A 144,179-nucleotide genomic window follows, 5' to 3' on the forward strand; every position below is an offset into this window, starting at 1 on the left:
TTTTAACACAAAAAGATTCAAAACAATGTGGCATAAAGCTTAAAAAAGATTTCATTGTTCCATCTCATGCATTAAAGAGATGTCTGTGCTGTAGCTTCCAATGGCTTCCTGTCCCTTCAGAAAAATCCAATTACCCATTCTGGTCGGTTAAAATCCAGAGACCTGCGATCCCTGCGATCCCTGCGATCCTATGTTCAGCACCGAACAGTTACTCTTTGTGGCTTGACTGAAGGTGACAGAAAGCATGTCTCTGTATGCAGCTCTTTCAAGTTTCTTTGGTACCTGGGCCTGTACTTCATCTTGACTCCTAAGATATAGCTTGTGGTGAGTCCATATCACTTCTCCCTACAGATCTGTAGCTATAAGTCAAACTTCTCATGGACCCTTCATTATATTAATAACAGAATGTGTTGTCTCAGAGGAGCATAACTGTTTTGCGTCTCTGAACATGGCTAACTCAGAAGGGTTTTGAACATCCAGCATCTGGTTGTTCCATCTGACTCCAGTATGGGACTGACACTAAAGCGCTCACATTTCTCAAGGTGCAGCACAGTACCTCATTCAAAATTCTGAAGTCCCCAAACCCCCAAAGAAAAAGGTTGCCAAAAACTCACCTGGTGGCAAAACCAGATCTGAATCCACTTATAGGATATATTCATTCCACCTATTCTGAATGTCTGGAAAAAATTTCCCCCACAGAAATGTTTTATTTGATTAAAAATTTGAAGTGTTCACAAAGTTTTTACCAGTAAATATTCAGCATATTAATTGTATTAAACCAAGCATACAAAGAAACAAATAACTAATCTGCTGACCCTAGAAGCATTGCAGGTCTGGCTGTGATGTCACATGTGTGTCAGTAGGTGGCAGAGAGGAGAGAGGCTATGCCTACATTCAGTGTTCCAACTGTGAACATTGGGATGACTAGTAGTCTAACATTCCCTGACAAAAAGCAAGCCAACCACCAGGAGGCCAGACAAGAAACTAGCCTGATATGATCACAAATCCAAAATCCCATAGGCCCAGATGGGCTCCAAGGGGAGGAAGCTAACTGGAGACTAGAAGAACCCTGCCTGGGACAGGCAGGAGTGAGCTTAAGACAGACTACTCTTGCATAGGGACACTTGGGCGGCAGAGTGAGGAGTGAGCTGAGCCAACCACCAGACCAGCACCATGGGAGACAGACAGAGTACTAGCCTGTGATGAACACCAGTGTGGCACTACACAGGCCTTGGGGGCAGGCAGGCCATACCTGAGGTGACCCTTGACTGGTATCATAATGTATGAATGGGGCATAGAACTCCTGAGACAACCCAGAGACCCCAGGCACCTCTAAGGGGAGCTAGTAAGTGCTGGAGGAATGGAAGAGAAAGAGAAACAGAAGGATGTATGCACAATGAAGAGAGGCAGAACCGGAGACTTGAGGGTATCAAGGAACAGCTGATGTGAGTAACTGGTGCCACCTGGGACCACAGTGGAGACCTGACCTGTGCTGCCATCAGGAGCCATGTCTGGGTCCATGGTCCTGAAACAGCAGAGGTCTGTTGCCACCAAAGGCTAGGTGGACATCTTTGGTCTGGGCTGCTGCTTGGGGCCATGTTGATGTCTGAAGGCTGTGCAGAACTGGCCCCACCCCTCACCTGGATATCATAAGAGAGCTGGCCCTGGGGGAGCATGAGAGCTGACTCTACACCCACCCAGCTGCAGTATTGGAGAGAGGCCCCCAAATTTTCAGAAATCTCGGGTGAGGATATGAGTGTGGAAGAGCTGGCCCAGCCAATCATTTCCCCCATGACGGCATGGACAAGTGAGAAATAGCCTCCTCCACTCTTGCCCCTCACTACCTGTGGCAGGTGAGAGACTTGGTCCTGGGATAATTACAGCAGGAGAGCTGTCCCTTTCCTCACCTGCTGCAGCACTCAGGAGAGTGGGCTCTGCACCTTGCCTGGGCATCACAGTAGAAGTTATCCTGATGGCGGGGTCACAGGTGAACAGACCACAAGGGTATGAGCTTGGGACAGCTGGCCCTACGCTGTCACTTGTCAGCCATGTGGTGGTATGGGCAAGTGAGAGATACCCCTCTCTTGCCCTGTCACATACAGCAGGGAGGAAGCTGGCACAAGGTTATCAGAGCAGGGGCCCTGCCCCTCACCCACTGCAGCACTTTGGAGAGTGGGTTCTACACTTTGACTAGGCAGCACAATAGAGCTGGCCCTGGACATGGGGGTGACAGGTGAGCAGGCCCGAGGGACTGAACACAGGAGAGCTGGCCCTGCCTCTTGTCTGCCGTATGGTGGTGCAGAGGGAGAGATGCCCCCCTCCCTTCCCTCATCCCTCAACACCTATGGGAGGCAGGAGAACTGGCCCCAGGGTTTTGAGAATGGGAGAACTGGCCATAAACCTTGGCAGCTGCAACACTTGGGAGAACGGACCCTGTACCTCACCTGAGTAGCAGGGTTGAGCTGGCTCTGATTGTTGGGGGATGGGAAGGAGGGTATGCTTGAGGGTATGAGAGCAGGAGAGCCAATGGGCTGATTAGTTCAGATTCCTCTAAGGCCCAGATTCAGAGCTTTGAATTGGCTTACCCCAACATCTATGAACTGCTGGAGTGCATGAAGGGGCCAGTCCTACAGATCCCACAGTACGGGATCTCCATGACACAGAGCAACAACAAGATATCCAAGAGGAGTCCCAGTGAGTTTCCAGTATTGACAGAGTAGCAGAAGCCTCGTACCAGACATTTGCAAAAGGGTACACTGTGGGACACACTGTGACACCCTACAGATTCCGCAATAAGATTTTTTTCTATTTTAGGGGAGGTTGAGAGGGTGGAGGGTAGATATGAGTTGAGGGGGAGATGAGTGGGATTGGGGTGCATGATGTGAAACTCACAAAGAACCAATAAAAACTTAAAAAAAGAAAACCAACCTGAAATTGAAAACCCAAATGATTCTAGAAGCTAAAAGTAAATAGAACTCACAGTTATCCTGGTTTCTAACATGGCATTTCCTCTGGTGCACATAAGCTCTGTATTACAACTATAGTTTGGCAATCCAGATTATTCCAATTGTCTTTTCAAGAACCTAGAGATGAATGCTGTGGGGATTGCCACTATTGTCTCCACACTTACGGAAGTGCAACGATACTGTGGCCATCCCAGGAACTCTAGGTATGTCTAACATGTCTACCTGAAGCACTTAGCAGACTCAGAAGAGCACAAGAAACAGGGTCAGTGGGTCACTTAGCAGTTAAAGGTCCTTGAGGCCTGATGTTGCATGCTTGATTACTGGAGTTACATCTCTGGAACCTAGAAAAGGTAGAAGACAACACAGGGTTGTCCTTTGACCTCAATATGCAAGCATGGTCCTTGCTCCCACACATACCACACACACTCTAGAGCACACACACACACACACACACACACACACACACACACATCACAACAGATACATACACACAGAAGCAATGCACACATACATTACACACATATTCATACATGCACATTCATACACACACAACTAAATCGGAAAACTTTCTACATAGTGTTCTAGAGCTTTCTGAAAAGAATGTCACCGGTTTTATTATATTCTCCCTCATAAAATGGACCAAAAATATTATCAAAACACTTAATTTTGAAGCTACAATCCCTACAAATTATGTTTTAAAAGTATATTGGTGAGCTTAATTTTTCCATGACATTTTATTAACTTTGAGGCTGTCTTGGTATGTAGCTGTGGTGGTTTGAATACAATGGCCCCATAGGCCCATAGGGAATGGCATTATTAGGAAGTGTGGCCATGTTGGAGAGGTGTGGCTATATTGGAAGAAGTGTGTCACCTTGAGTGGGCTTTGAGGTTTTAGAAGCTCAGCCTAAGCCCAGTGGCTCACTCTTCCTTTCTGCTCCCTGAGATGTAGAATTCCCCAGCACCATGTCTGCCTGCCATACTTCCACTGTGATGATAATGGACTAAATTCCTGAACTGTCAGCCAGTCCTAATTAAATATCTTCCTTTATAAGAGTTGCCATGGTCATAGTCTCTATTCATGGGAATAAAACCCTAATTAAGACAGCAGCCAAGGCTAGCCTCAAAACATGGTTTGCATGACATTTTGTATACACAAAAAATTACTTAAGGAAAATTCTCCTCATATCTATGTGGACTTTAGTCTATCCTTTTGAAACATGTACCCTTGGCAATCAGAATTTCCAACAGAATCAGGGCTAATCTGCTACCAAAGATGGGAGAGCTGAAGCCAGCAGCAGGATGAACATTTCATTTAACATCTTAGCCACTATGGCTCTTGTTAATTATAAAGGGGCCAAGGATGGAAATGAGTTTATAACTGTAACTCTTTCTTTGCCATGGATGTAACCACTATGGGAACATTAAAAAAGTCTTGATGTTGTTTGTTTTTTAGTTTCTCTCTCTGTGTGTGATGTGTGTATGTGTGTGTGTGAGATGTGTGTGTATGATGTGTGTGTGAGATGTGTGTGTATGATATGTGATGTGTTATGTTATATGTGTGTGTGTGTGTGTGTGTGTAAAACCTATGGATGTGTGTGCACATTTGAGAGGTCAGAGTACCTTGGGTACTTGTCTTTTTGCCTTTATCTTTTTGGGGTCTCTTGCTTGTTGCTGCATATGCCTGACTAGCTGGATCTCAAGCTTCTGGAGATTCTCCTGTGTCTGACTCCCGCCTCTCAGTAGGAACACTGAAACTGCAGAAAGTACCTTTCTTTTACACAAGTTCTGGGGGTGTGAATGAAGGTCCTTAGACTTAGCAAGCATTTTACCCACTGAGCCGTCTCCTCCTCCCACCCAGCACACCTGATATCTCCTCATGAAGCAAGCATATGGACGAAAGGATCAAACCCTCGATACAGGGGAAATGCCAGATGGAAAACGGACTGAGAGAAGTAAGACAGGATGCAAATGTATTCTTAGCAATGTTTTAGCGATTTCTTTAACTTTGAGGATTCTTTGCACTTCCTTTCCATGAAATGAAGTAGACAATGCAGGTGAGTCTGAAATGAGTGTGTGAGCATGGGGAGGGAAGGGCCTTGGAAAACCTGCTATTGCCAATCAAGCGACCAGATGTGCACATGCTGTGTCTGTAAATAAGGCCCTTGGAAACAAAGGGCTTTAGAAAACTTTGGAAGGATACTGTTTTTAAAAATCAGAGAAAAGATAAATTAAAGTTTGAGACAAATCAGATATTCAATCCCTTCCCCTAGGCATCCAGAGCTTCACATGAACATACAAATTACAATTTTAATGGTGCTTGCAAAGCCTGTTAAAAACAGATCCTTGGTCACCCAGGCCATCAATTCCTCAGCTTTCCAACCTGAAATGCTCCAGCCGTGGAGGTGTGACCTCCACAAGTTCATGCAGTGTGACTGTATAGAATGATTTCCTGCCCTTTCTCCACCAACTGACTCTTTTCATACATGGACGAGAGGTGAAAATCTGATATGCAAGACGAAAACCTCAAGATGTTATTGGGTGTATTAAAATAAAATCAAAAATAGAAATATTAAGTATGTACACAGTAACGTAAGTGAAAGGGGCAGACACAGCAGTTTCCAATTGGAGTTTACAGTGGAAAACCCAGGTAACAAAACTGCTCTGCTCACCAGAGGTTTCTTCATGATTGCCTGCTTCCTTCCTGTAAATAGTCTCTCGCACATCTTACACATTTTAGAAAAGATTACTGAGTCACAAAAATAGCTCCAAATATGACATTTTAACTTTTTTAGAGTACAACTAAAATATATGATTTATAAAACGTTCGAGTCACTTGAGGCAATGAGAGAAATGCTTTGTGTTCTTGAATGGTCTCATAAAGTCCTGATAGATTAGACAGACACTTATATTTCTCCTAAAGGACACCATCAAAAAAGCCTTTAGAGAATCCTGTAATTGAAATACCCAGACCATTAAAAACATTCCTCTACAGAGCAGAGCTTGAGGCTTTCCTGCTTTCGCTGGGAGGTCTGGGCAGTGGTGTAGCTCCAAAGAGATCCAGTTCAGCAGTGGTCCTTCTGTGTGCCCATGCAATAGCGCGCATAGCGCTCCTGCAGGGTCAGCACGTGCTGCCTCCTGTCCAGTGATTTTACCACAAAGGGAAATGTTTAATAGTCTTATTTTCTGGGGGAGGGGTGGGAGGTGAGAAGGAATCAAATTCCAGAGCAAAAAACATTCAGATTTAGAAAAGACATTTTAAAGCTGGTGGCTTCACCTGTAAAATCTAACAGGCTAGATTAGTAGTTTTTAAGAAAGTAAGCCAAAGCATTGAGAAGGTAAGGGAGCACCTGCTGTGCACGGGGGGTTATTTTTGCTAATGAGTTTAGTTCTTGCTGCATCTGGGAATTTGTTGCGACAGTCTCTGAACCTGAGTCACTTGGCCCATGTAGAGCCAGTGTGCATATTGGACAGAGCAGGTATTTGTATTCTGACTGCGGTCACATTGAGCAGTGGCCAACCTTTTAAGAAACAGCATCCTGTGTCCAGGTTGTTCTTCCTGAGTTAATTCATCATGTCCACCAGGAACCAGGAACACAGAGGGTCCTGGCGTGAGATAGTTAGCTCCACCGAGGTTGCTTTTCCTACTAACTACAATGGGCTGGTCTCCACACCCACTACGGTTGCTGCTGATACTGCCCCTCCGTGGCAGTATAGAAATCATCCAGGACACTTTGTAAGTAGTCAAAAGTCGGCCTCTCCTCTGCCTTTTCTTTCCAACACATTTTCATGATGTCATAGAGCTCGTCCGGGCAGTTCTCCATGCGTGGCATTCGGTATCCTTGTGACAGCGCACTCATCACATCTGCATTGGTTCTCCCTAGGGACAAAGCAAACACAAGCAGCCATGGTGAATCTAGAAGCCCAGCACAACGAGCGAACACCGCAGGGGTGGCTTGCTACTAGCATTCTGCAGTTAAGACTGAAAAAATAAAAAAAAACCTTCCTTGAGTATGTTCTCCCCAAATTCACAGAGCCTACACCAAAAGCCAAGCGAGGTGGTACACACTTGTAACCCAAACTCTGGGGGCATTGGAAGGCAGAGGAGGTAAGACAGGCAGATCTCTGGGGCTTAGCCTAGCCTACTTGGCAAATTCTAGGCTGAGAAACTATCTCAAAATCAATAGACATCACTGAAGAATGATACCCAGGGCTGTCCTCTGGCCTCTATAAGCATGTGTATACATGTGTACCTGCACTCACATGCACACATGCACCAGCATGCTTGTAAATATCTCCTTCACAGTAACATGCACAGACATACTGTCTGAACATGGCCAAAGAATGACCCAAGGTGAAAATACTTTGGGAACTATGAGAGAGGCTCCAGGAAAAAAGGCAGAGGGCCTTTTACTTTACGATTGTTCCTTGGATGGTTCTTGGATGTGATTTTTGTGCCTACTGTGTTAGACATTTACACTCAATTTATAAGACACGATTATGCTTCTTTGATACAGAACATAGCTGTTTAACCAAATCTGGTCACTATACACTGAATCTAGATACAGTTTTCTGCCTTGCTTTTGTGATTTCCCAGATGTAATCTATAGTATGTGCCAGACAATAGTGTTTAAACTGGTCTGTCCTGAGAAAGTTCTGGGAAGGGGCTGCTCTGTTAATATTTAGTATGCGCTGATTGACATTTATTTACATCTTTTTCTGAACTCAACAACCTTTCTTGGATCATTGCTTGTTTGTTACATTTGTGGATAAAAGTACACTGAAGTAAGATTATCTACAGTCTTACACTGTAGTCCATTAGACCGTATTCTGACCCGTTCTTTCAGGTCCTCAGATCCCATGACCAGCAGAAAGATCTGCACAGGTTGGCTGAAAAGTCAACAACGTGCATACAAATCAACACTAACTTTATTGACCTTTTAAGTTAACCACACCAGCCCAATATATTTACCCCCAGTTTCTCCTTCCTTGGTAGGGCATATTCTTTTTAACATCCAAAAAATTAAAAATATATTGCACACATCTTATACGTCTAGACTCCCTGACTTCCTAACTCTCCTTCATAGAAGACAGGTGCTAAGGAATCTCCCTTGATGCAAACCTCTGGAGAATAATTGTTCCTGCCTTGCAGGAGCTCTGGTCTCTAATTAAAAAGAATCAAAGAAGCATTATAACATTTTGTATCTTTTTTTCTAAAATTTCATTTATTTATTATGTGTATGGACGTTTTGCCCAAATGTATGTTCTGTGGCATCCCATGTGTACAGTGCCTGAGGAAGACAAAATAATGTATCAAATTCCCTGAGACTGGAGTTATATACACTTGTGAGCTACCATATAGGTGCTGGGAGTTGAACCCTGGGCCTCTGGAAGAACAGTCAGTGCTCTTAACCAATGACCCATATCTCTGTTTGTATGCCTTTCAAGTTGTTTACCTGGTGAATTGACTTTCCTCAAGCCTACTTATGAAATACCACTTTCGTATCTGTCTACTGAAATCCTCTGACTAGAAGATTTCACTTGATCCTCGCTGTCCAGCCAACAAGCAAATCGTCATCACTTTCTTTACTTGGAACTTTGGTCTCCACAAAATTATGTAACTCTGACTACTGGATACATTTCTGAGGAAATGTCTAGTTTTAGTTCTCCTTGAAGTTCTAGGATGCTGGTGGAAGGTCATATGCAGGAGGGTGTAAATAGCAATGGGTTTGGAAGCTTGCTTAGGAATATCTCTTTCCTTCCTTCCTGAAGAATCCTGGTTATGTAAAAGGTCAGATGCCCATAGAAGATAAACTTTGTAGGAGCTTAACTCTGAAGAACACACTCAATGCTGCAGACCAAGAACATGCATTTCCTGCCTGGGAAGTCTGCTTTGGTAAGAGAAGAAAGAAGAAAGAATCTGAAGCCCATCTTTTTATTCTTGAGGGAGCCAACACATAAAGCAAGCTATGATATGACAAGTCTTCTAGAAGAAAGGAGATGGGAGGCGGACTTCCACCCTACTCTAAACTCACTCATAGCTTCTACTTAAGTCTGTGGTTAGGCTAAAGTATTTAAATGCCCATTAGCTGGAAGTCTCCAGCTCTTCACGTTGCATCCTTCATTCTTAGTAAATCATTGTGGGTCATGAGACAGCATGAAGTTCTGAGGGACACAGAGATGGTTAACATGGAGAGCTGTCCTCAAGTAACACATATCCCAGTTGGAAAGATGCTCTCACGTGAGGATGGGGAAGGTAGTATCCAGAGGGTAGGAAGTGGTAGAAACCACAAGCTGGTCAAAGAGCATGAGAAAGAGGAAGTGGTACAGAGATAAGAAAAGAAATTGGGGGTTGATGACAGGGGAGGGGACCCAGCAAGATCACGGAACATTATTGTCTACAGTCCTTCTGGGTAAGGGGGTACTGGAGTGGAGAAGAAGCAGGAGTACACTTTATGAGAAGGTGAACCGTCTTCTCTAAGCATCAGTTAAGGTCAAGGCAGATATTCACAGTAGGATGGATTTTTAACTTCGAATTCACACATGGTTGGAAAAAGCCAGAGAGGACATGATGTGTCAGAACTGGTACCATTTTCAAGCCTAGTTTCTTTTTCTAAGATTAAAGCTAAGTGAAGGTCCCTGCTCTGAGACTTCTCTCTTCTCTTTGTAAAAACCATAAACACATATAACCATAATTTTAGCTTTAAGACCAAAAAAATGAGGCTTCTTTTGTCTCCTGTCCATTTTCCCCATAACCCCCAAACAACAACAGTGAAGAAAGAGAACAAGAAATAGAAACTTAAACTCCTCTTTGACTTAGCTCTGAAATATCTGGCACTCAGAGACAGCGGTGACCTGAACCAATGGGAAGTAAATGCAAGCAAAAAGCAAGCAGAAAGGGATGATAACAGGCATGTTGGCCCATCCTGACACTCTTCAGATGAAGTGGCAAGCACCTGTCAGGAGAGGTCAGTGGTCACAGACAGTACAGTTCTGGCACAAGCCTGGCTGCACTGTGTTAGTGTAGCAAACACAGTGAATAACCTGAGTATGGTGTGCCCTCCCAAAATTCATGCAGAGGACTGGGTGCTATTCTGGAAGTTTTGTGGTGAGCTCTATAAAAGATGGCTGCTAGGTTATTAAGCAAGATGGATGCCTTTCTCAGGGGAGCCAGTGCCTGATCTTGAGGGCCCACATTATTCACCAGGAGAGAGATTTCAGGAAGTGTGTCTTCCCTGCTAGTTAGTTCATTCTGCATGAGCCTGCCTGCCTCTCTGCTTTTCACCTTGCCATGAAGCTGTACATGTTCTCCACCCGACAGCAGCAAGCTTCAGAAGGCAAAGGCAACATACTTTCTTTACGGAGACCCAGCCTCAGGCCTTCTGCTCTAATAACAGAGGGGAGCCAGAGCAAACTGAATAGGGAAAGCTCCAGCAAGAGTGGGAAAGGAATGCTGGACAAGAGGAAAAAGAGTCAGACACCATGACACATGGCATACTGTGGACGGCCTGGAGGATGCTATGATAAGTGGCCCATGCTGGGCAGAGGGCAGGAAACAATTGTTCTCTTTTTATGGGTGTCTAGCTTCAAAACTGGTTGTCCATGGGGCTGGGAATTTTATGGTCAGGGTAGAGGGGGAGACATGCTTCACTTTACAGTTCTCCATTTCTTGATTTTGGGACCATGTGGCCATTTTATCTAATAACAAGTAAGACAGACAGCTCCCACATTGTTGAAAGTTAATGCCACGTTTAGAACTATGAACTGTAAATTACTAAGTAGTCAAATTCCAAGAGTGATTTCTTTGAAAACCATCTATGGGTGGGGACGAGTGGCAATCTTTCATTAGAATGTTTGGCTTTTTAATGTGCACATTTCCCCCTTTATTTTTTAAATTTTAGGTTTATTGGTGTTTTGCGTGCATGTATGTCTGTATAACGTGTGTGCAGTGTCTTTGAGGCTAGAAGTGAGCACTGGATCTCCTGGAATTGGAGTTACAGACAGTTGTGAGGCAACATGTGGGTGCTGGGAATTGATCCTGGAACCTCTGGGAAGAGAAGCCAGTGCTGTTAACTGCTAAACCATCTCTCCAGCTTCTAATGTGCATATATTTATTTTTGACAAGGATACTTGTTATTATTTAATAACAAGTAATTGTAAAGAATTAGAAAACTTCAGAAATTTACCAAGAAGTATTAATATACTTATTATCTCTTAGCCTAAAGATAATAGCATTTTGGTAAATTACATTTTTAGGCTTTTTTTCCTATATAAGTGTATGTTCTTTTTATACATGACTTTCTTATTTCCCCTCTTTTCCCCTTTTTATTCTGTAAATAGTCACATTGTCGATTAAAGCACTTTTGAAAAAAGACCTTAACACACACACCCAGTACTTTTCTGGGCAGTGAAGGTCTCAGACAACCAAATCACAAGGGCTTTCTCTACATAGTAGGTTTGTGATAGGGTGGAGATTGCTCACGTGTCAATGCTTGCCTGTGTCTTTGTGTCTATAAATCATGTCCTCTAAGGAGCCAAGGGTCTTCTGGTCATTCTTAATGCTGTGGACTCTTGTGGTTGTTGATACAGACTTCCTGATAGTCTCACATCCCAGTCCTCAAGAAGGGAAGGTAGTCAGGTATAGAGGAAGCAATGGTTTCTGAATACACATACCCACAGAGAGACACAGAGACACAGAGACACAGAGACACAGAGATACAGACACACACACACACACGCACGTGCGTGCACACATACAATGTTGTGATCTCACTCACTCACTCACTCACTCACTCACTCACTCACTCAGAATCTTTCCAAATCTGGAACACTGAGCACACCAGACAAGGGGAAGGAAGGTCTTAGGAGGTGCTCGGTCACAGTTTAGAAGCACCTTTTTCACTGGCTTGGACCCTGTCATTTTTTCCAAGTCTCAGAGGCCTTGGTTGAATATCACATGCAACAACATATCACACACAGTACACACATTATTATAATATTATATTATTACATGTTTATCAAGTATTATATTTGTATATATATGAATATGTTAATCTTTTTTATTTGTACAGGTAGATAGTATGTAGGGTTAGCTAGATATAGGCTTACATACAGAGTGATGTCTGTCAGTTTAGATATTGTGGATAAGTAGAAATAGTTTTCCTAGTTTACAGTGTTAAATCACTATCTTCAATACCATCTCCTCATCTTCTACCTCAAGCTGAGTGTGACAGGAGGCTCTCCTACAGCCATTAAGACTCTGTTGAACCACTCTAACCCCAGGCTCATAGCTTCTGCCACTCTCTGGCCCTGAGTCCATTGCTTCCTCTGCTATTCTGGCCTCCTATTATCTCATCCATAGTACAGAGACCATCTTAAGGTTAAATAGCCTACGTGAGTTATTCATCCGTCCATTATTCATTCATCAGACATCAAATAGGGTCCAAATCACAATAGCCTCCTTCCTGTGGCCCAAGTCCAAACCTGGTTCTTTCCATTGTGGGATGCTCAACTCTCAAGTCTTAAGCCTTCTTCCCTCATGCCTTTGACTCCTGGTCACTAACAACCATTGGGTAATGACAGCAGCTTCCTTGTTTGCAAGAACACCTGCTAGTCCATAGCTGTCCACATGCTCTCCCCAGCACTCCTTACCCCACCACAAGCTGAACATAATCTATTAACCATCAGTTTCTCCCATGAAGGGAAGGGGTGGAGAACCTGCATCCTTCTGGCCTTGGGTGTGGCCCACATGCCCAGGTATTTCTAAATGAATGGGGCAATTAGAAACTAATGATTTAACTGTAATTTTTTCCTCTTAATTTAAATTTTATGTGCATGGGTGTTTTGCCTACATGTATGTCTGTGCATCATGTACCAGCAATGCCTGCAGAGGCTAGAAGAGGGTGTTGGATCCCCTGAGACTGGAGTCAGTAGATGGTTGTAAGGTGCCATTTGGGTGCTGGTAATCAAAGCTAGGTTTGCTGGATGAGTAGCCAGTGCTCTCAACTGATGACTTATCTCTCAAGCCACTAAAAATTTAACTTTAAATTCATTGTACCCACATAGTTTTGACTGAAAGACACTAATGGAGAAAGTGGGAATTCGAGAGGAACCCTTCTTCATATCAGTATAGACTCTGGAGAAAGGCAGGGCAGATAAAACCTGATGCATTGAAATTCAGATGTGAGTATTGAGCGATGTCTTCAGTGATACCCTAAGTTACAATCAGAAGAGCCCTTCGCTGCTGAACAGTAGCAAGTATCCCCTGAAGAGGGAGAGACCTCACTACTCTGTCTACGATCTCAGTTCTTACAACTAGCAGAAGACATCGAAGACCCTGGTTCCTTGTACACATCTGCCCCATCTGAAACCCTGCTTTGGTAGAGGGGCACTACTGTCTAACCTGCCTCACCGAAACACCTGGAGCAGAGCCAAGTACACAAGGTAGTAAGTGGTGAACCCACTGAAGGAAGAGTGAGGTGGACACAAAGAAGCATCTAAGCATTGTTCAGCAAGATTTGCATGAAAAGTAATGACTTCCAAGCTCCATCAGAAGCACAGATCTGGGTAGACAGGGCTATTGTCTTCAGGGTGCTTGGTTCTTCCCTCACACTGGAGTGGGGTGTAGGGAAGTGAGTAATACCTGGGTAGGGAATCTTCCCATAGGTGACGATTTCATACAGGAGAATCCCGAAGGACCACACATCAGACTTGATAGTGAAGCAGCCAAAGTTGATGGCCTCTGGAGCTGTCCACTTGATAGGAAACTTCGCACCTGAGGAGGAGGATGTGGGTTTTTACTCTGTGTTCAAGCTAATGGGTTATGGGTAATTTTTTTCTTTGAAAAAAAATTTTTTTTTTTTTTAGAAATTCAAGTAATTTATTTGGAATAGAAAAGATACACGCACAATCAAAATGGACATGGTGTCAAATGTCGTTTGAACACGTTCACCTCACTTTCTTGCATTTCTCTTTTGGGTTCTCTTTTCCTTAGAAGCAGTCTCTTCTGGAACCTCTAGGGGGCACTGTAACCAGTTCAACTTAAAACACAAAAGGGCGTGGTGTACAAAGCGAATGCATTTTTGTTATCTTGTTTGTCTTTCAAATGTGTTGACATTTTATCTAGAGTTTAGTATGCTGACATGCAGCTGCATTCTCAGCTGAGGCAGGGGGAATCTCTTGATGCAAGGAGTTTAAAGCTAACCTGGGCAGCAACACAGGACATCCATCTCAAAAAAACCAAACCAAACAAACCTATCAAAACGTTGCATCAACCTCTACAAAACAGTTCAGGTTTTTCTTTAATAAGCCCATTCTAAGTTTGCATGGTTATATCTTTTATTCCATTTAAATTTACCTACTTAACTTTTAGTGCTGGGGATGAACGCTAAGTACACATTTGACCACTGAACTATATCCACAGCCAGAATTATACATACTTTCCTACGAGGAAAGCAAGACTTGGCACAGACTGTAACTCCATCATCCTGGAACCGCTAGGGCTTCCTAGCCACATTGCTTGAAAACATTACTTTTACCATGTCTTTGCATGAGTTTTCTTTTGCAGTGCCTTACTAAAACTGGAAGTCCTTACAAGAACAATAAAGATAGTTGTGTACACCATTGTGTGCTGGGCCATATCACTGAATTCTGGATTATTCCCAGAAAGTCTAGAGCAGTGGTGCATGATGGGAAGACAGAGATGCAGAGACTGGGAGCATCTCCATGTTACCACTTTCTATTTGGTGCAATTCTAACATGTTCTTTATGGTTTTTGTACATTTCTGGTATTTTTCAAAGACTCAGTGCTTGTTGGTGCCAACAGCCTGTAGAATCAGTTCTTGCTCATATACTCAGAAGCTGAACTCCCTTGTTTGAATCCTGTCCCTTACAGAGGGATCTCTAGAGCTGCAGAACCTCTGAGTCCATCATCAGTGGTCTGCAGCATAGGATGAGTGCTACAGACATCTCTAAAGTTCAGGGAAGCACATGTACTTTATTATTGAGAAAAGAAATCCGCCTTACAGGGTAAACAAAGAATCTTAATTTTGACAAATTTAGTTTTGTGTGAGTTTGACTAACTGAAATACAACACTGGAGGTGTGGTACACACACCTGTAATCCCAGCACTTGGGAGGCTGAGGCAGCAAGATTTTGCGTTTGAGGCCAGCCTGGGTTACACAGCAAGGCCATGCTACAATTTAGTGGTTGAGCTCTTGCCTTGCAAGCATGAGACCCTTAGTCCATTAATCCCTAGTACCAAAAAGTAAAACAACCCCCTTATCTCAAAAACCAGCAAAGAAGAAGACAGATGCCTCTGTTTATGAACCTCGTTACACAGCAGTGCCCTGTCTTGAAAGTAGAAGCAAGGTCTATGGGAACAAAGAACACATGGTGGAGTTGGGGGTGGAGAATCGGGAGGGCACCAGGCATGGGGTCAAAGGTGTGGAAAGTACATCACAGGCCTGCAGTGAGACGGCCTCTGTGACCCAGCGCACATACCTTCCCTTGCTGTGTACTCGTTATCTTCGATGACTCTCGCCAGGCCAAAGTCTGCAATCTTGCACATGAGTGACTCAGAGACCAGGACATTAGCAGCTCGCAGATCACGGTGGATGTAGTTCTTCCGCTCGATGTATGCCATGCCTTCTGCAATCTGCAAACAGAAGGGGCTCAGGTTTGTACTCAAAATGGGCTGTCATGTTGGCCATCAAGAAAAACAAACCAAACCAACCAACCAAGCAACCAACCAACCAAACAAACACCCTTGAGTTTTTGAGATCCTTTCATGTATATTATTATTCTGATTGTTCAAATTTTTAGGATGCTAAAGTCACCCTTAGAATCCTTTCTAAAAATCTGTCCCTCACATCTCTAATGATGATAACTTTAAAAATGGGGTTTTATTTTACTTTTGTTTATCTGTGTGTCCGTGTGTCTTTGTATGTGTGTGTCTTTTGTGTGTTGGTGTAAACGTTGCATGAAGGTGCTCATGGAGACCGGAAGAGGGCTGGAGTTGGAGCCCAACACGAGTGCTGGGAACTGAACCTGGGCCCTCTCTAAGATCAGCAGTTCATGGTCTTAACTGCTGAGCTGTCTTTTCAGTCCCATGGTAATGTTTTGTTTTTCAAATAACAATACATTTCAACATTCTTAACAGTGTGAAGGCTCTTTTTAAGACCTGTAAAGCCCATTCATGCTGATACACAGATGTCAGAAACTTAGACTCTTAAGTGAGGATACACACACACACACACACACACACACACACACACACACGTACTATTCTCTGATTTTGTAGCATCATATATTCGTATATTGATACTCTGGCCCTCAATATGATCCTTATGTGTTCACAGTTGTAAAGTAATTAGGTCAGGGGGCAAGCAGGGTATACTTGGTGCCCTTACACAAGAGACCACAGAGAGCTTCCTGGTCCTTTCTACCTTGGGTGACAAGAGCTATTAAGAGGCTTTAAAAGAGAATGGGCCTGAGCCAGATATCGAATGTGCTGGCACTTCCTCCTGGATGTCCCTAGAACTCTGAGAAATAAATGCCTGTTTGAGCCATTCAGTTCATGGTATTTTGTGGTAGAAACCAGAACTAAGACAACAGAAGTGAAGAAGGTGACTTGCTAATACAAGTTCATTATAAGGCACCAGCAATAGGACATGTGGGGTGTGTTTGTTAGTAAGACCCTTTCTGTCAGGATAAAGGAAGAGGTGTGGGACCAGCTCTCCAGAGCCTCTGAGCACAGTCCTTCAGGACAAACAGAATATACTCTGACAACTAAGCAAGAGCATGAGGCAGAACGATGGATTCAAATAGACAACGGCCGAGAGAGGAGAAGGTACCATTTAGTGCTGCTAGGAAATGTGGCAAAGCTCGAAAATTAGGTGAAGGATTGTGCCACCAAATTACACAGTAAGGAGAAGGAAGGAAGGTGTGTGTGTGTGTGTGTGTGCTTGTGTGTGTGTTTATGTGTGCATGCATGTGTGCTTGAGTGTGTTTATGTGTGTGTGCATGTTTGTGTGTGCTTGTGTGCATGTTTGTGGTATGTGTTTGTGTGTGCTTTTGTGTGTGTGTTTATGTGTTTGTGTGCATCTTTGTGATGTATGTGTGTTTGTGTGTGCTTGTCTCTGTGTGTGTGTGTATGTGTGTGTGTGTGTGTGAGAGAGAGAGAGTTAGAAAAAGTCACCTCTTGTCAATAGAGTGCATTGTCCCCTAGATTCTGTCTTAAACTGCAGCAACTCATCTAGGAGGGTAGGAGTCCTCTGTCACCAGCAGCAACAGCCTCATTACTTCCTGCTGTGGAGCCCACTCAAGCCCCTTCTGCCGCCCTCTACTGCTCAGCAAAGGGGGCAGCTCCTTAGCACTTTTCCCTTCATCCTGGGTTCCCTTCCAGAGTCCCTCAAATCCCATCCTGAACCTCTCTTCACCTGTCCTACAATGTTGGTTTGCACAAACACTACTCACAGCTAAGGGTTATAGCTTTATGGTTGTTTTTATTCTATTCAGGGTGCTTGCTGTTGTCATGGCAACCAGATAATAAACACCTCTAAGGCAAAGGCCGCACTGTATATCTTTTCTATTCTCACTTTTATCTAGTGCAACTTTGATGCTGTCACTAATCTCCCCCAGTAAAATGAGCTAGTTTTATTTATTTATTTATTTATTTATTTATTTATTTACTTATATATGTGAGTACACAGTAGCTGTCTTCAGACACACCAGAAGAGGGCATCAGGTCCCATTACAGATGGTTGTGAGCCACCATGTGGTTGCTGGAAATCAAATTCAGGTCCTCTGGAAGAGCACTCAGTGCTCTTAACTGCTGAGCCATCATCTCTCCAGCCCCTGAACTAAGGTTTTATTAGCACCAGGAAGCTATGTTGTTAGCACACAGGATTTGGCAGGTGTCATTTTTCTGCTCACAAAAAATTGAGAACACTCAGTATATCCCAGACCTACTTCAAAGTCTAGTCGACAAAGAATTTCACTTCCTATGGGCACCAAGACACACTGTCCAAATACTTTACCAATGCTACCAAGGTTCTCCAGGACCTGGCTTTGCTTCATCTTCCTGCCTCCTTACCATGACTCTCACAGCCTCTGGCAATGACCCTCAAACCACTGCATGGAACATCCACTCCCCTCTTATGTGACCCCTTCATTCTGCAGGCCTTGGCTGAGAAGCCACTTGGTAGCACAACACTTTCTTTAAGGAGTGGAGTTCGTCACTCTATCCATGTGCCCACTTCAAGCACGAGCATCCCTCGACACAGGTGAGGTGCATGTGCTGCTGCATTCAGCTCTAAACTTAGTACAGAGCACTGGGACACGGGAGCCTGGCCTTGTCAAGCATTGTACAGATCTGACAATCGGTAAGCACACAGAGCAGAAACCAGAGGACGGCAGGGGAAAATGGAAGGCTGGTCTAGATAGCAATGACTGCACGGTCTCTGCTTTCCCCCCGACTCTCATCTACTCTCGGCATTCAGATGTGCACCCCTACCTGGAAACATTCAAAATAGCTTCAACAGGAAGTCCACAGAAGGCGGTGTGTGTGTGGTGGGTGAATGCCCCGGTGAGGCATGCTGGCATGTGTGACTTCCTCTAGAAGACTCTGCACAGACTGGTGGGGCGTGACATAGAAGGCCGAGGGTGATGTAATATGAGGGACTGAGGCAAAGGCTGGGGGCAGGAGTCATGCCTCAGTTTCTCAGTTTGCTGGCACACCAACCTCAACCAAAGTACTAAAGCCAAGGAAAGTGGGAAGTGCAGAGCGTGCTGGGACTGCATAGAAGAATGGGCCAAGCAGTTGTCACACAACTGGATAGAATGTTTGGATTAAGGAGACAGAGAGATGCCTTGCTGAAATGAGCCAGGGGCAGGTTCTAGAGCTCCAAATGGATACAAACAATCATGTTTGTATCATTAACAACGTGGTTATTACTGATGCTCTCTGATCCCGTTTCTAGTTCACCTTAGTAACCAAGCCTTTTTGAACTGCTAGGTCACACTTACCTAGCTAACAGGCTAATAATTATATAGACCCTGGGCCAGGAATGCAAAGAAGCTGAAGCCAGCTAAAATCCCAATCAAGCCTGAACTGCCGTTAACTAGAAACCTGTGCGGGACACACAGACACGAGTGTCTCAGACAGCAAGGGCTCAGCTCCCTTGCATGCTTGGCCATGGATTCCCATGGTCTAATCATTCTAAGAACATTCCAAGAACTTGTTAGGAGGGCTCCACCCACATCTACCAGCTAGGCACCTGTTGAAAGTGTTTGGAGGTGATTCTCTGAAGCAGTAACAGTCTTGAACAAGCCTTGCGTACTTCGGCTTTCTGTTCCAGTGAGTGCTTTTCCGAGCTCAGCTTCCAAACAGTGATATTGGTGTTGAGATTCTAACCAGTAGCTTGAGCTGAGCTCAATAAATAGCAAAGTGAAAGGCTGCCAAGTATCACAACCCTAGTCTGTAAAATCAGTTCCCTCTCTTCAGCCCCTCCTCTACAATGTTGTTCTTTTTTGGCTTTTAAAACAAACAAACAAATGAACATTTAGAATAAAAAAGGGTTTCCTTTAGCCAGAAAAAAAATCTGAAATCAGCTGGAAGAAAGCAGAGCCAGCTCCTGCTGGTTCAGATGAGGAGGGATACTTCATTCATAGGATACCCTCTTCCGCTTTCAGGACCCTTAACATTCAACACTACAGAAAGAACTGTTGTAGAGATACATCAAACCAAGGCACCACTGTCCCTGGGAATCCTAAGAGAAGATCTCAAGCCTCTCATTCCTGTATCCAACACCACATAAAAGTCACTGATGTGGCAGCTGCTGGAGATATCAATTTTAGTGAGAAAGGACCTTTATGATCAGGAGATGGTTTTGTTGTGTTGTGTTCAGGTAGATAGATGATGATGACAACGATGATGATGGTGGTGGTGGTGGTGGGGATGGTGGTGATGATGGTAGTGATGATTACGATGATGACTGTTAGGCAGTGAGAGAGACAATAACCACCACTAGTTCAGCATCTGCTGTGTTTTATAGCCTTTATGCTTAATTCATGTATAACCCTAGCCACAACCACTAGGCAGGTTTTACTCCCACGAAACACATACAAATGAAGCTTAGAGAAGTCAAAGGCCTCATAAAACACCAGAATGAAGGAAGCACATGGAGGTACATGACAACCACACTCCATGACCACACTGTCCAGCACAGTGCCTGTCACTTGAAAATGTTTCTGATTGAAGCAAATGCTGTGAAACACACCTTGCTGAATGCGCTGCTCCCCTGGGAGGACGGGCAGAGCGACCAGGCGAGGCAGAGGTCTATAAACCACAGGGTCCGCACCAGGCTAGCAACCTAGCCACAAAGGTAGTAATGACGATACCTGGGGTGAAGGACTGCCTTGTCTTGTTAGTTGATAACAGACTCGAAGTGTCAGGAAATGAGTCCTGAGATGCAGCCTCTCTAATGTGCTTTGGGAAAGAAGAGACGCTTCAGGGATGCGCTCACTCATTCATCAGTCAGCTATCAGCTGACTTTCCTCAACTGATAGCCAACTGGCTGATTATCTTCAATAACCAGTCAGATGAATAGCCTGACCTCCCACAAGCCCAGAGCCAGAGTCTGGCTGAGCACACATGTCAGAGACGGGAAGTATCAATCAGCCTCTAACAGAAGTCACTGCAGGAGCTGCAGCATGCAGAAAACAAACACTGCTTCTTGCAAGTGTAGGCTCAGTTTTGGTGGTTGTAGGGTGAGCTGGATCAGGGCTGGACCTCAGACTGTGGTCAGAATCCCAGAGGCCACTGTGGACTCCTAGCCTGTTGTCATGCCTTAGTGTATTCATCGCTATACAGTTATGTTGCTTGGCAACAGGGATCCATTCTTAATAATCTATCATTAAGTGATTTTGCTATTGTTCGAGCATTGTGTGCTATACTTACATAGCCTAAGGTGGTGACATCATCACTAGGTACTATAATTTGGGTCTATGGTTGTCTATGCAGCCAATGGCTGGCACAGCATTGGAATTTGGTAACCATGGGTGGTTTTTCACACAAAGTGGATCTCACAGCACAACGGCCTTACACGTACACACACACGGTGGGCTGAGTGGCAATAGAATATAAACTCCAGGGTCTTATTACTTTGCAAATAATTTCCTCCCAGGATACATCAGGAATATTAAATCAGACTAAAAATATTAGAAGAATCTTCTAATCTTGGGCATGCTCACATAAATTTCCCATCCACTAACCATGCTTAGTAGAAAGCCTGTCTTCCTATTCCACAACAAGAGGTGCACAGTGTTATCTGTCTCATCAGGCCCCCCACTGTGCCAGGATCACTCCGAGGAAGGCAACACTGGTCCCTCTCCACTAATGAACTTGACTTTGCATCACCATTCCACATACTTAGCGCCATGCTAGGGGCTCACAGCACAGTTACATCTGTGTGGAGAACATCTAAGGTCCGCAGTGATACACAACAAGCCTTCTTTATGGGGGATTTAATGCTAGCTGGAAATATCAATTATGTCTGCAAACCCAGGCAGAATTCAAATAATTCTCCTTGAGGGTGACTGACTTACTAGTGAAAACTTCTCCCCAGTCAGTCTTCTTCCTTCCTGTGTGGAACTGGCCAATCCCAGCACCCCACAGAGTGTAGCTTTCAGCTAGCTCCCACCACAACAGTGCGTGGAATCCAGGCAGCTCCTCGCTGTGGCACTCATCTGTTCATGGACACTGGCTCAGCTCTCACCATGAAACTTCCAGATGCTTTGGACAGCTAATGAAGTGTCTCACAGGTGACTTGGCTTCAGGACTGTTGCTCCAGTGTTTATGTCCACTAATTACCACACCTTTTGGGAACACCAGCAGCTAGCAGGTGAAAGGGTTTGTTTCTGTTTTTAATAAGAAACACCCACACCAGAGACAGCTGACTCAGGGAGAAAGGAACTTGGGAAAACTGAATGTGATCTCTCAAGCAAAGCTAAACCCTATCCCAGGAAGTTCAAATCTGAATGAGAAGCCGGAACTGAAGTGCAGCCTGCCTTAGAATGGGCTCTGGGGAATACATCAGTCATCCAGACAAACATGAGAGACACTAAAGAAGGAGCCGCCACCCTGCTGTCTCATCTGCTCTGTGGGGCAAGCTCACCCCACACTCTAGAGTGCTACTTGCCTCCTATGGCTGAGCAAAGGGTTCAAATAGTGAATTCTATCCCAGAGCACAGAGAGCCTGTGGCGTAAGGACGACTCCAGTAAAGTGGAAGGGGAACATGAGCACCAACAGCTACATATTGCAATCTCGGAAGTCTTTCCTAACAGGGAGAAGATATAAGAACAGAAAACAGAGTTTGCAAACCAAGCAAAATAAGGACCCACATCTCTCTGTGTCCCCAACAGGGCAGCATTTGTCCATTGGCTCTCAATTGCCGTAGAGGCAACAGATAGTAATGGCCACTGATTCTCCATACTGGGTCCCTACTGCAGTCTATAATGTGGGTGGAAGAAGCATGGGACAAAAAGCCCACTCATTGCTGTTGAGTCTCTTGAAATTCTTAGTTTTATTTAGTTACAATCTATGTTTTCCTAAGAAAACACAGCTAGACGTGGTGATCTATGCTTCGATGCTGATGATGTCGGTGATGACAACAGCTGTCATCTAATAACTTCTCCTCATTCTGACCCTGCGAGTCTTTTATAACAGTCAGAACTAGCCTGCACAACGGGTGCCATTCATAACATAGAGGAGCCAGGGTCCAGAGAAGGTCTACTCCAAGGAAGCCCAGGATTCGAAGCCATGTCTAGTTGGCTCCTCCTTTATGCACGCTGGCTTTAAAAACAGAGTGTTTACCAAATAAAGGAGGGAAAGGGAAAGATGATGAGATAATTTAAAACCCAGCCAAGACAAAACCGGAAGTCTGCTGGCCTGTCCTCACTGATGAGGACGAGGGAGGAGAATGGAACACACACGTGCAAAGCCACATCTGTGGCTCGTCAGAATGTAAGGCAGCCAACAACAGACAAGGATTCCCCAGGGACACAGCTTTCCAAAGGTGGCTCCACCAAGGGACCACCGACTGTATTTAAATTAGTATGTTCCCACGAAAAGGAATCACTTTCTTTAGGAGGTGGAGGGGAATTGTCAGTTAATTTTCTCAGATGTTCTCTTGCACAGTCACCCACATGCGACTACTTCACTCTGCTGAGAACTGTGTGGACACACACAAAAACAGCAAGCTGGGCTAGTGAGGGGCTAGGGGCTAGAGCGGAAGCTGTGCAAAACAGCATGGTGGGCTGTCATTATCAAAAATAGAATCACTGCATGTTCCAGAAATTCTTTCTTGAGAGAAAGAAAGAAAAAAAGAAAGAAAGGGAGGAAGGAAGAAAGGAAGGAAGAAAGATCTTTGACTCCCAGAACCCATATAAAAAAGCCAGGTAAGGTAGCATGTATTTTTAATCCTAAAGCTGGATAGGCTGAGACAGAATGATCTCTGGACATCCTAGTCAGTGAGATGGAAGTAAAGTACTCCTTAGGAATGACACATGAGATTTATCTCTGGCCCTTCATACACACATGCACATATACTTGCACATGTGCACTTGCGCTTACATGAACACACACACACACACACACACACACACATGAACACATACAAGAAACCATTGTAGGGGCTTGAGCAATACTTGTAAATCTGTTGTGGTAATTTCTTACCTCAATAAGCCCATATAGAAAAACACAACCAGTTATTATATTTATAAGCTATATGCCTAGATTGGGCAGATCTATCATTAATACTAATTTATTTCCCAGCTGTGAGACCCCTTGTTACTTGTGACTTCTCCGGGCCATGTGGTTCTTCTCCACATTCCTTCCACCTCCTCTTCCTCCATTTCTCTCTCTCCTCCCCTTCTCCGAGACCTCCAGTCCCACCTTTTCTTTCCATTGTCCAGTCATCGGCTCTAGCCTTTCTTTGACCAGTTATAATGGGGAGAAGTTTAGTGAGATCTCCTGAGTATGTGATCGACTTCTCATCTGAGGCAGCCCCTCTTGAGGAAGCAGAATTAACATCAAAATACAAACAGCACCAAGGCAACCACAACATATCTATGTTCAGAGAAGCATTATTTACAATAGTAACCCAGATATCCACCGATGGTTGAGCACATAAACAAAGTGCAGTATGCTCGCACCATGGGACATTATCCAGTCAACAAAAGGAAGGAAATCTGATACATGTTACAATATACACAAACCTTGTATATATTAATCTAAATGAAACAAGTTAGGAGCTTTACATGGTCAAGTTCAGAGCTACAGAAAGCAGAAGGTTGGTTAGCAAACTGGGTATATAAGGAAGGTGGAGAGTCAGAAATAGGTGTCAAATCTACTTGGTGGCTCAGCCAAGTGGAAGTGCTTAATACCAGACATACGTAGAGAGTGACATATGTAGAGAGAGACATACGTAGAGAGTTTGTATGTATACCATGTGGAAGTCCCGAGTGACAGGGTGGGACCTAGAAGAAATTGTTGAAGAATCTCTTCCTGTTCATTCAGTCCAGTCTCAAAACTGTGAGTGGGCCAGCAGGATGGTTCAGCAGATAAAAGCACTTTCTACAAGACTGATAGCCCGAGTTACGGATAACTGAGCCACCATGTGGATTCAGAGAACCAAACCTGGGACCTCCGCAAAAGCAACAAGTGCTCTTAACCACTGCATCACTTTTCCAGCCTGAATCGTTATTATAGTGATTGTATTACCATCCCTAAACCATGTGTGTGTGTGTGCGCGCGCGCGCGCGCGCCCGCGTGCTACTGCGTGCTGAGCCCAGAGCCCTGAAATGTTAAGCATATGTTATGCCACTTAAACTCTCAGCCCTGCACTGTATCGATAGGAAAATGACTAACATTAGTAACGTGCAGTAAATTACAAACTTTAGAGGTGGTCTTGGAGAAGCCAGGTGGGAGGCCATGTGAGCACAGCCTGGTCTCAGGCACACTGGCTATGTAGGTTGGCTACCATGGGTTCATGGAAATGACTTATTACTTTGGTACACACAGGACAGGGCAGAAAGTGGCAGAAAGCTTTTCACTGCCACAGAAGTGGTGGAAATGTCCTAACCCTGGTCTCTACCTAGTGAGCAGAGGCCACTGAGGAAGGAGAAAGACGCGCTTTTCCATTGACTCCACTGAGGGAGGAAACAAGAGAAATGCCACTGGCCCTTTGTGCTTCTTCAGAGTCAAGAGTGTCCCTGCTGTGGAATGTGTACTGCCCCAACAGGGGACTCTTGGTGCCATCAAGCAAGTCACAATTCCCTCAGCTCAAGGCTGAAAATACTCAGTGAGAATGAGCTATGACTTTGACAAGAACTGAGACAGCCACCCTCTGGTGCGACTGTCTGGTCCTGAGCTCCATCTTAAGGAGTCCAGCCCAGCAGCGCCTGTGCACAGCTGTGCTCTGTGCCGTTGCTGACCAGTGGAGAACTGGGCGTGACAGAAGCGCTGTCTTTAGGGGAACACAAAGAAAATGGTCAGGAACAGATCACATTGTGATAGGTACACACACATTTATAGACCTTTAATAAAAAATGAGGGAAAAAAAAGCACCATGCCTCCTCTAGAATAGCCTAGGTACACTCAGCTCAGCATGCTGTTACTGTTATTATGTAACTATGCGGTTACTATTATTATTACTGTTACGTGTCATTATTGCTATTATTGCTGGGGCTGAAACTAATTGAGCTATTAAGTAGCTTGGTCCTAGTTTGTCAAAGGACTCAAGGTCAAGGTCCTTCTGAGGCGGGAGTCTTCCTTGTTTGAGAGAACTGTATTTATTCATCCATCCACCTATCCACCTTTCAACTGACACCGTCGTCGCCGTCTACAAGCCCCACCCTGTTCTCAAGGCAGTGGTCTCCCAGAAAGAGCCTTTGTCTATCACGTTTACTTTCTAATAAGGGAAACAGAAAGTAAAAATTTGTCAAGCAGACACCAAGCCAGAAACTAAGAAATGGATCGCAGGCTCTCTACATTTCAGTTGGTTAAACTGTGCTCTACAGGCAATCACTAACTCACTCACCCTGGGGTGAGCTTCCAGGAAGTTCGTTACAAGATCTAATAAATTCCAGCAACGGAGTTCGGATCATCTCTATTTATGTTTCATCCCCTTTGAAGTGAGTTTTCAAAATAATCTGTGTTTACGGATGGAGCCTGTAAAGGTTTCCCTCCACCACTCCAGCCTTTCCTTACGAAACAGGAGGGGGTAGAGGCTGGAGTGACACGACAAACATGTCCACTCACCAGTCGGAATTTGCCTGAACCCGCGGGATTGGGCAGATGACTCCTTGGCTTCCTGATTTAAAGAGTACGACAAAAGTCTAGTTCCTCCAGCAGATAGGTCTCGGAGAGGAACAGACATGGAGCTCTGGCAGGATGGCCTACGAAAGCACCACCCAGCAACTTCCCATCAGTATTTCTTAGGTTCATATAAGCCCAAAGGACACTCAAGGCTTATTGTCCTTAGTTATAGATAACCAGACCAGGTGTACATAGATTAAACACACGATTAAAAAGAGACTCAGGATACGATATGTAAGTAAGACTCTGCAACAGTTTTCCAAACAAGTAACAGACATCTGTAGAGAGGTTACGCCTAGAACACCATATATTAAAGTGCAGACCAATGGCCTTCATCAGGGCTCAGTCTGTCCCAAGCCATGCACAAAGCTCTGGAGGTCTCCGAGCAAGGTAGGATTCAACTCTTGTCATCCCACAATGCTCTGGGCAGTGACCAGTGGGCTCAGGAGGAGGGAAACCAGAAGCAAAGAGCAGTAGGCAGTTATTCTATAAGTCATCAGGGGATGGCGGAGGTAGCCATGTGAGTCGCTTGTGTAGGACTGCAGAGTGATGGTCTGAGAAAAGCGGCAAGGTTTGGCAACTCTAAGGGCCATGTTGCTGTGAGTGTGAGGGGACCAGCCACAAATGGGAATGGTTCCGAAGTGGGAAGAAAAGGCAACTCAGCTGGGCATGGTCAGTGTGATGTGACTAACATACATCCGTGTGGAGAAGCCAAGAAAGCAGTGGACTGGAGGGCGCCATTGGAGCTGGAGACAGAAGCTGCAATGTGCTCACAGTTGGACGGTTTTACTTGATCTACAGCGCTCCCAAATGACTACCCTTCAGAATGCAATTTGTGGCTCTTGACCCCCGGGGTGACCCTGGGGTGTGGAATGAGCCTTTCATAGGAGTCATCTAAGACCACTGGGAAACACACATATTTATATTACAATTCATAGTAGCAAAATTACAGTTATAAAGTAGTAATGAAATAATTTTGTGGTTGGGGGTCACCACAACACGAAGAACTGTATTAAAGGGTCTCAACAGCATTAGGAAAGCTGAGAACCACTGACGTAAAGAAAACCTTTGCAGCTTTAATAAACTAAATATCTTGAGATGAAATGACATCCTGGGCTCAGGGTGGACTCTGCGTCTAATGCCTGGTGGCCATTTAAGAAAAACAAAACAAAACAAACAAACAAACAAACAAACAAACAAACAAAGAAACCAGAGGGAGGCTTTGCTTCTCCTGCAGAGAAGTCTTGGCAAAGACAAGGGGCTGGGATAGGCAGGACTTATAGAATCCCTGCCTCAAACTAGGGAGTGTCAGGACCACCAGAACTTGGAAGAGCCAAGGGAAGAGTCGGTGATCCTAAGGAACCATTGTATTCCTGAGGCAGCTGCTCTGCTTTAAGTCATAGGGATTTAATTTGTACCTACACCAGAGTCAAATGTCTAGAAACAGCAGGAGGGGCAGGGCTCAAGGAGTAAACAGTGTATCACACTGTAACACAGTGTATCAAGTCAGGGGCAAAGGCTGAATAAGGGGGCTCTCAGGGAAAGGTCCAGTCAGGTGGTCCACTGAGAGCCCCAAGGAGGTGGACAGTGTGCAGAAGAAGGAGAAAAATTGTTGCCCAGGAGCTAAAAATGTATGGGCTTGGAACATGTAGCGGGACCCACAGATGCGTGGTCTTGGTTCAGAAATGCTAAAAGTCAGCTGTCATATTAGTGCATAGCTGAAAGCTAATGGTCGGAGAGGGGAAGATCTGGCTTTGCACGGGGCCAGGAAAGATTTTACCAGGAAGGTGTGACAGAGGGCTGTGTGTGCAGAAAGGAGGGACTATAAGGCTGGAAGAAGCATGGGTCCTGATAATGTGTGAGGGAGACACGCTAAAACAACATTAGAGACAGAGCAGGACCAAAGGTTGAATGAGCATCTCTCACTGGCCAGGGCTGGCTGAGGAGTAAGCCAGAGTCCTGGAGGGTAGGAAGGAAGAAACAAGCCTGGTGTTTGTGAGGATTTCTGAAAACAATGGGAGATATGCTTAGAGCCAGGGCTCTGTGTCACGGGGAGGGAAGCATCCAGGGACCCTAGGACGACTACAGCAAGCAGAGTCTGACGGTGAGGGCTTCATGGGAGTTGAGGCTCTGGGGATAAAGCAAAGGCTCTACAGTCAGCAAGAGGATCACACCATGTAGGAATGCACCGAGAAAAGGTAAACTAAGAAATGTGTTTGTACCAGTAGATGTATCTTAAAGGAACAAGGAATTGGTATGACCCAGGAAATGAAAAACACTCGGAGAGGCAGGTGAAAAATTTCTACCAGCTTCAAATCATAATTTTGTAGAGAAGTGTTCCTAAATCATATGAATCCCGGAATTAAGGTGCACTCAGTATCAAGGAAAGGCCCAGAAAGGCCACCTGACTTAGGCCAAGAGAGAAAAACACCTGTTCCACTGTGCACCCCTGCCCCCATGCTTCAGTTTCAACCAGTTCATTTATAGTTTTTACTTCTTCCTGGTGTTCTTTATGCCACAAGGAATGTGAGACAAATCCGCTCTTTGTTTTCTCTGACCGTCCAGAGACTCACATTCGGTTTCCTTCTCTTGCTTTTGTTTGACCGATTAGGCAAGTTTTGCACAGGGAAATAAACTCGTGGAAGATGAGGAATGTGAAAACCCGCTTTGTTCACACCGAGCCTCAGACAGCCTTCAAGGTGACACACATTCTTCCAGTCACCAATTCAGGGCTGTGTGAAGCAAGACAGGTGTGCTCCAATTTAAGGGTCAATAAAATGACTCAGTGAGTTTTTACCCAGTACCTCCTCTCCCCAAGGCTCTGCTGCTGTGCACTGATGGTACGACACGAGAGCTCATTGAAATATTAATTGCACATGCTACGGAAGAAATGCTTAGAGGCGACTGTCTAGGACCATGAAGCAGGCAGGAGGGGAAATGGCTCACATGGGAGGACAGATGTTGGCAGCAAGAGTATGGGCATGAGACAAAGGACAGTACCTCCCAGGAAGGAACATTTGGGAAAGGCGCTGAGCCCAGAAAGCATTTGTGAACTGCAGAGCTGAAGAGGAGGGTGCTGTGGCCCACTGGAGCTCAAGGTCTGGTGGGAACCCATGAAGGAGGGTTGCCAGGTACGAAAGCCATCCAGGTGGTGAGACATAGACAATGTGCACCCTTAGAATGATGGGTAATAGAGGGTCACAGAAGCATACTGCCAGGGGCCATGGAGAGGGCAATGGGGGAGCTGGCTCTGGAAGTGCTTTTGGTTTTACAACAATGTGAATGGACTTAATGCTGGGACAGCACAGAATACGGTTAAACTGGTACACTTAATGGTTTGTATATTTTAACCACAATTGTGTATGTGGACATGCCGTAGAACACATATAGAGATCAAAGGGAAACCTCAGGTGACCTTGCTTTCCACCTTAGCTTTACATGGGACTGGGGGATTTGAACTCACTCTTCCCACTTGTGTGGCAAGCAAGTCCTTTACATACCAAGCCATCTGTGAGCCCCTATTTAACCACCATATTTGAAAACCCAAGAAAAAGAGAGGAGAGAAAAGGGAGGAAGATGTGGAGGGGGAGGGGCAGAGGGAGAAGAGAAACCCGGCAGTTGGCCTGCCTACTCAGTGAAACTTGGAAAGAAGGAAGCCGAGGAGAGAGGAGAAAGAAGAGCTGGCAGCCAACTCCCTGTCTGCGATTTATGGGTGCTGGCCAAGTTTTAGGTCAGCTTGACACAAGCCAGAGTCATTTGGAAAGAGAGAACCTGAATTGAAGAAGTGTTCCCATCAGATTGGCCTGCGGGCAAGCCTGTGGGCTATTTTTAAAATTAGTGATTGATGAAAGAGGCCCACCACACTGTTGGGGGTGAGGGCCCAGCTCACTGTGGGCAGTGCCACCGCTGGTTAGGTAGTTCTGCAGTATAAGAAAGCAGACTGAGCAAGCCAGTAAGCAGTACCCCTCCACGGGCTGTGCATCAGCTCCTGCCTCCAGATTCCTGGAAGTAGGAGCCCCAGGACTATAGGGTCATAGAGAGCAGCTGAGGCTTGGCACGGTGTGGCAGGGTTCAGAGTCCATGATGAAAGCCCAGGAGAGGCTATTGGTGTAGGTGCAACCCATCTGCAGTGTTGACCCCAATATTTTGTAGATGTTGGTACCATGGGACAACCGTCAATGGCAGCAGCAGTGATGGAGTGGAGCTGGCTTAAGTCGAGCTGTGTGTGCTGCAGAAGTTCTGCTGCCCAAGTCCTTTAGAGTCCAGAAGAGTATGAGTTGGTACCAGCTATCAAACACTGAACTGCTTATATCATTGAATTCTGTTTTATTTTGATTTGATTGTAACTATGCAGATAATCCTGGCATGTATAAGAAAGCAGGGTGAGCAAGCCATGGGGAGTAAGCCAGAGAGCAGGGTTTCTCCATGGCCTCTGCTTCTATTTCTGCCTTGAGTTTCTGTTCAGATTTTCCTCAGTGATGGAGACTAGACGTATGCTTGCAAGCATAAGATAAAATAAACCCTTTCCTTCCCAGGCTGGTTTTATTTATGATGTTTCATCATAGCAGTAGAAACCCTAACTAAGGCAACTTGTGACTGGGTTGTTTAATGTTTAATGACCTTGTTTAATTTGTTTTAAAAACACACACACAATTATATTTATTTATAAAGTGATAGTTCATTATATGTATGCAATGTGTAGTGATCAAGTCAAGTCCGTCAGCATACCAATCACCTTAGATGCTTGAAGACAGATGCCATACATTCTTAAATGTGTAAAATGAAAATGACCTCATGGGTGTGGAGAGTGGTGTGGCTGTTGCAGAGACTGGAAAGGGGAGAGGAGATGGGGAGAGAAGGAAACAGGCAGGCTGCTGTGGTGTGTCCAGGTCTCTTGTGCAGGTGTTTGGGCACTGTGGAGCAGATTGTTGCCTCAGAAATGGCAGTAAAGTCCAGAAAGAATGTTCCAGAGGGAAATGCAGAACTCAGGAATGCCCCACACCTTCCATACACTACCTACACCTCAAGGAAACCCAAGAGAAACAAGATTACTTCAAGTTAAACATTTAAGTCAAATGGTCCTTAAACTGGGGTGCAGACTACTTTCAGTGACTCCACTTTCCTGTACTTTACAAAACCCTGGTGTCTAAGAGGCTACTTGCACAAATGTCTTGAAGCACATGATGTTCTAGGGTAGAGGGAGAAAGCTCTTCTCTACAAAAGCCAACATGTTTTCTTGTTTGCTTGCTTGTTCATTTATTGTAAAGACCAATAACTAACAGGTTACTCTCCATGTAATCTCATTTCCATTTCTGCCTTCCTAAGACTTAGTATAAGCCTACTTAAACGAAAACTCTACAGTTCCCTCTGTGTGCAAACAGGAAGTACAGGGTAGGGGAATCGTCTGGGGAGGGTGAAGGGAGAGCAGAAGTAGGGGATACCAGGAAGAACAGTCAGGCAGAGACTAGGAGGAGATAAGTCTAGGAATTGGGGAGAGAAACAGACAAGAGGGACTTTCCCCACCCCCCCAAACCAGTGCACGGAGAAGGGTCTAGTAAAGTTCTCAGAAGGCTCTTTCCTCAAAAACAAATGTAAGTTTCTTTTTTTCTCAGAAAATCCCCCTCCATGGGTAGCTGGCTCTGTGACCTTGCTTGCTCCACAAAGGATACGACACACCTTATGTCTGCTCTCTCGGTACCATCCCTGTACATCCGTCTCAGGATCATCCTCTGCCTCTTCACCCATTCTCTTGAAACCCTATTTAAGTCCGTCTACAGCCCAACTTCCCAGAGCTCTTCAGTTCCACCCATCTTCAAAGTCCCAGACCCCAAAGCAAAGCATCTGAAACCCCGGATGCCTGGAGCCTGTGCTCACAGCATTCCAAACCTTATTCTCACTCCAGGGCGGGTGACGCCACTCCCGTAGCTGCTCAGGGTAGACAACTGAGCCCGTTCTTCATCTGCTATTGACCCCACCCCCAGACTCTAGTTCTTCCTGTATAACACAGTCAGTTTTCTATCACCATCATAAGCCACTGGAGGCAAGGTAATTGTAACGCAATGGAGGCTTATTTAGCTCACAGGCGGCCAGCTCAGGCAAGGGCTTCTCCTATTTCTTAGATAAGAACTGTCTCCAAATAAAACTCACGGTTAGTTGACAGTGCTACTGAGATGTGTATGGACTGTGAATTGTTTTTCTTACAGCAATATTGATGGAACCCAGTTCCGTGAGTAGTAGGGCAAATGCATCACCATTGAGCCAAGTCCCCAGCCCTGAGTTTACAACAGCCATGGACATAATTATTGGAAGGTAAGGGAAACTTAGCAGGCGGGGCTTGGCTAGATATCTCTGGGGGATATCTTTGACGGCCACGCTCAGGACTTCCCCCATTTTCTCTCTTTGCTTCCTGGCAAGCCTAAAGTAAGCAACTTTGCTCTGACAGGCTCTCTTGCTAGCATTGTGTTTTACTTCACTACGGGCTCACAGCAATGAAACAAGCTGACCACAGACTGCAACATCTGAATCATGAGCCAAAATAAACCAAAATAACCCTTTCCTCCTTTTCCCTTTTTAAGCACTTCTTTCGGACACTAGTCACAGTAGCAAAAAAGAAACCGGAGGGCAGGAGGGACAGTCTTGTGATTCCCCAGGCAAGCTACTTCTTAAAGTGCTCACATCGCCACTCATTACCCATGGACCCTTGGCAGCCGCAGTCAAGTCAGACACACACCACGACCTTCCTTTCTAATCATTCCTGTATCCAATATGTCAAGGGCAGACTTGACAGCACATTTCTGATGCAGAGTCCGTCCAGTCAGTCCTTATCACCCCAGAGCAGCCATGCCAAGCAGCCTGCCATGATTTTGTGTCTTGGGAGTCTGCATGCTTTGGTGTCACCAGGAACCCACCTGGCTAGTTTTACATGGATTTCAGAGTGACCGCAAACACCATCTATTGATCACTAAGTGCCAAAACATTAACAAAGAGACCCAAACCGCCACAGTCCAGATGAGACCTTTGGCTGAACACACTTGATCATGTTGTTCAAATACAGCTATGAACCGTGGAGTTAAATCTACAAAACAGTTCACTGTGATTGACAGCTACGTGCAGGTTCTCTAGCACCTATGTCCTGCTCACTGGCCTCTCTCATTTCACCACATGCTTTGTTTGCAACCCTCTTGCCCTCTTTTCTAGGCAGTCACTTCCTGTAGTCAAAGCTCACTTGTGCAGTCTATAGCCTTTCCCAAGCTGATGGAGTGATCCTGTCTCCCATGCCAGCTCTCCTGGTCCACTGGGTTCCAGCCTCCCCATCTACAGTGCTCTGAGAACATTATAAGGTGCTTAATCAGACAGCCTTGGCCACATCCCTGGTGCTGAACCCTGTTCTCATCCATTATGTACCTACCTCCCTCAATAAGCTGTTTTCTTCTGGGAGACAGTGTGTTTCACTCGCCCCATTCCTAGCTAGGAGCCAGGCTGTGTTTCCTGTATAGTATGCTTTCTGCTTACTGTGCTTCCTGCACGCTGTGCTCCCTGTTGACTATAGGTGAAAGAGAGGAGAAACACAGCCATATGGAGAAGGTAAAAAGAGCACAGATAAATCCCAAGAAAGGCTGGCCCAGGGCTTGCTTTTTTTTTTTTTTTTTCTACCTCTGCTTTGAATGTCACTTCTGTTGAGGACCCTCACTGACCCTAAGCCACTCACTCCATTAAGTCTGGCCCTGTGGGATGCCATGACACGGTCCCAAGGAGCAAGCTGGTTTGTGGCTCATGGCAACACAAACTAGCAACTATCATCCTGAACTAAACAGAATCAAGATTCGAGGCTGATCTGACTCTTGGGGCTGGGACAATTTCCAACCTGGTTCAAACAATACAGACATCTGTGCTATAAGGACACCTGTAATCCCAGTGGCTACTGGAAGCAGGGAGATTGAAAGTTTGAGGCCGGCTTAGGCTAAAGAGAAAGACTCTTTCTCAAAAAGAAATAAAGAAATAAAATGACTAAACCCTGAAAACAAAACACCAAACCCAAAAGAAAACAAGACAAAGCTGCACTGGCCAGACTCCTTGGCCTCATTTGTGTCTGTGACCACAGTCCTTCTGCCTAATATGCTAACCTCACTACCCGCCACACACACACACACACACAAATAGAGTTCCTGTTTTGTATTATTTTTAACTGACAATTAAGTGGCTTTTTTTCTATTCCCCCCCCCAAAGAAAACTGCCTATCATCCAGTTTTGCAATTCCGACATTGGCTTCAGTTTCACTTGTCTATTTTTCTAAGATTTCATGCCCCACAGGTTAAGTCACATGCTTAAAATGAATTTTGAGTGAAACTCATTATTCAAAATGGATAAAGAGAAATGGGGTCAAATTACAGTAAACATATGGAATGAATTCTAGTGTTCTACAGTATAAAAGGGTGGCAACAGTTACCAGGAACTTACTGTGTCTATCAAAACAGGTAGGGCAGTGAGTGTTGAATGTTCACTGAGATGGCTCAGCAGGTGATGGTGCTTGCTGCCAACCCGCATGATTTGAGTTGGATGCAGGGAATCCACATGATGGAAGGCGAGAACAGACTTCTGCAGATTATCCTTTGAATTTTACTTGTATGCATGTGCACAAACATGTACATACAAAAATGTGTTCATTTTTTTTTAAGCTACACTGAACTGGGATGATAGCACATGACTGTAATCCCAACACTTTCAAGGCAGAATGTTGATGAGTTGAGGGCAGCCTGGGCTACATAGCAAGGCTCTGTCTCAAAAAACAACTGACAAAAATAATCATACTGTATGTTATAAATAAGCACAATTATTTTTATCAATTAAAATATTTTTAATTTTGAAAAGAGAAAATTGTAATGCCTCAATCTGGCTACTAGAATAATATAATATATTTATGTCCCTTTGTTTAGAACATGAAAATCATTAATTATATCAGAATGACAATTCCTGTAGTCTCAGTAGAAAAGGAGTTTCTATGTCGTGGAATATTAGAGCTGAGATTGTAAAACACCTAACCTGGTGCTATTTACGAAACTGCAGCAGTACACCTTCTGATTCACAGGATGAGGCAATGATCCTGTGTAGTTGTGTAGGTCTGCATGCATTGGGAAGTCATGGTTGCCAGGCACGATGCATACTGAGGTATGCATCATGTCCTGATCAGCACGGCCCCTTTATTTACAGATGCTTTCTGATCACAATATTCTTTGGGAATTAATGAATGCCCAATTCATTGCTGGTCTTTCCCATTCTGGTGCCATCAAGGGCCCCAGTAGAGAGGCAGACATGAAAAGTCCCAGGAAAGAGGAAAGACCAAGAAAGCGGGAATCATTGTGATTTCCCAGAAGATGGACAAGCCAAGCCAGCTTCTAGAGGCTTCCACTTGCCTCAGAGCTGGATCCTACGTGTCAGTGCCTCTTCCTCTGTTGAAATAAACTGATGTTGGTGGCATTGGCAATCAGCCTACAGATACTAATTTTGAGGGGTTGACTGATGTGTAACTCGGTGTGGTACAATACTTGCCTTGCAGGCACCTGTGTAGGAATGAATGCTAAGTGCTGAATTTACATTTTAAATCTGAAACAAGGCTTTGAGTATGAAGCAGATCCTCTATTACAATGGTTCCCAATCTTCCTACTGCTGTGACCATTTAGTGCAGCTCCTCATGTCGTGGTGATCCCCAATCTTTAATAAAATTATCTTCATTGCTACTTCTTAACTGTAATTTTGCTATTATTATGAATCTTAATGTAAATATCTGTGTTTTCCTAGTGGTGACCCCTGTGAAAGGGTTGTTTGACACCCAAAGAGGTGACAGCCCACAGGTCAAGCTTCTTTGTTAGGTTGTAACGGGAGCAATGGTGTTGGTGAAGGAAAGAGACTGGGTAACAGCCATGAGCTGGGAAATGAGAGCCTGACTTCTCTTCGGTTCCTCACAAAGGCAGAGTAAAGAGATAGCATTCATATTATTTTGCATCTGATGACACTGTCAAATACTCTAGGAGCTTCCTAAGGACATTTCCATCCTACCCCTTCCAGCTGATTTATCACAGACAGCTGAGTCCCCTAGCTACTGAAAGACACTGAGAAACACTTGAACTGAGATTTGCTCCTCTCCTCGACTTACTAATTTCAAACTCAGACTGTGACTTCAAACTGAATACCAACGACGAGATACATCTCGAGGATGCAATGACTTAGTCAGGTGTGGCAGTGCATATGTGAGGCAAGAAGAGGCAAGAGGACCAGGAGTTCAAGACTGGGCTCAGAAGAAAGAAAGGTGTATGTTGACAATCAAGATGAATGGGAAGAAGAAAGGAGTTCAAGAAATCGTTAACTTACCAGCAAGGCAAAGGAGGCAAAACGTCCGCCATGCCAGGCCAGGTAGAAAATTATCACAGGATGAGCGCTGAGGACCAGTGCCATGCAACACAGGTGAAAGGTGCAGATTGATCGTCTGTAGTCAGAAGACCCTGGACTAAGTCCTAGCAATTGGTTCTACCTGCAAATCTAAGTTTACCCATGCATTTGTAAGACATATTAAACAGGAAGATCAGTGCATCAGAGTTGTTGGGCTCTCATTGGGTAAGGGGGATTGCTTCATCAACTAAAAGCTAAAACACACGTTAATTGTTGCTCTGGTTGCTACATGATCATAACAGATGGCCTTTTGCAGCTTTGCTCAGAGATAACTGTGTTTCTCTGAGTGCAAACTGTGTTTGCATTTCAGAGACGTTTATGCCGAGTAGCAAAAAAATGCTTTGCTTCACTGGGTCAGAAAGACAGAGGGATTTTATCTGATCACTGTATGGTCCTCCAAATATATTCAAATATAATTATTTTCCCCTTGGTTTTACAAGCTTGTGATTCCACATCTGGTTCTGTTCCAGGATGTTCCCAACTAATTTCAACCTCTTCTGCCAAGTTAGTTTCATCTATCCCTTGGAATTTAGGTGAAGATAACCCGCTCAGAAATGTCAAGTCTCCTAAGACACCACTTTCCTCTCTTAGCAAAGAAAAGCATGAAACAGCTCCATTAAGTGTAAGGAGAAAAGCTATGAGAAAATCTGTTCTAGTCAAAATTCCTTCATCTCTACCCTCTGAGCTGGAGGTACATGGGCTGTGGGGGAGGTGTTGCTGAAGAGCCTGGATTACACTTGTGTCTTATAAGACTTTTCAGAGCTTTCCTGAGACAGGAAGTGATGAAATCAGCTCTCACATGAACTGGGAGGTGGCCATGAGCGTCATGGGTTTCCTGTCTCAACTGGACAACCAGGGAGGGTGGGAAAGTGAAAGTAGAGAAGTAGGTCATGGGGAAGTCCCAACTCTGCCCCCCTCATGCTTTTCCCTGTTCTTTTCCCTTTTCTGTTCCTCTGATTGTTAGGAGACCCATCTCTAGTCCCAATAACTAATCTCTGCTGTTGACAGTAATGGTGTCTATGGTGAACACTACTTTTTTCCATTCTTGACTGTATCTGACAATGGTAACGGGACAGAGTGACCATGAACATATTACACACCCTGCTCACTGATCAAGTTAGCGCTCAAATACTGAGTGGATTCATCCAATATTTACCCAAGAAATAAGCTGAGGAAAAGATACAGGGTACAGGGGTGGATTATCTAAGTACTTGGTCACCACTACTTGGATTAGCCTCATTAATATTCACTGTTCTCGTGTGACTCACCACAGAAAATGGACAAACTAGTGGCAGGTGAAAAATTAAGAGAAGGCTTGAAAAGTATGAAGACTTTCAGAAAAAACACATGAAAGACAAGACAACACGCTGCATAATACCACCATAGACGGAACCCAGGGCATCACTGTGGCAACAGGAATATTGTAGAAGTCAATGTGTAAGACTGTTACCAGGGGTGAGTCCACCACCTCAGTCACAGCAGGAAGAGTCACAAGCAAACAGAACAAACACTAATAAAGGAGGGAAAGCAAGTGCTCTCACCAGCTGTACCTCAAGGGAAAGAGCGTGGGAGAGTCTGGGTGAGGCTTGTGTTTTGAACAAATATGAACACAGAAGGAGCTAGAGCTTAGGTACAAAGAAAACAAGTTGCCTGGGGATGCAGCTGAGTTACAGACACAGGCTTCATATGTACAGGTCCTGGGTTCAACCTATGAAGAAATGAAGGAAGAGAAGGAGGAAAAAGAGCAAAGGAGAGAAGGAGGAAGGGAGGGAGAGAAATAAGGGGGAAGGGAAGGAAAGGAGGGAAGAAAAGAAGGGGGGAAGGAGGTAAGGGAAAAGTGAGTGAGTTCGTTCTAAGTCTGCATACTCAGGCTACCCCTGATTGCTGCTAACTGTGACACTTTCAGTAATGAAGGGGTTCACATTTAACTTGGTGATTCAGCAGTTTACCCAGGGGCACCTCCCAGGAAAGATGCTTTGGGACATGGAAATAAGAGCTCATCTGGCACAAGCTGGAAAGGACAGTGGTGGTGTCTTGATTGTTTCTAGCCTCTCCAGTCACTAACAGGATTTAGGCTAGTTAAAGTGGAGTCCTGTAAATGGGCTTGGTATCCAGATGCATGGCCATAGTTAGAGCAGGTTCTGCAAACTACAAAGGCTCAGAAAGCAACTCTTCCCCTGTCTTATTTGTAAGTCAGTGAAAACTACCCTTTATATGGCAGCCTCAGACACTCAGACTTAGACCTCAGAATTTCAGCTACAAGATAACTTTTCGTCAAACAATATGTACAAAACCAAATACAGATACCCATGAAAAAGAGAAAGATAGCCTTTAGATACAGCATACACCCTGCTGTGTGTAAAGTCTGATCTGAAGAGCTATGGGCACAAACTGACCCTCAGCGAGGATGAAGAGTGAGTCTGTGTAGACCTCAGGCCACACATGTGCCATGTTTCCTTATCCCTGCCCCATGGGACAAACCTTTACTGTGGTCCTCTAATCTCCAGCCTAGTAGGAAACCCTACACCCACTAAAGCAGAGGGCCTCTTTATCTGTGTTCAGTGCAATAGACATTTATCAGACTTCTGCTTTCTCCACTTCCTGTTCTGCTAGCATTGTGGGATCCACAGCTGTACCTAGCCATGTTGTCTTTACTGCAGGGCAGTCATCTTCATACTATGGTCCTGAATGTGTGGAGCCTGGCAATGGCACCTCAGAGCCAGGACCAGAATAGGAGTTAAGGATGGCAAAGAAGCCAGGTCCTCTGGTTCCTTTCCTTTCCTCTCCTCCAGTGTACATTTCTTTAGTGCACCAGGCATATAGCTTGGATTCCGGGTAATTTGCCTTGCCTTATAAACATGCTTTGGGAAGTATGTGACTCCAAAATAAACAGTTAACTCTTGAGTTAGTATTGGAAACACTACAAACGAATGCATCTCAGACTCCCAATGAAGACATACACTAGCGTTTAAGAGGAAGAGCAGGCAGGGAACGCAGGACCCCCTTTAAGAATGCCAGGACCCCAAAGTATCAGTCTGTTAGAGTCACACTTGATTAAACATATGCATGACTTAAAAGCTGCTGTCCTTACACAATATGGAATTGCCTTTTCAGAATGCTAAGCACCATTTCTGTGAATTATAGGAAAGTAATCCAGAATAAAGAGGTTGACCTGCTTCATAGAATGTGATATACCAGCAGGTCTGAAGACAGACAGACAGACAGACAGACAGACAGACAGACACACACACACACACACACACACACACACACACACACACACACACACACACACACATCCAAGGGGAGTTCCTTCTACCAGGAGGAGACATTGAATCTGTAGGCGTTCACATTCACTGGGCTTTCTGATACTTCACCTGTGCTGAAAAGTCAATGAGCTTTGGGAGCAGCACCTTGCCACCTTCATCACTCTTAAGGAAATCCAGCAAGCTACCTGCAGACAGAGGAAAGATAGGTCAGTGCAATGCAAGCACATGAATAAAGAAAAAAAAATCCCATCAAAGGGCTTGCAGTGGAGCTCAGGGGTGGAGCGCTTATCCAGCATGCTCAGGACCCTAGGATTTATCTCCAGTACTGAGAAAGAAGATTGCCATTAGGGAGAAGACCCCATAAATTGATGGGCTTTGTGGTTCTGGATAGTTATAAAACTTTTTGCTGAGATTAGTCAAACCCAATCTCTTTCAAGTCTGTTACTATTGACCATCTATGCTCACGGTAGAGGGGAAGATGGTGGCATCTTTTCACTATAGTTATGTGAAATCATGATTCAGAGAACTAGCCAGCGTGGTGACATTTTGCAGCTGCCTGATCACTGGCCAGCTTGTCTGGGACAGAAAGACAGGAAGCATATCTCACGGAAGGCCTTCCCCTTCCAGGCATCAGGCTAGGCTTGCTCTGACTTGTTCCAGCAAAAGTACAGACCTCAGAGGAGGCCCAAGGCATTGGGAGAGCTGTTGCACTGGAGACAAGTCAGTTCCCTAAATGCAGCGCTCACAGCAGCCCCCACCCACTTCCTCTGGTTTCATATCTATGAGACCTCGTTCTCTCATAGAGCTACAAGCACCGATCTCACAGGCAGCCTTGGTCTACTTCTTATCGTCAAGTCTTTGCAAAGTGGGGCCTGTAGCTCTACATCCTTGTAAGGATGTAAGCAAGAAGATTTAAGTTATACACTGTGGGCTTGGCGGGTGATAAGTGCTTAGTATCACAGAGTAACGCTTAGTCCTTGGACACGGAAATCACTGGCCAAAGTGGTAAGCCTCAATGAACATTATTATTATAAGGAAACACCACACTTACAAATGACAGTGCACCTAGCCCTGAGTATGGTTTCTCAGTTATAGGAACCAAAGCCATGTAGTTTTATGTATATTTTTAACAATATCCTTGAGGTTGGGTACACAGCTCAATGAGAATGCACTTACCCAACCTTGGGAAAAACAAAACACAAATAAGACAGCACGTGTCCCCTTCTGGGGAATGCTTTGAGTAAATGCTGTTCTGGATAGAAATTATTAACAGATACTAAGTATAATTATATGTTATAATATGTAATATCTATGCTTCTAATCTGCTGGCTAATAGGACTTCCAATCTGTTAACTCAATGCTAGAGTGCTTGCCTACCATGAGTGAGGACCCAGGTATGATCACCAGCATTAAAAATAATTACTAACATATTGGCTATTACAGTATACTCTAATTCGACTTGCAGGAGCAATTATTAATTTAAGATTATTACTCACATTGCTTTTTTCCCTACATTCATTTTTCCAAAGACTTAAAAAAAATGTGAGAGTTTATAAGTATCTCTACCAGACTGAAGGTGAAGGAAAAAATTGTGACTGATAACCCCAAAGGGCTAACAAGGAAAGATGGCTGCTTCGAACCTCTTCTTCAGGGATTCCACAACACGGAGATTTAACCTCCAGGGGTGAGAAAACATTAAGTTTGTGTACTACATAAGCCCTCCACCTCAGACACATCCTCAGACCCTACGTTAACAATTTAAGGCAACACTCGGAAATTTAAATTATGCTGAAGAAGAAAAATAAGCTGTTTTAGAAATATGACAATTCATATTTTAAGTATGGAAGAAAAGTGCTGTCCCCAGGCCATGATTATGAAATGTCCTCTTTCTCTTACTTTCTGACTTCCCAGTACTGAGTATGCTTCTTCACATTAGAACTGAGTGTTCTCTGCTCTGGAACCTGCCTCCTTTAGGGATACGGACTTGGGATGCCACTCACCCTTGGCCATGAACTCGGTGATGATATAGATAGGCTCCTCCTTGGTGACCACTGCATAGAGTCGCACTAGCTTGTCATGCTGCAAGGTCTTCATGAGGTTGGCCTCTTCCAGGAATGCCTGCACAGACATGGTGCCCGGCTTGAGGGTCTTTACAGCCACCTTTGTGCTGTTGTTATAGTAACCTGGGCAGACAGAAGAAAGCAGAGCATGCTGGTCAAATGGAGAACTCAAACACTGTACATTGTAAAAGCAGAACTAAGAAGTTTATTTACAGACTGAGAAGGCTTAAGATAAAACACACTATGGTGTTAAATACCAAGGGCACAACGACTGGAGGATATGCAGGAATTCTTTGTACTCATTCACAAAATGCTTAAAATGTATTGTAACATCTAAAAGGTTTTATAAAACAATAGTTGTGAAAATTCTATATCCATTTTACCATCAGGAATAATTATTTCCCTCTCGTTAATAAAACGTTTTTCAAGGAAAATAAACAAGAAAATTAAAACTTCATAATAAAAGTTAGAAAAAGGAAAGGGAGAGAAAGAGTGAGAGAGAACATGCAAAAGACAGTGTAAAAGAAAGTATATCAACACACATTAAGCACTGGTTGTTATTAATGAAATAATACAAACAATTTTATAAAGTGAATGAATAGATGGTTTTGTTTAGAAACTATGCAGTCTTGGTTGGCTCCAATCTGGTATTCCTCCTCCTGCACCAATCTTCTGATTTCTGGGGTTTGAGTGTGGGTGTCCACGTCTTTACAACCATGAAGAAGTGTAGTACTTATAAAAGCTGCTTATATACATGCTTGAAAGTATAACATCCCAGGGTCAAATAAATATTTTCCACAGTTTTCAGAGGACTAGCCTCAGGTGACTGGCCACACCTGGCCACCTCTCTGGGAGCTCCTCAGGCAAGAAACTCAAATTCCTTCAGCGGCCTTTCCCACACCCTCAAGCTCGTGGAAATGCTTGAGAAATGCCAACTCTTTAATGTAGCTTCTAAAGATCTCACTGTTTTGGAAACTGCTTCAGTGAAGTGCCTAAGTTTAATGCATTTTTTTTAGGAAGTTCTTTTTCTTTCCAATAATTTGGCAAAACAAAAATAAAATTAATAAGTAAAATTCTCCTTTCCCTGTCTGTTTCCATAGTTCTCTTGGAAGTGTAGAAAAAATAAAGTTGAGGTGGGATGTTCAGCTGGTAGCACCCTAACGATCTGGTGGGGTGTCACCTGGTATGGTAGACCTTTGCAGTCACCAGCAGATAGTGGCCTGGGGGTGGCCAGGTCCCTTTGTAGGCTAGTGGGTCAGCTGTGGTAAGCAGCAGACTCAAATAACAGTGGCTTCTGTATGACAGCATTTGGGTTGGCTTCTACTTGTTTGTTTGTTTGTTTGTTTTTTAATCTTTTCTGGTTTTATTAAAATTAACAATGAATATCCATATTTTTCACAAAAGGAAGTATTATTATTATTTTTATTTTTAAGTATTTTCAAAATGAGCAGAATGAAAAGCATTAATTTCTGTGAATACCCTTAGCTAGTGATTTTCTTCTGTCCATTAAGAATGAGTTCTCTGGGTGGGGATGTAGCTCAGTGACACTTTATAGTGTAATAAGATCAACAAAGGTAAGTAAGACCACAGAGAAGAAACATGAAGAATGTAGTGGAAATAAACTGAGGTTTTCAACCAACCGAAGACAGTAATAGAAAAGGTAACAAAAGCTGCCTCCACAGCATCAGAGTGCTGAATACATTGTGTTGATTTGGTATTTAAATGTGAAAACGGTGCCCTTTTGTGTGCCTTAAGAGCAATTTTATCAATCCCATCAGCCTTTTAATTATATTTGAGGGGCTCAGAGGTAATGAACACCTGTTGTTCTCGCACAGGACCCAAATTTGATTCCCAGCACCCGAATGGAGGCACACAACCAAGTATCCACTTAAGTTTCAGGGGGATCCAATGCTGTCTCATGATCTCTGGGAGTGTGAAGCCTGCATACAGTACACATGCATACATGTAGGCCAAACATTCACACATTAAATGAAACGGATAAATCTATAAGGATTATATTACACTGAATCACAGATTCCATTATGAAATTTTTGTTAATTTATACACAAGTCCTCAGTTATACAAGCATACTGGTAGCAAAACATAAGAAAATACACCCTTGGAATAGGGAGAGAATCGGAGGTTGCAACGATTATTCTGCAAGGATGAAGACTTGAGTTTGGATCCCAGCACCCATTTAAAAGAGAGGCATAGCCCTGTAACTGTGGAGTGCTGATGGAGAGATAGGAGGACTCTCAGAGCTCACTGGCCAATGAGTCTAAAGACTAGTTTAAGGTGCAGTAATTCCCCTGGCTCAATAAATGAGACGAAGAGCAAATGAGGAAGACACCCAAGTATCAACATCTGATCACACACACACACACACACACACACACACACACACACACACACAGGAGCAGAGTACTAGAATATTTTCCATGACGTATACAACTGACAAGACACTAGTACCCCGGATCTGCAATTCCTACATATGCACATTCTCAAAAGGAGAAATTACAGATGAACAAAAGTAAATCTATTGTATCAGTAATCAGAGAAATGCAAAAGAAGCTCTCCAAACCAGCCAGCTGACACAAATCAAAAAGTGTGACAAGGACAGTAGGTAAGTGCTGGGGATCGAGGGATGCTATGGCAGCTCCCTCAGTCCCTGCCTTCACTATTTTTCTGAGCATCACTGAATGTTAATAGCAAAGCTTTATGATGACATCCCAAGGGGCCTACAATGGTTGATGACAGAAGCCTCTCTCTGAGTCACGGCACAGGCTTTTCTACACTGGAGCCACGCTGTAGACACAAGTCCACTGTTCAGGAGAAGGCATATTGTATATTGCTAGGGACAGGTGAAACTGAAGCCTGTTGACAGCATTCACAGAGCAGTGATTCATAAATGGTCTTCTCTATATAATCCATAGGGATTGGTCCAGCTCTATTGTTCATAGGGGTTAATTTAGGACTCTGGAGCACACAAAAATCCAAGGGTGTCTTTCACATAAAATGACACCCGTGCACATTTTCATGGATACTTATAATAATCACCTCTAGGTAACTTAAGATGCCTAGTAAAATATAAATGCTATGTACAGACTTGTTAGACTGTATTGCTTAGGTATAAAGAAAAAGAACAAAAAGACCAAAAACCCTGTACCTATTCAATGTAAGTGCAACCCTCTCCCCAAACATTTTCCATCCAACAGAGGTTGACTCCACAGACATGAAGGCCTGACTGGAAAATCCATTACTCCTAAAAATAAAATTCATGCACACTTGCACCACCAAAACCACCAGAAGAGCAATAGTCACAGTATATCTATGATATATCTGTTCTATATTCTAAATTCTGTATCTGTTGCATATACCCATAAACACTATATAGCAATGAAGACGCATTAAATGTTCTGAAACCCCAAAACATGGATGAATTCATTAAAAATGTCTAATAAAAGAGACAAGAAATAAAATAAATTCAGCATGAGCCAATAATATTAAGCCCAAACAAAGCTGGACTATTCTGTTTGACACATGTTGTACCATACATAAAAGTAGTCAGACTATATATAAAAGACACTGTCCTACTGCCTGCATGCACAAGCTCTCCTTCCAGAACCCTAGGGAGAAAGTCAGGAAATTACGACACAGTCAGCGCAGGAGCTGTCCTTGGGGGCAAGTGAGGCTGTGTTAGAGAAGGGACAAGAACTCTAGGGTCCGACAAGTTCCTTCTGTGGACTTTATAATTACTTGTTACTATCCTTGGGGTAGCTTTTCTGTGGACTTGTTCCATCCCCTAGAATCAAAGTTAAAGAAACAAAGCCACTCCCACTCATCGACCGGAGAACAATGGAGCCTGGAAACTTTTCCATCCTTTGAAACAATGAAAACTATGCTTTTCCAGAGGCAGAGCAAAAGTTGCCAGGAAATAGCTCAGCTGCTAGAGACATTGAACATGCTGATAAGGAATTCGGATTCAGTTGTGACTTAACAGCTGCGTCCGCAGCTCCAGAACACCAGCAGACCCACCAAAAAGCCAGTCATTTGACAGTTCCACTAGCCTAGTCACAGACATTTGTGTTGCTGTTCTAAATAGATTTTTTAAAAAGCGGGATAATAAAGGTCTGCTGTGGAGTCACTTTGTCACAGCAAAAGAAAATAACAATTCGAGAAAGTTTCGATTTCAGCCATTCCTAAAAGGTATACATATACCATGAGATGGAAAGTTACTTAAAAAAAAAGCATATTATTGATTTTAGAAAGTTGGCTGGTGATTAGTTTGAACTAAATTGCCTCTAAATAAGGAAGTATCAGGTTGAGAGATGGCTCAGAGGGTAAGAGTATGGCTGCTCTCACAGAGGGATAGGGTAGGTTGTCAGCAGTAACATGGCAGTCCACAAACTCTGTAACTCCAATTCCAGGGGCCAGAAGCCCTTTTCTGGCATGCACACAGTGAACATACGTACATGCAGGCAAGCACTCATAAACAAAAAATAAAAACAAATCAATCTTAAAAAAAAAAAAAAGATAACCAGGCAGTGGTGGTGGGTGCCTTTAATCCCAGTGCTCGGGAGGCAAAAGGCAGGCAGGGTTCTGAGTTCAAGGCCAGCCTGGCCTGCATAGTGAGTTCTAGGACAGCCAGGCCTACAGAAAACCTACCAACCAAAGACTGAATCAAACAAAACTCAATTAAAAGTTTTCCTTTCTTAAAGTAAAGCTTCTTAGTTCCAAGCTCTAAGAAGGTACTTCCTCCCCCTCCTCCCAGTCTAGTCAGATCTCTGGGATATTAACAATACACAGAGGAAGCAAGGCACCCACAGCAGATGCGCACATCACACAAACAAGAGGAAACAGCTTGAGGCAGAAACAACTTTCGCTTTTATCCTAACAGACTTCTTCCTGCAAAGGGCAGGTTACATCTGAGAATCTCTTCCCTGTGTTTCAGGTCTTATAATGTGAGAGACAGTCTGTGAATAACACATCGGGATTAACAAAAATTATAATTTACTCACTTAGCAATGATATAATTTTAATTGGCTGGATTTTGTTTTGTACCCATGTGAAAAACTAGATCCTAAGTTCCTTGACGATTAAAAACAAAATGGGGCCTGGAGAGATAGCCCAGTAGTTAAGCGCACATGCTGCTCTTCCAGAGGAAGCAGGTTCCATCTGCAGCACTGACAGAGTAGCTCATAACAATCTGTAACTCCTGCTGGGATGGGGGTGGAGAATCCAATGCCCCCTTCTGACCTTCCTAGGTACCAGACATTCAAATGTTCCACAGACATACATGTAAGGAAACATTCATATACCTAAACAATAATAAAAGAAAAATCTGTACAAAACAAAACCAACCAACAAAATCTGGGCAGCTTTCCAGTCTCACTGTGAGATGAGGTTCAGAGGAATGGATGGAGGTGTAAGCTGTATAGGGGTGTGAGGCAAGGCACCTCTCACTGCTGACACTCACACGGCACCCGCAGTCACTATTCCCAGTGCAACCTGTTAAAGTTCAGCAGGATGAAATCTTGCAGGCGCTAAGGAGTGCCTGACCAGCAGCCAAACTCACGCTTAGGTCATATTTTGTGTTTCTTGTTCTTCCTCCCCTGCCCTTTCCTCTCATTCCCTCCCTCCCTCCGTTCCCTGAAAACATAATTTATAAACAACTAGGCTGCATGGTGGATCCTAACACCCAGGAGAAATAGGCAGGGGGGGGCTGATACGAGTTCAAGCTCAGCTTGGGCTGCATAGTGAGTTCTGGACAAGACAGGGATATGTAGCAAGACTGTCTCACAGATGAATGAATGAATGAATGAATGAATGAATGAATGAATGAAACTATTGATGCCACTATTTTAGTAGTGATATTTTGCTGGAATTTTGTGAGATGTTACTGTGGGAGACTGGGTAAACTGTACCTGGAAGCTCACAATATTGTTTATTTCACATACATGCCAGCGCTGTTGAAACAGAACTCACATGTCACATCATAGTTGTGAAGTTGTTACCTACCATAAGCTACTTTGAAACATTTCCATTAGCTCTCAAAGAGATCCCTCAGCAACCAGGTACCCACTTTCAGTCTCTGTAGCTTTCTTTGCCTGTTCTGGGCACTTCACATTCTATGAGTACATAGAATGATACCCCTGTGACCAGCTCCTTTCAAGGGGTCATCCATATTATGTGTGTACCAGTTTCTATACTATGGCTGTAACAGTTGTTGCTTATACATTATTTTTTTGGTAAAGATTCGGGTTGCTTATACTTTTATTTTTGAGACAGTTTTGCCATACAGCCCAGGCTGGCCTCAAAATTAAAGTTCTCCTGCTATATTCTCAGAAATGCTGGGGTTCTAGATCACTTTCCTGATATTATGAATAATGCGGTCATGAATGTTCCTATTCAGGTTTTGTGGGGCATATTCATTCACTTATGGTCTTTCTTTCTTCCTCCCTTTCATCTTTCCTTCCTTCCTTCTCTCTTTCTCTCTTTTATTTTTTCTCTTTTTCTTCTTCTTCTTTTTTTCTTTCTCTTTTTTAAATGAACTTATTTCTTAAGTTTATTGCTATTTTATTTTGACCTGGCATTTCTTTCCTTTTTTTAAAATGTTATTTTATGTGTCTGGGTGTTTTGCCAGTATGTATAGCTATACACAAGTGCATGACTGATACCCAAGGAGACCAGAATGAAGGCATCGGATCCCCTGAAACTGCAGTTATTGACAGCAGAGAGTTGTCCTGTGATGCTAGGAATTGATCCAGATCTGCTAGAAGAGCAGCCAGTGCTCTTTCGCCTCTGAGCCATCTCTCCAGCCCCTTCTGTGTTCTTTCGTGCATGCACATTGAACGCCAGTTATCTCGGTCCTAAGACTGAGCACTGAGGTGAGACTTCAAGTGTTTGCCCAGGTTTGTCCAGAGTGTGAGGATGAGAGATGGATGTAAGAGGAGAGAGGATTTGGGTAAGCACCCACGCTCCTATCATGGAAAAGATGAAAGGAATTATTGAGTCCCACATCTGTGTGCATTGAGCAAGCATCCAAGCAGATAGAATTTGGCCCAAGACAGATAGGAAAGCAAGAAATTATGCTTCTGAGTGGCTCAGTGCCTCGCTCAGTGGCGGGTAGAGACTAGAACCCTTCATTATCTCTCCAAAATGGAACATGGTTAAACACTCACCCATCCAGACTTCCCCAAACTGTCCTGCGCCGAGCTTTTTCACCAATTTAATGGACTCCCGGGGGATCTCCCAGGCATCTTTATCCCATGGCTTCTGTGGTTTGGGACTAATACATGCCTTCTCCAGTCTTCTGCATAAACCGTCAGACTGCTCTAAGGTGAAAGGAAGAACAAATGTTAAGGAATGCATGCTGGGCTGGAGAGATGCGTCAGTAGCTAAGAAAGACTTGCTGCCAAGTCTATTATTAATAGCCTAGGTTCAATCCTGGATTTCCCAACATACACAAACAATAAATGTAGAAAGAAGAAGGAAAAGGAGAAAGAACGAAAAAGAGAAAGAGAAAGAGTAATACAAGCAATATAGTTTGTAGCCATGGCAGACGGGTGCCAGAGTCCCCCTAAATTCCAAAACCAAGTCCCTTATATAAATTAATGTAATACTTTGTATGTACACCTTATTTAAATCATACTTGTATTACTTACATTATCAAATACAATGTGAATACCATGTTGTAACCCTGTATTGTTTAAGGAATGACCAGAAAGGCATCTGTACATGCTCAGTACAGATACATCTAAAGATACATGGCTGGCTGAATCTCTGATGGAGAACCAATATGGTATTTTAGAAGTGCCTATATAGGAAATCTTGAATAAGCTGTTATTTTCATAATGTCTAACCTGCCACCATCTAAAATGCTAATGGGGATACTTTCTGCCTAATTACAACTTTAAAAATTACCAGAAGACAATTTAAAACATTTTGTTTTATTTGTTAACACTGCCAGCATACAGCAATAAAAACAGCAAAGACAGTGATGGACTGTCACACTTAACAAAAGGTATTCTGATTCCTGTGTAAGCTCGGTGGTTCATGGGCAAGAAGGTAGTTAGGTTATCCCAACACTTTAGAACAGGACTAAGGGATTTCTATACCTGCCCCCTGCCCCCCGCCCCTCAGCACTTCAGCCAGAGCATCAGTGAATGGAAGTGAGAGATGAAGGGAGTATTCCACAAGCCCAGACCTTTGTTCTCTCTACACTACTCTTTGCTCCATGCTTTGGGGCCTAAGTAAACCCTCAATGAGCTTTCTCAGAGCTTCTTAGAGCAGGCAGGAGGAACCTGCCATAGCAGCTCCTGCATCTGATGTTAACCAAAATAAATGAACCTAAGGCCACAGAGGTGAGCTTCATGAGGCAGACACTGGTACTGGGCATGAGACATTGACTTTCTATTTTTAAATATGCCCAAAGTTGCTTGTTGTGTACTCTTAACATGGGCACATAGTTTTAGATACATGTATAACATTCATAGAAACAGATCTGTATATCTTGTACTTTGAATACTTACACACATTAAGAGTATGCATCGTGCAAAAATAATATATACTTTCCTCTACAGGAAGAAAGAAACACTAGATGTTAAGTAACTCACACCAAGTAAGAAGGCCCCGACTATCACAGCAGCAATCTCACTGTGCATGTGGTGATAGCCCCCACTTACAGCACTCTGTCTAATGTTTTCTATTTACATTTCTATGTGTGAAAGTATGCCTATGCAATCAACCTGTGTCCATCTCTAGCCAAGTACTTGGCAGCTTGCATGAGCCAATAGCACATGTAGGTTAGACAGGTGGTAGACTCTGTCCACTTGCAGGAGAATGTAAGCAGCTGAGCACATCCACTGATGGCCACATTAAGCTAGGGTGTTCAGAAGACAAGGTGAATGAAATGTGTTTTCAACTTATAATATGTCAAGGACAATAGATGTATTAGAACATGTGATCACTGGAAGTCAAGGAGTATCTACATCAAGTTAAAACTACTTGTAGAGTACTACCCACCACATTAACTGAAAGAAAAATTTTATATAGAGTAGTATCTGCCACTTTACATTAATCATTATAAAGATAATCAACCTCTCCCAGACTTCAGTTTTGACTTACTTTGGTAATGCTTAATCATGTCACTGATACAGGGAAAGGTGATCCGTGGAGAGATGTAATAGCCACCATTGTCCAGACTTCTAATTTTGTAGTGCTTAATGACATCACCATGCACAGGGTCATAATCTCTGACCGAAAGAGAAAAGCTTCCTGTGGGAGAAAGTTAAGAGAGGCATGCTTGTATGTTATTAGGAAAGTCTACACTATACCACACTGAGGTACACATGTTACCATGAAACATACAAGTATAAATGCATCACATGAAAGTCCTGCAGCCATGTGCAGTGATTATTTTAATCCAAGCACTTGGAAGGCAGAAGCAGGCAAAACTTGGCCAGTTCCAGGCTAGCCAAGGCCTCAAAGGGGAAAATAAAAGGTACTTTAAATTTTTGACTTGATAAATGACAATAGCATTTTGTTTGCAAAGACAGATAGCCAATATATCATTTTACTTCTTCACAGTAGTTTTCTGAAATAACTTAGCTGAATAGAAAAATTATTTTAAGTTTCCTCTTGACACTTAAGATTCACTTTCATAATAATACAAGAAAACAGGAAGTATATGACCTGGCCATAATTACAGCTGTTTACTGTTTATTAACATTTATCATTTGGGTTTGTTATTTGCTATCAAAATACAAAACTTTACTGTCAGAGGCTTTGCATGATGGCTAGGCAGGTAAAAAGAGGTTTGTGTGTAAGCCTGATAAACTAAATTCAGTCAAATTTATGATTTGCAGTTACCTTCTGACCTCCACATATGCACCTTGGCAGGCAAGAATGCACATACATGCACACATGCACAAATAACAATAACAACAACAACAATAAAAAATTTACAATTAAACCATCTAAGTGAGGTGGCACAAACTTTTAATCCCAGCACTCTGGAGGCAAAGACAGGAGATCTCTGAGTTTGAGGTCAGCCTGCCTGACTGACCTATTGACTGGTCTACCTATTAAACTACAGGTAAGCCAAGGGCTATATAGGAAGACTCTGTCTCAAAACCAAAGAAAACTCTAACCTGAACCAAAACCAAACAAAAAATAACGCCTTCATTCCCAGAACCTGCTGTATTCTTTATTTTATTCATTCTGGGATTATTTTTCAAATGATTTTCTGAGGCTATGGTTGTAGCTTGGTAGCAAAATGTTTACACAGTATGCACAAGGCCCTAGGATCTACATCTAAGGAGATTACAAAAATCCCTAGGCAGTCTCTGTATGTATGGTCTTTAACCACATACCCACCCTTTAAAGTTTCACTTTCTCTGATAAGGAAAGCTCCTGCACTGTTCCCTGGGGCCAGAAGCTGTCGCTCTGCATCTTTCCTCGTTATGTCCTTGAAGAACCACCTGTGAAGACATGTTCACATTTCTTAAGTATTGTGGCAGGGATATGATAATAAGCAATCCCATGCAGAGTTCAGAAACACCAAGATGGCCATGCCATAGACTCACTCTTCAGTTTCTAAGGTGTTGACTTTGGCCACATAGTTGCTGGGAATGAAGCCTTCTCTCTTTGATGAAAGGGACTTCGCTTTCCACCATTCCCCATGCCTGGAAGAGAAATCAAAGTCAAGAATTGTAATGGCAACTGTCCTAAGGTGTTTCTTTTGCAGAGTAAAGGCAAGAGGGAGTATTCCTTGAATCCCTAAATCTAAGGGGAAAAGTGTATTCCTTTTCATAGAAATATATATTTAGTGACAGTAACAACAACAACAAAAAGGTATCCTTACAACTTCAATGTGGCTTGCAGTGCCACACAGAAAAAAAAAAAAAAAACTTGACAAAATGGCTGACCTTACAGAAGCCAAACACTTCTCATTTCCCTGGATGCCTAAGGAATGTTTTAAAGGATCCTTATAGCAATGGGAATCAAGGAAATAGAGACTTAAATTCATGTGTTAAAATTCATGTATTATAAACTTATTTGTACAAACATCCACTTTACCCAGAGATAGGCGCCATGAAGAAAGAAAAACTCCAACAAAAATAAATAAATAGACCAAAAGTAATTAAGAGAAAGTAAGCCTCCTCACATGGTAACTGCACAATACCATACTAACCCAGAGGGCAACAGGAAGGAGAAGCAGGAAGGGCCAGGCCCGGAAGGAGCAAGCGAGTTCGAGATGCGGCCGTATGGGATTGGTCCTTTAAAATGCCTGCACACAGATCAGGCTCTTGTCTGTGACTAAATCTGAGCTGTACCCATGGACTGTTTACCCACACAGGCAGCCTGTGTATGCTACACCTTCAAACTGAGCAAACTGTAGATGAAAATTATTTAAAATATTTAGGCTGATTTTTTTTTTCACATTTAGGGGTATTGAACCTAGGACCTTGCATATGCTAGGCAAGCTTTCTCCCACTGAGCTACCTTCTCAGGACTTAAAACTTTTATATATGTTTTTTATTATTCTCCATTAAGTGAAACATAAGTTTCTATAACTATCACAACCATATTGTATTAGATAGGAGAAGTCATCCAGAGATGGTTGGAAGTACGGAGGGCGGTTACATAGCATAGACCGGGCTCATGGGCCAGGGGTTGTGATTTCTAAGGATGTGGTGCCACACCCACATTGGAAAGTCCTGCTCAGCTGCCTCCGTGACTCCCTGTACCTGCTTGGATGTTTTGTTTCCTTGATCCCTGTGTGTTGACTCACTTGCGTGACCCTGGTCAGGCCCCAGGGCAGTGAGAAGGGAGAACAAGGAAGTCTGAGCACTTTAAGCCTAACTTCCTTTCTGTACTGAATTTGTATAAAGCAGTACCCCGACCTTGACCTGCCAAAAAGGGAAAGAGAGGAGACCCCTTACTGAAGATAAGGCACTAATCGCTGATCCAGAACACCAGCGTGACCTTGCATCTAAACATGGCCCCTTTCTTGTGATAGTTCTGTGACCTTGAGAAGTCACTCAATTTATTCCTGGGAATTTTAACGTTTAAAATGGAAACAATACTATCTAAGTCGCAGGATTGTGGTGAGTATGGTATATGTGTGTGTATACATGCTCATGAATGTGTACTTGTGTTTGCAGGTATGCATCACATATGTACATGTGTGCACATGTCAGAAGACAGCCTCATAGTCATTCTTCAGATGCTATAGATAAATACAGATAGGTATAGGTATAGAAATATTTATTGGTATAGTATAGGTATGGTTATGGGGATAGGAATAGGTATAGATTTTTTTCATAGGCCCAGAAGTTTCCAGGCAGATTAGACTTGCCAGAGAGCCTTCAGTGATTTACCTGTTAACACCACCCCGATCCTGTGCCACCACAAGCAAGTGCCACTATATCCAACATTTTCCTTTCGAAAATGTGGGTCCTAGGGAACTAATTCAGAACATGACTGAGCTATCTCCCAAACTCTACAGTGGCCATCTTAATTAGCCAAACTTAATGCCACAGAGCCAAACTTCTTAGGTAGCATTTTGGTGAAGAAAAAAAACCAGTGCCTGTCCTTGTTGGGAGAAATGATAGAAGGGCCCACCGCTGCATTCAAAAGGGAAATTCCTTTTGCTCTGTTCCTTTTGAGGCTGAAGCAAAGCAGCGTGCAGGCTCTGGGACCGAGTGCAGCCGGGGCCCGGGCACACTTACTCTTCTAGAACTCTCATCTTTTCTCCTTTCTTGAAGGACAAGTCATCTGGGTGGATGCCATCATAGGGGTACAAGGCCACCACAATGTCTCCTTGCTCCTCTGGATCTAAGAACAAAAAATACAAGTTGAGCTCTTCAAAACCTATCAACATAAACACAAAGGAGGAGAGGAGGCAATGGAGAGGGCCGTGGAGAGAAGCCCTGTGCTTCCCATCTACAAATGACATGTGGTGCATCCCATGTACACCAAGACCTGCAGGAGCCTACTATAACTTTAAAACCATGTTTAGGAAAGAATGCACATGTGGTCATGGTAACACTGTCATGGTCTGCAAAGGCAGAAGCTACTCCAGTGTCCATTAGTGGAATGCACAAAATGTGACACATACACAGAATAGAATATACACATTCATAGAATTGTCAGCCTTAAAAAGCACTGATGAGCCCTGAAGACCAAATCTTAAGTTAAATGAGCCAGGCACAAAATGACAAAGACTGTATTTCCAACCGCAGGTGGTACATAGAATCAAATCCACAAGGACAGAGAGTGTAACGGTGGCTGCGCAGAGCAGAAGGGAGGGGAGAGCAATGAATGAGTGTTTAATGAAAGTACATGGGATAATGAAAACCTCCTGTAATACCGGCACAATGTTTACTTCCTGTTCTGAACTCGACATTTAAAAAAAAAAAAAGGGCTGAAGTTGTGATAAATTTGGGTTACATATATTTTCCCACAATGACAAACGAAACATGAATTATGTTGGTAGGAAAAAAAAAAAAAACAAAAACATACCTTTTGTTTGAAATCTCTGTCCTGGTAAAAGTTGAGATTCAGGAACCTATGGAAGAGATTTGTTAGAGGAACAAAAGTCATGATAGCTTTTTTTTTTCTTGCATGCACATCATTTTCCTAACAGTAGCAAGTGAGGTTTAGATTCGCAGCCACTAATCGAGAAAGAAGAACCAAGCAGAAAAATCCTCTAGGGTGATGCCAGGGCTCGTAGCTAGGCTTTCAAATTTGATGACGTCATTGGCAGGGTCCTACCTGCAAGTCAATTTCAGGGCTTTTCCTGGACATATAGCCCTTGGTTTGTGTCAGCAGACCAAGTGGATAGGGCTTCCTGAGATGAGGACTAGATGCCAACCCACCAGGATTGTTTCTCTTGTTTTTAACAGGACCCTAATATTTGGGGTGGCAGTTTGCCCACTGTGATGCCTGCTTCTGGATTTACAGCCCTCTGAGATGCTGAGGGGGAGAAGCCTTCCATAAGCTCACTGGTTGGGCAGGGCCTTGGTACAGTGTGCCTCGTTCTACCTAGAAAGAACTAAAGTTGGAGGCACAGCAGTTATGGAAACTAAACAGTAGGAAGGGCCAGCACAACAAAGCACAGGAATGATAGGACCCTGGTGACTTTTAGAGGTTGTCACCAGCCCATCTCCATGTTTCCTGAACTTATTTAAACATTTGACCAGATCTGACACTAACAGATAAACACAAGCCCACCTTTCTTGTCTGCCTCTGATTCTGTCCAGGGGCCAGGGGTATTCTCCTGTTATGGCAGCAGCAGGGTGCAACACATGAGATACCTTCTATTTTAAACCCTTTCCACACAAGAACACTGGTGGGGGGGGGAATGTAAGGCCTCGTGACCTCTTCTAAGGAGGTTCTGCCTGGGCCCAGATTTTAAACCACTTCATTCTTCTGCTTCTCCTTGAGTAGTCATTTCATAAAATAAGACCCAAGTGGTTTATAGTAAAATATAAATTTCTGATGCATGTGAGCCCCTAAAAAAATCTCAAATTCACTGAGGGAAAGGACTGAAGGAACGGACAATCATTGGTCCATACTAACATTCGAGGCTTAAAGAAGTTTTATATTGCTGTTTTAGTCATCTGGAGTTGCACAATTAAGAATCACATTCTATTTTATATGATTTAGAGCAAACAACTAGAAGAAAAATTAAATAATTTTGAAAGCAGCAAGCTGAACTGCGAATACTAGAAAGGTTAGTCTACAATGTAGCAAAGCTTATTTTTATGTGTGAAATGTTGGCTGGCTAGGCTGGTCCTGAGATGTGTGCACTGAGGCCCATCTTAGAACACTTTTGTAGGACTAAAACACATACATGTGACCCCATGCCACCACTCTAGGTCTTTCTTGAACAGTTCCACTTTACCTCCTCACAGAGCCCTTTGTGATCAACTGGGATTGTGTATTTTTCACATGTGGCAAAGGCCGAGATTCTTGTTTATGGTCATAGGATGAGGCCAAACTAAGCAGCCCATGGAGAACATTTACGACCACAGGAGACCTAAGCTAATTGCTATTTTTTTTTTCTGGTGAGCATCAGGGAACTGAAAGATTTTAAATACACTCATTGTTACTTTCCAACCTACTTACAATCTTTTTTACACTGAATATTTGAGTATTTTCTTAAATAGTCTTCCGTGATTTCCTAAATAAGTAACACCTGGACAAACAAACAAAACAAACAAACAAACAAAAAACAAAGCAAAACAAAAAAATCACAAACTAAACCAAACCAAACCAAACCAAAAAACAGATCCAAGCAAACAAAGAAAAAAACAAAACAAAGCAAAAAAATCTTTAAGTTTTAAAGCACACAAAAAGCTGTGGCATTGGCTACAAGAAATAAACAGAACTTTTAATGAGAATTTTGACGTCTACAAGAAAACTACCTTTTACCTTTTCTCTACTCTTACTTTTCTATTAATCACATTTGTTTAATAATATAACTCAATATCCATATTTATATAAAGTGCTTTTAAATCTTATTTTGATATGTATTCATCATCACTAGTACTCTTAATAATCTTATATGTTTTGTGTGGATATGTTTTCTATACTTTTTTTTTTTTTACAAATTTATTATTTTTATAAGTATAGGCATTGTGACTGCACAAATATCTGTGCACCATGTGTGTGTGTGGTGCAGACAGAGTACAGAAGAGGTGTCAGATGCCCTGGAACTGGAGCTACAGGGGGCTATGATCTGACATGTGGGCACTGGGAATTGAACTCAGGTCCTCTGGAAGAGCAGCCATTGCTCATAATCACAGTCATCTTTCCAGCCTCTCTATATGCAATTTTACATGATATATTGATAATGTATCTATACAGAAACACCATATAAAGTAACTTAACGGTACAATGCAGTCATCATTCAGCACCACTTTTCTTTAACTATGGCTTAGCAGTCTAAATGATGACAGTTGATTGCGATAGGTTATGCTAAGGGGGGTAGGCTAGGCAATAGCCCTTGGCAGCACTAGACAATGACAATATATTTCTAAAATTTCAAGCCACTTAAAAGCATAGGTCAGACTGGAGAAACTCTGCAAATTCTTCTGTTTTGTTTTTTGAGACAGTCTTACTATGTAGCCTTGACTATCCTGGAACTTGCGATGTAAACCAGGCTAGCCTCAAATCTCACATAGATTTGCCGTCTCTGCTGTCAACTTGTTGTGATTACAGGTGTGTACCATCATGCCTGGCCAAACTGATAATAAAGGCATTTAGGCTAAGGTGGAATAACTTGTTTTCAGCTTAAATGCCAAGACAGTCCATAAATCATGAGTAATGGGATGGCATAGAGATGCCCAATGAGAAACTGCTTGCAAAGTTACATGCTCCAAAGTAAAGCAGATTTAAAGCTATGACTATCCTAAGTTCTGAGTTCCCCCATGTTCCTAAAATTTGGCGTCACTTCTCTTCCAAGTACAGCAGATGGCACATCACTTATAAAGTTTCTAATGGGGACACCTGTGTAAAGTGTCGAGGTAGAATCAGATATGCTTTTTCTTAGCCTTTAGTCCACTATAACAAATCATAATGATCAGTTGAAGAAAAGACAATAAGGAATAAAATGTAATGCCCCAAAGTCACACCTTTGACCCTAGAACATCTATCCTGAGTCACAGAGGTGAGTATGGTGGTACATGCTGGGGTCTTTTCATTAGTAGCATTAAAGATGCTTTTCTCCACACTTGAAAATGCAACTAAAGATATATTTATCACCTAGTAAGTAGCCAGATTATCTCTAAAATCTCTACACATTTTTCAAAGGATTAAGTCACAAGGAATATAACATTATCTGGGGTCTGTATAATCAATATGATTTGTTTTTGCATGCAAAGGTTGGGGTTTAGACTGCACAGCCATGCTCTGATCCTGCTGCGGGATTGCTCCCCTGAGACTAGTCTACTTACTGGCCTTTGCTGTTTATTGGACGTTGGATCTCTCACATAAATAGTTCGTTCAGTATTACGTACTGGTTGAGTCTTCATATCTACTCCATCGTCATTCAGATTCTCTTTCCTTTTTGATTTAATACATCCCATATTTCCTGTTGGAATAGAAAAGCAATGGCATTATTTTTTAATCAATCCAGAATTGGATGAAAGCCACTCAGATCTCTGTATTAAAGAAGAGCAAAAAGAATATGCTGTTAGTCACTGTTACACACTGGCTAATATCCTCAAAGAGGGGTGCTGTTTGGAAACAGGACATCTTGGTTGTTCATTTGTTCTTTGCTTCATTTATTCAAAACAACTTCCTGAGCACCACCTTAACATCAACCCAACATAATTCCTACTATAGCAATGCTCATATTTTTGTGACAAAAAAATTGAGAATTGACATTAGAGTATGGTCTGGTGAATCTATGACACAGGACTCATGAGTCCCAATAAAGGAAAGAATTCAGGCAAGAAGAGAAAAGGGTTGCTCTAGGAAGCTTCCTGAAGTGAGATGAGACAGATTTAAATCTGGTGGCAAATCAGCAAAGGGTCTCCGGGGAGGGTTTTCAAATGCGCCACAGTGACCCTGGATAATATGGTCCCAAGAACTAGTGCAAAGAGAGGTAGCCCCTCAGTGAAGGAGCAGGCAGGAAAGGCCAGGAGTCAGAGATGGAAAGAGAGGACCACCGTGAGTATGGTGCTATCAGTTTAGTTTGTGTTCCCTGAAGACAACTGACACATCCCATCTGAAGTGTGCAAAGGAGAGATAAAGGGCTTGAAGCTTCACTGGCTGGTGTGATTGACAGCTGGAGTCTACCATGTGGGGCTTGGGGACCTACAAACATGGCGGTGCCTTTGTCAAGACTAGAAATAAAAGAGACTCAGGTCTCAGAGTAAAAATGCTTGAAGGATCATTCAGATGATCCAATGTGGTAGGCTTCCTATTAAGATATCTGAGCCTGCAAACCAGAGAACTTAATGACATGGTGACATCACCTACAACCATGACTACAGATAGAACTGAGGGGTGAGGTTTGTATGCTCTGAGTTACCACCCAGCCTGAGCCAGATGCTCTTAAAAGGAGGACAAGACTGGTATAGAAACTAATTTGACTGTAGGGATGGGAAGAAGAGGCAGGGGCTTAGTGGATATCTCAGGAACTTGCCTGTTAACTGGACCAGTGAGGCTGGATTAAGCTCTGGATGACTGACTATCTTTGTTTGGCCCTGTTCCTCCAATCTGTTGGCTGGAGATCAGATTGAAGAGATTCTTCAGGTTGTTAATTAACCCACTGTCTTTTGAGATGGACAGCTCAGTGAATAAAGTGTGGCCTTACTATTCAATTCCTGACTCTGCTCACTGGCTTCTTAAGCGGCAGGCAGCAGGAGGTGGACCCGGTGTTGCCATGGACATTGCCTTGACCCCTACAGGCTTTGGTTAGCTCTGGGGACTTGAGCTTGCTCATCTCTTCAACAGTCTGGGTGAAAAGTCTCCAAAGAGAACCACCCCTCTTCTCAAACTAGCTAAGTTTCGATCGGTAGTTCCCAGAACAAAGGGGGAAGTGAGCATTTTGCTTCAAAACAGACTTTCTTCTTCTTTTCATAGTCTAAGTTTCTGAAATGGAGATTTTTTTTTGAGTTGATATGTAAATAAGTATAATTTTGTTCCCCTTATTTGTTCTTCACCTCACCATTCCCAAAATTGCTGTCCAACTGACCATCCCTTATGATGGTGTTCCATACATGGTGACAGGAAAGCCCTGGATCCCTGAACATATGGAAGCTCCAGAGAGTGGGCTTCTCAGATCCCTCACCCTTCCCACCCCTACTGCTAAGTTTGCCATGCTGCTCCCAACACCAAAACAATACTGCTTCTCCAGACAGGGTTGTTCTTCCTCCCCTCTCCTCTCCTCTCCTCTCCTCTCCTCTCCTCTCCTCTCCTCTCCTCTCCTCTCCTCTCCTCTCCTCTCCTCTCCTCTCCTCTCCTCTCCTCCCCTCCCCTCCCCTCCCCTCTCCTCTCCTCTCCTCTCCTCTCCTTTTATCCTTCCTTTCCTTTCCTTCCTTCTCTCCTCCGCCTCCTCTTTTTTTCCTTTTTTAAAAGAATTTTTGAGGTGTCTCACTCTGTACCCTACCAGGCTGGTCTGGAACTCACTGTGTCCTCCAGGCTAGTCTTAAACTCACAGTAGCCTGCCATTTCTGGCTTCTGAAATCTGGGATTTCAGGTGTGCAGCCACGCCCAGATGAAGCCTGCAACTGAGAGAAGGCATAGGTGTACCACTGCAGATAGCAAGCTTTGTGCTAAACGACTGTGTGGGTCTTTGCTGAGAAGGACGATCAGAGAGAAGGAAGGGGACAAGATGAAATCCTTCTTAGGCTCTGTTTTCATGGGAGACAGCATGTGTGGTCAAAGACTCTAGACGGCTCCTTTCAAAACTGCCGTTTGGAAAGGAAGAGATGGTGGCTCACCTATAATCTCAAATCTCAAAAGGCCAAGGTAGGAAGATAGAGTTCAAGGCTAGTCTGAGCCACACTGTGCAAATCTGTCTCATAAAAATTAATTAATTATTAATTTTGTTTTAAAAAAGAAACAAAAGGACAGCCCTTGAGTAGAACTAACACAACAGTTTGTAGAAAATATGGGAGGGGAGGAAGACAAAGTTAGACAAGTCTAGAATGTGCCCTCTTCTAAAATGACTGGCCTGGAACTTCTATAGGGAAAAGAAGGCAGAACTACCCCATGCTACCCCATGCTAAAATGGACTAGGGGATGGGATGTAGCTTTCTGTATCCATGAGTGGCAGGGTTCCATCCCCAGCACTGCAGAAAGAGACTAGAATAACACAAAAACTCCATGTGAACCTTGACCAAACCCTGGAAGGGGACTGAGGTGATACACACAGTCCAGTGCACACAGCCAGAAAAGTCTGGGGGAAGTGTGTTGGTCCCGGCACAACCATAGGAATTGTCTCAGTTTTATAGATTCAATAAAGGTGCCTTGGAAATGAAGGATGCTAGGCGTGTAGGAGTAAAGGCTAAAGACTTTGCAATTCCAGATCCTTCCACCGCAGTGAGAGGGAGCTGGAGGAGAGAGGTGATGTATAGATACATAAAAATTAGTGCTCTACAAAAGGGCTTTTTTCTGTAGATTTGAAATTTTCAAAAAGTTAAGTTTGGTAGGTGGATATTATAAACAGATATATAAAATTCATTGACTTTTGCTAGATGGTGCATGCATGTAATTTCAAGAGGCAGAAACAGGTGGATCTCTTAGAACCCGCCTGGTCTACAGAGCAAGTTCCAGTATAGCCAGGGTTAGCACAGAAACCTATCCTAAAAAACCAAACCAAACCAAACCAAAACAAAACAAAACAAAACAAAAGGAAACAAAAGGAAACAAAAGGAAACAAGAAGATACAGAACAAAGTTTACTGATTTTTTGTTTGTTTGTTTGTTTTTGGTTTTTCGAGACAGGGTTTCTCTGTGTAGCCCTAGCTGTCTTGGAACTCACTCTGTAGACCAGGCTGGCCTCGAACTCAGAAATCCGCCTGCCTCTGCCTCCCAAGTGCTGGGATTAAAGGCGTGCGCCACCACCGCCCGGCAAGTTTACTGATTTTTAAAATATTAAAAAAAATAAGTGGCTTGTTGGTGTGCGTGTGCGCATGCGCACACTTCCGAGCACCTGGACAGAAGCTATTAGGAATGCTTGCTGGCAGATGTCATTCCTGTAGCATGCTAAACAGTCTCGCTACAGTGCAGTCTTCATTTCAGCAGGGAGCCACAGAAATTCTCTAACTGGACTGATGCAGAGATGTGGAAAACTCTTTCTGAGAGATAACTTTATGGGAAACATTTAAGTTGGGCTCACAACTATTAGGGGAGCTTTATTCTTCAGGCGCTTCGACCTGAGGAGGACCCGGAGAAGAGGTGATGACTGTTGTCAGTGGAGGACAAACATAAAGTAGCAAGTGGATGGGTGCAGGGTATCAACCTAGATCAGCACGTCAGATTGTTATTTGCTTGTATTTTGTGATTTAACCCCGCCGCTTGCCGTCACCACAATTAACCCAGAACCAAATATTCATTCTGCATGGTGGACAGGAAGTGAAAAGACCAAAGAGAGTAGCACACCACAGGACCCAGAGTGAGCTCTCAAGCACGGAGTTCAGGTCTGGGCTCCTGTATATAAACCCAACCAGATCCTGCAGCTCCTCGTGCTGTAGGAAAGAACCAGAAAACTCCAAACGCATTAGATTCCTGCCATAACCCTATGGCATTGTTACACAGTTTCCAAGGATCTGAGCAGTCCGAACTGATTTGCATGTTTGACATATCTTACAGAATGTATATAATGTGCTAGAGCTTCTTGTTTGGTCCTTGAAGAAGCTCACTGTCCCGAGCATTATGATGCTCCGAACTGGCACTGGGAGAAGTTAAAGATTGACACATAGCTGCAGCTGGGAGTGGTTCAGTGGGACTTGCCCTCTGCATGACCTCAGGCTGGCCACCAAAGCTGATGCCATAGCCCGTACACTTGCCATTTTCCCACGAGATAACTGCTTGAAATAGGCATTTTATTAAATTACACGACACTATTTTAGTGTAAGTTAATTATACTAAAATAGGTCATTTTCATAGGCTGCCTCTTAAAATGTTATAAAACGCTTCACCATAAGAATCAATGGGATTAATACAATGAAATCAGAAAGTAGGCTAGGGAACAATGGTAAACACAATGTGCTTTTGCCATGGGTGATTTATTTAGCCCAGCTGAGCTGCATGCTTACTTTAGGGACAATGTGACTCACCAGGAAAGAGGAAAGGGACAAGCTTTATTCAGGAACACTTTGGGCCCCTAGAAAGAATTCTAATTTTGTACTCAATGGACTTAATTAAATACAGTAGATGATGCTGTGTGTATTACTTCTTCTTGGTATTATACTTTTTTCTTTCTTTCTTTTTATTTCATACTATGTACTATGTAGTCCAGGCTGGCCTTGAACGCTCAGTCCTCCTGACTAAGGTTCTCCAGTGCTGGGATTTCAGGCATGTGCTATGATACCCAAGTCTGCCTCCTATCATTTTTAAGAGTAAATAAAAGCACATTTAATATGCAGATACTGTATTTAAAATTAATTTTATGGAGGGGTAGGAGTATTAATTAAAATTGAGACTTTATATATAAGAACACTTATGAAAAATCATTACTTTTTATGCCAATTTAAAAATATAATAATTACATAAAGAAGGCCAGAAGGCAAAGGTGCTTGCCCCAAGTCTGACAGCCAAAATTTCACGCCTGGGACCTGCACAGTGAGAGGAGCTCTATATGCATGCTGCAGCATGTGAGTACACACCATTTTTAAAACATAATAAAAATAGTATGTTTTTAAAAAGAAATTTTGAACACAGATATCCACTATGGATAGATAGTACTTCTCCAGAAAATATTAATTACTAAATAAAAATCCTACTTAGTGCCAAGCAGGAGATACCTCCCTATGAATTATTGGTAAGAAGATCCCTGAAACCCCCCCTTCCAAACAACACAGTCATTGTTCTTGGTTGCCTACCATAACCATATGTAAAATCCTATTGCTGAGATATCACCCTCTTTGGGTGCAAGACATAGAGAAATAAACTCGAACTGACCTGAAAACTTTCTTTATCTTGGCTAGCTCTCATGGTGCCAGACATCTCTATAAAGGTCTCTGAGGGAGGAGAACCATTCAGTGATTATCCACTGAATGCTACAATTCCAATCTACCAGGTGCGACCACTTGTGCAAAGTGGAATGCAGGTCGTGAGGTAATGAACATCCTTCTAATTGATCTTGTGGCCTGCTCCTCAACAGGAAATTTATACCTAGTGCTATAAACATGGTCAAAAGCCCACTTCTTGGGGGTTCATAGGTCCAAGTCAGGGAATGTAGTTCTATTGTTTTGCTAACTGGACAAGTTTTCAAACTGTCTTCAAAATATTTATGCTTAGTATTATTTTCAATCTTGGCCAGAGAAGCTTCTTTTTTGCAGTGTGTCTCAGACAGTGCTGGGATTGGTGACTAGTCAAAGTGTTGAGACTGAATGACCATTGAATGACTTACATCCTAAATAGGGTGTCTATATGATCCTCTCCACAGCTCAGAAAATTCCATGGAGGTGGGAGTGGAGAGAATGTCAGAGCCCTTGGAGGTCATGAATGGTGAGGATGCTGTGAAATGCTGTGTGGACATGGCATGGCCTTCTAGAGACTCCTAGCAGCTTTGGTTACCTGCATAAGATCGAGTTGAGTCAACAAGACCCATCAATATTTCACAAAGCTGAGTAGACTCAGTGGGTTCCAAAAGAAAGAAGAGGGCGTGAAAGTGGGAGGAAGACATGCTGAGGGGTAAGTCTGTGCAAAGGAAGAGGAAGGAATTTGGGGGTGGGTAGAATCAAATTACATTGTGTGAAACTGTCAATGAATAAAAGATATCATTAAAATAATAAAACTTAGGTATGCATTTTAAAAATCCTTATCATTCAGGGTTTGACATGTCAAAAAGACAAGTGTGGATTCCCTGTAAAAGCTCAACTCTGTGCTCCAGAGATGCAAATGGATAGGCAGCCCTTTGCACACACAGGAGCACACACCAGCACCTAAAAATTGGTAGGCTGATGACGTTTCTTGTTAGAAGATTCTTTCATGAGAACATGTATTCATCTGTATAGGTAGTCCTCAGTTTAAAAACTTAGAATAGTAAATGAATGGTTTTTTTTTAAACCAAAGACAATATTCTAGACTATTAGACTGTAACTCATGGGCTCTGTCTGTAATACTGCCTAAGGATTGCTGTCTACAGGATAAGAAAACCACCATGAATCTGGACACCTTGGGTTCTGCTTCTGGGATCTCCAGCAATCCTAGAGGACCTCAGGATGTTCACAGCAACTTTATTTATATTCTAATCAGAAACCACTAGGGAAATTCACTAAATTAGGGCAAACTGACGAGTTTTCCATTGTTCATATTACCAGAACTTAGACCCCAAATACGAAGTTAAATGTCAGTTTCTCTTTAAGGACTGACTGACTGTCGGTCTTTGCATGCTATCTCATGTTCATAATTCTAGCACTTGATATTGCCAAAGTGACAGAGTGTTGTGAGTGTGAGGCCAGCCTGGGATACAGAATGAAACCCTGTCAGAGAGAGGGAGGGAGGGAGGTAGGGAGGGAGGGAGAGACAAAGAGAGAGACTGAGACAGAGACAGAGAGGAGGAGAGAAGAGATCTGAATATTTTAGATTTTTTTCTAGTTCTATTATTGTAATCTTCTATTGTATTCTAGTCTATTTTACAGTCATGAATATTATAACCAAATAGGATTTTATAAAGGATCTATACAATCCTGTGTCTCAAAATTTAAAGACAAAACCACTAGGATTTGACTCTTTGTGACTTAAATATTATGCCATTATAAACTAATATAAAATAAACACAGACCTGAAAGCCGAGCCCTGGCTAAGGCAGGAGGGTCGTGAGTTTGAGCCCTGATGCCTGACTTCCTCTTACTTAACCTTGCACTGTAGCAAGCACTTGCCTTAAGGCAAACATAGAGGAGGAAACGGCCCTGAGGTGTGGAAAAGAAAGTATGGTCACCCTAGCCCCAGGAGGACCCATCCTGGGTCATCCAAGGTCTCAGAACTTGCTTCATCTGGCTTCAAAGCTGCACTTGATTTACACCCACCACAGCCTCATTGCCTCATTTCTGAGAGTTTCCTGAGTTAGGAGCAGAGACAGAAAAAGAGAACAGAAGCCCAAGAAGAGATCTTATCCTTCAAAAGTCAGGTTTAAGTTTGGTTCAAGCGTTACGGACAGGACTTGATCACCACAGCAATGCCCTATCCTCACCCTCCTTCCATTGCTTCCCTTTCTACTTCACTTTCGGAAATGAAACTTAAAAGAAAAAATGGCACATACAGCAACCAGCTTAGGAAGAGAGGCCCCACCAGAGCAAGCCCTCCAACAGAGTCTCTCTAAACCCACGCGAAACAGAGCCGGAAAGTATGTTGCTAGACCCTTTTTACATAACTCAGTAATCGTTCCAAAAGTCTCTGATCTTTCCAGCCGTATCCCAGAAAGCCAGGACTGCCATAGTGGCTGAGCTGGTAACCTTACCTGTGGTCTCGATGGGTGAGTTGGGGCTGTGAAGTAACCGTTGATACAGCTCTGCTGATGGGGATGCTATATGGACACCGAGATCATTTGTGTTTCCTGGGGATACTCCACAGAAGCAGAAAGAGGAGCCCCTGAACAGTCTCAAACTCCCTTTCTTAACTGCCTTCCAGCTCCCATGAGACAGGAAGTGAAGAGAGAAAGAAGAGGCTCCTCCTCCAAACCTACAGTCCATCCAGATAGCCGACGGGACTTCTTGTTGTCCAGTTACAACATCAGACCCTCCCTAGGGTTTAAGTGCTATAGGTGACGGAATAGTAGGAACCAAAATGGGCTGGGTGGGGGTGGAGGGTTGGAGGAGACATAGTGCTGGTGAGGAGACTGGTGAGGCAGTTGGGACTTACAAAAAGTGAGGAAGGGAGAAATAGAGGAAAGAGTGGATGGCTGGGATAGAGCCTGCATTCACACAGCCCACACCCACTATTACATGGTTTCTTTTGGTTCTTCCAAGACAAAGTTTCACTGTTCAGCCCAGGCTGGCCTCAAATTTTCAATTCTTCTCCCTTAATGTTCTCTCTCTGTCTCTCTCTCTCTCCTTTCCCTCCCTCTCTCCCTCCCTCCCTCCTTCCCTCCCTCTCTCCCTCCCTCCCTCCCTGTTTCTGTTTGCTTGTTTTTTCAAGACAAGGTCTTACTATGTACCTCTGGCTGTCCTGGAACAACTCAGTCTGTAAATCAGGCTGGATTTGAACTCACAGAGATCTGCCTGCCTCTACCTCCTGATGCTGGGAGTGTGCCACCATGCCAGGCTTCCCCTAATTTCTGAGTACTGGTATTACAGGATTATGTCACACATGGTTTCCATTAGTGGTTGGTTGGGAAAGGGGTGATGAGAGAGGAATTTGCTGTAAGAATATTTGATATATATTGGGTGTATATCTTACACATAGAAGAGAGGTAACCCGGTTTGAAGTAGTGGCTGCTTCTTTCCTCATGGTGTGGAAAGGATGTCAAGACCAAAAACTGAGGGTCTGTTTTCATCCCTCCTCCTGAGCCTGTGGAAGTATTTCAGGGGAATCCAGAGGTCTTCAGCAGCTATACAACTTTCCCCAAATCATCAGTACTCAGCAAAATCTCAACAGCCACTCTGCCCTAGACCAGCTCAGTAAGAACATAGGACATGCAAAACATGGAGGCTTCTTCCTCAAACAGTATGTGAACCACAATGTCAGAATGGCAAGCAGTGAGAAGCCTGAAGCACTAGGCTGCTATCCTAATGAGACAGAGTCAAGTTCCATTGAAACAGCCAAGTTCCATTGAAAGAGACTCTGCTGACAAATTGAGAAGCTTACCCCACTGACTGCTACTCAGAGGGCTGGGGAGAGAACACACTCATAAAATGTAGTTTTCCCCTGATGTTGAAGGACACTGTATACATTTCTGTAGAGAGCTACACAGAAAACTCAATGGGCTCCAGAATTAGGCAGTAGTGATGGTGTATATTGTGGAAAATATACTAAAACCTACCGAACAGAAGACTTTAGTTTTATGTGTATATGTAAGTGTGTGTCTATGTGTGGGTGGTGTGGATATGAGTGCAGTGCCTTCAGAGGCCAGCAGAGGGGATCAGGTTCCCTAAAGCTCCAGTTAGAGAAAGTCATGAGCAGCCCAACATGGATGCTGGGAACCTCCCTTAACTGTGGTGTCATTTCGCCAGCTTTAAGAATTTGATACTTTAAAATGGCAAGCTTCTCTGTATAGAACTTTCAGAAGGAAAATTTGACTTTTAAAATGCTCCAACTTCAGGGATATGGAAAAATGGCTCAGCAGTTAAAATGGACTTGGTGCTCCTGGAGAGGACTCTGGTTAAATTCCTAATGCCCGTGTCAGAGAGCGCACAACCACCTGTAACTGCAGCTCCAGGAATCCAACCTGGCTTCTGGCATCCAAAGGCACTTATGCACATGTGTACAAATCAAACTATATAACAATAACTGAAAATAATAAATCAAATAAATTTTAAATGTCCCTAGCTCAAAATGAGATATTGGTTCAGTGAAGCTTATTTCTAGTTTCTTTAATTTCAGTAGTTCTAGGGATTTAACTGAAGGCTTCAAGTATGCCAAGGAAATGCTGTAACCCTAGCTTCATCTTCAATCCTCCTTTGTGGGTGGTGGGATCCCTGCAAGTGTCACAGCCAACAGGGAAACAATGCAGGTGCGGTAAGAAAATGTAATCTGGGTTCATCTTGACTGAGTTAGCTGCTGCCCGGCTAAAACTTCTGGAGTTTGACTCCAAGTGGTTTATTTTTTACACATTTAAATGCAGCAAAACTTTAGAAAAAGAAGTTTCCACATGACAATTACCACAAGGTGACACTTTATAGCAGAGAGCACCTGTGCCCTTTTCTGTGAGAATGACGTTGATTGATTGAGAAGCAGTGCTCCAGAGTCTGGGCCTGGGAATGAAGGGTTTGTAATAAATCTAAGGATGGATTCAACTGACTGGAAAACAGTGCTCAGGATTCCGGGGGATGTGGTTAGGGTGGGTCTTACAGAATAGCAAAGATCAACAGATCAACACATCCATTCCCAGCCTTCCGGATAGATAGTGCGTGACTTTTACTTTTATTTCAGGAAGCCGCCTATGTGTTTAACAGCTCTGGTTTCTTTAGTGCTGTCTTTGAGCACATGGACCGTTTGTCTGTCTGCACTCCTTACTTATTATTTTGAGACAGTGTCTCACTGAGTTTCCCTGGGTGGCCTTGAACTCTGGAATGGAAGCTGGCTGTGAACTTGCAAGCCTCCTGAGTAGCTGGTGTTGGTGAGAATTCCAGGAAATAAGCGGTGTCTGCAGAGACAGATTGACTGATTAAAGCTGCCGTGTTATCAGGAGACTGGAATGGTGCAGGTCCAGAGGCTTGTCTTATCTCCAGCTTTAGCCCCTGGACCAGCTATTCCTTGACCACCTCTGTATCAGAACTAACATCCTTTGACTAGCAGGTAAAAACCTTTCAGAATTTATTAACATAGCAGACTACGCACCAACCCTAAAGCTATGGACATCATCAGATAGCATCTCAGAACTATTGAAAAGCTTTCCACATCTTGCTCGAACCGCCTCTCTGCTGTACACACCGATGTATTTTAAACTGACTTTGATTTATGACTTTCTTGGTTTTGAAAAACTATAAAAATTTCATGAAGCTGCTTCCACATTAAAATTTGAAATTTGGGGTAATCTAAATCTGTGTTTCTGGGCCATGGCCGTTCAGATTTGGCTCTAGAATTTTATCTTTAGCTTTAGAAGTACGTGTGTGTGTGTGTGTGTGTGTGTGTGTGTGTGTGTGTGTGTTTACTGGTATTATATGCCTGTATCACTAGAGCTGGCATCTTGGGGGACAGTGGCTTTGAACTTGTGATCCTCAGGATTCTAGTCTCTAAATGCTGGAATTATATTATAACTGGGTACTAACATTTTCAGGTTTCTTTCCTCTTTAATTTTGTTTCTTTTTAATTCTAAAATAATTCAGTTGACAAAGATTGTACATGTTCAACACCTTCTTTAAAGCGTATGCTTTTTAGACCTAAGTCAGGTCTTCTATCTAGAGTCTGTTGAATTTGAAATTGGTGTCTTTAGTCTGTGTCACAGGACTCACACAGACCCATGGATCCAGAACTGTGCAGTTAGCTATGCCATGAACAGACTACAGGAGCGTGTAAAGCTCGCTGATGCTGAGATAGTTTGAAACTATAGCACATAAATGCAGCAACTTATCTGCCTGTCAGAGCGTTTAATAAATCCCTGGGAACACTGCTTCACTGGGTTTGCTAGGAATTCAAGAGCGAATATCCAGAAGAAAAAGCTATCAGTTCTGAAGGCAGAAGGGACACATAGACAATCATGAAAGGGGTAAGCAAATAAAGAAACGGTAGTGAATAATACTTCTAAATCCAGCTTAAGAGTCACTTACAAAGCAATCCACTGTTCTCCAGACTCTTGTTTTTTTCAGCTTAAAACGATTTATGGGCATGGCAGGAGGCTGCAAATGCGCCATGGTTAGATTGGCCAACTTAGCAAAGTCTTCTAGAATGTGGACCCCTTTTAGTCAGACATTAACAATTCTAGGGATAAACTATTTCTAAGAAAATTACTGGGGGAAGGGTGTATTATACATGTTCAGTGTAAAAGAATATTTATTATGGGGGCTATTTCCAATACCATACAGAAATTACTGCCAGATAACTGGTCACTGGCTAGAGAAATTCGGACCAGGTCACACACTTCATTTCAATAAAAGTCAGGTACTTTTTTTTTTTTTTTTTTTTTTTTTTTGGATTTTGGTTTATAAGAAGATCAATTCAATATTTGTTATTTCTCAGCTGTAAGTTTTAGGCACTTCTATATTAGATGCAAGAGAATTGTCATTATTTTAATAGCCTGAGAATGTTATTCTTGATCAACTTTAACCAATTTTCACAAGCTCTTGCCTCTTTTTATTCACTGTGTATATGAGTGTGTGCCTGTGTGAGGGTGTGCGCATGTGTGTGTATTGCCCACAGGAGCCAGAAGGAATGGACATTTCTGGAACTGGAATTAAAAGCAGTCTGTGAAGCATCCCACATGGGTGCTGGGAAACTGAACTCAGGTCCTGTGCAGAAGTGGCTCATGCTCTTACCTGCTGAGCCATGTCCTCTTGAATATTTCTATGATGTTTACCATGACATGTCTCTTGGGAGGCGGTCAACACAGGGCCCACTGTGTAGCCAAGCACTGCTTCCCCAGTGTGGATTATAGGTATGCACCGCCACACCTGGCTCAGAATGTTCCACTTTTTAGAAGTTAAGGACTACTGAGCCTTCTTAGGGCTGTATTAATAATTCTCAACAGCAACTGTAGTTTAAGTATTCAAGTGAGATCTTTAAAATGCACAGTTAAGCCGTGAGATGCTCAACACAAATAGGACAAATATATCATATTCCTTCCCCAACGCTCAGGGACATTTATGGAAGATGAGATGGAAAGAATATAAGACAGGAAGCACCAGAGCCAAACTGTGTCTTCTGGACATGATAGGACCACACACTCACGGGTGCATAGCCGTTATAGTTGTCCACTCAAGACCCGCAGAAGATCAAGCCTGACAACCTTGCAATATGGAGAAGGGAAGGCTCACAAGTCACCACCTTAACTGAGAGGTTATTGGTCGATGATGTCTTCTGGGACATGCAGGACCTTTCGTTACGGATATGCCTCCTGGGTCAACCAAACTTTGTGGGTCAACCAAATTTTGTGGGTGTCCACTGATATGTGGGTAGCACACACTAAACTCATTTGATTATTTGAAAGAATATAAAGGAGGTCAGGGAGTTGGGGGGATATATAAGAGGAGTTGGGGGGCAGCTGGGAATGAATGCAATCAAAATACACCGGATACATGTGGGAAATGCTCAAAGAATGAATAAAAATCTTTTATGAAGAAGGAGAATGAAGAGCAGCAGCAGCAGCAGTGTGGCTCCAGCAACATGGCCCAGCAAGTACTTGTGCTTGTTAAGAAGCCTGAAGATCTGATTTTGATCCCTGAAACCCATATAATAAGTTTTGAGTTTTGTCTTTCCAAATTTCATATGAATATAAAATATGTATATATAAACAATATATATAATACACATGTATAGCATCTATGTTATATATAACACATTATATATTATATATTACATATTACATATGTTATATGTTATATATAATATATTATATATATTGTCATATATACCATATACAAGTTACATAACAATCTATATCTTATATGCTACATAGATCACTATATATTTTATATATAGCATACTTAATGGAAATATATTAAATCTTTAATCAAATAATTTGAATGGGAATGCATAAAGCTATTATGTATTTTCTGGCCTGCCGCTCTGGTAGTCTGTAGGACTGAACAACTTGGGATGGATTAGTACAGCTGGAGCTGTAGGCCTTGCTGAGAATTTAAAAGAAAATGAAATTCTGTTATGATGATTTGTTACTAGTTGTAAGAAAAATCTCTGGCCGTGCTGGCAATGAGTCCACGTCCAGAAAAAAACAAGTTGCCAGGCAAAAGCCTCCTCTCTGGAATGAGCTGAGGAGCAGAGAAAGACCTGGCATAGCTGCAGAGAAGCAGACCAGGGCATAGGTAGAGGACAGTATATGACAGAGTCCAGCTACCAACAGACCTATCTCAGTCCTGAGTGATGGTCCTGGGTCAGCGCACAGGAAGCAGCCCCTCCCACTTGGCTTACCCTACTTGAAGAACTAACTCTCGGTAGCAATCTCACTAAGGAAGACAACAGTGGATTGCCGAAACCAAGGATGTTTTCTTTTTTAATTTTGTTTCTGGTTTTTTTGTTTGTTTGTTTGTTTCTCTTGTTTGTTTGTTTGAATTCGAGACAGGGTTTCTCTGTGTAGCCCTGGCTGTCCTGGAACTCACTCTGTAGACCAGGCTGGCCTCGAACTCAGAAATTCACCTGCCTCTGCCCCCCAAGTGCTGGGATTAAAGGCGTGTGCCACCACCGCCTGGCTAATTTTGTTTCTCTTAACAAAAAGGAACAATATGAGAAGAAGATGAGCTCATGGAAACATACACACATAGGGAAATGAGCCAATGAAGGTCTTGAGGGGGAGATTAAAGGCAGGACCAGAATCATACGACTAACAAATCAAGAAGCACCAGCAAGTGTCAGCTTTGCTTCTAGACTCAGACGTTATGACCAACAAGTCAGCTATCTATATTTAGAAATACACACAACTGTTGACTCTGTCTCACTTAAGTCATTAAATCATACATAAAATGGATATAACAGATGAGATCAGGAAGAGGGAAACTGAGCTCCTGCCACCAGAAGGATGGCTTAGGTGTTACTTTGGATGTAGAGACATTTTCACAGTTGTTAGCTGAAGATTAACACTTCAATCAGGACAATAACTGGAGAGGAGGCAGTCCTGTGCATTGGAGGACCTTCTGTAGCAAGCTTGGCCTTTACTCACTTGAAGTCTATAGCTCCCCATCCCCCGAACCCACTACCACTTGTGATAGCCACAAATGTCTCTTGACATTGCCTTGACAGAAAGCTGGCATCTTATTGATAAAAACCCTCAAGTATTAATATTTATGTTATAGAGTGGGAAGAACACATATGCTCTCCTAGTCTTCAGTGAAACATGGGTTTAATATAGCCAATAGAAGAAGCACAACTAGTGGACCTGTCTAAATAGAGGTCTGACACTCTGACAGAGGTGTCTTCAAGATAAACAGGCCTGATGCAGACTGAAATGAACCTTGAAATGTTCAGTGACAATACTGCCAGCTTGCCTGTGGCCTTAAATATAAAGTAGTCTCAGAGCTAATGATAGACAGAACAGTATGCGTGACCCAGTGTGCCTATGAATGAGTCAGTGTATCTATTTCCCCTTCATAGCATGGCTAAGGGCCCCAAAACCAAACCATGATTAGCAACTCGGATTTTATTTTCACTAAAAGAAACTCAAAACTCATTTAAAATGACATAGCAGACAGAAATAGAATCACACACACACACACACACACACACACACACCCAGCTGGTCTCTAGCAGAGGAATAGATGTGGTTCGGTAAACAGAGGGCAATCTTGTCAACAAACAGTAACGAACAACAGGACATCATAATGGGGCTGACCAGGATAATGACCCAGACCCAACCCTTATTCCAGTCTCAACCACAGATCTAATGTAAAAGGCAAAACTAGAAGATAATACAGGAAAAAAAAATACAGAAGAACATGGGCTGGCGCTGAATTTTAAGATACAAATTAAAAATAAGGTCTACAAAAGGAAAATGTTGAAGTTTATTAAAATTAAAAACTTCTGCTCTGCAAAAACCAGTGTTAAGAAAGTGAAAGCTGGCAGGGCGGTGCATGCCTTTTCATCATAGCACTCAGAAGGCAGCCACGAGTGGACCCCGGAGACTTCCAGGCCAGTCTGGTTTACTTAAAAAGCTCCAGGGTGACTTGGTAAGATACTATCTTTAAAAAGAAAGATCAAAGAAACAAAAGAAAGAAAGCTAAGCCACAACAGGAGGAAGATCTTTTTTAAAAGTTTTTCTTTAATAAAAGACTGGCAATCAAATTATAAAAGGAAGTCTTAAAAAATCAATACTAAGGAAACAAGCAACCCACTCTTAAAAATATATGAAAGACTTTAGCAAACACCCCCCCCCCCCAAAAAAAAAGCTCTACTGGGGCCAGCAAGGTGCCTCAGTGATCAAAAGCACATGTGTGTAAGCCTGAAGACTTGACCTTGGTCCTTTGATCCTACGGTGGGAGGAGAGAACCGATTTCTATAAGTTGTTCTTTAACCTTCAAGAGCTCTCCTTGCCAATAAAAAGTGTGATTAAAAATTAAAGAGACATACAGGTGGCACATGAGTAGATTCTCCACATCATGTATTGGAGAACTACAAATTAAAACAACAATGAGATATCCATAAATGTATGAGACTGGCAAGCTTCTAAAATACTAACACTACTCACTGCCCAGGAGGATAAGGAGGAGCAGGAATTCTCATTCAGTGCTGGGAACATAGAGAACAACCCGGAGACTCTGGGCAACAGTTTCGAGGTTTTTCTTACTGTACGGTCCAACAATCACACTCCTTGATAGTTATGCTAAAGAGCTGAAGAATCTGCACGTGGATGTTGATAGTATCTTTATTCACAACTGACAACAATACAGAAGCAACCAAGATGTTCGTGGAGGTGAGGTCACTGCTTATTACTGAGGGAAATAAGCTGAGATGGCTCCCTCATGTGTGCTCCAACCACAATTGGGAAAAGGCAGAGTACCGAGACAGTGAAAAAAAAAAGTCAAGATTTGTCAGGACTGGGAGGAAGAAGCGATGAGCAGATAAGCTGGGGTGTTTTACTGGCTCTATTTCTTCATGGAGCTTATGGTAGAGACATGCTCTTATGTATTTTTCAAAACCCATAGAATATATAACATGAAAAGTGACAACGTCGAGCTGGGCATGGTGGTGCATGCCTTCAATCCCAGCACTTGGGAGGCAAAAGCAGGGGGATCTCTGTGAGTTGGAGGCTAGCCTGGTCTACAGAATGAGTTCTGGGACAGCCAGGGCTGCTATACAGAGAACCTTTTGGGGGAGGGGAAGAACAGAAAACAAAAAACTGAAACAAACAAGCAAAAGTGACAACTGTGAACTTCCAGTAACAATGTTTCAGTATGGGCTCACCATCTGTAACATGCACTGTAACATGCACTGTAACATGCACTGCTATGTGCTCTTATGGGAATTTGGTTAGTGGGGAGGAGGATTGGTGAGGGCCGTACAGGGACTCGGTGCTTTCTGCTCATTTTTCTACAATTCTAAAACTGGTCTTTACTCCATTAACGTTTTGACGGCGTTTGTGACAGAACAGGTAACAATCTGAATGCTTTTACATCAATGTTTAAAGAAGTGAATTTTACAAAGATTGTTAGAGTATTTCTGTAAGGAAAGTTCTACAGCACAGCATGTGCCTCTCAACACCCAACAGCCTTTGCGATTACCAAGGTTACCAAGGGCTACTCAGCCTGCTATGAAACCCTCCGGCTGAGTGACAGAGTAAGGGGCGGGGTGGGGTTGGAAAGGGAGGGATGCGGTAGAATTTTTACTGAATCTTCTTGAGACATGTCTCAGATGTCTACACTTCTAGCTTGAGAAAGTGCCTGATAAAAGCTGGGAGCACTATTAACGTTTAATGACAGTCATTCTTCCCAATATGCCCATAGCTGTTTTATAAGAAATAAAACATACATAGATGGGGCTTATAAAAACAATAAAGCAAAGTACATCTGATAATGTAGCCTTGAGATTGTTCATATAATCAATACATTCAAACAGTGAGCAGGACTTTATCAGCAGTTCGTAACCTTGCAGAGCAACTACTTTTTATGTACATTTTAAATTTTTTGAAACAAGGTTTCTCTGTGTAGCCCTGGCTGTCCTGGAACTCACTCACTTTGTAGACCAGGATGTTCTTGAACTCAGAGATCTGTCTGCCTCTGCTACCCAAGTGCTGGAATTAAAGGCCTGTGCTACCACTGCTTGGTTTATTGTTCTGATATTTTTCAATCTGTCTCTGTCTCTCTCTGTCTCTCTCCCTCTCCCTCCCTCCCTTCTCTCCCTCCCTCCCCTCCCCCCCTTCCTGCTTCTCTCTCTCTCTCTCTCTCTCTCTCTCTCTCTCTCTCTCTCTCTCTCTCTCTCTCTGTGTGTGTGTGTGTGTGTGTGTGTGTGTGTGTGTGTGTGTGTGTGTGTGTGCATATGAAGTCAGAGGAAGACCTTGGGTCTGTTTAGAAACAGTCTCATGTTTCTTTTGCTCTGGACCCCAGGCTAGCTGGCATGAGCTTCTGGCCATTCCGTCTGTTTCTGCCTCCAATCTTGATGTAGGAAAGCAAGGCAAGGATTATTACATTCAGCTTTACGCAGATTCTAGGAATCTGAACTCGGGTTTTACATCTTGTGTGGACACTTTTATTCACTAAGCCATCTACTTGGTCCCTGATATATAACTTACGTGCAAGCTTTCCTTTGACGGATCTAGGAACTACTTTCTAATTAATTTTATCAGGGCTGGGTGTGCTCAGTGGTGTTCCACATGCTCAAGGTCCTGGGTTCAATTTCTAGCTGTAAAAAAAAAATAATAATAAAATTTTAAAAATGGGGCTGGAGAGATGGCTCAGTGGTTAAGAGCACTGACTGCTCTTCCAGAGGTCCTGAGTTCAATTCCCAGCAACCACATGGTGGCTCACAACCATCTGTAATGAGATCCAATGCCCTCTTCTGGAGTGTCTGAAGAGAGCAATGGTGAATACATAAAATAAATAAATAAATCTTTAAAAAAAATAAAAAAAATTAAAAATTGATAATACACAAAGCATAAAAATTGTTCTTATTTGTGGGGTACTATATATTTTAATACATGTTTAAAATGCTAAAAGAACTATAAAATTATATAAAATATTTATGTAAAAATTATATAAAATATTTATATAAAAATTATATAAAATATTTATATAAAAATTATATAAAATATTTTGTCCAAAGGTGTTTTATATGTTTTTATAAAAAGGTTACAAGGCACATTAAGAGCAAAAAAACTGAAATAAAAATTTTAACCCTTACTCTCCCATGATAGGTAAGTTTTATTTTTCTGTTTTCTCGTTATCAAGGTATCTATATGAGCTACAATGTTTTACTCTTATAAACACATGGTTATGTTAGGCATGGTGGCACACGCCTTTAATTCCAGCACTCAGGAAGAAGAAGCAGGTGGATCTTTGTGAGTTCGAGACCAGCCTAGCCTACAAAATGAGTCAGCCTAGTCTACAAAATGAGTCCAGAACATCCAGGGCTACACAAAGAAACCGTGTCTCAAAAAACACTGGGCTCAAACTCACAGAGATTAAAGGTTAACTCCCGCCCATGAACCTGGCCCCAGATTTTCAAAGCTTAACAAGTAAGACACTTTACTAATTGGCTAAGTGATGCATTGCAGGACACCGAGGTGTCCTGAAGAGACTTAAACAGACCCTGGGAGTTTAAAATGAGAAAGAAGAAGCATAGGCCTGGGCAGATTCAGAGCTGTTCCTCTTAAAAATGAGGCCAAGAAGAGCCATGAGAAGAGATGGTGTAAAAGGATGTAAAAGGATGTCTCTCGGAGTCAAGCCACCTCAGGCCACCAAGTGACGTTGGACTTCAAGCTTTCCGGGCACATGCCATGCGGAAGGCTTGGTTCCAGCACTGGCTCAGCTATGTGCACTCCCCTTGCCCACATCTTAGCTTTGTGAAACCACGTTAGTTGTGTCTGGTGTGATTCAAAACCAGCAAGTGTCAACTGAAAAATCAATAGAACAGAAACAGGACAGTGACACCGAGTAGCATTCCAAATGTTTGAGAAATTGCATGGCAATTCTCACCCACACGACCCATTCGTGAGCGACTGTGATTATTAAAATATAACAGAAATAGGATTTTAATAGGATTTTTGCTTCCAATGGATGACATCTTTTCAAATAGCACTGAGTCCTTATATCCAAAACATATTCCAGTTTTGGACTTCACTACTCACAGACTAGCTTCCATTCTCGGACTACTAGAAAAAAAATTATAGCCAGAGGACCATGAACCAAGAGTGGCAGAGGAGCTATGACCCAGTACTTGGGAGAAATAAGAGACAGCAGCTAGCCTGTGTGCTCGATGCAGGCAAAAACTATATATTCCTTGAATATGGTGTCAGGAACGCAGGGCATGTGATCACCAGCCAGCACTGAGGCAGGGGCTGGCACTAAAGCAATCCTGCCTTCACTGTCTTTGTTGCCCACAGTCTATATGGAGACACTCCTGGCTTTCCCGGGGACTAGTACTTTAGGGAAGACTGTCAATCAGTTTCAGACCATTTTTTTCTTATAAAATGTAAAACTTGCTCTTTGGAATGCACATGCCTGTGGTCCCAGAACCTGGGGTAGAGGCAGGAGGATCAGTTTAGGGTCATCTTCTGCTACTTAAATTTAAGGCCAGCTTGTCTCATAAGTAATAAATAAATAAAATAAATAAATAAATAAATAAATTTAAAAACCAGTAGGATAAAATTAAAAAAAAATTTAGTGCTTAAAGAACACAAAACCACAAGCAAACATCATGTAATATTACCATAAAAGTTCCAACACTAAAATAAAATACAATACTTTGTACCTCTGTAGTATATTGGAAGTTTGAAATTTTCCTTTCTTTCTTTCTTTCTTTCTTTCTTTCTTTCTTTCTTTCTTTCTTTCTTTCTTTCTTTGACAGGGATTCACAAAGAACTCACTCTGTAGACCAGGCCAGCCTCTGCATCCCAAGTGCTGGAATTAAAGGCCTGTTACACTACTCCTGGTAAGAAATTCTTCGACGTTATTTTCTTTACTTATGTACTTCGACAGCATATAGCAAAATTCTACTGAACTTTCATTTTTTATTAAATTCCTCACTGCACTGGCATGGGAAACCCCAACTGACCAGTGGTCATTTCCTAGTCAAATCCAGCCCCATCAGGTCCCATCAATTCTATGATAGACTTATACTTGGGATATGAATTCTGGGAAGGCATGCATGAAAAAAATTTTATTTTCTTTCCTATGCTGATTTTTCCCCAGCAGACCTACATGATATTAATGATTACTGGATCTATCTAGAGATGAAGTTGCCCACCAGCTGGTCCCCATGACATTGGTCTCCCCTCTGCCCTTGTACTGTGGTTATGACTAGGAATATTATTTTACATTTAAGATTCTTCAGAGACTTTCTCCCATCTATTCCCTTTCCTGGTTTAATACAAACTGCACGCACAAAAACAAAGCTTTAGAAATGTGATGTCCTCTTCTCAGTGCCCTCCCAACTCACAGCTCTCTGTTCTGTGACACTAGCCCAAGAATTTACCTATGTTATCATCAGTCTATCTCTCATGTAAATGTAGGTCCATGAAAGTCAGGCTTTCCATCAGTGGTGTACAGTCCGACTTGTCAATGAAGGGCATTCTAAACATTCTATAGATATTGTACACTAAAGGCTATTGATAGGATAAATACGTAGTAACTGTTCCGTATCGTCCTTACTACCGCCTCTCATCAGATCTAAGAGCACTGTCTTTCTCTGCCAGCAGTACACACTCACATAGACACCCTACTGCTCAGTCTAGCAGAACCTTTCCTCAGCTTACACTGTCAATCATCTGTGTGGCTCCAGCAGAAAACTTCGGTCAGGGACAGAGATTTCAACTCATGAACAAGGCAGTCATCTTGCCCCTCCATCTCTAGTTGAACAAGCTCTTCCTATGTAGGCAAATCTAACCAGCCCTCCCAACCAAATGCAAGGCCTGGCCAGCTGACTTTACGTGACTTTACATGTGCATTGAGCCCTCTGCACTGGAAACAGGTACAACTTTTTCCTCAATCTCGCTGCACACACCCTGAGGGCAGACACAATGTCACCTCTGTCACCTCTGTGATATCATCATACCTAAATGAAGAAAGGCATCTTGACCTCTTTCACAAACAAAATCACTAATTTCTAGGCATCTGGGCAGACAATTGTCTACTTCCATGCTTTTTGTAGTTACCTTAAACAAAGAAAGAAGACCAATGGCTACCTGGTCATCAAGACAGTGGCCACACACCATTTGTCGACTCAAAGCAGACTCAGAAATTCTATGAACTATGTTTTGTGGTTTATAACAAGCCTAGAAGTAGAACCCATTCTCTTTTGGCCATACTTTTTTTTTTTTTTTTGGTTTACAATAAATGATCAATAAATGTTAGTTCCCAAAGTTATTTTACTTTCAGACATAGCTATACCATAAGCTGGGCCAAATCCCACCCCACTTCCATTATGAAACACTCAAAGAATTAAGGCTAAAAGACTCTCACTTTAAAGCAGCCATTGAGACTGGGTCCAACCTGGACCTTTCGTTTAGTAGTAAACACATAAACACCAGAAAATTTCTTAATCTAACATTATTGACCTCATCTGTGAATTCAGATAATTCCACTCTTCCAAAGGTTACTGTGAGAACTAAATAAAATACCAGATGCTAAATGCTTCTCACAAAGCAGGTAAACAATGGGTTCTGTCCCAGCTTCCTTTCCTGTCCCCTAAAGCAAAGAAAGAAAGCCAGAGCAGAGTGACTTAATCACACTTGACGGAAGAGAGGCTCCTGTAACTTTCTGTACAAACAAAATCATTAAATGAAACATGCTAAGGGCTTTGGGAAGCGGAAGCAGTTGGGGGTAGGGCAGGAAAGAAGATGGAAGGGACAGCATGGGAGAGAGTATGCACGATGGAAGCACATTCTCTGTTCGTGAAGGTTTTATAGTGAAGTCTATTATCTGTACAATCAACCATATACTGGGGCTGGAGAGTTGGCTTGGTGGTTAAGAATACTGCTCTCCCAAAGGACCAGGGTTTAATTCCCAGCAACCATATGGTAGCTCACAAATATCTGTAATTTTAATTCCAAGCATCTGATGCCCTCTTATGGCCTCTGAGGGCACCAGGCACATGTGTCGTACACATATGCACGCAGGAAAAACATCCATATACATCAAATAATAAGATGATTTTCAAGAACAAAAATATGCTCTAGTTTTAATGTCAGTTGCATGCATATTAAGGTGTCTAGAAATGAAATTTTTCTTTCTTTTTTTTTTCTTTTTTGGTTTTTTGAGACAGGGTTTCTCTGTGTAGCCCTGGCTGTCCTGGAACTCACTCTGTAGACCAGGGTGGCCTCAAACTCAGAAATCCGCCTGCCTCTGCCTCCCAAGTGCTGGGATTAAAGGCGTGCGCCACCACCGCCTGGCAGAAATGAAATATTTCATGGCTGAAAAAAATGCTACTAACAACTGTAGCACTTTGAAAGCCCCAGCACTTAGTGATTCAAAACATGTCCCCAGTCTGGCCCTCAGTTCCTTTTTCCTGAAACCGAGGGGTTGAAATTTCAGATGTTTGGCTTACAGTGGCTCCAGGTGAGTCTTCTGCTGCATGGCAGTCCTGTTTTTACAGCCCATACTCAAACACGTGGCAGGAAAACTTCATAGTTACAGATTGTTCTTTTTCAATTGGCTTTCACATTCTTTCTTGAGTCTATCCACAGGGAAGTAAAAAGAGACTTCTACTTTGTACCCTTAGGTCTTGGTAAGCGTAAGTGCAAGCAAGCATCAAGAAGCAGGGGGGACAGGAGGCCCAGCCACAGGAACCCTCCCCTTTCCCTTGTGGATGCGGAATTAACAAAGCTGCGCTCAGCCCTCAGTCTTCCAAGCCTGCCACCCCAGTCAGTGTGTTCAGCTTCTCACCCCAAGGGGCACGTCTTCCCTCTCCAGGGCCCCATGGCCTCTTGGCTGCCTCCCCAGATGCTCCATGCTGAGCAGGAAAGGGACTTTTTTCAAGCAGTCCTAAGAGGAGGAAGCTACTTGTTCCCAGGGGCCCGAGTTTTTCTTTTTTGTGTGTGGGTATGTTTTCTCTTTTTGAAACCAGGAAGCTAAATTTGCCTAATGATTAAGCCCGAAGGATTAATTCTTTAGAGAACTCACAGTTGCCTGCAGTCTACTCTATCCCTTCCTGCTAAAATCAGCCCATTTCCAAATCACTCAGGCGGAAGAAAAGATCATTAGTTATCTCAGTGAGGCCTATCTTTTTCCTCTCTTCTCTGTACAAGGGAACCCATCTAGGCTTCAACATGCTGAGCATGAACTCGATCTCTGTATCCACCTATCTGTCCCAATTCCTTCACCAAAAGCATGCTTTTACCAGGTCATTGTATTTACATTTCACCCCATACTCACTGAACTCTAGAAACATACAAACTCAATTATATCTCTATTTATACCAAGACAAAAATCAAAATGTCTCTTGTTTCTTATTTATGTTGATCTTTTGTTCTCAGGGATGGAATTCAGCATGTGTGCAAGCAATGTAAGCACTCTACCACTGAACTGCATGCCCAACTTCTTCCTCCTCTTTTTTTTTTTTTTTTTTTTTAAAACTATGGCTATCCATACTCACACATTTTTTCATATTTCTCCTTAATCAGCCCTGAAGACCCAGCATGGCTCATCTCTTTTCTTGTACTTGAAATTCTTTTTCTCCCATGGATCCCACAAAGATGTATTCTTCCTTGGCCACACATCTAAAATCCTTGATGTCAGGAATGTCTGGTTGTGGAAATCTGCACACCTAGTATTAGCCTCCACACAAGCAGAAAATTCTTGCCAAAGCCACCGCATAGTCCTTTATGGGCACCAACCAGGAGAAGTGGGTCAGAATCCTGTTGGGTGTCACAATGGTTGTGTTTGCTGAGAATTGTGATCAAAGGCTAAATCCCAATCCTAAACTTTGGAAAGACACTTAATCCTCCAGCCTCAGCTGACTCATTTGGAAAGTATGGATATTGCCACCAACTCCATAAGGACTGGGGGAAAATATATATATATATATATAAAATCTACTAAGCACACAATCCGGGAGAATTCTTGTGAGTGTCTTCTATGCACTGGCCTGCGAATGTTCATCTTCGCTAGATTCATTATCCTTAGTCCATTGAAACATCATTTTTAACCAATGTGGTTAAAACAGAACATCCTCTGTCAGTGCAGAAAACCATGAGCCTTTGTTTTAGCCCTGTATCTGAATGAGACTAGATCTTTTAAGATAAATGCACAAGTCCTGGCTCCACCCCAGGCCAAAATAAATTCGGGTAAGAGGATGGTGTGTCAGGGATGCCCTGGTGGGAGAGGCTTGCCTCAGCACATCCTGCTTACGTTGAGGCCTGTGTAGAAGGAAACAACAGTCTCCTATTTAGATCAGAGAGACAGAGACATCTGCCCAGAGCACTCTAGAATGACCCCACCCTTGCAGGTTCTTTCCCATCACCGGCTCGCTTGGTCAGCTCTTCCTTTAGTTTTGTGCAATTGTGTGCAAAACTTCAGCTTCCTTCCAATAAATTCCTCATTTTTTCTAACGCTAGCTAGGGGAGGTTTCGGTTGAAACCAAAGACCTTCTATGGGTGGACATGTCATTTCCTTTAAATTACTCTTATTGCACAGTTATACTTGGCAAACTGGTGAATTCAATTTATGAGGCTTGGGGAATCTCTCACAGCCTTACTTCTGAGCAACCTAAATACACCCTGACTTCTAGAGTATAGAAGTTGTAAAACAACTGGGTAACCCCAGTACCTATCCATCCTTTGCAGCTCAAAAATCTCTGGCTCTCTGAATCTGGGGTAATTTTCACTTCTTAGACACAAAAGAAGACGCAGGAGTAAAAACACGAAAGACATGCTGAGGATATCACCACCCCAGTAAGTGGAGTACAACAGTACACAGACTAAGAAATTCCTTTTCTTCCTTCTTACTAGTCTCTGCATATTGGGTTGTATCCCATATCCTATGTCTACCTCCATCAAAGAAGAAATTTCATAATAATAATCTCTCTGATCTTGACCATTACTCTAAATTAGCAGCAATCTGATAACTTGATATTCTGCTTTCCTGTCTAATGCTACACACACACACACACACACACACACACACACACACACACACAGAGAGAGAGAGAGAGAGAGAGAGAGAGAGAGAGAGAGAGAGAGAGAGAGAGTCCATATATAGTTTTGCTATTATTACTTCAATGAAATATTTGAGGTTGAGCAATCTTTGACAGAAAAAAAAAGCTAATTTTGACTTATAATTCTTAAGGTCATGGGTCATGGTGTTTTGGCTGCCAGAGCTCCAGGGTAATGTGTGTGTCAGAAAGACCCCCGATCCCCCCTTCATCTCCCTCTCTGCCTCTTCCCATCCCTCTCCTTCCCTCCCTCTCTCCCTACCCCTCCTTATAAAGCCACCAGAACCCAGGACTTTCAACCTGATAGCCTAACAAAATCCTATGTGCCTCACCACTGTCACACCTCTGAGCATCAGGTACGTCCACTCTATTCTAACACCACATCAGAGCTTAAAGTTCAACATACTCTGGCCACATCCATTGCAAGCACACAGCCCTAAGCTGCATTTCAGTATGGTTCACCATTCTCATGAACATCCAGGCTGGAGCCAACAGAGGTCTGCCTGTGCTCTGCCCCAGCATGAGTGATGGGCAGGCACTGCCAAAAGCAAAAACGACGAGGGATTTATCTCTTCCTCAACATCTGGCATTCGGGAATTATCGTCAAAGGAAGGATACACGTCTGGAGCAACTGTCCAAGTCACAGACTGTACTACATGCCCTCTCTGTTGAAGGTTTGTGATCATACACACCCTTTCAGACCACACTGTGAGGAATCACCCACAGCATGTAGTCTGACAAACTCCAGAAGTAGGAGATATAACTCTAAAAGTAGTATTTTAAGCATAATTTTAAAGCTAGAATACAGGGTAATTCAATACTATGTTGGAATTGGGAACATACATATTTCAATCAATATTAAACACGTCACTAACACTGAATTCATGCCTCAAAGCCACATAAGACAATAACAAAAAAATCATACATATATCTTTAACCTTTTCTTCCAAAAACAATTTTAAGCCAATAATCAAATTTTTTTTCCTAAAAAGTTAGTTAAAAAATGGGGCCATCACAAGAAATCATGTGCTGGGTTCTAAATTTAACTGTACCTGTAACATCGCTGAACACTACACCATTATTTTATGCACCACTTAAAAGGGCACTAGAGTATTAGACACCCTTAAGCCTAGCTCCCACCTATAATTAATTCCATTATTCAGGGACAGTGGCTGGAGGATCCACACAAGTTTAAGTTTAAGGTCAACCTGGTCTGGAGTTCCAGACCAGAAGGAATGATGTAATGAGAGCTTGTCTCAAAAAAAAAAAAAAAAAAAAAAACACACACACACACACCCAAGAGCTTATAAGACAAATACATGCTTACCCAATTGTCATTTCTTTTAGATTTCATAACCAGTTTCTCTTCCCCTCCAAGCAGGAAAGCTGACTGCTAGGTCATGAGAGCAAGAGAGCTGACCCTGACCCTCACAGGCTGAAAAGTATTGGATGAGCTAGCAGGGGCAGCGCTGGAGAGCCCAACCTGCTGGTGTGGGTATGGAGAGCTGGCAGCCTTGCCAACTCAGCTCCCACCCAGGCCCAGATGCAAGGCCTTGAGTTGGCCCTCCCCAAAATCTATGGCATCTGTGAACGACTGGAGTGAATGAAGGGGCTGGTCCTGCAGATCCAAAGCTGCAGGATCTCCATGACACAGAGTAACAATATCTGGGAAGAGTCCCATTGAGGATCCAGTATTGATAGTGTAGCAAAAGCCAGAAGCCTTGAACCAGACCAATGACTTACTGCAAGGAGTCATTACAAATAAAAATGTGTGGACAAAGTGGTACACTGTGGAACACACTGTGACACACTACGGCTTCCACGAGAGATGTTGCTGTTTGTTTGTTTGTTTTTTTATTTTCTTTAGGTGGGGGAGGTTGAAAGAGCAGAGGGTAGATATGAAAGGATGGAGAGATGAGTGAGATTGGGGTGCATGGTGTAAAATTTACAATGAATCAACAAACAGTTAAAAAAAATTAGTGCTGTGGATCAAACACAGGGTCTCATGCATACTAAGCAAGAATTCTACCACCTAACATCCCAGACCTTCCCAATCTGGAGGAGATTTTGCTTATCATTAATGTTAAGTTTAATAGTCACAAGTAAGAAGCAGATCCATCATCTTTCCTGTTTAAAGGGGGAAAGCCTGGAACCTGGTTTCTGGGAGCAAATCATGATTTGTTTTGTGCTGCGCTGGGCTTTCCATCCAATCTTGCCCTGGCTGGGCATGGTGATGTAAGACGGAAGCAGGAAAATGGCTGCAAGTTTGAGGACCACATGGAACCATTCTGTTTCAAAACAAACAAAACACTACCTGGCCCACAAGTGGAAAGATGGGCAAGCGGTTAAGAGTGCTGCTTAGTCCAGAGGACCTGGGTTTGATTCCCAGAAGGCACATGGTGCCTCACATGTCTGTAACTCTAATTCTAGGGGATCTGACAACCTCTTCTGGACCCTGAGGGCACCAGGCACACATGTGTGCAGACATACATTCAAGGAAACACTCGTACATATAAAATAGAATATTCAAGGACAAAAGAAAACTATAATCATGGAAGTGAGAGGGTCGAAGTAGGTGACAGGTGCAGGAAGGGACATTCACAGGGCCCACCTGGTGAAGGTGATGTGTAGAATACAGTGTGGATACAATGTATTCCGTGCCTACACAATGTATACAGTGAGGATAGAAACCTGGGACAGGAACATCACAAGAGAGCAAAGAGGCAAAGGGAGCCGGGGATGACTTTGGCAGTCATCCAGCCTATAGAAGTAGCAAGTCCTCAGAGCCTGGAGAAATGCAAGCTCTCAGCCTCCTACCTCCTGGAATGTGGGTCTGAGAAAACCCTCTGGGGTTTCAGAGGCTAGCTCAACTCCAAGTCCTTGATTTACAGACAATAGAGGAAGCCCAGGGTCCAGCCATAGGGCTCACAGAACCTAAGCCTTCAAGATGTGATAACTTTCTGAGCAAACTTTCTCAATGCTTGGTTCAGAGTCATAGCAGTATCCATTTCCCCAAACTCCAAACTTAATAATAATTATATTTAAACAAACTGTAGGTGACATAAACCTGGAGACCACAGATTCAATAGCTGCAACCTCGGTATGCACGGTCACAAAATCTCATACAGAAAATGAAAAGAGCTGCCCAGTGGAAGGCACCAGCCTCCCATTCTAGACTAGTCAGGCTGACTAGATGCACAGGCCATGGATGAAAAAGCAGCTTCCTCAAGAGAACAACAGACAACAGACAAGGCTTTGATGGAGTGCAGTCACTGGTCATCAACCTATGGCTAATCCGATGAGAATTATAAGATATCACTTTTGTATCTAATTAACAAAGCCATTTGTACTCTCCCAGTCTGATTGGCTATACTTACATCATCTTAATTGAAAGCAGATGAAACCAGGCTCACAGATGGCCCAAAGCCAACTTCAAGTTTAGCTGTCCCTGGCTAGGATTTGCAGTGTTCACCTTTTTCTATATTTGTTTGGAACTTGGCTCCACCATTGCAAACAACAGAACAGGGAGCCAGGAGCTGAGAGGACAGCAACTTCCTCAGCCTTTTTTATTGGGTAAATTCACAAGACTGTGTTCCGAGGCAGTGGGGTCCTCACATCTAGAAAGACAGAGGTGGGTAAAAATAGAACCAGAACAAGAATAACATGGTGATCCTGCCCTCAGAATTCCACCCTAGTTCCTGGCGAAGGAGGTCTGGGAGAAAGGCCTTGAGTTTCATGAAGTGAGCATCAGGGCACATTGGTGGTGGTCAGGCAGCTGCATGTAGAGTCCTGGGCTCTCGAGGACCTGAGATTGCCCGACCTGAGATTGCCCAACCACAGGCTCTGCTGCCTCCTCAGCCCTCATACGGAGAGGACATTAGAAGCTGTGCCAGTACAGTCCTTTCTTAAAAGACTAATTTATTTCATGTATGTGGGTGTGCACCATGTGTGCCTGAGGCCCTTGGAGGCCAGAAGAGATCATCAGATCATCTGGAGCTGGAGTTAAAGATGGTTGTGACCTATTATGTGGGTGCTAGGAATCGAATCTAGGTCCTGTGGAAAAGCAGTTCGTGTTCTTAACCACCAAGGATTGCTCCAGAACCAGTTCTTTCTTCTTTAAACTGACACGTAAGACCATAAAAATTGTACATATTAATAGGGCGCTGAACCATGTTTCTTTCTCTTTTTTTTTTGGGGGGGGGGGTGTTGAGACAGGGTTTCTCTGTGTAGCCCTGGCTGTCCTGGAACTCACTCGGTAGACCAGGCTGGCCTCGAACTCAGAAATCCGCCTGCCTCTGCCTCCCAAGTGCTGGGAATAAAGGCGTGCGCCACCACCGCCCGGCTGAACCATGTTTCATATCAAGTACATAAAGTATTCCTAGGAAACAGTGGGACTGGCTTTCTTGGGACACATCATTTCCCCTCACCCCTTTATTGGATATTTTCTTTATTTACATTTCAAGCGTTATCCACTTTCCGGGTCTCAACTCCGGAAAACCCCTATCCCATTTCCCCTCCCCCTGACTCTATGAGGGTGCTCCCTCACCCACCCACTCCCACCTCCCTGGCCTGGCATTCTTGCCTACACTGGAGCATCAAACCCCCACAGGACCAAGGGCCACCCCTCCCCCTGATGTCCAACAAGGCCATCCTCTGCCACATACATGGGCTGGAACCATGGGTCCCTCCATGTGTACTCTTTGGTTGGTGGTTCAGTCCCCGGTGCTCCGGGGGGCGGGGTCTGGCCAGTTGAGACTCCGCCCCCACGGGGCTGCAAACCCTCTCAGCTCCTTCAGTTCAGGACACATTCTTGTACACCTGCTCTGCCTGCCACAGAGTCTGTCCCTGAGCACCAGTCCTCTTCTCCATCCACTGACGTCCCTTAGGACTCTACGTCACTACGCTGAATAGAATAAAACGCAATGCCTCAGCCTCCCTTCCTAGTGCTCTCCTGGATCACTCCCCAACATACACACCAATGCTCCCTACGGCCACTGCTAATCTTTCCTTACAGCAGCTCCAACTCTCTGCCTCCCGTTTCCTTTCTGCCTGTGCCTCCTGCAATGCGACTGGATGACAGCTGTTCACAGTGAAGGCCTTCTGCTTAGTTACACGCTGCACATTCCTTCCAGCCCGCCAAGGGAGCAAACATGGGAAGCAGAGCTCAGCTCCTGCCAGCTTCCTGGAATACCGCACAATGTAAGCAGCCTCCATCCTTTCAAATAGCCCATTTTGAATACCACATCCTCTGGGGAACTCGCCCCTAATCCCCAGGCATCAGCACATATCCCTCATACTTTATGCAGAGCATTTACTCTGTACCTTATTTCATCGAGTAGCTTCAGTAGCTGGGACACTGCCAAACGCCACACACCTTGTCCATGCACAAACTTACTAACTAAATGTAATTAAATTAAAAAAAAATTCCTCCCTTGTTACTTACTGTCCGGTGACTAATACAATATACTCCATATGTTTGTCCGTGTTGTGGGTCCAGAACCTAGGCCTGTACACAAGCTGCACAAAACTAAAGCACTCAGCTGCAATCCTGATTCTGTGAGGCAATTCACACGCTGATTTGACTTAGATGATGTTTTTGATATTTTGTGAGTACTTTGGCAGAGAGAAACATAGTAAACGTTATCAGCTGTCTACACTTTAATGTGAACTGCTCACAGAGACTAGAAGTGCCAGGGTGGGGGGATTCCCAGGGTTCCCCCACCTACTCAGAGGAGAAGAGGGGGGAGTGTGGGGGAAGGATTGTGGGAGGGGGTAGGAGAAGGGCAGTGAGCGGGATGGAAAATGAATAAGTAAAAAAAAATTAATTAATTAAAAGAATATTCTTTAAACAATTTTGATGGGAGGGGGCAGAAAAGTGCATAAAAATTCAGGTTCTGTTTGGATTTTTTTGGTAGAAAACCATTTTCTGTAACAAGACCGTTCTACACCTAAACCTTCTGAAATCAACATGCTTGTGGGTCTGGAGAGATGGATCAGCAGTTAGGAGAACTGGCTGCTCTTCCAGAGGTCCTGAGTTCAAACCCTAGCTCCTACATGTTAGTTCACAGCAGTCTGTAACTCCAGTTCCTGGGGAGCAATGCCACCTCTGGCTTCCATGGCCGCCAGGCATAGACATAAATACACATAAATTAAAATAATCAAAAAAAAAAAGCTTATCTAATAGTGTTTCTCTTACAGGCAGATCTTCCACCAACTATGCCAGAGGATTTATAACTTGTGCCATAGGACATCATAGGACATCATCAGTGGTCTCAATGGTTAAACTCAAGCAACACCTATGAGCTACAAACTTTCATTACTGTAAGAGAGTAGAGTCAAAATGAATAAATACTTAACAATAGTGTCATTTTATGGAAAAGAATTATCTGTAGTTAATTTTAGGAAGAACACATGCTCACAGAGACACACATAAATACACATACTTAAAAATTAAGCCAGAAATGGTAGTGTACACATTTAATCCCAGCACACAGCAGGCAGAGGTGTAAGCAGAGACAAGATGTATGAGTTCAAGTCTAGCCTGGGCTATACAGTGATTCCAGACCAGCTAAATTTCATAGTGAGACCCTGTCTCAAACAAACAAACAAACAAACAAACAAACAAACAAAAAAGTAAAAAGAAGAGATATATATATTTGAAATTATTTCCTTTTGTATCAAGTAATGTGATATTATAGTGTTTATGGACACTTTATTTTTCTTCATAGCAAAATGATTTTTTAGCCCTGTCGGTTGGTATATGCCCTTGATCTCAGCACTATGAGGCAGAGGCTGCAAATTTCTGTGAGTTTAAGGCCAATCTGGTGTAAATAGCAAGGCTAGACAGTGCTTCGTAGTAAGACCCTGTCTCAAAGCAATGACAACCGAATAAAAATAAATAAATAAATAAATAAATAAATAAATAAATAAATAAGATTTCTTAATTTGAGTCCAAATACTTCAGTGCAGGCAAGGAATGGTCCACAGTGATTCAAACTTCTACATCTTCAATGAGATATCTACTACACCTTTAAGTCAGATGTAACTGGACACACCCACTTCCTTTCCATCTTCCCCAACTCAGTAAAGAGTACCACCAAGTGCTGAGGGTTTCAAAACTTAGAAATATTCCTTCATCTTAGCTTTCCTCCCTCCCCAAAATCTGTATGCCATCTTTCCAAAGACTGTAGATTTATCAGATCCCTATCCAGTAACTTATAGGGCGCCACCTCAGCACTGTCAGATAAACACAGGACACCCGGGGATGTGAGGCTATCACATCAACAACAAATCACTTTGTGGTAGAAGTGTGTCCTCAGTACCACATAGGCTATACTAAGAAGTTTTCACTTCTGTCCTAGTTTGCTTCTCTGTTGGTGATGAAAACAACTTGGGGGAGGAAAGGGTTTATTTGACTTGTAGGTTATCATCCTTCAATGAGAAAAGCCAAGGGAGGAATCTAGAGGTGGGCACTAAAGCTAAGATTGTGTGTGTGTGTGTGTGTATCTGTGTCTGTGTGTGTATGTGTATGTCTCTGTGTGTGTGTGTGTCTGTGTGTGTGTGTCTGTGTGTGTGTATCTGTGTGTGTGTGTCTGTGTGTGTCTGTGTCTGTGTCTATGTGCTTCCTACCTTGCTCTCCTGGAGGAGTGCTGCTTCCTGCCTTGTTCTCTATGGTTTGCTCAGCCTGCCTATAGTCCAAGATTCTCTGCCCACAAATCAGACTGTTCACAGTGGGCTAGACCCTCCCACATTAATATTCAATTAAGACAGTACACTCAGTAGTTATGGTCACAGGTCAATTTGATGGAAGCAATTCCACAGTTTAAATTCTCTCTTCCCAGAAATGTTTAGATTAGTGTCAAGTTGACAAAAATTAACCAACACAATTACTTACCTGAAAATTTAGGAGCAGCCTAACAGCCTGTATTTTTGTGTCCTTGATAATATGGGAACTCCATCTGCTTCCTTATTTCTCCATACAGCTGAACCTCAACTAACTAGAACCCTCTTTAGCTGAAGAGATGGCTTAGTGGTTAGTAGCATGTGTTGCTCTTCCAAAAGACCAGAGTTCAATTCCCAACACCCACGTCAGGTGGCTCAAAACTCAAAACTGCTCATAACTCTAGCTCTAGGGATTATCCAGGGGCACGCACACTATTTTGAAAACGTAAAATAAATATGTTGTACAAACCTTCTCACTAAAGGTCATGGGTAAAATGCTTATCCATCACGTGTGAGTCCTGGGGATCCATCCCTCACACCACACCAAAGTAAAACCATTTGGAGGCTTTCTTCATGATTTTTAGTACTAGCTAAGATTCGTAGTGAGCACATCTGACTCTTTGGATGGAGAGGGCAGAAGTGGCTGGCAGAGTCCCTCTTTGTACTCCAATCAACGAAACCTTCTCAGCAGACACTCAAGCTTAGCTCTACCTCTGTACTTGCTATACATCCATCTAGAACCTTCTCCTCCTCTGTTAGATTGATCATAGCTTAAATACACACAATCCCCACCATCAGAGTAGCTAAAGCAGGGTCTCCACTAGTACATACTCTCTCTCTATGGCCTTAGTCATCCTGAAAACATATATGTAGTATATCGTCTACATCTGTCCTGCATCGTCCCTGCCTTTGAGAACACAAATCTGAATCTGGCACTTAGTTCAAGATCTCTTTGCTGATCAATGAAAAATGGTACCATCTATATCAGCTGAGAGTTCCTTCTGCTCTAGGCAGACTTCCACTTTGCATGCTCCATTTTTTCATATGTCCATATTCCTAAAACAATCCTTCCTGCACCAAATCCAGACTTCTTTCCACCAAGCTGGGAGTGCACATTCCACTTGTTGCATGGTGCTACTACTTACCACTCTGGAAGCTCAGTCAACAGAATTGCCATCTGGTCTGTGTGTGAAGGTGATTTAGCTATTTGAACACATTACTGTGTTTTGACCTTTTGATATTTAAAACAAAGTAGAAAGTCAACATCCATAGTGTTGATGTGCATGCTACAGAAAGCCTAGGTTCCATAGAACATAAGATGAAAATCAGAGGCTCACACCAGAGGCCCCATAGCCATAAGTAAACCACTTCTGTGACTTAAGCTGATATATTTACTGTGGGTGTAGGGGTGGGGGTGGAGCATTAACATTAAAGACCAAGGATCAGATTCTACAGGTCATAGTAAGCAGCATAGAAAGGATTAAGTTCTAAGGAATGGTCTTAAGTCACATTAGCTTGGGAGCTAAAAATAGAGTGAAGGACAACAAAGGAAGAAGGGGCTTCCTGAGCATGGCCTAGGCAGTTAAAAGCAGCATGACTAGTGACTAGGGTCTGAGGCACACAGCAGACTCCAGGATTTACACCGCCCAGCTGCCCAGGCATCTGATATGGACATTCAGGCCTTTTTGTTTTTCAGATGAGTGGGTTTCAAATGGGGCAGGTGGTCTGGATGGAAGTTCATGGAGAGTGGGTCCAGGAACATCATACTGAATGCTGCTGACTTCGGGTTTTTAAATTCTCCAGGTCATTAACAGCCAGATATAACATTCAGGGTACAAGCACATTGCTTTAAGAAAACCTTGAAAATAGGTTCTGTGGCCACAGTCATTCAGCACTCTGCATGCTTCCCCACACCCAAGGCCAGGGAAGGCTTGCAAGGCAGCCTCGGCTCTGGCTCTTTGCTCAGCCCAGGGAGAAGCACCAGAAACAGGCAAACCCATGTGAGCACTAACCAGGCACTGCAGGTACAACTCCTGGATACAGTAGGTGAGGGCTTAATGCCTCAAATGCTGGTTAAGTGATCTCACTTGAGTGCTGTCTGCTTTCCCAGACAAGTGTAATGGTCTTCACATGAATGGTGGTCATGTCTGCAAACCACTGTGAGTATACCAAATCCCTCCTCAGAACCACACACTTACAAATGGGTAAAATTAAAGATTTTAAAACTTTTTTTTTTAGTGTCCAAAATGTATACATGGCAAGAGGCACAGGCCCTGACTGTTGTCTGGAACTCATTTTCTGTGAATACAAGCCCAGGTAAGCACCTTCCAAACACAAGCCACACATTGCTATCACCCGTGCTCCCGTTCTCTCCCTTGCCTGGCAATCCTTCCTAGAAGCTGGTCTCCAGTTCCACACGTGTGCACATGCACTCACTCCCGTGTGACTTACGTTACTGAGCAAAGGCTTATGGGATTCAAGAGCTTCTGCTCACGTGAGCATCTTACTTGGACTGAGTCCCATGATCTCATTTCAGGAATATTTCAAATTTCGTTAAACGCTCTTCCAATGGTTGAAATCTGATGTCTGTTATTCTAAAGCTGACATTTGTAGGATTATACATTGTGGATGTGTGTTTTCATTTCTCTAGGATGGGGAACTGGCTGTGAGGACTGGGCTGCTGAGTGAATTTACATGAAAATTACAAAGGTCTTCCAGCAGCAGCCTCCACCTGTTTACATACGGTCTTCCTGTATCCCTGCCAGGATTATGCATTGTTCATCTTTTTTGTCATGGGTGGGGACAGATCAGTGAACAAACATTGAGGGCTACATCCCCTCCTCAGCTGGAGTCTGCATAGGTTGGTTTCATCCCATTTCTTTTCCTTTTTAATACATCCATTCATTGATTCATTCATATAACAGATGCTCACTGTGCCAGAGAGCACAGATCAGAGGACAATTTATGGGGATTGGCTCTCTCTTTCCACCATGTGTGCTCCTAGGATTGAACTCTGGTCATTAGAGTTGGTGGCAAGTGTCTTTATACACCAAGCCATCTCACTGGCCACCTATTTCTTTGTTAAGAAACAGTTTCCACATAATCTTTCATAACCAACCCTAGTTCAACCCGGTTAAGGAACTCACAGAGATCATGAAAGATCAGCTCTGAGATAAAGAATCTTGTCAAGGTTCACAGAGTGGTTTCCCTATCTCAGCCCTCAATGAGACGGGTACCCCGTCTAGACTGAACTCTTAAATGTAAAAGAAACAAAACTACAGGAAAAAAACTATAGAATGATGGAGCTCCCGGGGAACTCCTTCAAGGCTGCCTACTGTGCACGTTTCCTCACTCATGGGCTGCTTTGCAGAACACAACCATGCCCAGAGATGCTAGAGTCAAGACAAGAAAGCAGGCCTCCTGCACTGTGACAGTTCAGCCCTGACATCCCCAGAGTGATAGAAGCTCTGTGCTTTAACATATAGTGCACAAAATGTCCGTAGCAATGCTGTCTGGGAGAGTGAGGCTGTCTCACAAAGTGTGTCCCTATCCCACACAAAGCGTCTTTAGAGGGCAGAGACAACTAGGAAGAACTATAGTGTAGGGGACATTACCACACCCTGACCTGACCTCTAAATTAAAACAAAGCAATAGAAGACTTGGTGGATTTTACTTCAGGTTCCCTGTAGGGTAGTTGCTATAATAATGATCAAGTATGGCATTACAGTTCTCTGTCCTATTTGGGGCAGTGGGTGGGATTAGAATTTATTCACTTTCGTTGTGACTCCATATCTGAACTCAAAGAATAACAACAACAACAACAAACTGAGCAAAACAGAGCTTGGCACAGGCATCTTACTAACCATCCCTGGTTTCTACTGAAGTCCTCTTCTTCCTCTTCCTCTTCTCCTCCTCTTCTTCATCTTCTCCTCTTCTTCCTCTTTTTCTTTCTCCTCCTCTTCCTCCTCTTCCTCCTCTTCCTCCTCTTCCTCCTCTTCTTCAGTTCTTGTTCTTGGGCAACTGTGTGAGATCTGTTTCTGGATGTAGTAATCTACAAATCTAGCAGTTTAAGGCTTGGCATTGGTGGGGTTGCTGTGTGGTTCTTGCTGTCTATGGGGTTGGGGTTAGAACTGCAGAGCCTCATATTTCTAGTTTTAATGCTGATTCAGAAGGGTTGGAGCTGAAGAGATGATTCGGTGGTTCCCAATACCCTAGGCACTGGGCAGCACATGACTGCATGTAACTCCAGCTCCAGGGCATCTGATGCCCAAGAACAAGTACTAAGTACATGGCCTGACGGTATATCCATCTTCTTTGTGCCCAAGTCAGTGTTAAAATATTCATACTTGTACTGACTTCACTGAGACAAGAAATTGAGCTTTTAGTAAATAAATCATCTGATGCCCTAGTAATAAAAACAAAGTGGGGGAATTAAATATACTGCTCTTTTCTAACACAAAGTTGTGATCTTAGTTGTTATTTAACTGTTATCCTCGTCAGAGCTTGACCACTGAAACATGGGGAGATCCAATAACCCACATCAGGAGCACCATACAGGAGCTGTTTAGCTATTGAGTAACCCAGCAGCCACCAAGTTCACTTCATGTCTTGGGAATAAGCTGGTATCGTTCAGATATCCTAGACATGTTGTCACAGACGCCACCAAGAAAGCAGGAGGAAGATAAACTATTCCGTTATAAAACCACATATTCTTCCTTTTGTTGTTAGAAATCTGTTAAATAAAAAAAAATCTAACAACCTTTTCAGAGTTTAAGATTTTGAAGTACAATTCCAAAGGAAAGCATTCTAAAGACATCAGTACCAAAGAGCAACTATCGGGTAGGAAGAAAAGACAAGCAAAAAACCAGCCAGCCCAGGAAAAAGTGAGACACACCAGAAAATAGCATAGGTTCCTGACTAATGGTGACAACCGCTAATAGGTGGGAACTAAGGTGTCAACTGAGGTCAACGTGGGTGATGTGAACTGATCATGATGTAGACTCCACTCAACATTTCAATTTTCGGTTTAATTTCGTTGAATTTATTTGTCTATTTAAACTGTGGCCACAATAAGCTGGCACATACTGGCAGGAGTAGAGCTCTCTTGGGTGCTGCCCTGCCTGGTTGGAGTGTCTGAGCCTTTGCCTTCCCAAGTCAGTGACTGCACCTCCCATTCTTGTAGCTATAAAGCTAAGCCTGAGGGCAGATTCCTGGGTTCAGGTTCCAGCTTCACCTTATTGTGCAACATGACAGTAGCACTTTAACCTCTACTTTCTGCATAATAGACTAACTTCACCTATTTCATAAAGGCACCATGACCAAATGACTCAAAGCGTGGCTAGTGTTTACAATAAGTAAGGCACACAGAGCATGCTCAAAAAAGAATTCTCTACCTCATATTTATTGTGAGTTTTTCAAAAGTCAACCGATAAACTAAAGTCAAGGACATTACCTCTTACGTATGAAAAGGCATCACATGAGATTGCTGACCCATGTTCTATTTACTTAGTAATTACCTCTGCATCTCAGTGCCCTTATCCATAACAAGAGAGAATACCACCTTCTAAGAAACTAGTCATCTAACCAAGTATGCTCATTCACTAACGGATTGCTGCTTCATTAGATTTTTGAGTAAAAGTAAATTATTATTTTATACAAAGGTAAGGCAAACAATCACAATATTTCATCATTATAAAATTTTTCCAACTAAAGAAGGAACTTGCTTTCCTGTCTGTGCCCAGTGGATCAAGCCCTGGCTCCCCTGCTCTCTTGTTCCTTGAAGAGTAACCATTCATGGAGTGAGAGAGCTTTAGCTTGGCTTTGCATGCATCTCTCCGTCAGCTGGAATTCAGAGAGGAAGCAGGCGGCTCGCTGCCTCCTCAGCCTGGCTCAGGTCCTCTGGGAAGGATGTGAGGAACTAAGAGCCAGAAAGTTCCTTTTACTTCCTAGAGAGACTAAACAATGCACGGAAAACAAATCATCCTGGTGTGCTTGTCTCCCTTCTCCATCTTGGTTCGTCCAAACATTCTTTCCCTTTAGCAAACATTTCAAAATATAACACTGGCTCAAATCAAAGCATGCATCTGGGTTCAGACGACTATGGTCCTTGCAAAGGGCTTTATTTTTGTACAAATGAGAAAGATGTTAGACACAGGGAAGAGGATTGAGAGCTCAAGGCCAGTCTGACCTTATAGGGTGAGAGCCAGCATGAAGGAAAGAAAAAGAAAGAAAGAAAGAAAGAAAGAAAGAAAGAAAGAAAGAAAGAAAGAAAGGATGGAAAAAAGGAAGAAAATTTGTGATGATGGGGGTTAGATCAGTTATATCAATTATAGAGTGTTTGACTAGTGTGCACTAGGCTCTCCCTATATTCAAGCCTCAATATTTAAAAAAAAAAAAACCACTCAAGCACAGTGGCATGTGCCTGTGGTTCCAGCTACTTCAGAAGAGACAGGAGGACTCCTTCAGCCCAATGAGTTTGAGAGTGACCCGAGAAACATAGCAAGACCTTGGCAAAAAAAAAAAAAAAAAAAAAAAAAAAAAAAAAAAAAAAAAAAAAGCTAAAAGCCTAGTGAAAAACTTATAAGGTCTAAATAATTACTAATTTCAACAAAAACAAAAGTCCATGTTAAATGTTTGTCTAGCCTCTGTTATGTTTGGAAATATCCACAGAATCACAGAAAACCTTCAAAATGAACATCTAATCATTAGTCACCAACTCCCACATGGCTTCAGATGTGAAGCAGCGGCTTGCCTGACCTTATAGTGTCCCATAGTGAGGATTTGTGTCTCCAGCTGTGCAGCCAGGGCCTGAGATGGGTGGGTGCCTACCTAGTAGACCTCCCTGGTGCTGCCTGTGGAGAAGAAAAGGGCTTTGAAGATGCATCAGGCAGCACTCACTGTATCCTGTGAGAACCCCAAGAAGCTGTGGACCAGTCTGTTCTCTAGGCGAGGGATCCAAGGCTCACCAATACCTGCCCTAAAGGAAACCTGAGAGGGACCTCGCTGCCATCATCCTCACAGCACGAGTGGACAACAGAATGTGACAAGACAAGGTGACCATAGCATTGCCTTCAGAGTTAGGTTTGGGACAGAGGGCATAGCTCCAATGTAGAGAATGAGCCCTGGCTTCCATGCCCAACACCACATAAGAACTAAAAATTTGGTTTCCCCTGCAAGGCTCTCTCCTAGTGATATTTATTCTGAAGTAGACCACACTGTCTTTCGATATCTTAAAGGACAAAGATGATCAAGAGAAAAGATTAATCTAAGTAATTGGCTTACTGGAGGACGCGGTAGAGGTTTCCCCATGATTCCAACAAGGTTTCCAGAATCTGCAGTGTAAATGACACCTCAAGAGTCTGCAAAGTTATGTGGGTAACAATAGAAATAGTTCGGTCTGGGAAACATCAGAAACTGTGGACAAATCATACGATGCACTTGCCTGGAGTTTCCAGGCTCAAGGAATCCTTAAGTCTTGGCCTACAGGTAGAAGGGCCTAGAGGGGAGAGCCATCACACCTGACTTACATAAAAAAATGTAAAAGTTGATTGAAAGAACAAAGTCAGAAAAAAATATTGTTATTTCTAATATCAAGTCCATATCCTTTTCCTTTTTGTTATTCTTTTCAAAAGTGAAATAACTATTTGCTAACTGTGATGGTTAATCTCCACTGTCAAGTTGACAGATTTTTACAATCACCCAGGTAACACACCCCAGGGCCCAGGAGGGTGTTTCCAGAGGCTTAAGGAGAGAAGACCTTCTCTGTCTGTGAGAAGGTCTCTCCCATGGGCTGTGATGGTAGAATGAAGAAAAAGGAGAAGCAGAGTCGAGTATTCATTGTCACAACCGGAACTCCCTTGCTCTCTCACACCCTCACTACCTCACACTCTCACTACCTCACACCCTCACTACCTCACACCCTCACTACCTCACACCCTCACTACCTCACACCCTCACTACCTCACACCCTCACTACCTCACTCCTCCCCTCACAGTGGACAGGCTAACCATGGGCAAGTTAAACCATCTCTTCCTTAAGCTGTGTCCACCAGGTATTTTATCATAGCAGTAAGAACAGTAACTAACACACTGACAGTAAAATCTATTGAGCACAGCTAGAGAGATGGCTCAGTGGGTAAGAGCGCTTACTGCTCTTGCAAAAGACCCCAGCATTTCCTAACCCATAGCAGGTGGCTCACAACCACCCAAAACTCCCCAAACACAGACACATGTACACATGATTAAAAAATTAAAAATTTTGTTTAAAGTTATTTTGAAGGTTTCGAGTACTGTATACCTCTTCAGTAAACTGAGTATTTTGAAGTGTTTTGAAGCCAGGGCTTTTCCATTTAAATCCAGGGATATCAGAGTTGAAGAATAATAGAGAAGGAAATACAAGCCAGCTGTGGCCAGTCTACCAGGATCTTTACAGTCAAGTTCCCAAGAACCACCTCAGAGGAAGCCTGATGTCTATTTACATGGAAACACAAATTTGAATTTTCTTTGTAGAACATTAGTTTCATGACATTTTAAGAAGCATGAGCAGGGTAATGAATGTTTCTAATTAAAAAAAAGAAATGAAAACCTGAAATACTCCAAAATCTGAAATAGTCACGCACCAACAAAAGCCACAAGAAGAAAATGTTAGCCCTGATCTCATGCGATAGAGTGCAGTTAAAACACAGGCCCAGTGGGCCTCCAAGCTACAGAAGACACGCAGCAAACACAATTGGTTTCCTGTGCAGGCTTAGAGCCCATCTCTAAGGTATCTCATAGGTGCATATATTTAAAAACTGAAAAACAAATTTCAGAGCACTCTGGTCCTAAGTGGTCACTCAGAAGCGACACCTCAGCTGTTTTTTACTTGTAATGAAGGAGGCATGCTAAAACACAAATAGAGAGGCTGGTCAGATGGCTCAGTTGTTAGAAGCACTGGCTACTTCAATTCCCAGCACACATATGGTGGCTAACTCTACTTTCAGGGAATCCGATGCACTATCCTGGCCTCCTTGGGTACCAGGCCCATAAGTGGTGCACTGCCCTGTATTCAGCCAAAATGATCATACACAGAAAATAAATAGGTTTAAAAGATACAGTAGAAAACCCTTACTTTCCCCCATATAAAATATGATTTTTTTTCATAACAGCAAGAATCAAATGAACCAAAGGTTTGTTGTTTGCTTGCCTGCTTGTTTGTTTTGTGTTTGTTTTTTTTAAGACCGGATTTCTCTGTGGAGTCCTAGCTGTCCTGGAACTAGCGCTGTAGACCAGGGTAACTCACGTGGACCACCATGCCTGGCTCAAATACACTTTAATACACTGATGATTGCTTCTTATCACTTTGTGAGGGAAAAAAATTGGTTGATGTCGGCATACAATCAATCGGAGAATCTATGTGACCCTTGAACTGATGTAAAGCTATTTCTCTGATCAAGTACCGTGGTTCTCCATTTAGTTACTCTAAACAGAAACGAGGAGCCTAGGTGTATATCTTTGCTATATTAGGAAAGGTTTTTTGTGTGTGTGTGTGTATGTATGTATCTTTGTTTATTTATACAATGTGCAATGAAAAACAAAACAAAACAGAAAACCTACTGTCCCCTTCACATGATGCTTGAGAGTCATCTAAGAATAACAAATTTTCTGTCAGGCTCGGTGACATTCCTGTAGTCCCAGGACTGTGGGGTTACAGCAGGAGTACCCTGACCTAATGGCCCTCCTGTGCTACATAGTGAGACTTTCAGAAAGAAGGAAGGGCTGCAAGGTGGCTAAGTAGACAAAAGGTAATTGCCACACAAGCCTGGCAACCTCAGTTTGAGTCCCAAAAGCCAGATAAAGTGAAGGAGAAAAACCAACTCCATTGACCCCCCCCCATACACAGCACATATACCCACACACCCCCATACACAGCACATATACCCACACCCCCCATACACAGCACATATACCCACACCCCCATGCACAGCACATATACCCACACACCCCCATACATAGCACATATACCCACACACCCTATACATAGCACATATACCCACACACCCCATACACAGCACATATACCCACACACCCTATACATAGCACATATACCCACACACCCTATACATAGCACATATACCCACATACCCCATACACAGCACATATACCCACACACCCTATACATAGCACATATACCCACACAGCACATATACCCACACCTCCATACACAGCACATATACCTACACCCCCATACACAGCACATATACCCACACACCCCATACACAGCACATATACCCACACACCCCCATACACAGCACATATACCTACACCCCCATACACAGCACATATACCCACACCCCCCATGCACAGCACATATACCCACACCTCCATACACAGCACATATACCCACACCCCCCCATGCACAGCACATATACCCACACCTCCATACACAGCACATATACCCACACCCCCCCATGCACAGCACATATACCCACACCTCCATACACAGCACATATACCCACACACCCCCATACACAGCACATATACCCACACCCCCCATACACAGCACATATACCCACACCCCCATACACAGCACATATACCCACACACCCCCTTGCACAGCACATATACCCACACCCCCCATACATAGCACATATACCCACACCCCCAATGACAGCACATATACCCACACACCCCCATACACAGCACATATACCCACACCTCCATACACAGCACATATACCCACACCTCCATACACAGCACATATACCCACACACCCCCATACACAGCACATATACCCACACCCCCCCATGCACAGCACATATACCCACACCTCCATACATAGCACATATACCCACACACCCCCATACACAGCACATATACCCACACACCCCCATACACAGCACATATACCCACACACCCCCATACACAGCACATATACCCACACCCCCCATGCACAGCACATATACCCACACACCCTATACATAGCACATATACCCACACACCCTATACATAGCACATATACCCACACACCCCATACACAGCACATATACCCACACACCCCCATACACAGCACATATACCCACACACCCCCGTACACAGCACATATACCCACACCCCCCCCATGCACAGCACATATACCCACACACCCCCATGCACAGAACATATACCCACACCTCTAATTCTCCCCTAGTCCATCTCCTGCCCTCCTCCCTCCCCTGTGTGTGTGAGTTATGCATGTATACAACAAGCTCATGTGAGTGTATGTCTGAGGGCTGATGCATGTGCATGTGCACATAGAGACCAAAGTTTGACATCAGGTGTCCTCCTTTCTTCCTCTTCTCACAGGACCTGGAGAACACTGCCTAGTAGGCTGGCTGTCCTGTGAGTGCCAGGGTCCATTTGTCTGTCTCCCCATTGCTGAGATTACAGACATGCAATGGCGGGCCAGTTTTTCTGTGAGTTCTGGGGATCTGAGTTCAGTTCCTTGTGCTTTCTCAGCAAATACTTTATAGACTGAATCATCTCCCCAAACCTGCCCTAACCTTTTAAGAGTGAATTCCACTTGGAGTACACAAAACTCAGCTTCTTAAACAGGGTGGTTATGTTGTAAAAATGCAAGACAGGGCAAAGTGATGTGGACAGGGGGAGTGGGGGAATTGTTAGGATCGAGAAGAGGCTGGGGATGCTATGGTTCAAACAAATTACAACCACCTGGCCTAACATAGTGGAATGTACCTGTAGTCCCTGAGAGACAGAAACAGGAGGATTGCTTAAGCCCAAGAATTCTAAAACATTTTAGACAGCACACAGCCCATCTGTAGACAGACAGACCAACTGACTAACCAACCAACCAACAGCCAAATGTTTGCAATAAGCTAAGAGTCGTCAAAAAAACCTCCCAGGAACTAGTAAAGTTCAGATGAGTGTCCCCCAAAGGCCCTCACCTCCAGGGGTGGTGATACTGAGATGCACTATACAGATCTTTAGGTGGCTGAGCCTTCCATGAGGTCATCAGGTCACTTGGAGATCATGAGACATTGTTTCTTTCTCTTTGCTGCTTGGCTCATGAAGTGTGATTGATACAGCCTCATCAGAGGCCCAAGTAATAACATCACTGTATCTTAGCTTAAAACCTCCAAACCCAGAAAGTAAAGTAGTGTTTTCTGTGTGTAAGTTTGATACTTGGGGTACTTTGTCACAAGAAGATGAAGTTCACATAGTTTTATTCCATTTTTATAACAACTAGATGGAATAGCATACATGCCTTTGTTAGTACTATTTTATAATGACAGAAAACGAAGCCGGGAGAGTTAAAGATACAGCTAATATTCCAACATTGGAACGTTGTGCACCACACTCCAGTCACTGAATCTCAGCTATAGCATCACACACCCTAGTGACAATGTACACTTATCACAACTTATCTTGGTACTAGTCCCTGTCCTACAGTCTTTGCCAAGATGAGCAGAATCCATCCAAGGGGCTGTCTCTGCTGTCCTCCTGATATGCCACTGAGGCTTCACTTCCTCCCTTGGAACTCACGTTGCTCTGCTCAGGCTCCTGGGTCCCACACTCTCCTCCATTCCAAGGACTCACTCTTTGCCCAGTACTTGGCAGCAGCTGTGGTTGCCAACAGGCACTAGCAGTAATGCAGATGCAGGACCTCAGCCTCTCTAGTGAGGAGAAATGAACTGAAGTCAAGGGCTGTTGTGAGCTGTCCACTCATAGGCTCATCATCCCTGCAGGCTGTCACTTTGAAAAGCTACACAGCAAAAATAGATTCCCCACAACCCCACTGCCTGGTGTGCCCATATTTTGTTTCAAATGAAAATTTAGTCTTTTCATTCAATTTTTAGAAACACTTTAGTTCTCTGAGTACAGCTAGCTGTCTCTCAGTATCAGTGAGACGACAAGGTCTAAAGTCTATAGTTGCTCAAATCTATGGATGCTCAAATCTGGAACATAAAATAGTGTGGTATTTGTAAATAATCTATGCACATTTACTATGTACTTGAGATCATCTCTGGATTATTTACGATATCTAATTCATTAAAAGTGCTGTGTAAGTGGCTAACATACTATGTTATTCAGGGAATAACAACCAGAAGAGCTGTAGTTGCGTGTACCAGTGCAAATTTTAAAAATATTTTCAATCTAAATTTGGTTACAAATGAAGATACAGAGGCAAGGGTGTGGAGGCTCGGCTTTATATATGGAACAACTCTGCTTTTGAGAGCCAGTGGCTATAACTGCCAGCTCGTCACATGCATATTTATGAGCGCCGAGCATCCAAGAAATGTTTTCTGAATGATGAATAAATAAAGCACAGCTTCACGGATTAACAAATTCTACAGGTTTTAAATTGTGCTTCTCTTTCCCCAACAAAATCAAACACACCAAGTAGCCCACACAAAAACCAAACAGCCAGTAAGGGAGACGCTGTGATCCTTGACATCAGAATATGGATCTGGTATAATCTCAGAAGACAATTTCTGAATCCACAGAGCTTCAAAGTCTGGTGCAGACACTGACACTGTGTCGTTCACTGGATGCCTGATGTCAATGAGCCAGTAGAAACAACCCAGTCACACTGGCACACCTGCAGTTGGGAATTAGCTTCACTGTGAGAACTGGGTAGGAGAATAACCTATGCATACATGGCTGGTGCCAACTCACTTTACTTGTTAATGGGTAAATAAAAAGCATTTAAATAAGGCTTAGATCAAACTGAAGTGTGAGAAATACAACTGCATAGCCAGAGTGTATAGCAGGGCAGGACCTGCTCTCTCTTCAAATGGCAGTAAGCCCAACATGCAGAGATTCTGTCACCAGCCAGACACACAGCGTGAAAATCTGTTTATTTGTGAGACCAACTGGCTTTGTTTTGCTTTTCAGTTCCTTGTACTCTGTTAAAAATCTACCTGCCTTGGAAACTGAACTAAAAGGAGAAGTAGGAAGGTAGATACCTGTGAGATAGCACTGTGGCAGATAGGCAGTCCTGTGTGGGGATGGGCAGTCCCAGGCCAGCGTGACTGCTTCTTGGTCAGGTTGTCATTGCTTCAAAGATTGCACTATGCCAGACATCTCTTTCTGTACTTTTCTACACTGTGTCAGTTAACATAAGATGCTCCGCCCTGAAAAAAAAACCCTGAAGTCTACAAGGAAGACTTCCAACAAGAATACTATTTCAAGGGGTTGGGGAAATATCTTTCTGTACATTCCTAAGAATCTGAGTTCATATCTGTAGCACCTATGAGAAAAAAACCCAGCTGAGGTGACACCTCCCTGTAACCCCGATGTTGGGAAAACAGACAAGAAGACCCTGGACAAGCCAGTCTAACAGAAGCTATGAGCTCCAGGTTCAATGAGACTCTATCTTAAGAGAACAAGATGGAGAAATGATCGAGGAAGGCACCTTGCATCTGCCTCTGCCCTCCATGTGTACAGAGATGTGCACATGAACCCCTCTCAATGCACCTCCCACTTGAACACCCACATCCACATAAACAAATAAATAATAAGTATACATATCTACATTCTTTCAAGCTATGGATGTAGCTCAGCAGTAGCATAAGTAGAGGGGAAAATGGAGTCAATGAGAAACAGCAGAACCATTTGGTCAGAAAGTACCGCTAGAAGCCATTAACCTAATGAACTCTACTGGGTTCTCTGGGGAAATCCATGACAAACCTCTAAGCACTGAGCCTCTCTGTTTCTCAGGTGAACTCCCTGCAGGCAAGCTGGATTGTTTTAAAAGGGAAAGAAAAGAACTTTTCTCCTTACCTACCAGCATAGGCTTTATTGTAGTAAACCTTACTCATTATCCTACCTTCTCTCTACTCATTTCCAAAGTACTATTTTGACAGAAATCTGCAGGGTCTTACATTGAATGAGGGGATCAAGTGGTCTACTGTGGTAGTTGGTTTGTGTCAACTTGGCACAGGTGAAGACTTAACTGGAAAGAGGGACTTTTGAGAAAACGCCCCCAAAACACTGGCCTGTGAGACAAGTGTGTGAGAGTATTGCCTTGATTGATGATTGATGTGGGGGGGCTCAGCTCACTCTGGACAGTGACACACCTGGGCAAATGGTCCTGTATGGCATGAGAGAGTAAGCTGATTAAGTCAAGGAGAACAATCCAGTAAGCAGCAATCCTCGGTGGCTTCTGCTTCAGTTCCTGGCTTGAGTTCTTGCTCTAACTTCCTTTGATGATGGGCTGTCATACGGAAGTATACAATGAAATAAACCCTTTCCTCTGTAAGTTACTTTTGGTCATGTTTTTTTTTTTTTTTTTTAATTATTATTGTAGCGATAGAAACCCTAAGACACCAAAGACAGACTTATCAGCCAGTGTGATAGGCAAGCCTGAGTCAGAAGAAAGATCATTTATCAAATAGTGACGTATCCTCAGGACCACTCTCAGTCCTTATTTCTGCACATAAACTTTTAAAAATTGTTCTTTAGAACTTTTAGCAAAAATTTTATACATTGTATAAAATTTACCCTTGAACTATTTCAAGGCTGTGACTTGGTGGCACAGACATTGCTATCATCAATCTTCAGAACCCTTTTCATCTTGAAAAATTGAAGTTCTATGCCATTAAGCAATATCTCCCCATCCCCACCTCCTTAGAGCCCCTGGAAAGTACCATCCATTGTGGATTGACCATCCATTGTGGATTGACTAGTCCATGAACATAGGAGGAATCACACCGTATTTTTCCTTTGGTAACTGGTCTGTTTCACTCAACAAACATCCTCAGGGTTTATTTATATTATATCAAGGGCCAGAATTTCTTTCCCTTTTAAGCTGAATAGCCTACTGTTTGTATAACATACTTCCCTTTGCTGCTTGTTTATTCTGAATCACCCTACCCTGAACATGGGTGGGCATACATCACCCAAGATCCCCACTTTTGCTTTTACACCCAGACTTGGGATTGCTGTGTCATTTCTTGAGGAACTACCCTTAATGGCTGCCCCATTTGACTTGCCCAATATGAATGCTTAAGGACTCCAGTTTCTCCATATCCTGGCCATCAAGTTTCTTTTCTCCTTGGTTTTGTTTTCTTTGGTGGGTTTTTTGTTTTTTTGTTTTTTGTCTTGAGTAGCCATACTGAGCAACTTTTGTCCTGTTTCACTAACCCTTATAACCATTAGCTCTATGTTTCAAAGCCAGTTTGGAATCTATCATAACCTAGACCCCTTACTGCCAGTCTCTGAGGTTTAAAGTAAGCTCCCAGAGGCTAGCATGGCCAATAAATTTCCAGCAACCCACAGCTAGAAAGGGACAGCCCCAGGGTCATCAGAGAAACACTGCAAACTCTATTCTAGTTGAAGATGAACAGAATTACACGGCAGTGGTTGTGGTGAGTGCTCAATACACTACACTCAATTATGTGCGTGGTCGCTCAGTTTTAACTAAATACTGTTTCCAGTTGTGGTGATTCTCTTAAAAAGCTATAAAATATAGGACTGGTCCCAGATTGTTACATCACAATAGTCTCTCCTTTAAACCAAATGGCAAAGATTGGTGACTGCCCCAAAACTTAGATCTCTTATTCAAATGGCATGTAGACAAATATCTGGGCAAGGCCAACTTGGAGTAGTTAGCGTAGCCATCATATATCTACTTGCGGGTCCCAGGTGAAGTCTATGGTTCTCATAACAAGCAGCAAATGGATATTATTTTCTAGCTTTGAATTAACCTCTGTGGAACACCCTTCGAGTCTTTCAGTTACTCACCCACCTCTCCAAAGCTATGGAAGTGCCAGCTGCCTCCTGACTCTACATCATAAATACCTTCTTATAGTCAGTGATGGTACATGCCTTTAATCTCAGAACTCAGGAGGCAGAGACAGGACAGATGGATCTCTTTGAATTTGAAGCCACCCTGGTCTACAGAGTGAGTTCCAGGGCAGCCAGTGCTACACAGTAAAACTCTTTGTCTTGAGAAACCTAGATAGATGAATAGATGATAGATAGATAGATAGATAGATAGATAGATAGATAGATAGATAGATAAAAGTTCTCCTTCCTTTTTAAAAATCCATCATTTTTTATTCAGGGACTCTCATGCCTAGCCTTATTACAGATTCTAGGACAAGGTCTAATGACAGAGCTGGACCGCTGTTCCCTCAGGATCCAATCCTGGTCATTCACAATGTGTCTTCCTCCTTCCTCTCTTCCTTTTGTATTTCCATAACACCAGCTAGACTCCCAGGAGATACTACAGAAAACTTAGCTAAATGGATCACCGAATATCACAGAACTTTCTAAGGAAATGCTCTGGCCAGTCATGATGACACACACACATATAAACCCAGAACTCAGGAGGCTGAGGCAGGAAGGATAACAAGTTTTGGGTCAGCCTAGGCTACACAGCAAGTGCAAGATTAGCCCAGGATACATAGCAAGATAGATATCAAAAAATAAAATAAGACTGTTTCTAAAGCAGGACATGATGGCACAAACCTATCATCCCAGTACATGGGAGGACTGGGGAGACAGCAACTGAACTGCAGGCTTAGAATATCTTGTAAGAATTTGTCTCCAAGAAAGAAAGAATAAACAAAAGGAGGAAGGGAGGGAGGGACAGAGGAAGGGAGAGAGAGAGGGAAAGAGAGGGGGAAGAAGGGAGGAAGAGAGACGAGTAGAAGGCAGGGAAAGGGGAAAGAGAAAAGGGAGGGAAGATGGAGAGGAGAAAACGTTCTCCATATTTACATTTCTGGGATGCAGCTCACAATTACTCTTGATTTATTTTTTCTAGGGGCCTGGAGAGATGGCTCAGCAGTTAAGAGCACTGACTGCTCTTCCAGAGGTCCTGAGTTCAATTCCCAGCAACCACTTGGTAGTTCACAACGATCTGTAATGGGATCCGATGCCTTTTTCTGGTGTGTCTGAAGACAGCTACATATACTCATATACATAAAATAATAGATAATTTAAAATAAAAAATTTAAAAAAAGAATATCATGTAACAAGTATTCTCACTCTTTCTATATTGTTTTAGGTATCCTAAGTAATCCAGAGACAGGTCCGTGAACTCCAGAGAATATGTGCGGTCACACACAAGTACATCCTTCAGTGGTCACCGAATCAATTACTCACAGATCACTAAGGACAACAGCGCCTTCCTTACCAGCAGCCGGCATGCAGGCCACTCCAGTTCCCTGACCTTCCTACCTTCTGCAGTCACTGTGTCTGCAGTTCCCTGTACTGCCATTTGTTAATGAAAAATTGTGTGTATTCGGTTCAATTTAAGGTCAGCCTGGGCAACTTAGAGAGACACTTTCAAAATAATATATTTTTAACCCCAAATGCATTTATTGAGAGAGGTTCCCATCATCTTGATTTGGGGTACTTTTACTCCTGTTTTGTCATAAAAGAACATCCTTTGTCAGCCTTGTTTTCCCACCTGTAGGCTGCCAGGACAGAGGAGCAGACAACACAGCAGGCTACCCTTTGTGTGTGGGATTTAACAGCATCCTGAACATTTCACATCCATCTTCCAAGCAGACACCAAAGCTCTGCACCCGGGGTTTCCTCTGGGTTTCCTCTCCTCCTTTTTCTGGGAAGGATGAAGGAGATCCTTTGTGTGAGTAATATAATCACCTCTGAGTATTTTTAAAGGGACGGAGATTTGGCTTGGGAATGCTTGCCAGTATCACACAAATATGTAAATAAATAGATGTAAAATAAAATAAGGATGAGAGTTGGAAGAGATAGGTAGGTGGAAGAATGATTGCTTAGTACACACAATGCCCTAGATTTAACCACAGTAAATAAATAAATCATCACCCACTCATTCTCCTGAAAAAAAAAAAAAACACTATAAAGACTTTAGAATAAAAAAATTGATATGTAGAGCTAGTAAAAACTCATCCCGCAGATGAGTTTTTAAGGAATGTGAAACTGATGTTACCTATCAGTTTGTATTTAGCTAGCTTATTTATTATTTATTTATTTTTAATGAAAGGAAGCATTTTTGTTTTGGCATCTAATTCGGAGTAGAGCAGCCCTCTGCTTTGGGCCTATGACAAAGAGACACATTGTGGATGAAGCGTGTGGCACAGAAAACACACTCATCTCATCACTATGAAATAGAGCAGAGGAAGAGGGAAGCCTGAGAACCAACTAAGAGTGCAGCGAGAATGACCTGGCAACCTCCCGAAGGCCCGTGAGGTCCCCCTCTGGGAATTCCCACTTCCTTCAGACACACCAAGTTGGGATCAAATCCTTAAATACAAATACTTTAGAGAACATCCCAAATGCAAATTATGGCAGGGACATATTTATACCCACTTAAACATTATAGAATGTAGACATACCTGTATTAAAATATCTCAGGGTATTTCACAAATGTATACAATTTTAATGTAACAGTTACAAATGTTTTAAGATGTATTATTTTCTATAATTTTTTTGGAATTATATTATATGATTACACCGTTTCCTCCTTCCCTTTCCTCACTTTAGTGCCTACCATGTACCGCCTCATGCGGTCTCTCAAATTCATGGCCTCTTTTTCTTTAATTGTTACACATGTGTGCACTTGTGTGTGTCTCTGTGTGTGTGTGTGTCTGTGTGTGTCTGTGTGTGTCTGTGTGTGTCTGTGTGTGTGTATGTGTGTGTGTGTATGTGTATTCCTAAACACATAAACATAACATGTTCAGTAAGTATAATGTTATCTGTAAGCATCTGATCTCAGGGCCTACTGCTGGTATTACATAAACTATTAGGGGACTCTTCCCTGGAGAAAGCTATTTCTCCCACTCTTAGCATTCCTCAGTTGTTTTCAGCTTTTAAAGATCACCTTTGGGAGGGGGAGATGACTCCATGGCTAAAGCACTTGCAGGTGAAACAAGTGGCCGCAGAATCCACATACATGTGATTCTAGTCTTAAAGGCAGACAAGATTCCTGAAGATGCCGGCTAGCAAGACTAAGTGAGCTCTGGGTTAGCCTGGGAGACCCTGCCCTAAAAGAATGATGGAGAAGGACTGTGACTAAGAAGTCCCACCCTCGGGCCTCCATACATGTTCACACACACACTAACACAAGATGGGGGGGAGGATGGGCATTTTGCCATATAAGGAAGCATAATCAAATGCTATTTGAGGCATTTACATTTGGAGACATATTCCTTTGTATGGGCATATAGCAGGAAGTTCTGATGTTAAGGTCTTGTTCCCCAATTAGTTCTTGATTGATCAATAAAGATGCCAAGAGCTAATTGCTGGGCGGAAGGAAAGAGGCTGGGGTACCAGGTCCCCAAGGCAATCTAGCAGATGCAGAAGAGGGAGTTTTCACCATGCTTCAGAGGGAGAAAAGGTGACCAGCCATGTTGAGATCTCAGGGAGAGCAGCCATAGGCTGTTTCCCCAGGCAGAGATTAGAAACACAACTAAAGCTGAGGGGAGTTTTGGGATGCTGAACAAGGAGAAGGTAACTGAACAACTAAATTTGAAGGCAGATTTATGGTGCTGAACAAAGAGTATTGGGAAGGGCATGCTAGCAGTGGAAGATTAGAAGCTCCCAGCAATTGAGCCAAAAGACAAGTTGAAAAATAATGTGTGCGTGTCTGCGTGTGAGTGTGCCTGTGTGTGCATGTGTTTCATCACAGGATCCAAGGGAACCTGGACGAGGCTGGTAGTTCAGTTCACCCGTAGCATAAAGCAGGTAGCAAAAACTATATGCTACATGGACACATGCCTCTTAATTTGTATTTGAATTGTTTGGTTTGGTTTTTAAATGGGATTCCACTTGGTCATACTGGTCCTAAACTCCAGAGCTCAAATGAGCCACCTGCCACAGCCTCTTGAATAGCTGGTACTACTGGTCTGTATCACCCTAGCCGGCTGAATCTGTATTTCTTTAATAAATCTCCAACCAGACCCAGGTTTACCTCTGCTCACTTGCAGCCCAACAGAGCTCTCCAAGTGGGCTCAGGAGGACTCCCAACCACCCTGATACAAAAGAAAAGTACCTCAGTAATTTTTGATGTCCTTTTGTTTTGTCTGATTGGTTTTTTATGTGCTATAGGCATAAGTTAAATAGGTTTTTAAGACAGAGATTATGCTTGTGGAGGTTTGACAGTATTGCTGCATTCCAAGAGTTTAACAAAAGACTATAATTCAGGAGCTCTAAAAACATCCTTAAACTACTGTAGTCAAGCTCTTGTACCGTGAGAACATTTAAAGATTGTGAAATCTTACTTTGAGTTTCCATGAGGGGAAATTTCAAAACCTACATCTTTCTGGTGCTGGAAAAATCAAGACTGTACATTTCAAAATATACAACTTCCTGCTGGAAGTCTTTGCCTGGGAAGAATCTGCACCCTTCCCCCCTCTGGTTTACTCTCCCTCTCTCTTTTCCCTTCCTTGCTCTATCCATCCCCCTTGTCTCCCTCCAAAGAAAGCCGGCAATGAACCTGCAGACCAAGCAATGCTGGTAGAAGGAACCCCAAGGGAAAAGGAATTCTGAGTGGTTTGAAGGGAGGGGCCCCACAGGCAAATGACTGGATGGTACAGGGTGTGGGGGGTATCACTTCCTTTGTGCCTTCTCCCGCTGGCTGAGTTCTGCTCTCAGCAACACAGCTTTCCCGTGGAAAGCAGAAGTGGTCCTCCCTCTCTGGAGAGCCTCTCAGAGACCAGTTTCTCCATTCCCTTGGCCTCATGGGACTTAACACTTACAGGAAGAGTGGGGGTATCTACTTCGACCAAGAACCAAGTAGCCTTCAGGACTTCAGGAACCAGAGTGAACACTGATCCACCTCTGCAACCTCCCCTGTGGATTCTGTGCACTTAAAAGTATTACCTTCAAATTGGTATAGCTTCACAACAAATGTTTTACTACTACAAAGAGAGAAGGGAACTAGAGGAGGTGTGTTCAAGAGTAGCTTCCAATCAGGGTACCCTGGAGTCAGAAAGGTGATGAGGGACATTTTGGATGCTTACAAAAAAGGTGAGATTGGGTGCAAAGGGGGAAATAATGACTTTGAAACTGTTGGAAAGAAAATAAAACAAACTGAAAAACAGTCTAGGCTACATGCATAGGAAGGCTCCTTCTTGGCCAATAAGACATTTAGGAAATTGTCTCTCAAACTGCTGTGTGAGCCAGGCATGGTAGCACACATGTGTGCTTAGAAGTAGGCAAGCTTTATCAGGAGTCTAGGGTCATCCTGAGCTTCATAGTGAACTTGAGGTATGTCTGGGACGTTTGAGACCAGGTCTTGAAAACAAGACAAATGACTGTGATTTTCGCTTCTGTGTGGTTTTATACAACACTATTTATAGCAACACCAATTAGGGATCTCAGCCTTATGAACTGTGCTTGTGGGTGCGAGTGTCTGTGGATACAATAATGAGAACAAGTATAATCTCTTCCCATAATTGGTCAAGTAGCATCATGCCAACCACAGGGGGTGGGGAGGAATGTCTTTGTAAGAAGGCAAGAGTCACCCTGAAAAGGTGTCAACAGTTGATCAAACACAGTAAAGTCAGCAGGACATCCAGAGAACTGGGTCCCAACTGGGAACACAACTTTCAAGAAGCAGTTTCATGGCAAAAAAAAAAAAAAAACAAATTCAATGGCTTATCCAATAAGAAGGATGGAAGATGAGAGCCAGAGCAAAAGGAAGAAAAGATTGCATGACTAAGATTGAAGATCTAATGCTACAACAGACTGTAGTTGCCAGAATTTGATATAATTATGTGAGCTTGTTATTCAACATCACAGGAAAGTCCTTCTAGCTATCTCAAGACAAAGGCAAGAGACGGCATGAGTCTTGACACTGACCTGTTATACACATTCTAATCCCTCAGTTAACACCCCATTTTCTACACTGAGTGTCTCCCCTCAAATGGGAACTTAAATGTTAGAAATGACGACAGAGTTCAGTTTCACAATTTTAAGCATCAGGAAACTGGGCAGCTGTAGAAATATTTCAGTACTTCTGACTGGAAAAGGAACTTCCTCTTCCATTTCCTTCTCTTCATTAAAAGATAGGAAGCAATGACTATACATGAACCCTGGGATGCTGGCTTGCCCATAGCAGACTCTCAGAAAGTCAGACACATGGTCTTCTACACGGGTCTTATGGGGTTTTCTATTTTCATCGTGAATGGTGCTTTTATTCTAACAAGCACAGGGAGCTGGTGGAGTTCATGAACAAGATATTTCTAGCGATGGCAGAGAGAATTCTTTTGACAGTCCTTGGACATTTCTGCTTAACTAGTAAGTGTTGTGACCAAGGCAGTTACAGCTGATATATAGGTTGTCACCACAGCAGTTATTATGGGCTGTCCACATCTAAGAGGAAACCTTGCTGAAAATGTAGAAGATGGCTTCCTGAAGACCTACTTCTATGTATCTTCATACTTAGTTTTAAAAACTACCAAATAAGTAAAGAAAATTGCTTAGTAATTCCCTTTCTCAAATGTGTATTAAAGAATAAGTTTATCTTAGGTAATTGACTACTGGTAACGTAGGGAAAACATACCTATAATATCCAAACACCATTTAACCTTTTAACTCAGACAAGCTCCTGAATCCCTTTCTTCATGTCTTCCCTGGCTTATCCTGTAGGGAACCAAATAAAGTCAGCACTGAGAAAGCCTCAGAAGTCATGAATAAGCAAATCAATCAATCAATCAATCAATCAATTAATTAATATAAAGTATCATCTTCATTGCTAACAACTGTTCAGAAAGGCTCCAGGCTGGTTCCATCGCCAATACGTCATTGGTTAATGTCCATCAACGCTGTGTTAATCTATGTATCTGAGGAATCATTGGTCCCAGTGAGCTGTAACAATGTCTTATGCTGTATGTGTGTGCATATTGTATTCCTATTTATGTAATCAGTGCAGGTTTATATATGATCATATATAAAGTAGTATCAGGTAAGTATCTCTGTATCAAGTAAGCATTCAAGTAGTATCTCTGTAAGAACAAGCTCTAATCTCAGATATTTCTTTAATTTATTTCTGAATACAAACACTGCTGGAACTAGGAGGTCTTCAAAGTCTCTGATTTGCAAAGCCATACAGGACTGATTTTTCTGCTGAAAGGAAGCCACCAGCCATAGAAGGGGAATATTACAAAGCGCCCAAAGACTCTAAGATAAATTAGGGTGACTGTTTCTACAGAAACTGTCTTACCTCCTCCAAGCCACAGAGAGAAGAGTCCTGACCAGAGATTTCCATTAAGGGTTCTGTTGCTATCCTACAATGTCCTCCTACCCTTGTTACACAAACCGAGACAGAAGGGGTCAGAAGCCCACAGTATCCAGTAGGCAGCCTTCCTTCCTCCTTCCAAGTAATCTTCACTGAGCACTTATCAAGCACCAGGCACCAGACCTTCATGTTGGACAAGACAGATAACACTATTGTCTTGGCATTGACACTGTCGGGATGAAAAGCCCATGAACATGGGCATATATCGATATAACTGTTGCTGCCTTGCGGAACACTGACTCAGTCTATGGCCCAAGTGGCTGGTCCAAAAGTCCAGCTCTGGCAAATGGTGCCTACACCACAGCTCAGTATTCCTGGCTCTTGACCTCTCTTCCTTCACATCTGCTGCCCTCTTTCCTGGCTCAGAGGGTCACTCCACTTACACACAGCCCAAGAGGCTCATCACCAAGGCTCTTGTGAGCCAAACTTTAAAGACAGCAACAAAACCCCCACATCACCCTGCCTTTCTCCAAATGAGGACCTGGATAGGCAGCAGTCTTAGGGGGAGGAGAATTTCCTCTCACTTAAGAAGGGCTCAGGAAGCTCCTGCACCCCACAGGGCAGAGCCTATTTCCCTAAAATATGTTATGGGTGTTGACTGCACAGAAAGAAAACACCCTACAGCCCCCTGAGCTTCAGAGCAGAGTCCACTGTCTTGCACGTTTAGGTCTTAGGGCCTCTCCTTGAACTGAGGGGATCTGAGGGACCTCTGGGGCAGCACACCTTTCAGGTATTTATTAATAGATTTTCAAAAGTCAGCTAGCTTACTCAGACATGTGGTCTCAGGTTTAAAAATCACTAAACTGTCAACCACCAAAGACCTCCGTTTTTTTATCAGAAAATCAGTTGTAACAAGTAACATTCACAAGATGCGGAGAACGTCTGAGAACCTTTAGTGTACTAAACCTAAGAAGTAGTTTCATTGTCCATCAGGAGGAATCCCAAACCGGGAACGACAATAATCCGCAGTCACACTCAAACTAAGAGACTGCATGGCCTAGATTCCCACCTGCACTCCGAGCAGCAAGGAAGTTGGGCGGATTAGCATAATTAACACAAACACGAGTACACCAGCAACGAAGAGACAACCAGAAGCGCTCAGAATAGCGGGACTATTGAAAAAAAAAACACCACACAAGCAGCATAGGGAAGCCACTACAGCCAGCCAAGATAAGGGCAGGCGAGTGGGAATTGTCGCATACACCCTTCCCCCATTCTGAAGGAAAGGCATCCCTGAATTCTTAAAATAACTCTCGCTTCCTCTTGGCTAAGGCGTCGGACTACTCCTCTGACAGAAGCCGAGCTCCGCGGGAGGTCGAGCTCCAGCCTTAGTGGCAGCCGTTCGACGTCACCACCTTGCTTCGAGTCACCAAAAACCTCAGCCGTCAGCTAACCTTAGAGAGGGGCTGGGATCAAACCCCCCTTCTCATCGCTGGGGACCCAGGGTCTGGCCGGGAGCCTAGATACTGGATCCCAGGTGACTCTCTCTCGAATCCCCACCGCGTCGCTCTCCCTATCGGAGTGGACTTAGGCTCCCCTGCCATGCAAAAGAACCTAGAGCTGGGCATGCGGGAGGCGGACGCCAAGGACCCAGGGACGCCCACCCCGTGCGCACCTCCCACCACGCCTCCGAGCCGCTCCGCTGAGGACACCTGCGGAGTCGCCGCCCCCGCGTCCCCGCTCGATCGCCCGGGCGAGTCACAGTCTCCCCAGGTTGGAGGAGTCTGGATGCTCTCACCACCCGAGGCGAGCACCACCGCCTCCAAGAAACAGTGTGCAACCTCTGCTGCCTGCGCCGGGGCTGCACCGAAAGCCTGTGTCCGGAGCCAAGAAAGCAACCTGTACTCCGGTCAATGACCTAGCTTCGTCTCTGCCCGGGCCACCCTACCCGCCCACCCTGCTGCGCTCAAGCCCCCCCCCCCGACTCACTCGCTCGCGGTGGAAGTTTCGGGGCGGCGGAACTCCACGGTGACTTCGGTTAAAAGCTGAGCACGCGACGGGATAGCCTTGCGGGGCCCGCCTGGGAAGCAGCTGCGGGCCCGGGTCGTAGGACGCGTGGCCCGGGCTTGTGGGCACACTGCTTGGGGGACAGTGCCCGGCCTGCAGCACGTTACTAGCTGCAGAACGTCGGCCGGGAGGCGCCCAGGCCCGGCTCGGTGAGAGAGGAACTGGCTGTTGCTGGGCTCGGCCGAGAGGTCCCAGCTACTTCCTGGTGCTCGGATTTGCATACTGTGCTGGGAGGGCGGGGAAGTGACCGTTTGGTTCCTGTCCAAGGTTTGGTATTTGGTGTGGCCGTCGCGCAGGGTTTTGCAAGCAAACAGACTTTGGAGACCCAGCATGCAAGTTGAGAGAGTGAGGGCAGCCTCAGAAACAGCATTCTCCCTTAGGGTTGCATGTAAGATCTGGGGGTTCTCAAGGGTCGTGAAAATGTTCACCCCACTTTGCAGTTCCTTCGGACCCAACTCTTCAACGCATTGTATGCCTGGGAGCAGAGGCAGTACTCTCTGATCACTGTGAGTGTTTGGAGCAACGAATGAGTGAGGGGGCTACCGGTTCGGGGAGTGGGACTCTATGCTTTAACAATCAAAACGTCAAATTCCTTAAAGGTGTACAAGGAGTGCCCAAGATATTCACTGGAATGAGGAGTGGGAACTCGCTGTGGAGTTAAAAGGCGTGTCAATAGCTGAAAGCCTCCAGGAAAAAATGGAGCTAAGGAAGACTGCTTATCAAGAAGTGCCCTCAGTAGCAGGCTGGCATTGATTACCATGTGGTCCTGGTAGCTGTTACTGCATCGCTAACAAACACCGTGCCCTTGTGTGTCTCTCCGTGTACACAGTACTTGGCATACTGTAGGTACATAACCAGTGCTTGTTTTAAGATTGCTTGTTCAAACCAAAATTTTGACTTGATAAATGGCCCTTTACTGAACCAAGGTATACAGTTAACCTCAGTCACTATGATTCCCATTTACGCTAATCTGACTTCCGTTTTCTGGGATTCACTAATTGCAGTTCAGGAGTTCAGAACAGCCACCTTGTAACAAAGTCCAGTACAACTGTCGTCTGTTACCAGGGAAGGAAGACAAACATTTGCAAGCATAATGATACATCTGATTTTGTTGTCTTTCTTTCTCTTTCTTTCTTTCTTTCTTTCTTTCTTTCTTTTTTTCTTTCTTTCTTTCTTTCTTTCTTTCTTTCTTTCTTTCTTTCTTTCTTTCTTTCTTTCTTTTTCCAGACAGGGTTTCTCTTTGTAACACTGGCTGTTCTAGAACTCACTCTGTAGACAAGACTGGACTCGAAATACAATCTGCTTCCCAAGTATCGGAATTAGAGATGCGCACCAGCATTGCCTGGCCCCTCCATTTTTCAGTCAACCAGGGACTATGCAGATGAAGATGGTGCCAGAGATTATAATGGAGCTGAAAAATCTGTATCACCTAGTGATACCATAGCCGTCATTGCTCTTTCAGTGTGTCAGTGCAAGACAGCGCTGCAGTGTTTGTGGTGATGCTGATGTCAACAAGCCCACTCTACCATTGTTTACCATGACTCCTGGCTGCATCAAGCAGGACATAAAGTGAGTGACCTGTATGATGTCCACCAGAAGACAAAAATCACACTTCTCAGAGTGTCCCCATCACTAAGCCACAGGAATACCTCCTCAAATGAGAACAGTAGGAAGGTGGTTATTCTTATAATGAACATTGTTACTGTCACTGCCCTGCTGAAGAGTAGTCAGTGGGTTACCCTGGAAATCTGTGGTGCTTCTGAGCTGTTATCTGTCAAGTATCCTATTGAGCAGTGGTTCAAAACCTGTGCATGCCAACCCTCTTGGGGGGTTGAATGACATTTCATGTAGGTAATAGGAAAATACGTATGTTTAAAATACGGTGAAATTATAGTTATGAAGTAACTATGAAAATACCTTTATGGTTGGGGGTTCCCTCAACATGAGGTCCCATATGAAAGAGTCACAAGGGTGAGAACCACTACACTGGAGGAATTCACCATGGAGAACTCATGTTCTGGGCTTTTCTAAATAACATCTTCAATACACTGGCCGTAAGTAATAACACTCTTACATTGAGTCCTTGAAGTCTTGGCTAGTGGCATGTGGCAAACAAGAATAGAATTAAATTATTTGGCACTGACTGCCACTATTGCCCCTTCTACTCTCCTGGGAATCTTTCTCCAGAGGTGCAGATCTCTGAGCCCAGCATGCAGCATGGGTACTTTTTAAAAACTCTTTGCACAAGCTCCTGTTTGACTTTTGTGAGAAGGGGCGTAGTGGACACTGAGACTCCCTTGAATGCTTTCAAGCCTGACTAGAGACCCATGTGATCCAAATGGCGAAACCATAGAGCAGCATTGGCAGACCAGTCAAGTCAGTCTCTGGAGGAAAACCCAACCGTTCTCAAGGTCCCTAGATCGCTCTAGAAAGATGTCATTGGGAACCATTGGTAGAGACTCCGCCAAATACAAGTTGCCCATTTTGGTACAACTGGTATAAAACCTGTTGGTTTTAGAAAACTGTGCTTCGAAGATGAAAAAGTTCACTTTTTTTCCAAGGGAACCAGGAGTAACGGTTCACCCAGATTTTCTGGGAAGGAGGTGATTAGTGGCTTCTTTGTCATAACCCCCACCAAGATATTGGGTAGGCTCTTTAACAAGACTCTTACTCAATCCTCACAACCATGCCCTACTTTTACACTATGTAAGTAAAAAAGGCTCAACATGAATAGGCAGGTTGCCTGAATTCTCTCTGTAAAGTGGATGTGTTGGATTTGAACCTTGTACTGTGGGGGTGACATTGAAGCTTTTTATTCAGTCACCTTCCCAGCCTGAGACGCCACAGACACAGCCTCAGCTAAGAAGCCCCAGCCCTGCTCTGTTTCCCAAAGCAAACAGGGAAGTCCATCTCCAAACCATGTTAGTTCTCTGACATTATGAGGGAGCAAACAAACTCTCTAAACAATACGTTATTAAAACTGAGCCTCATAGTAGTGATCATGACACCAATAACATAATTATAGTTCGAATCTTATTAAAGTTAATCCACCATTCGATGACACACAGAAGTGTACTGCACAGTAACTACACCAAAACAGTGAACTACATATTAAAAATTGCCTCATACAGTCAGATTAGAGGTTTCCAAGGTCTATCAGGTGCCGTCTGGAAGGTAAGAAGAGAAACCAGTGTGACCGTGTTTCTTCTCTCTCTGAGGGAGTGAGGCTCCAGTGGCCTCAGATCTTCAGCATGGACACTTGCAGCCTTATCAACCTGGCCTCACGACCTTGGTATCTGCCCTATCCTCAGTTCAGATTCTACAAATGCCAAACCTGGTTTCTAAGTGGCCTTATGATCTCTATAGATACATGTTTTAGTTTGTTAGGTAGACATAATTTCAGAATTACAGGACTGTGTCGAAAGTAACACATGGAATAGCATATATTCTTTGCCCAATTCCCCTGATACTAACATTTAACCATCCTTTTGTTCCTTTGCACTCTCCTGTCTCTCCCTCTCTTCCATCAATCGCTCTACCTATTAAATGATCTGAACGGTTGTCTGAAAACTAGAGGAAAAATAATCCTTTGCCCTCTAAATATTTCACCCTCTATTTCCTAAGATAAGTCGTCTGTGGCTGGAGAAATGGTTCTGCAGTTAAGAGCACTAGCTGTTCTTGCAGAGGACCCTAGTTTGGTTCCCAGAACTCACATGATGGCACACACAAACATCAGTTATTTCATAGAATTCTTTCTGAGCTCGGCATTCCCTCTTGAGAGTCAGATGATATCTATGTGGTAGGGCACCTCTATCATAAAGTGCTTTTTTTATTCTTAGTACAAGAGGGCATCTGGAGGCAAAAGGGGCCCATTTCTCCATCTGTCCCACTACTAGTAACTAGTTTACTTTGATCACTTGGTTAAGTGGATCAATTAACTTCTTTCAGAGAGGAGCATTGAGACTATAACTTTTCCATTTCTCACCAAACTTTTACCCACGACTTTGAGCATTCACTGATAATCCTTGCCTGGATCAATTATTATTACACAAGGTTATCAAATGTTACATGCCTATGGCTTTTGAATAAAAAGCGCTTACTGGAATTTGATTGTTGGTTAAAAAACATAACTGACAAAAATCAAGGAGAAAGCCCTCCCCCCGCCCCAATCAGCCAGTGTTCAGAGTAGTTTCCCAGCATCGTTTAGTCAGGGGGTTGTCAGCACTGTGAAAATAGCTGGATGAAGGAAGAGGAAGTTGGTGCTGGGAGGAGGCTGGTGCTCTCTGGCTTCAGAAAGACATTTCCCTTAGGAAAAAGCATGGCCACCTCCAAAAGTAACCCTGATAACACAGACTTTGATCTGAAAACATGGAGAGACACTTGATTCTTACTGGAAGATGTAGCCCAGTAATTATTGCCCTGCAAATCAAAAGAGGCAGATAACTCATAACAAACAGAGATGGGAATGAGGGTGGCAGAGATCTCAGGGAGAGATTCCAGGGGTAAAGAGAGGATGGCAACCCTATTCTCAGGCAGGATCAGGAATCCTGCACAGATATGCAGGGTCACAACTACAGAAGGGAGTAGCCACTGCATGCATCGCCACAGTGGTGCTCTCTTCTCTCCTTCCCTCCTCTTCCTCTTCAACCTCCTCCTTCTTATCCCCCTCCTCATCTTCCTCTTCTTCTTCCTATCCCCTCTTCGTTTATTTCCTTTGTTCTTCCTCTTCCCTCCTGTGCCAGAAATCAATCCCAGGGCCCAATACAGGTGAGCCAAGGTTAGCCAATTACTCTACAGCTTAGCTCCATACCCAGCCGTAACTGTGGTCTTCCAAGTTCTCCTCCTCCTGGGTTGTTATGTATAGTGAGTGGTGGCATGACCCTAGGATCTGGAGGAAAGTCTTGGCAGCAAGCTGGATTGTGCTCTCAGATCTCTAGGGGATGGCCTTGGGTCCAGGATCCTCCTGCTTCTTCTAGGCTGTGGCCTGACCTCAGCATAAGCCTCCTGCCTGCTGCTCCTTTTTTTCAGTTCTAAAAATATAGTTGTCTGTGTTCTATCCATATCCTGCTATCCCCCTTTTATTTCATATTCCAGAGACTAATTTTAAATATTGAAGGGCATTTCATCATCCGTGAGCCTGACCACCACCCACAGGAGGGCAGCCACCCAGGACGGCTTTCTTAGAAAACATGTCTGTGTACTTACTCATGCCCAACATGGTAGTAATTGGAAAAGCACAAACCTGTATTTGTTTCCAGGAAAAAAAATAGGAGTCTTTAGCATAAATTACTTACAGATGCAGAGAATTATTATTTTTTAAAAGAAACTTACAGTCTACAAAAAATTTGTAATAAATATCATAAAATATCATCTGTACCGGCTAGTTTTATGTCAGCAAGCTAACGTTATCCGAAAGGAGAGAACCTCAATTGATAAAATGCCTCTGTAATATTCTGATGTAGGGCATTTTCTAATTAGTGATTGATGGAGAAGGGTCCAGCCCGTTATGAGTGGTGCCATCCCTAGGCTAATGGTCCTGGGTTCTATAAGAAAGGAGGCTGAGCAAGCCAGTAAGCAGCATCCCTCCATGGCCTCTGCCTCCAGGTCCCTGTCCTGTGTGAGTTTCTGTCCTAACTTCACAGTGATTGCTTTGGCCATGATGTTTCATCACTGCAATATTACTGCTGACTAAGACACCATCTATGCATGAGTTCATCAAATGCTGATTTTTAGCAGGAAAGCAGTGATACTGCTCTGGTCTTGACAGGGGTCTTAGCACGTGTTTGACTCATCTCATGTGCCCAGACTGTGGGCATGCTGTGATGCACTTAGGAACATCTGTCAAGGAAGAAACACTTCTCTGGTGATTTCCCAAGAATGGGAAGGAATGTTGTGTATCATTGTCACTTGGCAGTGACATGGCATCTTATCTGAGATGCCAAGAAGTATGTTTTCTACTGTGCTGCTGTTTGTTCACTGTAGTAAATATGGGAGTAAATAACACCAACCATAATTCAGGAGGATGTTCAAGCCCCCTTCCCAACGTGAAAACAAGTCCAGCCTTTGCCCTGAGCTTAGGTGACTCAATATTGATGTCAATTTTTATAGCAATCCTTTTTGTTTGTTTTTAATTTCACATTTATTGAGTAATTTGCAATACAACCCAAAACTACTGAATCCAAAATAGATGATTTTTCACTTTTTAAACATTTGAATTGCTTAGGTTTCAGCACCGACAGACCTGATTAACTCCCTGATGATGAACTAACACTAGTTTGACAAGTCCTCCACTAGGAGTCCACCTGCTTAATAGCAGGTCTATTCTCCTGAGGGACAGCTTACTGCCCTCCTTTCTGGATATTCTGGGAAAACCAAGTGGTGGTAGCAAGAGAGACATCCGTGCAGCAGCCCACACAGCTCTGCAGGCAGTTTTCAGTTCCAGAGTCTAGGCAATCTCCTGGCTTTTCCACATAACCATCCCTACATAGCTCCATGAAACAGGGTTGTGAATCAGTGCCTTCTGCATGCAGGCACTGATGCTCCACTCTGTGCTTCACTCAACTTAGCCACTGTTGATAGAGGGTGATACCCTCCCTGGCCTCCCTCCCTTGTGTTTTTTGAGACAAGGCCTTGTGACATGAACAAGATGGCCTCAAACTTGTAATTCTCCTACCTCTACCTCCAAGGTATTGGATTAACAGGCATAAATCACCATGTGCATTCATATCAACCCTTTATGCTGAGCCACTAAGAGTCTTTTAGAGTCTTTTTTTTTTTTTTTTTTTTTTTTTTTTTTTTTTTTTTTTTTTTTTTGGTTTTTCAAGACAGGGTTTCTCTGTGTAGCCCTGGCTGTCCTGGAACTCACTCTGTAGACCAGGCTGGCCTCGAACTCAGAAATCCGCCTGCCTCTGCCTCCCAAGTGCTGGGATTAAAGGCGCCACCACCGCCCGGCTCTTTTAGAGTCTTCTTAGTGCTGCTGCCTCTCATTTATGGGTCCACCTTCTTGGGCAGCCCGATTTCCACTCATTAAGACCCTCCTGTGTGCTGGGAGTAAGAAGAGATGTTATATTAAACTCTTTCTTTCTCTTACTTTTTCTTCCTTCCTTCCCTTCCTTCCTTCCTTCCTTTTTTCTTTCTTTCTTTTCTTCTTTTTTGTTTCTTTTTGAGACATTATCTCACTACATAGCCCAGGCTGGCCTTGAACTCATTGTATAACTCAGGCTGGTTTTAAACTCATGAAAATCTTTCTAAGACAGCATGAATTATCACATCCAACTTGTATTCAATTTTAAATAAAGTTGTTGATGGCTGTCAGGTGAACGCGGCCAATTGAGGATGTTGACATAATGTTGATAATTACTTTCTTTACCTTAATAGTTTTATATCTTCATTGGCCAGTGTTATAACGTTTATGTGTATATATATCTTTATAATGGGTGTCTGTATTTGTCCATCTTGAATGTTCAGATTCCCAGTCCATATCATCTTTGAATTAACTTAGCATCTTATAGAACTTATGATTTTGTATTGTTAGAAAACATCAAATGTAGTGAATGGTGCTGGCCCATACCTTTAACACCAGCACTCAGGAGGCAGGGCAGGCTTATCTCTGTAGGCTTTTGAGGCCAGTCTTGTCTACAGTTTGAGTTCCAGGATGGCCAGAGTTACACAGAGAAGTGCTGTCTCAAGAAACAAAAACACCCAACCAAAGAAGACATCAAATAAATCCAGGAAAAGACGAAAGCCAGTTGGATATGCTTTGTTTAATACTAGTACTTGCACATGGCCACCACTGACGTGAGAGAAAAACTAAGTCTCAGAAATTGGCACAGCTTAATTTCGCGGGAAGTACTGATGTGCTCTGACCTGAGTAATAGTGGCTCATGTCCCCAGAGCATGTCAGACTAACAGGTTAGTGGTGTCATGCACCCAGGAAAGTGTCATGGAGACCAGTGTGGCTTCATTCTGATCACCTGTCATTCTTTAGCTCCACCTCAGAAAACTACAGAGCTTTCAACACTCCTCCAGGGAACTTGGAGAATCTCTGCTGCCTTTTAGAAGGCAGGGTTCTTCCTAGGATGGGTTTGTGTTTTCTCTGACTCTGGACATATCTTTTTGTAGATCGAAGTAGTTTGTGTGTATGTGTTCCTCAGAGATGCTGTTTTAATCTTTTATTGTTAGGCTTTGAGAATGTCACTTCTCCAAAACTACAACTTCCCATAATAATTCACCATTGTCTCTTACATGGGGATTCTTCAGCTATGATTATAGGTAAGATTCAAAGGTACAGAAGAAAAAGTCCATCACAAACTTAGAATTTCAGACAGTTCTTATTGACTCTTACTTCACAACAGATGAGTCTTGACTGAACTAACATGATTTTGAAGCTGGACAGCAATTTATAGGACTCAAGGTTTATAGAAGAGGTTATTCTGTATAAATTATACTTTCTTTGATTTTGTGCACTGTAGAGAAACTCATCAAGTCCTGGGGATGGAACAGTCGAGTAACCTAGTTTTCTAACTCATTGGTTAGTGCATGATCGTCAATTTGATTAGATAAAGAGATGCCTAGGGTTTGAGTGAGACACACTCCTTCATGTGGTTGGGGAAGACATTTCTAGAGATGACACACTGAGATGGGCAAGTTTTGAAAGCTGTCAGCCCCATACCATAGACGAGGGTTCTACAATGAATAAGAAGGAAAAGGGGATATAGCAGCTGAGCCCCAGCACTTTCCTCCCCCTGCCCCTGGTCTGCTGAGGTGTGAGCAGGCAGCTGTTGTACATTCCTACTGCCTGCTACCATGCTTTTCACTCCATGAAGAACTGGACCCCCTCAAATCATAAATAAAAAGAAATTCTTCCCCCCGCCCCCCGTTGAAGTTGTTGCTGGTCAGATATTTGGTCACAGAAATGCAAAAAGAAACTAATGTGGAAATAGGTACCCAGAACTGGGACTGTTGCTATGGTGAAACTGGTGCTGTGATTTGTAGGAGCAATGTGGGAGAATTTGGACACACGGTTACAAAATCTCACAATGACATGAGAAAAGCTTTAAAAGGGTATCCTGGTGACAGTGAGGAGATACCAACAGAAATGTAATAACAAAGACAGTCATAAGCTTTCTGAGGAGATCAAGGACTCTGTTAGACACTGACCTAGAGGCCATTCATGTCATGTCACATTCTGGTGAACAATCAGGCTGCATTCTGCCTGCATTCTGCAAACGTGAGTGAGACTGAATGAGAAAGTAAGCAACTCATTTGGTGCCAGTGATGGTGAGACAGACACTGCTCCATACTCGAAGCCGAATAAACTCCCTTTAGCTTTGAAGGACCTCTATCCAGGTAAAGCTAGAGTCTTGGCTTGGTTGTAGGAAAGAATTTCAGTTCAAGGCAATTTGAAACAAATCTGGAGTTTATTAAAGAGATTTTAATATAGATTTTAAGCATGAAGATCAAGATAAAAAGGCACCCAGAAAGAAAGACATACCTGATACCAGGGGTATAAGCTTCTCAATAAACCGTATTTACAGAAGCTATATATACTTTTTTTTCTTGGCTTTTGATGTTACATCTCTAAGGGTTGTTTTCTAAGGAACCTAAATGGTGCAGCACAGTAGTTCCTGTGAATAAGATAGGATTAAGGCTGACCACATCATAAATCCTTAGGTCACAAGGATTATAAAGGCAGTTTAGATTTAAGTTTTTGTAAAAATGTTATTATTTTGTGTATATTGACCTTTTTGCCTACATGTATGTCTGTGCACCATGTATATATGCACTGCATTTAGAGGTCAGAAGAGGGTGTCCTGCCTCCTGACATGAGTTATATAGGACTGTGAGCCTCCTTGTGGGGGCTGGGGATTGAACCTATGTCCTTTGGAGAAACAGAGAGTACTTTTAACCATTGGATCATCTCTCCAGCTCCCAAAAATGATCTTATTATAAACAAAATGTTCAGTCTTGTTTGTGAGATTCCTAGAAAATATTTCCGAAAGGAGTTAGACCATACTTGAAGATCATATAGGCTTAGGCTTTATGCATGATTCGTTGCTAACTTTCTCTGTATAGAAGGAGTATACTTTCAATGTTAACAACTGTCTTAAGTTAGGGTGTCTATTGATGTGATGAAACACTATCACCAAAAGCAAGTTGGGAAGGAAAGGATTTATTTGACTTAATCTTCCTTAATGTAGTCATTCATTGAAGGAAGTCAGGACAGGAACTCAAACTGGGCAGGAACCTGGAGGCAGGAGCTGATACAGAGGCTATGGAGGGGTACTGCTTACTGGCTTGCTCACCATGACTTGCTCAGCCTGCTTTTTTATAGAACATAGAACCAACAGCCCAGCAATGGCTCCACCCACAATGGGCTGAGCCTTCCTCATCAATCACTAATTAAGAAAATGTTCCATAGGTTGGCCCACAGCCTGATTTTATGGAGGCATTTTCTTGATTTTTCTCCTCTGGGATGACTATAGTTTGTATCAAGTTGACATAAATGTAGCCAGCTCAACAACCTTCACAGCATAGGTTAATTGTTTTGAATTTATTTTTTACATCTATCTATCTATCTATCTATCTATCTATCTATCTATCTATCTATCAATTTATCTATCTTATCTATCTATGTGTATGTGCAAGTGTGTGTGTTTGTGCGCATGTGCTTGTGTTAAAGAATGGTTTTGTACACTGTGTATTCAGATGCTGATTGCTATATCCAGAGATCTGGTTATAGTCCAGACATTGGCATTGTCATGATATTTGGAGCATCTCCTATCTCAAGGATAGTAAAAATTCTTTTCATTACCTCTGATTGGTTAATGATGCAGCCTATGAAGGGACAGAAGAAAATAAGGCAGGACTTCTGGTCCCAGTTGCTGGGGGGGGGGGGGGGGGAAGAGAAGCAAGATGAAGAAGAGAAGAGACAGATCCATTCTAAGCAGATGGTTAGGCGACTCTCCATGAGGTCACCATGAGGAGAGGATAGATGGAGCAGGAACAGCCAGGGAAAGAGGAAGATGGCAGGTAACACCAAGCAGCTGGGAAGAGACTAAGAAGGGTTAGAATAGATGTGTATCTGCCTAGCTTGGTGCCTGAAGCTTGTTAATGCATTTTTAAGGTCTCTGGTTTTTATTCAGGATAAAAAAAAAAAAAAAAGAAAGAAAGAAAGAAAGAAAAGAAAAGAAAAGAAAAGAAAAGAAAAGAAAAGAAAAGAAAAGAAACGGGCTAGACCAGGTGTACAAACACCTTATCATTATTTGGGAGCAGCGGGGTGGGGGCTCCCTGAATTACATTTGCATGCCTATGTGGGCCTGTGGAGGGCCACCTGCAGGCATTTGTTCTCTCTTTTCGTCCTGTTGTCACAGGGTTGAAATCAAGTCATCAGGCTTTGTGACAGATGCTTTTACCCACTGAACCGTCTCACTGTCCAGTGCATTTGCCGTGCTTTATCGTGACACAGAATAGAATGATATGAAAAATAGGGAGTTTTGTGAAGAGAGGAATTTTAACCTAGTTAAATTTAAGAACAGAGCTGGTGACAAGAAAGTTTCTGTAATTGTTAGAGTACGATCATTGCAGAATAATGCTGGACTTGAGCGAAGATGCATTGAGGATGCAACCCTACCCACTGAAGGCTCTAAGATTGTAACAATGCAAGTTCATTTGCAAGGGAGAAAGCATCCAGCCTTCCATGTACTCTGCTGGAAAACAGCTGCCTAGAAAAGACACAGGCTCCACTCTGAAGGTATGCAGAGGTCACTATAGCTGTGGCCCAAGAGAGCCGAGTCCGCAGATATCCTTTCTGTTGTTGACAGTGAAGTGTACAAATGCAAGTGTAAAGGTGTTGTGACGCCTTGCACCCAGGTTCCTGAAGCTAAAATGTCCAACAGGGCTGTATAACTCGTGTGGAGTGTCTGAATAGGCTGTGGGTGGAGCTCTGGTGGTGAAAACCAAGTTATAGTGGAGATCCCGGGATATCCACTGAAGGAAGGAAGCTCCAGGCTCGAAACAGCTAGTGTAAGAGCAGTATTAGTCAGGGTTCTCTAAGGGGACGAAATTGATTAAATGGATACATATACAAATAAAAGACAGATTTACTAAATTGGCTTGCTGACTGTGTCTAATGAAGCCCACCCATGGCTGTTTTATGACAGAAAGGTTAAGAGCCCTGTAGCTGTTCAGACCATGAGCCTGTGTGTGTCAGCAGTCTCAGTTTGCCACTGGAGTTTGAGAAGATTCCTGGAGAGCTGGTGATCTTAGGACTATGTTGAAATTTCAAAGAAGTTAGTTCTAAAATACAGGCAATGGGACGCTGCAACAACAGGATGGGTGAATTTGCCAGCTAGAGGCAGAGGCAGAAGGCAAAAACCAAAAGCTTCTTTTGCCCATGTCCTTTTATGTGGGCTACTCTTAGAAGGTGTGCTTTATTAGGTTGGATCTTTTTGCCTCGATTAATCTGATCAAGTGAATCCTTCACAGGCAAGCTCAGCAGTTTGGGTTTTTAGCTGAATTCCAATCTGGTAAGTAAACAACCAAGATCTCAAGAGGTCACTTATGATTCAGGCGCTAATGCTGGAAGATGAATCTTCCCTACATGATTAGAAGCCAGATGATCTCATCATGGGCCAAGATGCTAGACATGGGTTTGCATTTGCCCTACTAGGTTTTGGTCTTGCTTTGGTCCAGTCTTTCCTTGTTACCTTCTGACTCCTCTCCTCTAATATATGTTGAAGATATAAGAACTGGTTGAAATTGAAATTGAAACAGATGTGAGTTTGTTTTGAGTCTCAGAGTGACTCTGGACTTTGAAACAGTGTTGGAAATCTAAGACTTTTGAATTTGGAGTGAATGCGTTTTGTATTATGAGACAGTCATAAGCCTACGGTGGCTAGAAGCAGGTTATGGTTTGCATTGTAAAATGTCCTAATGGGTTGATATGTTTAAACACCTAGTCTCCAGTTGGTGGTATTATCTGGGGAGGTTATGTATGGAACTTTGAGAGGTGATAAGGAGGAAGTGAGGTATCTGGAGGAAGGGAGTTGTTAGGGACAGTCCTTGAGGTTTCTAGCCCAGCTCTGTTTCTTGCTCGCCTGACATGTGAGCAAGCAGCCTCCATATGCTTACACTGCATGAAGCGTCCTACACCAAGCTTTCTAAGCCATGATAAATTGAATACCTTCAAGCCAAATCCTCTGTTTCCTCAGTGAAGCAGTAGGACTGGCATGCAGTAGAGAGGTGGTGTCACAGTATGGGTGAAGACAGAGGGAGGGGAATGTGTCAAGTTAATATTCAGAGAGCCTAAGATCCGAGGGGTTTTTGCGTGTGTGAGAGAGACTTGCCATATCGACACACATGTTTATGTCTTTGCTCTCATTCATGCCTCCCTTGCCATCTGTCTTTGTGTGTCCAAGTCCTACACACTTTTCAAGGACTGGCTTAAATGCCACATTATAAATGAAATCTTTTCCAGATGCATCACATTTTTTTTTTCAAAATCCTGTGGTACGTTGCCTTTACTTCTTGTCAACAATAGTCACTTTATACCCCTATTCTAATCTTGATGCTTACCTGCACATACCAGACAATGAGGAGGTCGGCAGATATCTTTTACTTGTTAACATAAGTATTAAACTCAGTGCACATTAGCAGGATGTACTTGTAATTTTGTTAAACGATTGGGCATAAGATATATGAGATTATTACTACTATGTTGAGATTTAAAGAAGTGACTTTCTGCTTTGGTTCATGGGGGAAACCTATATTGTTGTTTTGAGACAGGGTCATCCTGTAATTCTCTATGTAGTTCAGACTGGCCTCCAATTCATAGAGATTCACCTGCTTCTGACTCCCAAGTTCTGGGAATAAGGGCATGCGCCACCATGCCCTGTTGTAGTAAATTATTTAAATCCTGACCCGGGGTGTCTACCCTGCCTTTGGTTATTGAAGTTCCTGGATAAAAAACACACTCTCAGCCTTTATATTTACAGTAAGTCTTACACTGCACAAGAGTTGGGAAGATACCTAGCCTCCATGCTATTAGAATTTACTTTCCTATTGATAACCCTGAATTATTACTTACTAGTTACCGTGTTTCATCTGAGCTGCTCTTAACTCCAATTGGCTAGCCCACAGGGACATATTTTTATGGCTCAGCTAACCCATGGTATCTTCTCCTTCTCCCTCCTGCATGTTTTTCTTCTCCTTTTTCTTCAACCCCAAGTCCCTGGAAACCTAAACCCCACCTATCTCTCTCCTGCCCAGCTATTGGCTGTTGGCATTTTTAGTCACCAATCAGAAATAACTTGGGACAGGGTCCCAGGGGCTACATACAGACTCCAGGTCTTGGGGACCCACACTTAGATTTAGAATAGACAGTAAAAGACAAAACCTCAACAATGCCCACTCATGGGAAAAACCTTATGGTAATTTAGTCTCTGATCTGCTTCAGGAGCTGGACAAGTCACTAGTGTACATCAAATCTTCACATTTCACAGTAGGTTTTTAAAAAACACTTTCTTATAACATTATCTTCCATTCTCTAAAATTGAATCTAAGGAATTAAGTTTCCTAGGTCTCACAGTAGTGAGTGATAGAACCAAAATCTGACTGGAGGTTCAACTAACCACACCTGTACCCTCCCCCTGCAGTCTCCCATGCCTCATCTCCTTTTTGCACACCATCTGCCAAGGTTCCCCATCCAATCACAAGGAGCACCTCCAGCAGTGACTGCCCCCACCAAGTGCAGGTTGGCCTTCTGATTCCAAAAGAATGTGCTCGACAGAAGTTACCAGGTCAGCCCTAATATTCCCAGAACCATTTTTTTTTTTTTTTGAGAGAACAAGTGAAGTTTAGTATATGCAAGTTAGTGATGATAAATGAATGAAATGCAGACTATTCCCTGACCTGGAAAATTATGCTTTGTAGTATTCAAAGGTATATGGATCATTCAGAGGTGCAAAGAAGCAGAATCAAGAGGATACATGTGTGTTTATATGTGTGTATACGTGTGTATATTCATCTATTCTCTGTCTTTCTGTTTCTCTCTCTCTCTCTCTCTCTCTCCCCCTGAATGAGAGAAGTAAACACTTACTCCAAGGAACTGATATGTGGGATTAGAGAGGTTGAAACACATGTTATCTGCAAAGAGCCCAGTATACTGGAAACCTAGGGATGTGTCACTATTTATAGCTCAAGTCCAAGTCCCGGGGCATTCTGCTGACAGAATTTACTCTTTCTTCATGGAACCTCGGGGGTTTTTCCCCCTAAAATCTTGAACTGGCTATATAAGACCCACCTACAATGTGAAAGGAAATCTGCTTTACATAAAATCTATTGAATGAAATATTAATTAATGTACAAAATGTCCAAATCTGAATGGGGACTTCAGGGTTTTTGCTACTTGAATTACAGGCTAGAAGCATTCATGGGCTCAGTTCCCTTTCTAGGGGGAGAAGGTATGGCTACGAGGCCTTCCTTTTCTACATGGAGACTGTGCCTAGCATTATTTTTATTTTGTTATTGTTTGAGAATTTCATACACATACATTATGTATTTTGATGATATTCACTCTCTCCTCCAATACTTCCTAACACTACCTCCCCCAAATTTCATGTTCTTCATTTTATTTTTATTTTCGATAACTCACTGAGTCTAATTCAAACCCATATGTGTGTAGATGTTGGGCCAGCCACTAGAATATGGGCAGCCTACCAGTGGCCACATTCCCAGCAACTATCAAGGTTAACTGCCAGTAGCTTCCCAGTTAGGGGTTGGAGCTAGTGAACCACTCCCATATTCATGCTGGAAATGTTGGAACGTTGACTGTCTCTATCTTGTGTAGCTCTCGTGCAGATGCCTATAGGTAGTGTGAGTTCATGAGCGCAAGGGCTGCCATGTCCCTAGGTCTACATTTCACAGCTCTCTTCCCCAGCCTCCTGCCATTACATTCTTTCTATTCCCTCTCCTGTGGTGTTTCCTAAGCCTGTGAGGTGGGGGATGGAGGGAGTGTTAATATAAATGTCTTGCGTAAGGCTGAACATGTACAGTCACTTGACTAGTGATGAGTGTTTTCATTAACCAGTGGCTACACAAAAAGAAGCCACTCTGATCAGGGCTGAAAGCAACACAGGTCTATGGGCATAGGGACAAATAGTTAGAAGGCAGTTCTGCCAAGCGGCTTTTCATGTATCTCATGTATCATGCCAGTTATGCCAGAGCGACTCTCATGTTACACACAAACTTGAGACATGCTCAAAATCATATCACTGGTGAGTGGACCACTGGAAGTCAATGCTGAGCCCGTGCTTCCTTGTGACATCAGCCTCCATTCAATGATGGTACAGTTATATGTCCACCTAGACCTCGGATGCAGACTCAGATGGCCATATCCCAGGCTGATGCTACAGGGCCACATCCAGGAGGATTCTGTGTCTCTCAAAGTTGATGGCCTTGCTTCTCTTCACTGCCCATGTCTAGGACAGTGAATGACTCCTAAGGCATAAAGTGAATATCTTTTAGGTAAATAAATCCTTCAATATATTGACAATTATATCGATAACATTTTGATTTTAGAAACAAAAAAAAATCTAGAGATTCTGATGGCCATACAAATCATCATTTTGGAAGAGAAAAAAACATGTATAGAAATTCTAAGGTCTCCGTGCCAGTCGTAATTTCATGGTTTCTCAGCTGTGACATGATGGCTTGTTCATTTTGTAGAGCAAGGCTTGGTCCAGTGGCTTCTGTAATAACATCCAGTTCTCAGATTCAGTGTTTCGTAGAGTAACTTTCGAACCTTTTATTGTCAGTTCAAAGCATGTTACCTAAGAAAATAATCCACTGCAACCTAGAGCCAAGTTTAAGGAGCACAGCTGTAATCCCAGCACTCAGCAAGCTAAGGCTAAGCCTCACGAGGTTAAGGCTGGCTTAGTCTACCTAGTGAGGTCTTGTCTTAATAAAACTTCGGGTCACTTTTATTTATTTATTTATTATTGGATATTTTATTTACATTTCAGATGCCATCCCCTTTCCCCATTTCCCCTCCCTGGAAAACGCCTATCCCATCCCCCTTCCTCCTTTTAGCTTTTATACATTTTTTAAAAATGTTGATCAAAGGCTTTATAAGTTTAATAATGCTCAATCAGAAGTGTAACCCAATACCCAACTTAGCTATACTAATTATCTTTGACTGGTGGAGACACACGGACATCCACCTCCATGTTCCTCTCTCTCTCTCTCTCTCTCTCTCTCTCTCTCTCTCTCTCTGTGTGTGTGTGTGTCATCTCCTAGCTCCTCCTCTTCTTACTCCTCCTCTTCCTCTCCTTACTTCTCCCACTTTAGCTCCTCCTACATATCACCCTTCCTGTTAAAATAAAACTTTTTTCTCAAAATATCTCAAAATACAATTAGAGCATAACTATACCAATTTGTGTCAGTAAAGTACAAGATAGACCTAATACCCAGTCCATCATTTTGTTGACTAAACAGAACCTCTGTCATCTCTCCTAACTAAAAGACTTAGTTCTGAACCTGGCTTTTTTTTCTTGGATTTAGAATGAATGTCAGCTGAAAACCGTCTTCTCAAATCTTTTCTCTCAAAGTAAACAGCAGGGATTGGCTATGAGACTATAAGTCTTCAACCCCATCAGAAATCCAGAATGACTGAGTTAATTGAACTTATGGGAAGCACAAAGCATAGCTTCTAAAACTTAGCCAATTTATAGAGACCGTTGAACACCTGGACAGTCCCTATACTACAAAACGTTGGAGCATTCAATCTTCAGCCTTCTGGCCCAGGATCATCTGACCTAGTGATGCAGAATTATTAAGGGCTGATTACTCTGTATTGGCAGATATAATCAGTAGACTATGACACAAGTGTGTTCTTTTCTGGACAGTAATTGTCTGTAAATGAAAAGAGGCAATTCTTGCCTAGTGGCTGTCTCACCACAACTGGAGTAACTCCAAAGATGCTTAATTTCTTCTTAGAATCTAAGACAGGAAGCTGTCAGGAGCAGACAAGTCTCTAATCAAAATGAACATTAATACAGAAATGTTTGTAACATCAATTCTGTGGACTTCTAACATTTTGAAAACCAACTATCCATGTTAGGCAATCTGGACTTTTGTCTGTTAACTCATCTCAGCTATTTCTAAATAAAATATAGAAAACACCCTAACAATTAACTCAGAGTCATGAATTTGCTATAGGCCCTTAATTCACAAGCTAACTATCTCAAATCAGTTAAAAAAGTTAAAGAAGGACTGGGTCTAAGCCTTGTATTCTTAAATGTGTTATATAGGCACAATGCCTATGACAGTAACAATATTTATCTCATTTTTATATCAATAAGAAACTCGTACCAATGAAAGCCTTAAATTTGAAATCAAAGTAAATTATGTACTAGTTAAGAAATTATAACTTCATCTTAATAACAATTATACATTTTTCTACCAATAGGTTATGGCTATGCAATAAATCCTAGCTAATCCTCTCTGTTCCAACAAAATCACTACTTTTCCCTAGAAAGACAGCCCAATATTAACCACCTCAGTCCCCAAGCCCAGGGAATAGGGGCGCTGACTCTTCATTAACTTCTTCAAGCTGATTACGGAAGTTGAGATATTAAAAGAGGGGCAGGGGGAAGAGTAAATTGATGAGCCTCTGATGCTGTCTTCACTGAATCCAGCTGAAATTCCAGGACATTAGAGGTTCGATCAGGTCTGCTCAGCTTGCTTGATGAGTAGATAAACCAAGGCTGTGTATTCTGCAATATACAATTCTCAAAACAAATTTTAGTATCAAGATAATTTTTTGTTTGAATTCTGGAATCCAGTCTTCTGGCGGCCTGCCTCTGATATGTCTAATCCATATAATTCTGGGAGTTTCTATGAGGGTGTGCTCCCACCATCCTTCCATTCCCACCTCCCTGCTCTCAAATTCCCCAACACTAGGGAATCCAAACTTTCAGGTACCAAGGCTGTCCACTTCCACTGATGCCTGGCAAGGCCACCCTCTACTACCTATACAGGTGGGGCCTTGAATCCCTCCCTTTGTGTTCTTGGGCTGGAGATTTTAGAATGGCTACTCCAGCTTGTTTCTCAGGACCATTTGCTTTAAAAAAATTGTTTTCCAACCTTTTACTCTAAGGTAGAGTTTGTCTTTGTCACTGAGGTGGGTTTCCTGTATGCAGCAAAATGCTGGGTCCCGTTTATGTATCCAGTCCATTAGCCTATGTCTTTTAATTGGGGGAATTGAATCCATTGATGTTAAGAGATATTAAGGAACAGTGATTGTTGCTGTTATTTTTGTTATTAGAGGTGGAATTATCTTTGTGTGCCTATCTTCTTTTGGATTTGTTGGAAGAGAATTACTTTCTTGCTCTTTCTAGGGAATAATTTTCCTCCTTGTATTGGAGCTTTCCCACTATTATCCTTTGTAATGCTGGGCTTGTGGAAAGATATTGTGTAAATTTGGTTTTGTCGTGGAATATCTTGGTTTCTCTATCTATGGTAATTGAGAGTTTTGCTGGGCATAGTAGCCAGCCTGGGCTGGCATTTGTGTCCTCTTAGGGTCTGTATGACATCCGTCCAGCACCTTCTAGCTTTTATAGTATTTGGTGAGAAGTCTGGTGTAATTCTGATAGGTCTTTATATGTTACTTGGCTTTATATGTTACTTGGCCTTTTCCCCTTAATACATTTAATATTCTTTCTTTGTTTTGTGCACTTGGTGTTTTGATTATTATGTGACAGGAGGTTTTTCTTTTCTGGTCTAATCTATTTGGCATTCTATAGGCTTCTTGTATGTTTATGGGCACCTCACTCTTTAGATTAAGGAAGTTTTCTTCTATAATTTTGTTGAAGATATTTATTAGCCCTTTAAGTTGGGAATCTTCACTCTCATCTACACCTATTATCCTTAGGTTTGGTCTTCTCATTGTGCCCTGGATTTCCTGGATGTTTTGTGTTAAGAACTTTTTGCATTTTGCATTTTCTTTGACAGTTGTGTCAAGATTTTCTATGGTTCTTCTGCACCTGAGATTCCCTCTTCTATCTTTTGTATTCTGTTGGTGATGCTTGTGTCTATGACTCCTGATTTCTTTCTTAAGTTTTCTATCTCCAGGGTAGTCTCCCTTTGTGATTTCTTGATTGTTTCTACTTCCATTTTTATGTCCTGGATGGTTTTGTTCAATTCCTTCACCTGTTTGGTTGTGTTCTCTTGTAATTCTTTAAGGAATTTTTTGTGTTTCCTCTTTAAGGGCTTCTACCTGTTTACCTGTGTTCTCCTCAAATTCTTTGAGAGTGTTATTTATGTCCTTCTTAAAGTCCTCTATCATCGTCATTAGAAGTGATTTAAAATATGAATCTTGCTTACTTAGTCATATGGAGAATTCAGGACTTTCTAGTGTGGGAGAACTAGGTTCTAATGATGCCAAGTGCCCAGGGTTGCTGATGCTTCTGTTCTTGCACTTGCCTTCCACCATCTGGATCTCCTTAGTGCTACCTGCCTGTTCACTGATTAGAGCCTGTCTTTCCTATTATCTTGGTTGTATCAGAACTATTTGGGGTGGGTGCTACTATTGGGGTTAGATCTGGGGCCCAAGATCTGCTCAGTGCTCAGGCGCAGAAAGGAAAAAACCAGTGCTCCTGGACCTGGCCAGGAGTCCAAGTGGGTCCTAGTGGGTCCCAGTTATTCCATGTTTGGGGCAGGTGTTGCTGTTTCCATACCTAAGATACTGCCCGGGTTAGAGCTCCTGGGAGGCCCACTTCCTCTGGGTTCTGTGAGATTTGGGGCTGAGCTGCCGCCCAGGATCTGCTTGCCCTGGATCTGCTCAGTGTTTTCTAGGGTTGGAAAAAAAAAAAAAAAAAAAAAAAAAAAAAAAAAAAAAAAAAAAAAAACAAAAAAAAACAAAACCAACAGCCTAGGGTTGTTTTAAATAAAGCTTGAAAATTAAACAAATAAACCAGTAATCAAATTCTTTCACTTTAGTGAAAGGAGAAAAAAAATCTTCAAATATTTAGACAGTTCTTTACAATGAAGAGGCCATAAATATGTATTTGAATACAGATATATATATATGTATATTAGGCTGGTGTGTCATAAATATAGGGGTTTGAGTATTCAGGGTGTACCACAGCCTGTCTGGTAAATGCTCTGTTACTAGTTTGTGATGATGTTGGAAAGTCATGAAACCTTTGGAAGGCGTGATGGTCCTCTTGGCTGTCGATGAGATTTAGATTCTCCATATCTCTGGGCAGATCGGTGAAGAATGATCTGGATTAGGTTCCTGGTGATGGGAAGGCCCATCCTAAACGCGGGCTGCACTATTCCATGGGTTGAATCTGGGACTGATTAGACAGGAGAAAATGACCTAAGCATAAGTACTCGTTGCTGTTTCCTGACAGTGGCGGTGATGTAACCAGCTGCCTCCTGCCCCTCCTGCTGTACCTTCCGTGCCATGATGAATTGTATCTGTTGGAACTGCAAGTCCAAGAAACCTTTCCTTTCTTGGGGTCTTGTCAGGTATTTTGCTGCAGCAACAAGACAATATTGTGGAAGAAGACAAGTCCTTAGCATGTCTTTAAAGCTCACTTGGGACCCTGCCTTCGTCCTAGTTGTTTCCTGGACACAATGAGGTGAGCAGCTTTGCTTCATGTGCTTGCTGCCTTATCATCAGCCCAAAGCAGTGCAGCCAACCATGGACTGAAGCCTCAGAAGCCACAAGCCAAACTCAATGTTTCTTCATTTTGAATTAACTTTTATAAGGAGTTTTTCTGGTTGACAAGACGTCGACTAATGCCATATCTATGTGATATAAATCTGGAAACAGGAAATAGAAATCAGAGCACCTGAGTCAGGTCCCCAGAATCTGCTGACGTTTCTAGCTGTCCCTTTACAGTGGTAGGATTTACACCCTACACAAGTTTGGCAAAGCTTTTAAGGAAGAAGTGGAAATTCACAGTACAAGCTTTAGGATTCCAGATTCTCTTTCCCACTTTATTAGTTTACGAGTAAAATATAAATAATAATTGATTGTTTTGTAATTATTCACTCTTTTTTCTATTTTCATTGGCGTACTTTTCTCAATCTTTGCAAACGTAGCTGTCATTTCTGGGCCTGGTATGTGGCTGTCTAGTGGCTGCTGATTCTTTCCCCATTCCACGGGGAAGAAGACAAAACCATTTGACAGAACACATGAGAACTGAAGACAAACAGTTATGTCACAAAACAAAGTATCTACCATTTCTTTCTGTCACTCTCTGTCTCTCTGTCTGTCTCTGTTTCTCTCTCTCTTCTAGGAAAAACTTAGATTTCTATGAAAAGTAAAAACTGAAGCTGAGAATGGTGGTACATTCCTATAACATGGGAGAGAGAGGGAGAAGGGTCACCGCAAGTTCTAGGCCAGCGAGGGTTGCACAGCCAGACCCCCATTTTGATAACAAATTTACAAAACCAAACAATAAAAATTGAGAGCCAGAAACCAAGCACAAGTCAAGAGTGGAGGTTTAAGGAAATGTTGAAAATATCGGTAAGAGAGGATGGGAGTGCGGGGAAAGAACGAATGGAAGTCAGTAAGAAAGGATGCACTGTAACACCTGATGCAGGACCTGCTGGCGAGCCTCAGACCCTGTGTGCGTGAGACTTCGTCTTCAGTCCTGCAACAAACAACAAGAAACTTTAAGAATCCAAAAGAGGACATGTTATCAGAGAGAGTAGTGATCCAAAAGCATTTTAAAATTATTTTCTATGTGAAATTGAAGCTCTAAATACAATGTGTATTTGGCTAACGTTCTGTTTCCCCTGTGTCTTCTGCGGAGCCAGAAAAGAAACAAAACACTGAAGTGCTGGAAAAAAGTGCACAGTGACTACAGGATGTCCTGTTACATTATCTGGTCAGGCAGACCCATGACTCACTGTATAGCTTGACACATCGGAAATGGGTTTATTGTGCATCAGTCCTCTCCCTCATAAATATTAAACACATAGATGTGACGATAACAAGCTATCTTTGTCCTAACATAAAGGTTTCTGATGTACTTTCTTTTTGAAAAGGAAGAAACTTCAGACATATTGATGATGATGATAAGAAAAGGTACAGGAGCCTCACGTTAAACAACCTGTGAAACATTCCAAGTTCCTGCAGTTCCCTTCTGAAAGGTGAGAGAGTAATACACGCTGTTTTTTTTTTTTAAAAAAAAAAAGTTGTCCTGTGCATTTCACCGATGTCTTCCAAAGCTGGGGTGACATTTGCTCAACTACAAAGCCTCCAGCCCTTCACCCATGATGTGCTGTGTGTGGGAGTGTACCTCAGTGGCAAAGTGCTTGCCTAGCATGCTGAAGGCTCTGGGTTCCATCCCAAGCACAACAGGAATATATACTACTGGAGTACTGGTAAGTTTTAAAACTCACCAGTAATATATATATATATATATATATATATATATATATATATATGTTTTAAAACTCACCAGTAATTGAATAATAATTATCACAAATATAAGTTGAATAATAATTCACATAGGCATAAAAAGGGAACAACATATTTTCTCATTGTGAAGCTGTACAAACTCAATGCAGTCAATTCTGCAATCCTTTGAGAAATGAAACTAAATGAAGAGCATACAGAGGAGGAATCTTCTTCCTCTTTTCAAAAGGCAGTGCTTTTTTTAGGAGCCTAAAATGTCTGCTGTACACAGACACTCCTTGATTACGTCGCGTCAGAGAATCTCAGTGTCTACTTTCAGTATACAGTGAGGAGGATCACTAAGCCACATTGCTGCTGTGTTGTTTTGTATTTAAGGCAGGGTCACGCCCTGTAGTTCAAACTTGTCTGAAATTCACTATGTAGCTCAAGTTGCTCTCAAACTTGCAGTCATCCACCTGGCCGAGTTCCCCAAATGCTGGAATTACGGGTGGAAGCAAACAGTGCCACCAGGCCACACCATCCGTGAAAAGAAATACTTTTGCAAAGAAAGGAATGTCCTGCCGGGCGGTGGTGGTGCCCGCCTTTAATCCCAGCACTTGGGAGGCAGACGCAGGTGGATTTCTGAGTTCGAGGCCAGCCTGGTCTACAGAGTGAGTTCCAGGACAGCCAGGGCTACAAAGAGAAACCCTGTCTCGAAAAACGGGAAAAAAAAAAAAAAAAAATGTCCTTCAGGCCTATCACTAAAATTGCTAAATGATAAAATTTAGCCTTAGTTTTAGACCTTTCATCCATTTACAATTAGTTTTAGACCTTTCATCCATTTACAAATTTTGACCTAGTGTGTGTCCAGGGGGGTATGTGTACAATATGTGTGTGCGTATAGGTATGTGTGTAGCGCTATTTGTACGTAGGGCACAGTGTGTACAGAACTACACACGCACACAGATATGTGAGTGTATCGTGTTTGTATAGGAAAGATGTCTTCAAGGGTGTTTTAAAAGGTAAGTGTGTATATGTGGAAGTGCACTGTAAGTAAACATTGTAAGCTTGTGTATGTTTGTGGAGGAATAGAGGTGTACAGGGATGTACTGGGCTCTTCAGACACATGTGTTAACTTCATGTAAATACAGATGCTTGTGCGCATAGGTTATTACTGGGGAATATATTCTGGGGTAACATTCTGGAAGTGAATTGGCTATGTGAGGAGGGTTTGATATTAGAAGCTAAAGCACCGGTCACAGAAGCTGGACTGTGTGGAACCTTCAGATCAAGGACAAGCATCGAGACTTCACTGAGAACAGCAGAGAGTTGCTGATCCCCCAGCTAGTAGGGTAGAGAGGGAGGAGAATCTACATAAGATACTTTAATCATGGCAGCCACAATGC

At 43.0% G+C, this 144,179-nt stretch overlaps 1 protein-coding gene, 1 long non-coding RNA gene and 1 other non-coding gene across 5 annotated transcripts; 2 read left to right on the forward strand and 1 right to left on the reverse strand.

The window, feature by feature from the left end:
• The first annotated feature begins 809 nt into the window (after positions 1 to 809).
• LOC143438699 (small nucleolar RNA SNORA17) lies at positions 810 to 940 on the forward strand. Its single transcript, XR_013107398.1, has one exon. It is a non-coding gene; the product is annotated as a small nucleolar RNA SNORA17 (small nucleolar RNA).
• Positions 941 to 5,259: 4,319 nt separating this feature from the next.
• On the reverse strand, positions 5,260 to 119,515 carry Lyn (LYN proto-oncogene, Src family tyrosine kinase). 3 transcript variants are annotated; one of them, XM_076924266.1, is made up of 13 exons: positions 119,283 to 119,515; positions 59,141 to 59,214; positions 55,641 to 55,686; positions 54,848 to 54,953; positions 52,700 to 52,798; positions 52,491 to 52,594; positions 51,240 to 51,389; positions 49,295 to 49,447; positions 42,054 to 42,236; positions 40,162 to 40,238; positions 15,465 to 15,618; positions 13,606 to 13,737; positions 5,260 to 6,843 (listed from the first exon to the last, which is right to left on the reverse strand). In XM_076924266.1, exons 2-13 carry the CDS (start codon positions 59,207 to 59,209, stop codon positions 6,641 to 6,643), a joined length of 1,476 nt encoding a protein of 491 aa, XP_076780381.1. In that variant the 5' UTR covers positions 59,210 to 59,214; positions 119,283 to 119,515; the 3' UTR covers positions 5,260 to 6,640. The 3 variants fall into 3 exon arrangements, with proteins under 3 accessions (XP_076780381.1, XP_076780379.1, XP_076780380.1); XM_076924264.1 differs by having other exon boundaries at positions 59,078 to 59,214; XM_076924265.1 differs by lacking the exon at positions 119,283 to 119,515 and adding an exon at positions 67,260 to 67,346 and having other exon boundaries at positions 59,078 to 59,214.
• Positions 119,516 to 119,542: 27 nt separating this feature from the next.
• LOC143438578 (uncharacterized) lies at positions 119,543 to 120,281 on the forward strand. The gene is made up of 2 exons (XR_013107319.1): positions 119,543 to 119,866; positions 119,960 to 120,281. It is a non-coding gene; the product is annotated as an uncharacterized LOC143438578 (long non-coding RNA).
• The last annotated feature ends 23,898 nt before the right edge of the window (positions 120,282 to 144,179 follow it).

The sequence above is a fragment of the Arvicanthis niloticus genome, chromosome 25 (genome assembly GCF_011762505.2).
Source record: "Arvicanthis niloticus isolate mArvNil1 chromosome 25, mArvNil1.pat.X, whole genome shotgun sequence".
In the NCBI taxonomy this organism is placed as follows: domain Eukaryota; kingdom Metazoa; phylum Chordata; class Mammalia; order Rodentia; family Muridae; genus Arvicanthis; species Arvicanthis niloticus.

Bases quoted from the DNA above. Each gene is read 5' to 3' on its own strand.
- Lyn (XM_076924264.1), bottom strand. From the start codon at position 59,209: ATGGGATGTATTAAATCAAAAAGGAAAGAGAATCTGAATGACGATGGA. The intron at 15,619-40,161 runs GTGAAGTATCAG...TTCTGTTTGCAG, and splicing joins TCATTGACTTTTCAGCACAG to ATTGCAGAAGGCATGGCATA. The intron at 13,738-15,464 runs GTATGTGCGCTG...CCTCCTCCTCAG, and splicing joins CGAGTACACAGCAAGGGAAG to GTGCGAAGTTTCCTATCAAG.